The 144,179-nt window shown below is 42.1% G+C and overlaps 2 protein-coding genes and 3 long non-coding RNA genes across 13 annotated transcripts; 3 read left to right on the top strand and 2 right to left on the bottom strand.

Annotated features, from left to right (window-relative positions):
* Positions 1-46,811: 46,811 nt before the first annotated feature.
* LOC310826832 lies at positions 46,812-55,497 on the bottom strand. 2 transcript variants are annotated; one of them, XR_014556006.1, is made up of 3 exons: positions 55,022-55,497; positions 52,967-53,064; positions 46,812-47,575 (listed from the first exon to the last, which is right to left on the bottom strand). It is a non-coding gene; the product is annotated as an uncharacterized lncRNA (long non-coding RNA). The 2 variants fall into 2 exon arrangements; XR_014556007.1 differs by lacking the exon at positions 52,967-53,064 and having other exon boundaries at positions 47,298-47,575; positions 55,022-55,118.
* Positions 54,824-77,508, top strand: NFIL3 (nuclear factor, interleukin 3 regulated). Of its 2 annotated transcripts, none has more exons than XM_083702078.1 (2): positions 54,824-55,430; positions 75,614-77,508. In XM_083702078.1, the coding sequence occupies exon 2, from the start codon at positions 75,813-75,815 to the stop codon at positions 77,199-77,201; it is 1,389 nt and encodes a 462-aa protein (XP_083558204.1). In that variant the 5' UTR covers positions 54,824-55,430; positions 75,614-75,812; the 3' UTR covers positions 77,202-77,508. The 2 variants fall into 2 exon arrangements, with proteins under 2 accessions (XP_083558204.1, XP_083558205.1); XM_083702079.1 differs by lacking the exon at positions 54,824-55,430 and adding an exon at positions 55,978-56,136.
* On the bottom strand, positions 65,688-103,876 carry LOC310826826. 5 transcript variants are annotated; one of them, XR_014555996.1, is made up of 3 exons: positions 103,731-103,876; positions 91,482-91,641; positions 65,688-68,697 (listed from the first exon to the last, which is right to left on the bottom strand). It is a non-coding gene; the product is annotated as an uncharacterized lncRNA (long non-coding RNA). The 5 variants fall into 5 exon arrangements; XR_014555997.1 differs by having other exon boundaries at positions 91,482-91,561; positions 103,731-103,874; XR_014555999.1 differs by lacking the exons at positions 91,482-91,641; positions 103,731-103,876 and adding exons at positions 71,747-71,836; positions 74,957-75,604.
* Positions 103,877-103,902: 26 nt separating this feature from the next.
* Positions 103,903-135,111, top strand: AUH (AU RNA binding methylglutaconyl-CoA hydratase). Of its 3 annotated transcripts, XR_014555980.1 has the most exons (11): positions 103,941-104,244; positions 107,515-107,582; positions 107,665-107,752; positions 110,632-110,718; positions 117,198-117,290; positions 119,083-119,139; positions 124,909-125,096; positions 125,482-125,632; positions 127,513-127,563; positions 130,248-130,295; positions 131,963-135,111. XR_014555980.1 is itself a non-coding variant. In XM_083702119.1 (10 exons), the coding sequence occupies exons 1-10, from the start codon at positions 103,974-103,976 to the stop codon at positions 132,038-132,040; spliced, it is 1,029 nt and encodes a 342-aa protein (XP_083558245.1). In that variant the 5' UTR covers positions 103,903-103,973; the 3' UTR covers positions 132,041-135,111. The 3 variants fall into 3 exon arrangements, 2 of the variants coding, with proteins under 2 accessions (XP_083558245.1, XP_083558246.1); XM_083702119.1 differs by lacking the exon at positions 125,482-125,632 and having other exon boundaries at positions 103,903-104,244; XM_083702120.1 differs by lacking the exons at positions 110,632-110,718; positions 125,482-125,632 and having other exon boundaries at positions 103,957-104,244.
* Positions 110,725-111,468, top strand: LOC310826878. The gene is made up of 2 exons (XR_014556059.1): positions 110,725-111,370; positions 111,401-111,468. It is a non-coding gene; the product is annotated as an uncharacterized lncRNA (long non-coding RNA).
* Positions 135,112-144,179: the final 9,068 nt, after the last annotated feature.

Raw genomic sequence — 144,179 nt, 5'->3', positions numbered from 1 at the left:
GGCTGAATGTATGGAAGTTTGGGAATGGGGCCAGCTCCCCATTGCATGCATGCATTCATGGAGCGCTCTCTCTCTCTCTCTCTCTCTCTCTCTCTCTCTGTGTGTGTGTGTGTGTGTGTAAATAGCCTTTCATGAGCCCTTTTCGGGTGTTATATGGGGAAAGGCTCAACTCCCCGCCCCTGGAATGTCTCTAGGAAAGCTATAGGTAGGGAGGCTCCCCTTAGATGTTTGATACTGAATGCACACAGATTTGGGGTGGAACCTGCCTCCTGCATGCACATTTGTTATATAATATTTTCAAAAATAGTTGTTAATTGTACCCTGTCCATCTGGCTGGGTTTCCTCCAGCCACTCTGGGCGGCTCACAACAGAATACAGTGGTACCTCGGGTTAAGTACTTAATTCGTTCTTAACCTGAAGCACCACTTTAGCTAACGGGGCCTCCTGCTGCCGCCATGCCGTCAGAGCAAAATTTCTGTTCTCATCCTGAAGCAAAGTTCTTAACCTGAAGCACTATTTCTGGGTTAGTGGAGTCTGTAACCTGAAGCGTATGTAACCTGAAGCATATGTAACCCGAGGTACCACTGTATTAAAAACAAAATAAAACATCAAACATTAAAAGCTTCTCTAAACAGGGCTGCCTTCAGATATCTTCTAAAAGTCAGATAGTTGTTTATTTCCTTGACATCTGGTGGGAGGGCCTTCTGCCTGGTTTACTTGACATCTGGTGGGAGGGCCTTCTGCCTGGTTTACTGTAACCTCACTTCTCGCAGTGAGGGAACCGCCAGAAGGCCCTCGGAGCTGGACCTCTCAGTGTCCAGGCAGAATGATGGGGGTGGAGACGCTCCTTCAGGTATACTGGAATGTCTTTAGGAAAGCTATAGGTGGGGACGCTCCCCTTAGATCAGGAATGTCCAAAGTCTGTTTCAGGGGCCTCAACAACTTCAACCCTAGAAAATGCTCAAAAACTTCAACCCTAAAAAAAGATCAGCAACTTTGGTCGGCCCTCACGGCCCTTCACTTCATCAACTCTGACCCTCTTTGAAAAAAGTTTGGACACCACTGCCGTAGATGCTTGAATGAGCAGAGAATTGGGGCAAAACCTGCCTCCTGCATGCACATTCACTCTACAGAAATAGCTTATGTCTGAAAAGGGCTATATAGTCTATAACAGGGAAGGGGAACCTTTGGGGCTACAGAATTTGCTTGACTACAACACCATCAATCCTGACCATTGACCATGCTGACTAGGGCTGCCGGGAATTAAACTACAACTACCTTTTTCTGCGGGACGCAGGTGGCGCTGTGGGTTAAAGCCTCAGCGCCTAGGACTTGCCGATCGAAAGGTCGGCGGTTCGAATCCCTGCAGCGGGGTGTGCTCCCGCTGCTCGGTCCCAGCGCCTGCCAACCTAGCAGTTCGAAAGCACCTCCGGGTGCAAGTAGATAAATAGGGACCGCTTACCAGCGGGAAGGTAAACGGCGTTTCCGTGTGCAGCTCTGGCTCGCCAGAGCAGCGATGTCACGCTGGCCATGTGACCCGGAAGTGTCTCCGGACAGCGCTGGCCCCTGGCCTCTTAAGTGAGATGGGCGCACAACCCCAGAGTCTGTCAAGACTGGCCCGTACGGGCAGGGGTACCTTTACCTTTTTCTGCCTGTGGTCTATAAGAATGGAGATTTTAATCATCCCTAAGGCATCTTAATATAGGTTTTGGAGGATAGGGGTTCAGTCCATCCATTCCCTGCAATCTGCACAGAAGCAGTGGCCTGTGCTAATCTCTTAATAATGGCGGACAAGAGTATTTGCGAGCTGAGGCAATCCTGTGTTTTGGATGGAGGGAAGCTTGTAGTCTCTGCTTGCCCCTCCAAATGCTGGGGTATTCCGTTAAAGCGATCTGGGAGGAGTGGCCATGTCCGTGTGCCCAGGCAGGGCCAGGGCCAAAGACACTCCTCCAGACGGCGGTCCCTGCGGGGGTCGCCCTATTTGATGTAAGTCTTAGGAACCCCTGCCTGGGTTGACCAAACGTCACTTCCGGTGGGCAGGCCAGAAGTATCTAGATTGCCCCATGCCCAAGCCAAACCTCTTTCATCTGTATTCAATAAAGTTGTGGCCTGTTTTGACCCCAAACCAGTCTTGTTGGTCTCTCATTTATATGGGTTGAGGTATGGGAAGCCCAATGCCTGGTTCCGCCACACCCATCAATCATGACTATTGACCATGCTGACTAGGACTGCTGGGAATGGAAGTACGTCAAAACAGATTCAATACCTTGCTACGCAAATACAATTATCACAATACACAAAGCGCAACAGGCTGAATAATACTAATTGTAAACATTTTATTGGTTTTTTCCTAACGTAAAGGTCTAGCCCAGTATGTGCAACATATGCAGTTCATACGTACGGTAAATAACTAATGGTTATATGGGGTTGCTCGTGCGTAAGTTGCCGCCACTCTTGGCTAGGTTGCCTGGTTAAACCTTTCCTAGCTGGACAGCCCTTCACTTCGTGGCTGTTCAGTCGCTAGCAGAATCCATCTGTGGGCGTTTCTTGAACCTCTTCCAGCAAAGAAGCTCTTTGACGCCAAGTCGCCGCCTACTTTCCCTGCGCGGAAGTCTTCTGCGCAGGGTGGGTTTGGGCAGCGGAGGACCTGTGCTCTCCTCGCTGGTCTCCTGCGAAGAGTCCTGGAGCCTCCTCTCTGCTTCCCCCATCGGCCCCCCCCTCTATCCCTGGTGTAGCGCTGATTATCTTCCCCAGCTGGAGACTTGCCTCTCTCCTTGCTTGGCCCCTCTCCAGCATCGCTGTGGAGCCTCGCCTCCTCTGCTAGTTGCGATGGCAGTTCCCTGACAATAACCTATGAGACTACTTACAATATTAATACATTTCTTCTTTTCTTATTTTTTCTTATTTTTTATTCTTGTAAGTTCCTGTATAACACAGTCCTTAGGCTTTTTTATTGTTTCTTCTTGTAAGTTTCTGTATAACACAATTCTTAGGTGGAAACAGCAAAGTCCTCAAGGTAACGAGAGCAACGCAGCTGATGTAGACTGCTGGTACAAGCTGTCTGGTGCAAGTGCAAACTGCTAACTTGGGCAGAACAAGGTTTCCAGATATCTCCCTTGTTTCACCCCGAAGGGCTTCCTCAGGTGATATTAAATCTATACAATATAAATAAATGCATGGTAATACAATATTTGGTATCGAAGGTACAATAATAGTGAATATTACTAAAAAGATAATAATGAAAAATATAGTACACAAATATTATTAAAAAATCCAGAAGCCATACATACCGTCAGTGTGTATAACAGGAGCATAAATAATTGTACATGAATGAGCTCTTAATCATCCCTAAGACATCTTAATACAGTGGTACCTCGGGTTAAGTACTTAATTCATTCCAGAGGTCCGTTCTTAACCTGAAACTGTTCTTCATGTGAAGCACCACTTTAGCTAATGGGGCCTCCTGCTGCTGCCGTGCCACCGGAGCACGATTTCTGTTCTCATCCTGAAGCAAAGTTCTTAACCCGAGGTACTATTTCTGGGTTAGCGGAGTCTGTAACCTGAAACGTATGTAACCCAAAGTACCACTGTATTGGCTTTGGGAAACAGGGGTTCAGTCTGTCGGTTCCCTGCAATCGACACAGAAACAGTGGTCTGTGCTCATCTCTTAATAACGGCAGACAAGGCTACTTGTGGGTCATCAGTGCGGATAGCACAATTCATAAAGTGAAAGGATAACAGCACTTATTAATGACAAGAGTTCAGAAATGGATGGAGCAAGTGGGGGAAGGTCCTTAGGTGGGGGGCATGTGTTTGTGCCCCTGCCTGCCCCCCAGCACCATCTATGGGAACTAAATGCAGCATCTCTGTTTCGGTGTTTTCTGTGCTAGCCTATGGGAAGGCAAGTCCAGTGTTTATGCTGAAAATAGAACTCTTCTGTCTTCTTCTGATAAGAAAGGCTTAACATAAAAGTCAGTGGTGAAGTTTGCAACTGAATAGTTTCATTCCTCTGTACAATGCCACAAGGCACAAACCGTAATCTTATGCAATAAGAAAGGATAATAATAATCCTTTCTCTGGTTTACCTTTGAAGGCCGATGTCCTCAACAGGAATGGTTAGTTCATGGGATCATCGCTAAAGCTCTGGTGTTTCTCGTTGAAATATAATTTGTAAAGTGGCAGAAGCTAATTATTCTCTGAATTTGGCCTTGGTTGTGGAATTTTACAAAGGAGGTTTTATAGGACTCTGAGCTATTGCAACCCCACCACCCTGTGCTTTGTGCATTATTTCCTTGTAAAATGTTCAATTCCTTTGGAAAATTCCTGGCCCCATTACTAGGACTTTAGAAGATGGTTTGCCCCTGCAAAATGGAGATGGAAATGTGTAGTATTGTAGGATGTACAGTTTCAAAAACACTCCCTTTGTATTGTCATTGGGTTTTCCAGAAACTGCTGTAACCTCTGGTGACCTTACCCCCCAAAAAAATTTCCATTACAAAGAATAATACATGAGCCATCTTTTATCAGTCCTCTTTGAGTCTGCAGTGATGGAAATAGCAGAACATATTAACATGCTGAAAAAGGCAGACAGATATCGTTGACAAGAGATATAAGATCCTTATACGTCGGGCAGAAATGTAGTATTCAGATTTCTCTGCTGGTATCTCACAGAGACATCAACTATCAGGCTTTGTGCTGCTGGGCACAGTCTCCTTCAACATATTATTAGTCAATTTAGCATTTCAGCAAGCTCTGAAGTGTCTGAAATATTTGAGGGATTGGGGCTACGACAGAAATAGATAAGACCTTTGGATAAAACAGCTTAGCCATGTTTAAGAAAATCTCCGTAGGGTTTAAGAAAATGTTGATGTCATAGAATTGGTAGTTCTACCAACATTCTTCTGGAGTAACATCTACGGTAAAACTATAACCACATCCCAGTTACAACCGCTTCCTGACCTCCTCTACTACCGAGGCAAATCCCTCTTGAATGATGGTGTGAATCAAACCAGTTAAAACAGTGCAGTAGATAGAAGCAACAAAATGGGATCTGGAATATTTTCTAGTCTTATCTCTCTGTATGCAACTGAGCTACAGTAAGTCTGGAGCCTCTGGCACATCAGGCAAGGATTTAGCTTGTGAGTCATCCATGAGAATTTTCTCAAGGAGGGGATTACCGGACAACCTACTACAAGACCTGCAAGAAAGAGCTTGAGTTGCAATAGACCAGAGCAAACCATGTGACAAGGCAGGGCAAGGGGGAGAAATTTACTTTGGTTGGAATTTTTAAATTCAAACCTGTCCAGTTTGCACTTTCCGAAACAATATTTGAACAGGAAGACAACTGATGGTTCCCTGTTATGGAGTTGGTTGACAAATGGAGAGCTGGTGACTTCTTCAAGTCTGTCCCATCAACTCCCATCAACATTGAGAACTGTTGAGTCTGTCCTTTGCTGAGTTGTTGAAAGCAGCTGCTTTCGGCCTGAATAATCTGAGGTTGTAAATCACTTGAGCCAGTTAGTGTCCAAAATAAGTAAAATCATTTGTTATTGATTATGAAGATGATGTATAGATGGTACTTGACCTCTGTAAAACTAGCAAAGATTTATCACAATTGTGATAACCTTTGCTGGAAATGTAAAGAAAAAGAAGGTACTTTTTTCCATATGTGGTGGACTTGTCCCAAGGTGAAAGACTTCTGGGAGAAGACTTATAATGAACTGAATTTTTTTTTGAAATATACATCTATTAAGAAACCAGAGGCCTTTCTTCTTGGAATAACAGGTTTAGAATTGCCCAAGAAAGATGTTAAATTATTTTTGTATGTCAAAACGGCTGCCCGAATATTACTTGCTAAAAATTGGAAAACACAAGAACTACCAACAGTGGAAGATTGGCAGATGAAGATGATGGACTTTTCGGAGCTAGCTGACCTGACTGGAAGAATCCACAACCAGAAAGAAGAGGAGTTTCAAGAGGACTGGAGGAAATTCAAGGACTATTTGAATAAATATTGTAATATAAAAAATTTGAAATTACTTGAAAGAAACAAATAGACCTAGGATTAAATTAAGTTATAATTAAATAAATGGGATTTAGAATGTTAAGTGAATAAAATGGACTATAATTTGAAACTGTTTTAGTTTAATAATGATATTGGAAAGCTGTTACTTTTAATAACAAGGAAACTCAGAAGAGGGATTTGAGGAAGTCAACCAAGATGTTTAAAAGGTTGGGGGGAGGGAAGCCAAGATGGCGCCGAGGCAAGTCACGCTCTCCGGCGCTCACTTTTATTCTTTTAAAACCTTATCTTAATTGCCCTCCGGATGCCAATTTCTAACAAACGGAAAACATTTTAAAGACTCTGAGCACTTTTATAATTCCTGTTGGCTCTGCAAGCTTCAGCTTGTCCTAGCCCGCTCCCTCCCTCCTTATCAGCTGCCCGGTCAAGGTTGCCAGAGAGGAGAGAACGCTGCTGCCTGAACTGAGAGCAGAGAGAGAAGAGTTCTAAAGACAGAACTGTGAACTGCTTACCCGACCAACGGTGCCTGGAGAAGGAGGGTAAGGAGAGACACGACTGTGAGCCCTGCTTTGAGACTGGCCCATAGACACCCAGCTCTGCTGAATACAGAGAAAGATAAAGCCTGGAGATTTGGGGGTTAACTGAACTGACTGACCCCCGCCCAGCTGGGGGGCTGTGTGAACTAGCTGGGGACAGCATTCCTGCTTCACAGCTGAAGAGGAAGTGCAGTAGCTGGAAAGACTCTTCATTTTAACAAACTGTTCTGAGGAGACCAGCATTTATACTCTCAGAGTCTCCTTGTGAAGGCATCCTGAGTTTTTTTTTTACTAAGGAACAGCTGCCCACGGAAGAAATTACATCAACCCATCAAAACCAGATACCTATTCCAAAATACTCTCAAACAGAATTGAGTGACGGCCGCCCTTTGGATTATTCCCTAGCAATAAGTACTGATCTAGCCAACATAAAAAATTATTTAACAATAACAAATGGGCTACTGCTGACGTTAGTAGAAAATTTCACACCTCAATTAAAAGAGATAAAATTAAATGATATGCCCCAAGAACATAAAACCATTGAGCTAGTGGGGACGAACAAACCAGTAATAAATAAGAATCTGCAAAGACACAACTCAAGGGTAAAAGTGAAGAAAAGTAAAAATATCAAAACAACAAGGAAAGTCAAGTATACCCGCAGTAATCGAAACATACATTGGCAGAAATTGTTTAAACTTCTGCCCTCGGCCCCAAATAAATCGACCACGCGGGACAGTAAAGAGAAGGGTAAAAAGAGGGAAGCAAAGATAGTTACACCAGCTAAGGAGGACTCGCCAAGGCTGACTCCAGTAGCAAGTGAGAAGGCAGAAGTAACAATTCAGTCCCTGGATAACCAACTATTTAACAAACCTGATGCTGCGGAAGTAGAGGCCTCTACCTATGAAGGCAATAAAACACTTAGCAAATCGAACAGCGGGGAAGAGGAAGCGCTTAGTAGAGATGATACCCCCCTTCAGACCTGGCAAGTTTCCAGACAGGAAAGAGATTGGAATTTGATCCTAAATCCCCAAAAATTGGTACTCACGAACTTCCCAAAGCCTAAGGGCTTCCTTACAGGGAAACAGCGAATAATGAACTTTGTATCTAGCCTAAATGACATACTGCCAGGAATGGTTAATTTTAATGACATCACCTCGGTGGAATATCAACATTATGATGGTCACTCAGTGAGAGCACTGACCACTTTTAGGGATCAGAACCTGGCCAAGTTTATTTTTAGGTCAAGACCTGCCTTCTTAAAAGCACGGATAACAATACTTAGGCTCTTTGAAAATAAGGCTCCTTTGAGCCCCCTTTTGAAAACTAAGCAGGCAAATCTTAGAAAGGGGAAACAACTCTCAAAATTCTGGCCTGACAAACAGAATCCGCAATGCCTTGTGAGCAAAGGTGAGGATTTCTTCACTATGGAAGAAAATATCCTAATTGACCAATTCTGGATGTTCCCACCATTAATACAAACTGACATCTTGGGAAGACTAGACAAGCTAAGAGATAAGCTGGTCGAGAGAGCTTCAGGCAACGAGGTTATTAAGGGGGACCAAAAAAAGACCACAACACGTAACCTTCAGATTAAAGCGGAGATTAACTTTCCACCAAGAGAGAATGTGCCACCCTTCAAGGAGAGCACTCCATCACCCCCTCCGAAGGAGAAATATCCCTAAGGTGACCCCACCAGACGTATGGGACAAAATGAGATACCTAGATGAAACAGAACTGGGCCAAAATCAGGCCGCAACAGAATATCCACAGAAGGAATTTATGCATAATAAAGATCCGGTGTTCACAAACGTGAGCACTTTGCATCCACCTATTGAAATCATAGAGCGGCTGGATAGCCCGCCATACAAAGACGATAGGTGACCGATACATAGAGCGACAAAACCTAAAAGTACGTTAGCTAATAATTGACAAAGACTCGACTGTGATAAAGCCAATTGTGCTGGTCCCGGGGGTAAGGTACCGTGGGCGTAAGCAGAGTCCACACAAAGAGGGGCGAGGTCCGAGGCGGGGAGCCGGGCGGGGAACAGGAACGCTGGAACAGGAGACCGAGCAGGGAACAGGAACACCAGATGATCAGGAACAGGAGGCCGAGCAGGGAACAGGAGCACCAGATGGTCAGGAACAGGAGGCCGAGCAGGGGTCAGGAACACAGGAAGGTCCGAAGCCAACAACGACGTTGCTCCCGCAACCTGGGACCGGGCTGACTAGGCTTTTATCCTCTTCTAAGGCCGGGGGCGGTCCCGGCCCCCAGGAGCCCCGCCTCCTCTGGCCTTAAGGCGAGCACTCCTCCTGGGAGCAACCAGTTCCCTTCGCCTCTCTGCCCTAAGCCTCTGCAGATCAGGAGAGGCCGAAGGGTTACTGGGCCCTGGAGGAGGCTCACCTGACGCCACTGAGTCCTCAAGCACCTCTGGGGCCAGAAGGGTTTCACCTGGGGCCAGCTCCTGGTGCTCTGCCACAGGTGCAGGCTCTTCAGCATCTAGGCCTTGCCCCAGTTCAGCCGGCCCTGGAGGCGGGGACTCCTGTGCAGGCTGGGATTCCTCTGGTTCATCCTCTGAATCGGAATCCCAGGCCATCACACCAATCTTAAATTTTTATCATGGAACATTGCTGGTTGGCTCAACAAGGCGACTGACCAATCATTTGTCAATTTTATTCAAGATCATGATATAGTCTTCCTGCAAGAGACATGGCTAACAGGGGACTTAGATGTAAATGGTTTTGCCTCATTTTCGCTCGCAGGTTCACCAAGCAACAAAGGGGGACGAGTTAAGGAAGGGCTAGGCATTCTAATATCCACAAAGTTGAGAGCATCTTTCGTCGAGCTGGAGCCTCTGAGCAGTGTGGCCATGGCATTATTAATGAAATGCAGATATTGCACACTTCTATTGATTAATATATATGCCCCTCCCCAAAGAGGCAAGCAGCTTATCAAAAATATCTGGCATAGGCTAGAATCATATGTTGATGAGCTAATGAATCAAACTCCTGCAGCGGCAGTGCTGCTGGCTGGGGATTTAAATGCCAGAATTGGCCAATCAGACGAAGCATTATATGCTCATTTCCATGACGTACCTCCCACTTCTGAAGAAGCCCATTCTATTCCCCCAAGGCTCTCAAAAGACAAGGGCTGCAACTACGCAGGCCTATGCCTTCTACGTTTTTCCAACAATCTGGATCTGACTGTATTAAATGGTTGTGTCGACAGAGAACCCAGTGGGGAATTTACATTTATATCCAACATGGGAGCCTCCACTATCGATTACGTCCTGGTGTCATCTAACCTTTTGAGCAGAGCACGGGAATGTAAAGTGGTGGAGAGGGTTGACAGCGACCATCTACCGCTCTGTTTAATACTGGATGTAAGAAAAGATTTATTTTGCTCTGATAAACTTGTAGCTCCATGTTTCGAAAACATGGAGCTAAGATACTCACGTATCAAATGGTCCAGCAAATTGAGTGATGAAATATCGGAAAGACTTCACTCAGATACTTTTCTTGCTAGAAAGGAGAACCTCGTTAATTCCCCAACTCCTGAGGCTAGATTAGACATGTTCCGGGAACTGATTTCGTCCCTACAACCTTATCTGACCAACAAAAAAACGCCACGGCAATCTCTACACTCTAATAAATCCAAACCTTGGTTTGACCAAGAATGCATGGCTATGAAACACCTTCTGCTGGATAAGTACAGGAACTATAGAGCAGCGAACTTACCTTCGCTTCCATTAGACTGGTTTGAGTTAAAACGCAGTTATAAAGCTTTGATTAACAAGAAAAAGCTCCAGGCACAAAGGGAGGAATGGCAGTGCCTAGTCGAGGCCTCCCGAAGGAAAGATTCTGCCACGTTTTGGAAAACAATTGCAAAAAGCTGGAGAGACTCCCCAATTGAAATCGAATACTCTATACCCGCTGGAGCATGGGAGGCCTACTTCCTCTCATTATATTCATCAAATCAACTGGTCTCAGCTCTGCTTCCTGCTTCAAGTGAATTTGGCAAGGAATGGCCCCCTGTGACCACAGAAGAAATTACTGGCCTTATTCAATCTCTTAAATCAGGGAAAGCCCCGGGTGCTGATAATATCCCACCAGAAATTCTTAAGGCAAATGTTGAATGGTGGGCCCCTGTGCTAGCCGCCTTGTTCACTAGTATAAATCAAGCGGCTATTATCCCCGAGGACTGGGGTTTAGCCATCATCATTCCAATATTCAAGAAAGGAAACAGAACTGAGCCAGCTAACTACAGACCAATCAGTCTATTAAGTATTATTAGTAAACTGTACGCTGCTCATTTATGTGATAAATTAGTGGAGTGGATGGAAAGAGAGCATATTCTATCAGAAGCTCAAGCTGGCTTTAGAGCAAAGCGTTCAACTATAGACCAGGCCCTTATCCTTCAACACCTGGCAGATAAATACTCTAGAAAAGGGGGGTCTTTATATGCAGCTTTTGTCAATTTTAAATCGGCTTTTGATCTAATACCAAGGGATAGACTCTGGGAAAAGCTTGGCGCTACAAACATAGATAAACGCTTATTACGCCTTATTCGTGGTCTATGCGAAAACACCAGAGTGAGGGTAAGATGCGATCGGTCAGGCCATCTAACTAAAGAAATTCAAACGCACTATGGGGTTAAACAAGGATGTGTCCTCGTGCCAATGCTATTTAATTTCTACATCAACTCTCTAGCAGTAAATATGGCGAAAGAAAATGCCCACCCTCCCAAACTGGCAGGTTTGCCCCTCCCAGTGCTTCTGTATGCGGACGACGCAGTCCTACTCTCCTTTTCCTGCGTTGGCTTGAGGAAGCTTTTGAGATCACTTGCTGACTATTGTCAAGAGGAACAACTATCAATAAATTACAGCAAATCTAAAATTATGGTGTTTTCAAAAAAAAGAAGGAAACACAAATGCAGAATAAACGGTCAACCTATTGACCAGGTAGCAACTTTCAAATACCTGGGAATAACTTTTCAGGAAAGGGTCTCGTGGCACCAACAGATGAAAAACGCCATTGCCAACGCAGGAAGGGCCAATAAAGCCCTTACAAGATTTTTTCACGGGAAAGGGGGTAAATACGTTCCGGCAGCCTCCCAGGTTTTTGCTGCAAAAATACTCCCACAACTCACTTATGGATCCCAGGTTTGCAGTTTTAAAAATTTTGCGCCTATGGAGGCATTTCAAACAAAATTCTATCGGTGTCTAATATAGCTGTCCGCTTAGAAGTTGGACAACCACCCGTTAACGCGCGGTTGTGGATTCTAAAGATACACTATTGGTTAAAACTTATTTTCCCCCCGGCCGGTTTGGCTCCTTTAACACTCTTAGACACCTTTCATTCTACCTGGAAAGCTTCCCTGTTTGAAAAGATAAGAAGCTTGGGATTCTCCCCGCAGATCTTGATAGCGGCAGGATATGAGAGAGCCAAAAGTCAAGTGCTTCAACGCATTAGGGACATAGAGTTGCAATGTCATATGGGCAAAATGGATAAACATGCCACAATTAGAGACTTTGGGAGAGGGTTTTCACCCTCAGGTATCTGGCTGATTTACAAATACCTAAGTACAGACACTCCTTTACCCTGGCCAGATTCAGCGTTCTGCCCTCTGCCCTGCTGCTAGGCAGATATGAGGGCAAACCATATGAGTCACGTGTTTGCCCATGTGGCTCATCGGAAGTGGAAACAAGTCTACATGTATTGCTGCACTGTAGTTACTACGAGGATCTACGCCTGACCTTTATTGCCCCAGTTCTACAAAAGCTTAAAAATGAACCAGAACTCCAACGTATGAGAGCCTTGGTAGAAGATAAGGTTCCTGAAATTACGATCAATGTTGCCAAATTCTGTGTAGCCGCTATTAGGCGTAGGAAACAAGAGCTTTCCAATGTCAATATGCAGGTGAAGGCAAATACTTAATTTTATTTATGCTGTCTAATTTTAAATTGCTGTTATGGCCTAATCTGTATTGAAATTGTCCTTTGTTTTTTTCCGGTGTTATGCTTCGCTGACTAGCTGTACGAGTTAATCTGGTCTGTGACCGTTTAATAAAATTTGATTTGATTTGATTTGTTTAAAAGGTTGGTTTTGGGAAAAATTAAGTTTGTTGTTATTGTTTATCTGCTTATTGTTCCCCCTTCCCCCCTTTTCTTTTTCTTTTCTTTCTTCTTTTTTATTTTCTGTGTTTGTGTATCATTTTTCTTTGTGGTTTGTGTTATCACTGTAGAAAATCTAATAAAAAATTATTAAGAATTTTTTTTAAAAAAATTATTTGTTATTGTGATGATCTTCTTCTTTGGCGATCACTTGTAGCCTAGTAAGATTGTCTTCCATGAACACTGGTGAACTAATGCTATACAAATTGAACCATGGAAGGAGAAGGGAAGTCATTGACGCTTAAGGTTGTTGAGTGAATATTTTAAATTTTAAATTAGAAAACTTAATTAAAAAATGATACACAAAAGAAAAAAGAGAAGCTGACCAACTGCAGGAGTGGGGCGGACTTTTCCAGTTAGCCCATATTGACATCCTTTGTATTCCTCATCATTAATGAGCTAATGCAAATGATCAGTCTCTGCTCAACAGGTATGTTAAGCTGGAAACACTAGGAGCGTGTCCTGCTGACAGGTGGTTTGTCCCAGAGTTTCTAGTACACTGTGTACTGACTAAAAACAGCTTATACACAGAGAGAGAAATGTCTAGACTAGCCTCAGAGTACAGTGGCCTCAGCATTTCTTTCACCCTTCCTGGTCAGAGACCTAAACATTGCAAAACAGCCTGGGTGTTGAGACTGCGATCCCAAGTGCATGAACTTGAAAATAAGTTTCACTGAAATCTATAGGTCTTCTGGGCAAATATGTCTGGGGTCAGGGCAACTTCTTTCCCCACATCTTCTTCCTACACAATATTGTTGAAAATGTAATCTTTGGTTTCCGCCTCACTAGAGATTGCTGCAGGAAGCTTTGCTTGCTATTCTTAGGTTTTGCAAAGCTGAACTGACATGCTTCTTAACTCCTGCTCTAAAGCCACATTTCTTTCTTTCTCTCTTTCCTTCCTTCCTTCCTTCCTTCCTTCCTTCCTTCCTTCCTTCCTTCCTTCCTTCTTTCTTTCTTTCTTTCTTTCTTTCTTTCTTTCTTTCTTTCTTTCCTTTTTGACATCTTTATTGAAAGTTCAAAAAGTACATAATTATATCTGCACTAAACATCATGAGACATGAGAGAGAGAGAGAGAGAGAGAGACAGAGAGCGAGCACCAGTCTAGCAGGGAAAATAAAGAGGGGAGGAAACCCAAAACAGTATACATTAAAAAGTTGTTAGTGTACTTCACCAGATCTTAACCTACTACAGTATTTGTAAGAATGGAGTCCAAATGTCATTGAATTTGTCCATGGCAAGTCTGTGTTTATATGCAAGTTGTTCATATGTGTAAGTGTTCAATCCAGTCGTAGAAGGGAGCCACATTTTTATTTTTCCAGTTCATCAGTATCAGTCTTTTTGCTGTGGTCAGGGCATGGAGAGTCCACTCGTATTGCTCTTTCGTAAGGTTCCATGTACTGTGTACATAATTCAAGAGGATATTTTGCTCTGTAAATGTAAGGCTGTTCCTTTCAGTTTTGTTGATGGCTTCAGTTACCTTCTGCCAAAAATCTTTATCTCTTGCCACATTTCTTTATCTCTAGCACACATTCCTCAACAACTCGTCTGTGCCCTTTCCAGGTACACAAAGATGTGTGTGGCACATCCAGGATTACAGCCTGAGACAAAAAGGAACAGTTTGGTCTTGGAAAAGACACAACAAACATGCAGAAGAAAGAAAGCAGCAACAGCATTCTTGCCATGATAATGGTCTCAAAGTGTACCTTCTGAAAGATACATAATACTTTCCCTTGGTCTCCATCACAGCAAAGCACAATTCACAGTTATTTGCATTTTTCAGCAGTACAATTGTCAAATGCCCATTAGTTTAAGAGGAGGAGCTCATAATTCATAATTCTCAAAGAATGCAATGCCTGGACTTTGTTTCTAAATAACATACATTTATTTCTAAATAAGCTCCCGCTGAAGATGGGAAGTCACTTTTTCATGCTGCATGAAAAACAACAAAAAGATGGTAGCGCATTTATTGTGGCGTCTACACCTTTGCAAAGGATCCATCATCAATCTCTGACTGACTGCGGCAACAAATGGTTTGAGTGAATCTGGACTGAAATCATGGTGGTTGCATAAATTCACCTTAAGTGCACATTGTCCTATTTCTTTGATGGATTCCTCATTTGTTTGGTGGATCGGCTCACAGGAATGAAGGAGCATTATGAATTATTATTTTAAAATTTTATTTTTAAAAATAAATAACATTTATTTAAAATACATTTATTTTTAAATACATTTATTTATTTGCAGTTTTCAAATTAAAATTTTACAATAACATATCAACATACAATATAGAAACAAGATTCCACAGAATCTCCTGGACTTCCCTCCTCTCCTTTGTGAGTCCTATTGTTAGTCCTTTCCTCCTGCATCTTTTATAATAATCCAAATCTTTTGCATCTCCATTATGCCCAAAATTCACCATAAAACTGCAAGTGTTATTCCAATCCCACTAATGAGTATTATGAATTAATGGTGAACAGCAATGAGGGATCCGTAGATAATAGTGCATAAACAACGACCCAAAATATGAAAATAGTACTATACTGTTCTCTCTCTCCCTCTCTCTCATATCATAAAACAAAAAGATGTAAATATATCAGAAGATGGTGCATTGGTTAAATGCCCATTTAACTCTTGGTCCTTTTCAATCCCATCTACTTAATCTAGCATGTCAGTGTTAGTAGACCCTCAGCCTAAACTGTCTAATTTGGAAGGCCTTCAAACCAGGCACATTTCAACCATCTAGAAATCTTTTGAGTGAGCTCTGCTTATTTGCATCATTTAAAAACTAGGGCAGATCGGACTGAAATGGCGAGACAGTCAACAGACTCGCCCAGGTGAAGCTTTCACAACACTGCTTTTAATCAAAGCCTAATTGCTGCTCATTAAGTGAATCTAGAAGCATTGGCTGATGTGAGACGCTAGCAGACTTGAGAACTGAAACCTTCTGAGATCCCAGCAGATCCAGAACGAGAAGGACATGGGCATATTTCCCTGTGTTTCTCAGAGCCATACTTGGCACGGGCCCCCCAGGTGTTGTTGGATTACAACTCCCATGACCATTGGCTGTGGTGATAAGTGCTGCCATAAGTCCAGGAATTCCTGGACATGTCCTCTTTGGGGGGGGGGGGTCCTGACACGGGTGGTGCTGTGGTCTAAACCACTGAGCCTCTTGGGCTTCCCAATCAGAAAGGTTGGCAGTCCAAATTCGTTCAATGGGGTGAGCTCCCGTTGCTCTGTTCCAGCTCCTGCCAACCTAGGTACTGCTCCAGCAGGAAGGTAAATGGAGTTTACGTGTGCTGCTCTGGTTCACCAGAAGTGGTTTAGTCCTGCTGGCCACACAACCCGGAAAGCTGTCTGTGGACAAATGCCAGCTCCCTCAGCCTGAAGTGAGATGAGCGCCGCAACCCTGTAGTCGCCTTTGACTGGATTTAACGGTCCAGGGGTCCTTTACCTTTACCTTTTTAGCACTTGGGCATCTTTAGCCTAGTTCTCATTTGCCACTCATTTGCAGGGGCGTTACTTGAGTACTGAGGGGTGTGGCCCTTCCCCTAGTATCAAGCATGCTGCCTGACTACATCTGCCCTGTTTGTGTGGCTGTCTGCAAGGGAAAAGCCTTTCCTCGTTTTAGTGTAGTGTTAGTATAATTTCAATTTATTACCAGCCGTTCGCTGTAAGGTCCCAGTGCATCTAAGAGTTTATTATGCCACTATTCACCAGTAGGCCCCAGAGATGTTTACATTGGTAAAAAACATTAAACAGTACAACAGAATTCAAATCAAATATAATTAAAACAATTTCTTGAGTCCAACACAAAGAATAATATTTTAAATGGCAGCATTGAGTTGTTAATCAATTCTGCATAAATCCGACTGTAAAAATCTAATAGTTTGTTTCCTCAGCTGAAAGAGGTTTGCCTTAATCTCTTTTCTAAAAGCGCATAATGAAGAGGTCAGATGTACCTCAGTAGAATGGAGGGGACTATGAAGGAAGCTCTTCCCAAGGTCCCCATGCTGTATATTGATTATACTTGTCATCCGCCTGCATCAAATACCATGCCAAACCATCCATTGACATCAAAAACTTATTGACAATGGCAGCAAATCACTTTTATAGTATGAGTCTTCTTCTAGTAGGTCCGAACAAGAGATGTCAGAAGGCATCCCATTCGGTTCTGCTTTCTATTCATTGCATGCGGCACTGTTTCCTTTCCACTGCAATTCATCTCCCACCAAAAAAAAAGCATGCCGCCTGCGATGGTGAAGCTACATAACTTATATAATCAATTGCAATAGATTACATTATTGTTGCTTGATTCCAATGGAAAGGGTGGTGTCATTAATTGCGTGGCATTTGCAGACCGAAAGCTACAACAAGAGCGAGAGCCGTTTGCATTCAGTGCATTGGTTTCCCTTTCAGACATGGGACAAATATGTGGCTATTTCTGCCGTTGTTTCCATTTTTGCCGCGGTTATCCCACACCCCTATTCGGGAGCCATGACTGTATAAATAACAGTAAAGGAGCCCTGGACAGTAAAGTCCAGTCAAAGGCAACTATGGGATTGTGGCGCTCATCTCGCTTTCAGGCCAAAGTAAAAAGGTACCCCTGCCCGTACGGGCCAGTCGTGTCTGACTCTAGGGTTGTGCGCCCATCTCACTTAAGAGGCCGGGAGCCAGCGTTGTCCGGAGACACATCCGGGTCACATGGCCAGCGTGACGAAGCTGCTCTGGCGAGCTGGCACCAGTGCAGCACACGGAAACGCCATTTACTTTCCTGCTAGAAAGTGGTACCTATTTATCTACTTGCACTTAGGGGTGCTTTCGAACTGCTAGGTGGGCAGGAGCTGGGACCGAAAGACCCCGCCGCGGGGATTCGAACCGCCGACTATGCGATTGGCAAGCCCTAAGCGCTGAGATTTTACCCACAGCACCACCCGCGTCCCCTCAGGCCAAAGTAGCCGGTGCTTATCCACAGACAGCTTTCTAGGTCAAGTGGCCAGCATGACTAAACCACTTCTGGTGCAACAGAACACCGTGACGGAAAACTGAGCGCACGCAAATGCCGTTGACCTTTCCACCACAGCAATACCTATTTATCTACTTGCACTGGTGTGCTTTCAAACTGCTAGGTTGGCAGGAGCTGGGACAGAGCAGCTCACCCCGTCGCAGGAATTCAAACCGCGATCTTCCAATCATCAAGACTGAGGCTCAGTGGTTTAGACCACAGCGCCCCCCACGTCCCATGACTCGATAACAGCGCCACCAATGGAAGGGTGAGATGATAGCCTCAGGTGGCAGGTGGAGAACAGTGGTGGAAGCCCGCTAGCTGTTCTCCCCTATCACCACCCTTCTTTGGGGGGACAAACCCTTCTTTTGGGGGACAAAGCTTTGTGTGCCATGCAGTCCATTCTGGGTCTGGGTCTGAAAAGGCTGGAGACGTCTGCTTTAAACCACAGGTCTACATATAGCACAAAATACAGAACCACCCGCATGACTTTTACTAAGGCTGCCATACATCCGGGTTTTCCGATTTTCGGCAATTAGACAAAAATGTCCTGGGAAACTCAGGGGTGATAATATTTTCAGGAAAAGCATTTAAAAATACAAAAAAGGCATGGAAAATAAGTGAGGTCCCAACTAAAGAAGAATGGCAACTTAAACTGATGGAATATGCACAGTTTGTGGACCTAACATATAGAAGAAAACAAGAAGAACATATGTTTAAAGAAGATTGGAAAATGTTTATTGAATATATGGGGGAAATTGTGTACACTTGGCAGCATTAAAATAAATTCAACAGTATAAGTAAGTTTTGATGGATGTAATAATGGAATGTTGAACGGTTTGGTTTATGAAAAATATACAGGGATTTATGGTATGCAAAATGAACCAGGAAAGAAGAAAGGAAGTCATTGATATTTTAAGGTTGTTTAAATGAATATTCTAAAATGTAAAACAGAAAATATAATAAAAATTAGAGGAAAAAATACCATAAAGGCCAAAAACCTAGATTTTGAGGGGAGATGTTCTCCAAAAAAGCTCAACAACTTAGAGCAAAAAGGAAACCAAACAACAAAACTCAACATCTTAGTCCGGGTTTTCACTTGGGGGAATATGGCAACCCTACTTTTACAGAATGTCACTCTCAGTCGAAAGCTACAAATAGAGAGCTGGCATGAAAGATGCGGAGAGACGCTCAACTTCAAACGTTTGTGCTGGTGCCAACAAAAACAGCACTATGTGTGCCAGAATGCACGCATTGCATCAGTGTTTATTCAGTGCTCTTAAATAAAAATAAAACATAAAAAAAAGTTGGGCCAGAGCCAGCCCTGAAAGAAGCAGGCTAAATACAGTACCAGAATATTAGTAGTACTGCCCACATTTCTATCAAAACAGAATTAAGACAACTATGTTTAAAACGGGTTTTAAAGGTTACAAAGGGTTTTGAATGGTCTGTACTTAAGACTTGTCTTAACTCCCACAGTTGATTCTTGGGTGTGAACTGAGAAAGGAGTGTGAACTGAGAAAGGAGTAATTTTGAAGGCAACACAAAGGATAGGTAAAACAGGCAGCAGCTAGGTATGTTGGGTGTGGGTGTTCTTCAGTCAAAAAAAGATTATTGGGAATGATCAGACCAAACAGTACAGCGGTACCTCGGGTTACAGATGCTTCAGGTTACAGACGCTTCAGGTTACAGACTCCGCTAACCCAGAAATAGTACCTCGGGTTAAGAACTTTACCTCAGGATGAGAACAGAAATCGCGCAGTGGTGGCACAGTGACAGCAGGAGGCCCCATTAGCTTAAGTGGTACCTCAGGCTAAGAACAGTTTCAGGTTAAGAACGGACCTCCAGAACGAATTAAGTTCTTAACCCGAGGTACCACTGTACCTGCCAGGGTTTCAGACAACCTTACAGAATCATTGAGCCCCATATATTTCAACACCAAACCACCAATCATTTCCCAGTCATTAGGTAACGTTGTAAGGTAATGGTACACTTAGCCAATAAAGACACAAAACTAATTAAAACTAATTATTAGTCTTTGAGAGCAGTGTGAAGCTAGAAGCAGCTGTACAGGGAGCAGCCAGTGAAAAGAGTACATGACTCATGACTCAGCCTTTCTTCTTAAATTCTGAGCGCTGTCATGACACCTTTGCCATCAAGTTGATAACAGTAAAAGATGCAATAAAGGGAGAAGCAAAATTTCCGGAACATTTGCTTGTGCTTTTTGTACATTTAGTGTGTGAGTCAAATAAAAGACCCACCAATATAAATATTCTTTCTTGTAACTTGAAGCCATTGCCTCATGTCCAGGGGCACAGCTAGCTGCTCCGGCCTGTGCCACAGTGTTTGGGCAGTGTTTGGGCAGTGTGGAGCCCCAAGCAACCGCATCACTCCCAGGGCATGCTGCAGGCCAGCTCCCGCAGTAAGTGCCATTTTGTCACACACACCCAGGAATGACACCCAGGGCTGCCCACACACCCCGCACCCCCCTTCCTAAGCCCCTGCTCGAGTCCTACCCTTCAGAGCAGGAGAAAACAAGCATGCTTGTTTTTGTTTGTTTGGGGTCCAAGAGGTAACCATATTTTATTTTATTTTATTTTGTCATTCCATGTTAAGAGTCAGATATACTGCCAGGAGGGGATGCGGGTGGCGCTGTGGTCTAAACCCCTGAGCCTCTTGGGGTTGCCAATCAGAAGTTGCTGTGTCCCAGCTCCTGCCAACCTAGCAGTTCAAAAGCACACCAGTGTAAGTAGATAAATAGGTACCTCTGCAATGGGAAGGAAAACGGTGTTTCCTTGCACTCTGGTTTCCGTCACGGTGCCCTGTTGTCCCAGAAGCTACTGTTAGGACCATCATGAGACGTCTGCCAGCTTCCAGCCACAGATATCAGCAGCCTTCAAGCAAGCAAACTTGCCTTATTATTACTCCCTAGCATCCCACTGCCAGAGGATTGCCTCCTTCCATTCACCAGTTTGCCTCCTCCAAGTGGAAGAAACCTGGGCAGTGCTGAATGTCTCATCCATTGCCAGGTGTGTGCTGTTGGAAATAAAAAAGGGCTTTCCCCTTGGCCTGCCTTTATATCCACTCAGTTGCCAAGACATCACAAGAAACCCAAAGCCAATGGCAACAGCTGGGGAGGCATCATCTTCATTGCTTTGAGCCTCACAATGGCAAGGGGACCTATCAGTGATGCTTGTTTATTTGGGATGAGGATGGCACTGTGGTCTAAACCACTGAGCCTCTTGGGCTTGCCGATCAGAAGGTTGGCAGTTCGGATCCCCACAATGGGCTGAACTCCCGTTGCTCTGGACCAGCTCCTGCTAACCTAGCAGTTCAAAAGCACACCAGTGCAAGTAGATAAATAGGTACTGCTGTGGTGGGGATGTAAATGGCATTTCCGTGCGCTCTGGGTTCCGTCACGGTGTTGTGTTGCGCCAGAAGCGGTTTAGTCATGCTGGGCACATGACCTGGAAAGCAGTCTGTGGACAAACGCCAGCTTCCTTGGCCTCAAAGTAAGACGAAAGCTGCAACCCCATAGTCAGTTTCAATCAAACTTAACCATACAGGGGTCCTTTGCCTTTACCTTATACTGCATTGTACAAATGCAGTAACAATGGGCATGTGAAGCTATGAAAACATATTTCCCTTGGTTATGGTTGCAGTGAGAAGGATCAGTGGCAATAGGAAGGTTCTTGGCATTCTAAATGGTCTTCAACTGATATGTTGGGACCCACAACCCAATCCATGGTGGATCCAACAGGAGCACAACTACATTGCAATTAAGAAATGGGTCCCCAATACTTGTTTGATTTCAGGGTGTGTCCTTGGTCTGAAAAGTTTTGAAGATACGTGTTTTAAATCATGTGAGACATTGTGTCAGCTACAACTGGGTTGAAGAAACAGAAACTGAATCAAGCTAAGCTATCAACTAGGAATGGGTGAATCTGTCATTTTTCATTTCTCTCAGTTTCTACTCTTCCCAGTCAAGTTCAGTTCTGCACATTAGTTTTCATTAAAAAAAAAATATTCCTGGAATTCCTCAGCATCTTAGTGTGAATTTCTATTAATATACACATGTTTGTGTGCAATTTTGGCTAATTTTTGGAAAGCATTTTCCAAATTAATTTTGTGTGTGTTATTTTTTACTAATATATGCATTTTTAAGAAATAAATTTATTTATTTGGATTTTCAAATTAAAATTTTACAGAGATATGAAACATAAATCATAAAAACAAGATTCCAAGGAATCTCCTGGACTTCCATCCTCCCCTTTGTGGGTTCTATTATTAATCATTTCCTCCCACATATTTTATGATAGTCCAAATTCTTTACATCTCCACTGTATCCAAAATTCAACCTTAAACCACAAGTGGTATTCCAGTCCTGCTAATGATTTTAACTGTTTACAATGGTCTTCAAGATAAGTTATAATTTTTCCCCATTCCTTATTAAAATTTTGGTCTTCCTGTCATCAGCATGAAAAGGTAAAGGGACCCCTGACCATTAGGTCCAGTCATGGGGTTGCGGTGCTCATCTCGCTTTATTGGCCAAGGGAGCAGGTGTATAGCTTCCGGGTCATGTGGCCAGCATGACTAAGCTGCTTCTCACGAGCCAGAGCAGCGCACGGAAACGCCGTTTACCTTCACGCTGGAGCGGTACCTATTTATCTACTTACACTTTGACGTGCTTTCAAACTGCTAGGTTGGCAGGAGCAGGGACCGAGCAACGGGAGCTCACCTCGTCATGGGGATTTGAACCGGTGACCTTCTGATCGGCAAGTCCTAGGCTCTGTGGTTTAACCCACAGCGCCACCCGCGTCCCTTCTTCATCGGCATAGTCGATACTAATATAAGCATTTTGAAGGGATTTCGTTCTTGTTTTATTTTGGAAAGTGTGACTTAGAGCTGTTAGCCTATAAATGTGAACAGAATCATATTTCCTCCCCATCCCTAGGCACCATTTGATGAGCAGCAGGCTACCCAAGAAGGAATCAAATTATCGACAAAGTTTGTAATGAGAGTTGCATGGGAAAGTTATGGTGCCCAAGTTGACACTGTTGATAGAAAAGGGACTGTACATGATGGCATCCGTCTGCCTCTGGAGACAATGGAAGAGTGTGCCTTTGTGGGTGAAGTCAAACTGTTGGAGAGCTACAGCGCTTGCTGTGGCTGTAGAGGCCAATACAGCAAAGACATATTTTGTTGCTGCTGGGGCAGATGAAGGCATCTAGTTGTGCTGCTGCAACAGGACTGTCCATGCCGCAGCTGATATCTGTTCTCAACATGTTGCATGGGAATTCTCAGAAGAAGAAAAATGCTCAAGACACAACAGCAAAAATTAAAAGATCCCACAGCGTTTTGTTGGAACTGGGGCCAAACAGAAAAAGACGATGAAGATCAAAGAACACACATTTGTAAACTTGATGAAGGCAGAAGATCTGTGATTTTGGAAAATTATGAAGCTTTCATCCACTTTGTGGATGGTGTTTCTGGCATTTGATATATAGGAAATTCCAGCGTGGGCTTGTTAGCATTCCAAAGGAAATCGCAAAACCCTCCGGAAATCAACCAGTTCCAAACATCATTACAGATTGTACAGAAATAATGAAGAGATCTGTCAAAATAGCCGAGGGTATGCTTATTATTGTGACTTACCATTTGCCATTGCATTTACAATACAAGCAAATGAAAAGTCCCAGATTTGATATAATGTTTGGCGGATTTGACATCTGCATGGCATATATCAAGGCTGCGCTTTTTGGAGAAATCTGGAGGCAGAAGTTGAAGTGCTTGCTGAAAGATCACTGAAGGGCTCAGTACAGGTGCCCACTTCAGGAGATGGAGCTGCAGCTATAGAAAATCTGTCCCAGTTGCGACATGCTTTCAGAAATAGTCGAGGAGCTTTGCTGTTTTGTGACACGCCTTCAGAATTCAAGCTCTGACTGATGAAACGAAACAGTGCATATGTGAAATTCTAAGTAAAACTGAGTCAGGGATGGAGAAACTCCCCTATGAGAAAAGGTTACAGTATTTGGGGTTTCTTATTTTAAAGAAAAGATGAGTAAGAGGCAACATGAGAGAAGTGAATAAAATTTTGCAGGGTGCAGAGAAAAGGCCATAGAGAAATGTTTTGCTCCTCTCTCTTGGAATGCGCTGGCATCCGATACAACAGAATGTTGGAAGGCTTGGGACAGACAAAAGGAAGTATTCAATGCAGTGCACAGTTCAAAGATGGAAGCTGCTCTCACAACAGGCCGCCAACTCTGATGGCTTCAAAAGAGGATTAGACAAATTCATGGAGGATATCAATGGCAACTAGCCACAGTGGCTTTGCTCTGCCTCCACAGTTTGAGACAATAAAGCTTCTGAGTACTGGTCACTGGAAACCACAGGAAGAGAGAGTGCTGTTGTACTCAAGTCCTGTACCTGCACAATTCCATACCTGGACAAAATCATAGCTGATGTCAGGGACGATGCTGCAGAGGGCTGCACTGGGGAGGAATGGTGGGAGCCTCCCCCTCCCCCTCCCCCTCCCCCTGCTCCTGACCCAGATCCTGAATCTTCACAGGAGCAGGAGGACAGTATAGATTTGGAACAGTGGTTTGCAGAGGGACATTGTTCAGAAGGCAGAAGCTGGGAAATACCGGATGGGGAACAGCTAGAAGAAGAGGAAACAATGGGAGAAAGAAGGTTAACAGATTCACTGTCTCTGGACAGCATTCCTCTGTCCTCCCCAAGGTCAAGAAGAGCTCAGAAAGAGGCAGAACAGAAAGCACACAAAGTACAGAAGGTACAAAATCAGATTACAAGACTAGGAATGACGTGGATTAATAGGGACATAAGGGGGTGGGATTCTTAATTGGGAGCACCGCCATTACTAGGAGATGTGTTCTTTGTTCTCTCACTGTGATTATTAGAGTTTCTAACTGGTAAGAAGACTCCTTTTCCTTTGTTCTGCTTATCTACTGCCATGGGCGGGTGGGGAGGCAATTCTGACAGCTGATCATGAAACAAAAGTTGACAGCAAGGTGTGCCATACACTATTGAGATAATTTAGAGCTAGCATTTACAGATGGCTCAAGTCACAGAAGAATATGAAACTACCCATCCAACAACAACAAAATCCCAGAGACACCATATTATCTGATACAGTGGTACCTCGCAAGACGAAATTAATCCATTCTGCGAGTTTCTTCGTCTTGCGGATTTTTCGTCTTGCGAAGCACGGATGCACCCTGGTACTGTATTATGAACATTATTACAGTACAGTACTCCTTTTATAATGGGATAGCGGGCAAAGCACAAAGCGGGTCGCTCCCCAGCAGGAGGAGTTTCCCCAGCCTGGAGGATCTGTTGCCGGGAAGAGGCAAAGACACCCCCTCCCACCTCCCCACGAAAACAGCCCCCCTTCCTCTGTCACCAAGCCTTGCCGCGTCTTCGCTCCGCCAAACCGCGTCCCACATCAAAGCCCCAGCCCGCTCCTCTCCCTCTCTCTCCACGAGGTGCCAAAGGAAGTTCGAGCCCAGGAACCAAGGGCGGAAGCACGAAGCACCCGGCGCGGACTCTCCCTTGCTCCCCCCGTTACCTTGCGCCACGCCGCCGGGCTCCCCACAGTCTCGGCAGCTGCTCCCGGCTTCTTCCCACCCCGCAAAGACGCCTTCACAGCAGCCCAAGCGCAGTGGATGCCTCCTCCTCCTCCTCCTTGGTCCCCCTCCTCCTGCCTTCGCGCAGTTAGGGCAAAATAGAGCAGCCACGTGGGGAGGAGGAGAGAGAGAGAGAGGCAGAGGCAGAGGCGGCGCAGAGACCCAGCCAGATCCGCTGGATCCCAGCCCACCTGCCTCCTCTGTGCCCTCTCCAGAAGAGGATCCCTCTGGAAAAGGTAGGTCGCTCCCTCTCTCGCTCCCTGCCAGCCCAGTTCCCGCTTCAAACTTGGTACAGTATTAACGGTTTTAAGAAAAAGGAAACAAACTCGCAAGACATTTCGTCTTGTGAAGCAAGCCCATAGGGAAATTCGTCTTACGAAGCAACTCAAAAAACAAAAAACTCTTTCGTCTTGCGAGGCATTCGTCTTGCGAGGCATTCGTCTTGCAAGGTACCGCTGTACAAGTGAATCAACGGTGGTGATTGGTGGAAGAGAAGACTATTAAGTCTTTCCTGTCCTTTCCTCCAGAATCTGGTGGCTGGTTCAATTTTAGGAGTGAAAGCAAAGTCCATCTGTTGAAGACTGGTTTTATATTAACCTGTGAGCAATGGCAATTTCTCTGCTGATTGATTCATGTTCTTCCTTCTAAGAACAGCAAAACTCTAAGACTGAAAAAGAATGTGGTGAACCACATAAGAAGTTTTAAAAACTCGTGTAGGCAGTTCCTCATAATGAGTCATGCCCACTGCTAATATGCAAGTAACATACCTAATTAAGTATGTTCGTTACTTAATACATTCATAACTGTTTTACAAGGCATACTGCTTGCACACTGGGAAGTCCTATCACGCTGTTAAGTACATAGACCATGATGAGTTATATGGCTGTCACACAGCACGCCTCTTGACTAAAAGGTAAATTTCACGAGAAAAACTAGCATTGTTCAGATTCAGGAGTTTCATACAACTGGCCAGGAGGTGCCCATGTGATGGGCAAAGGCCTCTTTCTGTCTCCAGTACACCCACACGGCCATGACTTCAGCATCGCCGTGTCCCACCCCAGTTCTATCCAAAGTCTAGTCTTAAATACATCTCATTCCATGACAGCCATGGGCTGATACAAACAGTCATACTCCAAGAAGATATAACCATCTTATGGGTCAGTACCACTTCAGAGCTGGGTGGCGCTGTGGTCTAAACCACTAAGCCTCTTGGACTTGCCGATCAGAAGGTTGGTGGTTCGAATCCGTGTGACAGGGTGAGCTCCTGTTGCTGTGTTTCAGCTTCTGCCAATGTAACAGTTCAAAAGCACACCAGTGCAAGTAGATAAATAGGTACTGCTATGGTGGGAAGGTAAATGGCGTTTTCGTGTGCTCTGGTTTCGGTCATGGTGTTTCGTTGCACCAGAAGTGGTTTAGTCATGCTGGCCACATGACCTGGAAAGCTGTCAGTGGATAAATGCCAGCTCCCTTGGCCTGAAAGCGAGATGAGCACCACATCCCCATAGTTGCCTTTGGTTGGACTTAACCATCCAAGGGGTTCTACCACCTCAGCAGAAAAGTTGTTTTCAATCTTATCCGGCTGCTAACGTCGATTTCTAAGCCTTCTCTCTGTGGTGGTGAATCTAGACATGTAACACTGTATGCTTTTGACTCTCCACAGGTAAAACGATCACACTGCAAACATTTTCAGCCGGTCAGTGTTTGAATTGCCTCAAATTGTGACCCTGTCTTCTTTCTGTCATCACATACCAGAATAATGAACTTACAGACTCCTGTAAAGAGGAGTCGGTGAGATATTTTCTGTGCTTGCAGACAAGCCATCTATTAAGGTCTTGGCACAAACTTGGTTTCATGGACATTTGCAAAATATATATATTTCTCTGTGAAAATATATCACCCGCTCCCAGGTAATCCAACAACATGATTTTGCCAACTTCAAGGATGCAGCGGTGAGTATGAGGCCACCTATGTCCAAACTTCCAGAATTTTTATTTAACAGGATTTGAATAACACTTAATTATCAAAGCCTCCTAGCAGTTTACATAAAAGTTCCTGGTTCCACAGAGATCCCTGTAAGGAGGAAGGAGGATGAGCTCATATTTGCTCCTTTCACTGACGTGGATGAAAGACAGCCCCCTTTTGGTCCCCCTGCCCAACACAATGGCTAAGGAGTTATGGGCCTGATAGAGGCAGAAGCCCATGTAGGCAGGGTGTCTGTGTCTGTGTCCCCAGAGTGCCAGAAAAATGACAATGCTTGGAATGCAAGCCAGAAAAGGGAAAGCCTGGGGGAAAGAAGGGGGTGGAACTATTGTTTAGGACAGGGATCAGCAACCTTTTTCAGCTGTGAGCCGGTCCACCGTCCCTCAGACCATGTGGGGGGCCGGACTATATTTTTTGGGGGGGGGGGAATGAACAAATTCCTATGCTCCACAAAGCGTGTTCTCCTTCATGGAGAGCACGTGTTGCGGTGGGGGCTGCCAGGACACTCCAAAGTTGGGGGCGGGCTAACTGATCGTTGGCCACTGATGCGATTGGGGCTTCCCTTGTTGTTGGGAAGAAGTTAATGTTGCCATTTATTGATTGACAGCCAGAAATACTAAAACTCCTTGCACGAGGCTAGGGCTTCCTCTTTTCGCCCGTGCATCGGATTGCCCGTCCCTCCCTCCCTAGAATAGGGTTGTTCGCTTTGACCTTGCTATGCCTGTCATGGGGTCGTCTGCTTTGGAGCGGGGGCCTGGTAGGAATTTTGTCCATCTGGCTGATTGGCTGGGGCCATTTGGTTTTTGCCTACTGCGTAGCAAATCGTCACAACTTGTAAGGTTGCGGTTAGGCATTGGTTTATGGTTTGGTTGGTTGAGGGGCATGGATTGGCTGCTGCAAGGGATTCCGTTAAAGGAATTGGGAGCTAACTATTGCTTGTCCACTCTGTCAAGGGGGCTCGGGCCATAGCAATGAGCTCCTGGTTGCATTTGGGATGAGGGCAGGTTCCCTGCTCCGCGTAACCCCCAAGTGTATTCCCTTTTTCTGACTTTCGCATCGTGAGGAATGTCAGTCTGTCTCCCATGGTGGGGGCAGATAGTCACAACCAATGCCTAAGCAACCACTCACAAATTTGTATTTTAATAAAGTTGTGGCCAAAATTATTGCCAAAAATCTTAAACAAAAAATTCTGTGTGATGTGTGAGTTATTGGGGCGGACGTGGGGACCTTGACACACAAATAACCCAGAGATGCATTTTAAATAAAAGCACACATTCTACTCATGTAAAAACATGCTGATTCCCAGACCATCCACAGGACCAGATTTCTGAAGGTGATTGGGCCACATCCGGCTCCCAGGCCTTAGGTTGCCTACCCCTGGTTTAGGACAATAGTGGGTGATTTCAGAAGCTATGAAGCAGAGCTGAACTAGCTTTGAGAGATGAGAAACTGTAGCATCGGAACTGATAGATTCTAGGGGTTGCACAACAGTTTCTATCCTCTCCCTGCTTATGTGGTGAAGCAGAGGCTTAGTGATACCCACAAATGTCCACAGGATATTTTGGGGTGGGAGGCAAAGTAAAACACAGAAAATGAGGAGCAGGCTACTTTCTCACAAACAATAAGAATAGTACTTTACCGCAGGCTCCACAAATGCTGGACACTCACTCTCCTTAAGAAATACCGTATTGGCTCATGTATAAGCCGCACCCAAATATAAGCGGCACCTTTAAAATTGGAGGGGGTGGGAAGAAAAGAAGAAAAGAAATACCCGAATATAAGTCGCTCCATTCCTCGCTGCTCCTGGCTGCATACTGGGGGGGAGGGCACTGCGTTGCTGGCGGCCTTTCCCCTTCCCCGCTCTCTCCCTTCCCAGCCTTGGGGGAGAGGATGGGGGACTACGTGTGGGGCAGGAGCCACTTTGCCACGTCCCTGGTGCTGTTTGCTCCATGCTCCTCCCCCCCCCCCCATTTTTTAAAATTAATTTTCACAAAATTATAAACGAACAAAACACACACACACACAAACATAAATCATAACCTTATTAAAATTACACTTATTAACTTGTGACTTCCTCACTTCCCCTTGGTTGAATTTCCTTGCATATCCTTATAACGGCTTTCCAAATCCTAATTCTTATAAACTTAACTTACTCCGTTAACATCCTTATATCTTTTCAATTCAAAATTGTACTTAACTTATATAAATTCCTAAGCCCATCTGTTGCCTGCAAGCTATTTCCAATTAGTTTAACTTAACAAATTTAGCTAAATAATCGTTAAATTTTGTCCGTTCTTCCTGATGTTTGCCCCATGCTCCTGGCTGCATACCATAAGGTTGCGAATATAAGCCACACTTTAACTTTTCACAGTCGGAATTTGGGGCAAAAAGTGAGGCTTATATTCAAGCCAATACTTTAAATAAAAAAATGCTGGGAATCTGAGGATTATGGATGATCCAGGGGGACAATTGCCCTGCTCCCTGTGGACACGCATGTTCATCCCTGGCAAGGTACTTTGTGTATGCGCGGGGCAGGGAGCGCACACGAGGAAATGAGAGATAAAAAGGGAACTCGATAGGTTTGCCGAGTTGCAACTCCATTCAGTATCTCACTTTCCTCCCCATTAAAGCGAAGCTTGCAGGACCATCTGTCTGACAAGTGTGAATTAAGCCTGGGTCTGTCGCAGTTGGTTAGCTAACTTAATGATTCTGAGACCTAGAGCGCAATTAAAAGCTTGAAAAATAAGAGAGTGGCAAAGGAGAACGAGACAGCTGCTTAAACTGGGGAAAAAGAGCAGTATATCAGATATTGAGGGTGAAATCCCGCAGTGCAGTTATATCAGCTGAGGGCCCCTCGGATATTGCAGAAGCTCCACTGTGACAGCACAATGCCACTGGCATTGCAGCTATGCCAATGGAACTCCTCCAATATGGCAGTGGAGCATTCCAATGGCAGAACTAGCCAAGATACACTAGGGGGAGAGCAGCCCAAACAGGAGAGAGACATGGGTGGGTACAGGAGAGGAGCAGACTTACAGCACATCCCATGCTCCTCCTCCAGATCATGGCTGGGTCACAGTCGATGGCACAACTTTAGGTCAGTCCTTGGATCTGGAGCAGGAAAGTTCCCTTGCATGTACTACAAGGGGGAGCCATTGCCCCCTTGAAGTATGCTTGTGGAACATGGACCACTTATAAATGCCATCTCCAACTCCTCGAAAGATTCCACCAACGGTGTCTCCCCAAAAATTTACACATCGCTTGGGAAGATAGGCAAACTAACGCCAGTGTACTGTGGTACCTCGAGTTACAAACGCCTCAGGTTACAAATGCTTCAGGTTACAAACTCCGCTAACCTGGAACAGTTACCTCGAGTTGAGAACTTTGCCCCAGGATAAGAATGGAAACTGTGTGCCAGCGGTGCAGGGGCAGCAAGAGGCCCCATTAGCGAAAGCACACCTCCAGTTAAGAACAGTTTCAGGTTAAGAACGGACCTCCAGAACGAATTAAGTTCGTAACTAGAGGTACCACTATACTTGGAAGAAGCAAAAATCACCAGTGTTGAAGCAATGATTCTTCAATATCAGCTTTGTTGGACTGGTCGTGTTGTTTGGATGCCTGATTATCGTCTTCCAAAGCAACTACTCTATTCCAAACTTGAAAATGGAAAGCATAATGCTAGTGGTCAACAAAAGAGGTTTACAGAATCTCTCAAGACAATTTTTTTTTTAAAAAAAGTAGTATAAACACCAACAATTGGGAAACACTGGCCTGCAAGCATCCCAATTGGAGAACAGCCCTTACCAAAGGTGTCATGGGCTTTGAAGACGCTCAAACTCAGGACAAAAGGGAGAAATGTGTTAAGAGGAAGGCACGCTTGGCAAACCCTCACTGTGATCAAATCCCTCTTGGAAACCTATGTCCCCACTGTGGAAGGACGTGTGGATCCAGAATTGGCCTCCACAGTCACTTACAGACTCACTGTTAAGACCATGTTCCTGGAAGACAATCTTACTTGGCTACAAGTGATCGCCAAAGACGAATATTGCCATTCTAAGAGAATGAGGGTGAGTTCATGATGAGTTCTGGCACCTCTTTTTCTAGATTTCTAAAAATCAAGTTCCTAGTCCTTAAGTATACAACAATACAGTGGTACCTCGGGTTATAGACGCTTCAGGTTACAGACTCCGCTAACCCAGAAATAGTACCTCGGGTTAAGAACTTTGCTTCAGGATGAGAACAGAAATCACATGGCAGCAGTATGAGGCCCCATTAGCTAAAGTGGTGCCTCAGGTTAGGTTTCAGCTTAAGAATGGACCTCCAGAACAAATTAAGTTCTTAACCTGAGGTACCACTGTAGTCCAAAACTAGCAATACCTGGTAAATAGCTGAAGCTTGAGCAAGCTGCAGAGCCAAAAAGGAATCCTAGTGTGTCATAACACTTTGTCCCTTCCCTTACGACTAGCCGAATTCAGCAAAACAAGGTCATAGATGCTGATTTGCATGACGCATACAGTTTCTGCAATTCAGCTTTTACCTTTGCCCTAGAATTGGGGTAATCTTTGGGTAATGGTTGTTAGTAGTTTTGGGTCGCCCTGGGCAAGGTAAAGTGACTAATACATTTAATAAATAATAATAATATATTGGCAGAAGGTTTAATTTTGTTTCTCAAGACAAAGTATATACAGTGGTACCTCGGGTTAAGTACTTAATTCATTCCGGAGCTCTGTTCTTAACCTGAAACTGTTCTTAACCTGAAGCACCACTTTAGCTAATGGGGCCTTCTGCTGCTGCTGCGCTGCCAGAGCACGATTTCTGTTCTCATCCTGAAGCAAAGTTCTTCTACTACTGAGGTTCTGAGGTACTACTTCCGGGTTAGCGGAGTCTGTAACCTGAAGCGTATGTAACCTGAAGCGTATGTAACCTGAGGTACCACTGTACTGAAAGATTTTTGGCAGAATGTAACTGAAACTATCAACAGAACTGTACAGAACAACCTTACATTTACAGAGCAAAATATCCTGTTGAATTATATACCCAGCACATGCTACCACTGTATAGCTGTAGCTGTATTTTTGTTCATTCAATTGCTCCTATATAAGAGGCAGAGAGGCATCCTAAATATACTGATATGGCATGTATGGTGTGTGTATACACACACACACACACACACAATGATTTTGCTGTTATTTCAGGCAGCCCTTTAGAACAGACTTTACTACTGTGCGATTCAGAGATGACTGTGTGCCAGCATGCGGCTTTCTTGATAAGGGTGGAAATATCATAAATAAGAGGCTTTGATTGCCTCCCCTCCCTCCTTCCTCACCCCTTGCCTCATCATCTTTGTATGAATCACACGGGATGAGTTGACAGCATGTCTGAGACGAAGATCCCACCAAGACGATATTAGCAGTGCTGCTTGCCCACAAGGGTTATTATTAAAAGCTACAATATTAGAGACATGTGCAGAGCTCTCCTTTTTCCCCTGCCAACACTGGGGGTGGGGGGTGGGGGAATAAAAGGAAAGAGAAAGTGTTTTTGTGGCATATTGGAACAAGCCCTGGGTTTTATGCGGCAGATGCTCTTCCAGCCACGCAGCACGATGATTTCAGAGATGAGGTGAGTTTACTCATCGCCAATCACTCAGGCTGCATCGCCGCCCCCCCTCCCGCCAGCCAGCACTGAGTCATCACTCCTCAAGTGGATGCTTTCAACGGCAAACTAGAACTCTACAGCTACAGTCACGGTGACCTTTTCTGTCATTCACTAAAACGATTCCCCCCCCCTCTGTTTCAGTTCCAAGCTAAACCTCTTGTGCTTTTTAAAAAAAAAACAAAAAAAAAACCTGGGATTATTTCTGTAACTTGTACTGCCATCATCAAAAGGCATTTGCCACCTTTCGGGATTCGTGCTTGAATAATTGCTTTCCTGAAAGGCATTCGTTCCTTCCCAGCTGCCTACGTATAAATCCAAAAATTATGAAGGCAGTAAACAATTTTCAAAATAAATAAACAGGAAGGGAGAAACGTATCTCCTCGCTTTCTTGCTTTATCTAACTCAGTTTTGGGGAAGTGTTTCTTTTCCACCTGGTGGCAGGCCAATCGTGGGTGAGTGTGACCTCTTGCACATCACACACAAATGTGTAGGACACATATATGCGCATGCAGGACCTGGGGCCCGCTCCTTAGCTGATTTGTGCAGATCAGCGCAATATGGGGATTGTCATCTCCTCCTTGCTCATCAAATAACCAGTCTGATGACCCAAGAGTGGGGCAATAAACCTCTCCACCCATCCCTGTCCCATCTTGGTTTTATTGCTTTTCCTCCTTGTCACTGCCAAAATGGGTGAGGCCTTTTGGAGTAATTTGCTTAGTGGAGGGCAGCTTGGGCTGGTGGTTAACAACCCCTGGACTAAGCAAAACAGTAGGAATTATTTTTACAGTGGATTGGGTTCTCCACGAGCAGAACTCTGCTTATGCAATGGAATTTCCCCTTCCTCCCCACTGTGGGATGGGTTTTATAGGGTAGGGGAGAATATATTGATTGCAATTTATCCCTCCAGGCACCCATGTGTATGGGTTGAACAGAGTTCCAAAATCCCATCCTAGGCAGCAAAATTGAAAGCACAGGAACAAGGCTAAAAAACATTGTATTGAGCAAAACAAAAAATTCCTTCCAGTAGCACCTTAAAGACCAACTAAGTTAGTTCTAGGTATGAGCTTTCGTGTGCATGCACACTTCTTCAGATACACAGAAGAAGTGTGCATGCACACGAAAGCTCATACCTAGAACTAACTTAGTTGGTCTTTAAGGTGCTACTGGAAGGAATTTTTTGTTTTGACTATGGCAGACCAACACGGCTACCTATCTGTAATTGTATTGAGCAAGTCCAGCTAACAAAGCATTCTTGCTTCCCCCTTCTTACCCTGCTTAACAAATAACAAGGCAACAACTTGCAAAGTAAGCTTAAAAATAAGATTTACCTACTTTATAATCATGAATTGGTGCATCGCAGTGGCAGCAGTAAAAACTATGCAGGCAAAATACTTATATGTCAGGGAGTGGCTGGATGAAGAGGAGTGTTGGGGGGCACCAGCCAGGGAACCCTCAAAGGGAGCCTCTGAGGAGGAAGGCTTAGAGCCCAGGGAGTGGTGGTGGGACACTGAGGACAGGTCAGAATGAGAAGGAAGAGAGGAATGGTTGGATGCTGAAGAGGCAACAGGCTTTAGTGAGCAAGAGGAGCTGGATGCAAAAAGCAGTTCAGAGTCAGCTGATGAAGCAGAGGAGGAGGAGGAAGCATCCCAGGCGCTTGCTACTCCTACTGTACTAAGCTCCTCTCCAAGGACAGAGAGGACTATGTGTGTAGCACAGGGATCAGCAAACCTTTTCAGCAGGGGGCCGGTCCACTGTCCCTCAGACCTTGTGGGGGGCCGGACTATATTTTGAAGGGAAAAAAATGAACGAATTCCTATGCCCCACAAATAACCCAGAGATGCATTTTAAATAAAAGCACACATTCTGCTCATGTAAAAAACCAGGCAGGCCCCACAAATAACTCAGACTTGCATTTTAAATAAAAGGACACATTCTACTCATGTAAAAACACACTGATTCCCAGACCGTCCACAGGCCAGATTTAGAAGGCGATTGGGCCGGATCCAGCCCCTGGGCCTTAGTTTGCCTACCCATGGTAGCAGAACAATGGGCACAGATCCCACCCCCTGGTGTAGTTTGAGGCTGCTTGGAAAACGTCAGGCTGGGGAGGAGACTTAAGGGGGAAGTAGAATGCAAAGATCTTCAGTCTTAGCAACTGTTTTATAGAGGCCAGTCCTGTTTCTAGGTATTGCTGCCTTGTATGCTGTTTTCTTGAATAAAGAGATAGCATTTCAGCTTGTCTCTGCGTCTTGAATGCCGAGCTGCATCTGAACGAGCCGTAACATTATATTTACAGTATAACCAGCTTGTGCCTGAAGCTGGGGCAAGCACAGAACACTCACGGCTGCTCAAAGGAAAAGAGAAAAGAAAAGGAAGTACTATATGCTCCTTCCTCTCCAGGCGAAATGACATCACACAGAGCCCTCTCTACCAATTGTGTTTCTATGGTCTGAGTTTTTGCCTGTCAACAATACAGCTCTGTGGACTGAGCCCCTTCTCATGTTAACTAGCAAGAATATGCATTTCTTAGATTTGGCTGCTAATCTCCACACCCTCCCTGAAATCTACTTCACTCCACAAGCGGAAGTCTCTTGTGTTAGTGGAACACGAACATTGACTACTGTCAAGGAGCACTTCATATAAAAACTAGTCAGCATCGTTCAAGCAAAGCCTTAGAAAACCAATATTACATAAACTCTCTCAAAAAAGAGAGAGGAGCATTCCACTTGTATTTTTGTGGGGGGGGGCTGTATCTTGAACTCTGTTTTTGATAACTTGTGGTTGGAAGCACAGAGTCTGCATGCAGGGAAAGCAAAGCAAAACAACAGGAGTCAGAAGCCAATTTATATCCTTTCGTCAGTCGAAATGAGACAGTACAAACTGTTTAACTCAGCTGTGGCGCTACAGCCAGCATGGCACATACAAACTAATCACTGTTCACAGTTGGTGTGAGATGATGTCTGTTGTTTGCTGCTGCTTCCTGATTCTGGTGCACGGTGATCTGGGTCAAGTGGTTTAATCAGGCTGGATTGATGGGCGAGATGTGCCGCTTTCTAGCAGGTAGTTGGCGATGACTGTCTGCTATCTTGTAGCTCTATGATTCTATTTTTAAAATGTATCCCAACTGGGGAAGAGCTGTAGCTCGGTGCTGCGATGTGTTTTGTATCTTAAAATCTGAAGCCCAAATCAAATACGATATGAGCGGCATGGCAGTGATCCTGAAAAATGCCTAGGAGTGGGTGGAGCTGCATTATTTTAGGGCAGCCTGGTACATAAGCCCACAGAGTTGCTAGCCTACTCAAAAAAAAAATTGCCAGCCTGCTAAAAGCCCAGTAGCTTCGTTTCCAGGGTGTAAACAGAGGCTAGCGCCTTTTACAAGAATTGCCTTCTACCAAGTCAACTAATGGAGGAGTGTGTGATTCATTCCCTCCTCCCAACTATTAGATTTCCTCTGCAGCTACCATGGAAATCAAGTAGGTTGGCAGAGAAAGGGTGGAACAATTCATCCCTCCTTTACCAACTTGCTAAACTTACCTGGATGGAACTCCAGGTCGCCTATGGTAGGCATAATAATAATAATAATAATAATAATAATAATAATAATAATAATTTATTTATACCCCGCCCATCCAGCTGGGCCTCCCCAGCCACTCTGGGCGGCTTCCATAAAAACCAAAAATACAGTAAAATATCACACGTTAAAAACTTCCCTGAACAGGGCTGCCTTAAGATGTCTTCTGAATGTCAGGTAGTTGTTTATCGCTTTGACATCTGCTGGAAGGGCATTCCACAGGGCGGGCGCCACTACCGAGAAGGACCTCTGCCTGGTTCCCTGTAGCTTTGCTTCTCGCAATGAGGGAACCGCCAGAAGGCCCTTGGCGCTGGACCTCAGCGTCCGGGCAGACTGATGGGGGTGGAGACGCTCCTTCAGGTATACTGGACCGAGGCCGTTTGGGCTTTAAAGGTCAGCACCAACACTTTGAATTGTGCTCGGAAACATATTGGGAGCCAATGTAGGTCTTTCAAGACCGGTGTTATATGGTCTCGGCGGCCGCTCCCAGTCACCAGTCTAGCTGCCGCATTCTGGATTAGTTGTAGTTTCCGAGTCACCTTCAAAGGTAGCCCCACGTAGAGTGCATTGCAGTAGTCCAAGCGGGAGATAACCAGAGCGTCTGGCAAGACAGTCCGCAGGCAGATAGGGTCTCAGCCTACGTACCAGATGGAGCTGGTAAACAGCTGCCCTGGACACAGCCTGTCCATGGACAGCTGTGAGTCCAAAGCATGGGGGAGAGGACAGAACCCTGAGGCACCCCACAAGTGAGAGCCCAGGGGTCTGAACACTCATCCCCCACCACCACTTTCTGAACACGGCCCAGGAGGAAGGAGCGGAACCACTGTATGACAGTGCCCCCAGCTCCCAGCCCCTCAAGACGGTCCAGAAGTATGTTATGGTCGATGGTATCAAACGCCGCTGAGAGATCCAGCAGAACTAGGAAACAGCTCTCACCTTTGTCCCTAGCCCGCCGGAGATCATCAACCAGTACAACCAAGGCAGTTTCAGTCCCATGATGAGGCCTGAATCCCGACTGGAAGGGATCCAAATGGTCCGCTTCTTCCAGGCGTGCCTGGAGTTGTTCGGCAACCACTCGCTCAATCACCTTGCCCAAGAATGGAAGATTTGAGACTGGGCGATAGTTGGCCATTGTGGCCGCATCTAAAGATGGTTTTTTAAGAAGCGGTTTAATAACCGCCTCTTTCAGCGGGTCTGGGAAGGCTCCCTCACGGAGGGAAGCATTCACCACCCCACGAAGCCCATCGCCCAGTCCTTCCCGGCTAGCTTTTATAAGCCAGGATGGGCAAGGATCCAGGAGACAGGTGGTTGGTTTCACTCGTCCAAGCAGCCTGTCCACATCCTCGGAGGTAACAAATTGGAATTGATCCCACTCAACTTGACTAGACAGAACTCTAGCACTCTCCCGCCCCGGCCCTGCTCCCACGGTGGAGTCTACTTCTTCCTGAATCTGAGCGATTTTATCTGCAAAAAACTTTGCAAAATCATTGCAGGAGAACATGTGGCCCGTACTGGCCCCCGATGTTGCAGGTGGTTCCGCTAAATTGTGAACCACCTGAAAAAGTCTCGTGCTGCTGTTTTTTGCAGATGAAATAGAGGCGGTGAAGAAATTCTTCTTCGCCGTCGCTATCTTCACTTGGTAGGCTCGACGTTGAGCTCTAACCTGTGTCCGGTCAGATTTGGAATGAGTTATCCGCCACCGGCGCTCTAGCCATCTCAACGATTGTTTCATTGCCCTCAGATCCGTGGAAAACCACGGGGCTGTCCGGGCTCCATGCAATCGGAGAGGGCGCTTCGGAGCCAAACAGTCAATAGCCCTGGTTAACTCCACATTCCAGCGGGCCTATGGTAGGCATAGGCAAACCTGGCCCTCCAGATGTTTTGGGACGACAGTTCCCATCATCCCTGACCACTGGTCCTGTTAGCTAGGGATCATGGGAGTTGTAGTCCCAAAACATCTGGCAGGCCGAGTTTGCCTATACAGTACCTGACCTATGCTTTCTAGGTGAATGGGGCCGGCCCTACTATTAAGCAGAGTGAGATAGCCACCTCAGACGGCAAGATTTAGGTGACATGAAAAGGCCAGCAAAATGTTTGTTATTGAATTACTGTTATATTTTTACTGCCAGGGAGGAGGAGAGGAACTTGTGCAATTTTCTACCTCAAGTGCCAAAATAATTGGATTGGCCTCAGATGTCATGAACTTTGGCTATGTGTTGGGAGACAGAGCACCATTGGCTGCTTCAAGCAGCAAATGTCTTGGTCGATCCCAGCAGGGGAGCTGTTAGATAATCTAGTGTCATGTTTGCAAACAATGTTTGGTGCTACCTTGTCCCCTCCATGCTTACAGCAGCTGCAAGGTGCAGCATGGCATAGGACTAATTCCACATCGTATTGGGCAAAGGACTTTGGATATAATATACAGTTTGAAGAATGGGAAAGGTTGTGGAAGGAAAGGATAAAATTTACAGCCTGTAATGCTTTGAAAAAGAATGTGATGAAAATGATGTATAGATGGTATATTGCACCAGTGAAATTCGCTAAAATGTATAAGACAAATAATAAATGTTGGAAATGTAAAGAAAAAGAAGGAAAATTTTATCATATGTGGTGGGAATGTAAAAAAGTAAAGAACTTCTGGGAAATGATATATAATGAGATGAAAAAGATGTTGAAATACACATTCTAAAAAAAACCAGAAGCATTTTTACTTGGTATTATAGGTCAGGACATTAATAGGCAAGATGTTAAATTGTTTTTATATGCAACAACTGCGGCAAGAGTATTATTAGCCCAGAAATGGAAACAAGAAGAAATTCCGACGAAAGAAGAATGGCAGACGAAATTAATGGACTATGCAGAATTGGACAAAATGACAGGAAGGATTCAAAACCTGCGGGACCAGAGATTTACAGAAGATTGGAAGAAGTATATAAACTATTTGAAAAGCAACTGTAATCAACAAATTACGTTAGTAGGACTACAAGAGTTTTGTCAGGAGAAATATACGAAGTGTTACAAAGTATAAAAAGATAGAGATATTGGTTATGAGTTTGAAATGTAATAGGGAAGATAAAAAATGCATACTGAGAGATTAGATTGGAAAATTTTCAGACAGAATTGATTGGAAGTCAAAAATTTGAATAAGATGTAAAAGTATGTTTAATTACTGTTGAAAATGATATGTTTAAAAAACTAATAAAAAATTATATTAAAAAAAGGGCTAATTCCACATCGTAACACCAAACCATGTCATTCTCTGTCTGTAAAGAGGACATTTCCATCCATACTGCTAGGATGAAAAAGTTGGAGGATATCTGCCCGTACTTCTAGAGACCAGCAATATCGACAAACGGCCCAGTATCTCTCTATAAGAGAATAACAACATTGTCAGGCCACAGATTCATACTTGGACCATCATGTGCAGATTTGTTTGAAAGTTCTGGATTAAATGGACCATCGGTCTGGCTCAGTATAGTCCCTGGCTCTGATATATGGACCAAAATACCTTTGACCAAATGCACATAATTGTTTATGTTTGCGGTAACCATTTCCTCTGCCTCCCAACTCAGCCCAACTTCTGGTCCAATGGTTCATCTGATTTGTTTGGCAGAAACTGTGGCGGGTGTGTGTGTGTGTGTGTGTGTGTGTGTGTGTATGTGCTACTGTTCAACACACATTTAGGTGGTTTGTGGACTGGACTGCAATGTAGCTAAAGCCAGATCTTCCCGTTTAGCCAAATTTAGTTAAACTCATATAAATAATGTCTATGTTCAAATAGAACAGAAGTGGTTCACAGGTCACTCACACTAGTATTCTCCCCCAGAAGGAATGCATCAATAGGACATGGAACAATCATCAATTTAATTTATTTAATTTATTTATTTGGTTTTTCAGATTAAAATGTTACAGTCACATGTCCAACATACAACATAAAAACAAGATTCCAAGGAATCTCTGGGCTTCCCTCCTCCCCTTTGTGGGTCCTATTGTTAGTTATTTCCTCCTGCATCTTTTATAATAATCCAAATCTTTGACCTCCATTGTGTCCAAAATTCACCATTAAACTACAAGTGATATTCCAATCCTACCAGCAATTTTAACTGTTTACAATGGTCTTTAAGTTACAATGTCAATTTAATTTTCAAAAACCCTAGAGCACATTTATAGCATCGATATTGTTGTTTTCATATTTCTGTTATCATATTTCATTATGATGTCACACTGTTCCACACTGTCCATGTTCAAAAATGCATATGTCATTCACTATTTTTTTTTTTACTAAGGAACAGGCCAACCCCGGACACACGCACTCAAGGAAGAAAAGCAGGGTGCTGTATTTTTTTTTCTAAGGCAAAAGATTATTATCAGCAGCAGACAGCATCTGTTCACTGGCAAGCACATCTGCCAGTTCACACAGATTAAATAATCACATTTCTAGTCATTATAATTTATTTTTTTATGTCTTCTCCACAACCCCCCAAAACTGGCCTGATCCCAGCACCCGAGAACGGAGCTGTGGCACTAATTGCCCTAATCCTTGTATTGTGTATTTTCCTGCTTTATTGAGAATTTTAATTATGGACGGTTATATTTTAATGTTTGTGCAATTAGCTTAGAAGCCTAATTTGGTACTAAGTGGAATATAAATTAATAAAGAGGGATACGGGTGGTGCTGTGGATTAAACCACAGAGCCTAGGACTTGCCGATCAGAAGGTCGCGGTTCGAATCCCCACAACGGGGTGAGCTCCCGTTGCTCGGTCCCTGCTCCTGCCAACCTAGCAGTTCGAAAGCACGTCAAAGTGCAAGTAGATAAATAGGTACCACTCTGGTGGGAAGGTAAATGGCACCACAACCCCAGAGTCAGGCACGACTGGACCTAATGGTCAGGCATTCCTTTACCTTTACCTAAATTAATAAATAATAAAATTTCTGCATCCACAACATATAGAAACCATTGTCTGGTCTTACTGTGCCAGTGTCATAGATGTTCTCAGGGGGAAAAAGTACCAACTTGGATTTCTTTCTTCCATTGCTGCATTTGTTTTGGAGGTTGATGAGGACATGAAAAGGCTCAGGCTTATAAGTTTAGGTGCTTCCAGATGGCTGTTTATTGTGGGCTCTTCGTACAGACAAGTTTTTTTGCGGTGTCCACACAATGCCAGTGTCTCCCAACAACAACAACATTAAAATCTGGATTTTACCTTTCCAGGGAATATCTGATGAATAACCCATTGCAAATTAACTGTTTGCAATACCTGAGTAACTCATTTACAATATTAAGCCCTCATCTGTAAGCACCTTTTTTTTTTAACAATAATTTTTATTAGTTTCCAATTACAACAATCCAATGATAGCCTCATTTTAGCAATGCCAGATTATAATACAGTTACTAATCCCAATCATTCAAATGCCAAATTATAGAATTTAATTTAGGTGGCCTCCCACGTGCTAGAATTGATGGTTCGACGATTTACTTTATTTCTGCATCCCAAAATCTTATTCATCTCAATTACCCTCCAGTCAAAATAGCAATCCTTTATACAACAACTGCAATATTAATGACATCCATTCATATTAAAAAATGAAATGATTATCTCTATTAAATTCATATTAAATATTTGTATTAAATATTAAGTGATTATCTGTAAGCACCTTTAGACACTCTTGATTCCACACTGGTACAGGGAGTGTTTGAAACCAGCTCTCTGCACCGAGTCTGTTTAACATCCAAGGCCCTATTTCAAGAATTCACAGTTATATTTTGTTAGCCAACTTGAGACAGGTTGAACCTGACAGAAGCCTATTGATAATGGCAGCATATGGCGATTTAAACGATGCTCCCAATTTTGTGGATCTCTGGAGGAAACCTGATAGGTGCTGAGGAACATCTGGTTCCAAATGACTCATTCATTAGAGATGATGTTCTTCAATGCAATGTGTCCTCTGGCAACGAGCGCATGGAAATTAAGGGGAGCGAAAGTGTCAGAGGGAAAATTACACACCAAGGGGGCATTTAATGGAACGCAACATGTTCAGGTGATTATATGCAAATACCAGAAACTACAATGCCATGCAGAGTGATCTGAAGTGTCTGGTGCCAAAGGAAAAATAGTGGGGATGTTAGCAATCTACTGGTTTGCTGATCAGCAGAATAGAGTCATTCTTGGACATAAAATCTCCAGACAAATAGTGGTCACATATATCTAAGAAGGGGTAGATTCCCATAGGTTTGGAAATGGACTGCATGCTGACTGGGGCTGATGGGAATTGTAGTCCAAAGCATTTGGAGGGCACGGGTGGCGCTGTGGGTTAAACCACAGAGCCTAGACTTGCCGATCAGAAGGTCGGTGGTTCGAATCCCCGCAACAGGGTGAGCTCCCATTGCTCGATCCCTGCTCCTGCCAACCTAGCAGTTTGAAAGCACATCAACGTGCAAGTAGATAAATAAGTACCGCTCCGGCGGGAAGGTAAATGGCATTTCCGTGCGCTGCTCTGGTTCGCCAGAAGCGGCTTAGTCGTGCTGGCCACATGACCCAGAAGCTGTACGCTGGCTCCCTCGGCCAATAAAGCGAGATAAGCACCACAACCCCAGAGTCGGTCACGAATGGACCTAATGGTCAGGGGTCCCTTTACCTTTACCTTAGACAGGTGAAGGCTATTTGAGGGTGTTTATTTTTTCAGTGGCTTTATAACAGCAAAAATCTCCTTACATTACAGTTACTGCAGTTAGTGCAAAAATGAACCCTGTTCTAAATTTGACACTTAAAAAATTATTCCAGGAACCTTTTTAAAAATACCGTATTTTCCCATGTATAACACGTCCCCATGTATAATTTGGGGGCTCCAAATTAAGAAAATGGGGGGAGATTGCCCAGAGTTGCTGAGCTTTTTTTAAGGGGGAAATCACTCACCCTGGACTTCTATCCTTCCCTTTGTGGGTCCTATTGTGACTCATTTCCTCCTGCATCTTTTATGATAATCCAAATCTTTTACCTCTCTATTGTGTCCAAAATTCACCATTAAACTACAAGCGTTGTTCCAATCCTACTAGCGATTTTAATTGTTTACAATTTTTTTTAAGATAAATTATTATTTCCCCCCATTCCGTATTAAAATTTTGGCCTTCCTGATTTCTGATTCTTATGGTCATTTTGCCATTTCGGCACAATCCATCAACTTTATCTGCCATCCTTCTCTGGTAGGGACTTTATCTTCTTTCCATCTGTGGGCCAATAACATCCGTGCAGCCGTGGTCACAAACATAAATAGGCTTTTCCGCTCCCTTGGGATTTCGGCACCTAGAATTCCTAAAAGGAAGGCTTCGGGGGTTTATTTTAAGAAAAAGCTATGTTAAACATTTTTTTCAACTCATTATATATCATTTCCCAAAATTCTTTTACTACCTTACATTTCCACCAGTAATTTCCACTGTGGCTCTTGTGGTAAAGCAATTTTTTTCATTGGGGGCACCAATACAGTTCCTTGCTAAGGGCACAAAGGAGCTCTGCCTCTAATCCAATAGTGGGGATGAAGAGAAACACACAAACCAATACTATCTACTGTATAGCTTTTTGGTTTCTTTCCATCTCTATTCCCAGCACTTCCTCTGAGTCACAGACTGAAGAAAATGGAACGGTGCCACTACACTGCCAGCAAAATATTGAACAAAATTAAATGAATCAGTTAAACCAAAAGGAAAAAAAGAAAGTAAACAAGTCTGTCAGATCTCTTCTGGATCTATGGCAGCCTCACTTCCACTTTCAGTTGGAATTAGCCTTCCCATTTGTTTTTGCTAGGCAATCTCAAATCCCTTTCCATCCATATGGATTCCTTAGGAAAGTCTTTTGAGGACCACATTAACCCTTCCTAACCTGCTTCTCCTCCACTAATTGAGTGTGTTTCAGGGCCCTCCTCCATCACTGTCTAATAATAATAATAATAATAATAATAATAATAATAATAATAATAATAATAATAATAATTTATTATTTATACCCTGCCCATCTGGCTGGGTTTCCCCAGCCACTCTGGGCGGCTTCCAACAGAACACTAAAATACAATAACCTATTAAACATTAAAAGCTTCCCTAAACAGGGCTGCCTTCAGATGTCTTCTAAAAGTTTGGTAGTTGTTTTTCTCTTTGACATCTGGTGGGAGGGCGTTCCACAGGGTGCCACTACCGAAAAGGCCCTCTGCCTGGTTCCCTGTAACCTCACTTCTCACAGTGAGGGAACCACAAGAAGACGCTCAGAGCTGGACCTCAGTGTCCAGGCTGAATGATGGAGGTGGAGACGCTCTTTCAGGTAAAGTTATAGGTAAAGTAAAGGAAAAGGACCCCTGGACAGTTAAGTCCAGTCAAAGGCGACTATGGGATTGGGGTGCTCATCTTGCTTTCAGGCCAAGGGAGCCAGCATTTGTCCACAGACAGCTTTCCAGGTCATGTGGCCAGCATGACTAAACCGCTTCTGGCACAACGGAACACCGTGACAGAAACCAGAGCATATGAAAATGCTGTTTACCTTCCCGCCACCACGGTACCTATGTATCTACTTGCACTAGCATGCTTTCCATCTGTTAGGTTGGCAGAAGCTGGGACAAAGCAACGGGAGCTCATCCCATCGCACGGATTTGAACCTTTGACCTTCTGATTGGCAAGCCCAAGAGGCTCAGTGGTTTAGACCACAGCACCACCTCCATCCCAAATAAACAAGCACACAATCACTGATAGGTCCACCCACCGTTGTAAGGCTCAAAGCAATGGAGATGATGCCTCCCCAGCTGTTGCCATTGGCTGTGGGTTTCTTGTGATGTCACAAAAGCACTTGGCAACTGAGTGGATATAAAGGTAAGCCAAGGGGAAAGCCCTTTTCTATTTCCAGCAGGACACACCTGGCAATGGGTATGACATTCAGCACTGCCCAGGTTTCTTCCACTTGGAGGAGGCAAACTGGTGAATGGAAGGAGGCAATCCTCTAGCAGTGGGATGCTAGGGAGTGATAATAAGGCAAGTTTGCTTGCTTGAAGACTGCTGGTATCAGTGGTTTGAAGCTGGCAGACATCTCATGATGGACCTAACAGTAGCTTCTGGCACAATGGGACACCGTGACAGAAACCAGAGCGCACAGAAACACAGTTTTCCCTTCCCGCTGCAGAGGTACCTATCTATCTACTCATACTGGTGTGCTTTCAAACTGCTAGGTTGGCAGAAGCTGGGACAGAGCCATGGGAGCTCACCCCATTGCATGGATTCGAACCTCCGACCTTCCGATCGGCAAGCCCAAGAGGCTGAGGGGTTTAGATCATAGCATCACCCGCATCCCTGTCTTATATTGCTCATTGGGCAACTGACATTACATAAAAAGAGCAGTGGAGGCAGTAGTGTGGTGCTTCATTTCCCAAACACCTGGGGTATCAAACCTGCTGTGAAGTCATGCCCTCTGATCCAGCATAATTTCTCCCCATTCTTTCATCCCTGATCAGATTGGTGACGGTGAGTATTCAATGAACAAGCTCCAATTCAATCTCATGTTCATTTTTCAGTCTCACGTCCAAAACATTGACACCTGAAAGCAAGCTACTGAGATAGCTCAGTTGGTAGAGCAGGAGATTATTAATCTCAGGGTTATGGGTTCGAACCCCACATTGGGCAAATGTTTCCTGCATTGCAGGAGGTTCAACTCGATGACCCTTGTGGTCCCTTCCACCTCTACAATTCTATGTTTATAAGTGATAGAGAGCTCCGACTCAAACTGAGCTCTAGATCTTAGGTACATCAAGCATGAAGTCCTATGAAAGTATGTGATATACATAGTATTACTTCAAAGTGAATCAGGATGACTCATTTTATGCTACCCCAATACAAATAATGTTTCTGTGGAAATGAATGCAGGGATGGAGTGTGGGGTTAAGAAGAGTAATGACAGGTTTGTCCAAAGTTGTGAGCACAGCATACAGTTTCTCTTTCTTTCTTTCTTTCTTTCTTTCTTTCTTTTGTTTCCTGCCTTCCTTCCTTCCTTCCTAATCTTCAGTTTTATACATTTCAATAATTTTACAATCATTTTGACATTTCAAAACTTGACTTTCTCCCCCCCCCCCTTTCTGCGGTTCCTTAAATTTATTTCTTATATTTTCTGCATATTCCAAATTAACTTAATTTTGCTCATTTATTCATCTACTTTAAATATATACTCTTATAAAACTACAGGTTATTACAATAATCCTGCCAATGTTCTTATCTGTTTACAGTTTATTTGTAAATATCAATAAACCATTTCCATTCTTGTTTTAAAAGTTTGTTACCTTGATTTCTTTCCCCCCTCGGTATGTTTTGCCATTTCTGCATATTCCATAAGTTTTTGCATCCATTCTTCTTTTGCTGGGACTTCTTCTTCTTTCCATTTTGGGGCAAGTAACATTCTTGTAGCTGTAGTCGCATACATGAATAAATTTCTATAGTTTGCATAGTTCTGTCCCTATAATTCCTAAAACAAAGACTACTGGGGTTTTTTTTACAAACATTGTTTTAAACATCTTCTTCAATTCATTATATATCATTTCCAAGTAAGCTTTAACAAGACCACCACATATGATAACCTTCTTTCTCTTTACATTTCCAACACTTATTTGATTTTGATTTATACATTTTTACCAAGTTGCTCGGTGTTAGGTCCCATCGATATAACATACAGCATACAGTTTCTAATGGATATATAAATATCAGTGTGCTTGTTTGTGTGTATGTCAGCACCTTGCATGAGCCTGCACTTCCACAATCCATAATCATGGATATGTTGTCTGAATAAGGCTGTGGAAGGACCATACATTCAAAACACATGAGATCCCCCTAAGAATCCTGGGAACTATAGATAGTGGTGTAGCATGGGTTGCCAGTGTCCGGGACCGTGCAGACATGGGGGGAAGGGGGAGAAATGGACGGAGTATTCATGCACATTCAACTGCCAAATGGCATCTAGGTCACCCAGGAGATCGCAGCTGCAAAGATAAGAAGAGAAGAGTCATTCTGTTGTCTGGAGAGGTCACTTCCTGGTTTGCATGGAAGCCGTTTTCAACTGAGCCCAGTGATGGAAGCGCACAGAGGCAGCACCGGGTGTCTAATTTTTTCGCCCCTAACAATTTTGCACCCAGGGAACTGCCCCTGTGGACCCCACACTATGCCACTGGTACTAGGAATTATAGCCTTGTGAGGTGTAAACAACAGTTCTCATGATTCTTTGGAGAAAGCCATGTACTTTAAAGGTATTGTGTTCATGCAACCTAAGGCTACTATCTTGCTAAAGAAAGAGAGAAACATTTCAAGATAAATTGGATACAATGCAAAGCTTGCATTAGGTGGCCAACTCCCAAGAGACTATGATCTACTCACAGAGTTACAAGCTGGCAGTGATCTACCCCATTTTGGGGGGTTCAGGTGAAAGTTGTTGAGGTTTTTATTAGGAATGAAAGCCCTGTTTTTAGGGGTTCAGGTCAAGGTGGTTGAGTTTTTTGGGGGGGAGCCAGTGATCTAGTACAGACATCCAGTGATCTATCGGTAGATCACAATACACCTGCTGGACATGCCATATAGTTAATTTATCAATGCCAATGTAAGAGTTTCTCTTTTTTAAAAAGCATTTATTAATTTTCCAATAAGAACATATAATTAACATATCAAATCAAATCAAAATAAAAAACTAAAATAAAAAAGTCCAGTTGTCTTCCAAATTGTAATAATTTTTGTTTTGGCTTCCCACGGTCTGAATTCCGAAGCGCTTTCAACATCATAATCCTGCTTCTCATCATCATCAATGTTTTTCGTAATTCCATATCGCGATTTTTTCCTAATGCCAATGTAAGATTTTCACGCCAAAAATTCTTAGGAACACACAATGCAAGACCAAGGCACAGAAACACCCTTTGCTGGTTTCATCCCTGTGGAAATCAGTTTGGTTTGGTACCAGAGCTTCCTAACCACATTGACAATTCTATCACATTCGTTACAAGTTCCAGATTACTCTTGACACATTCATCTGAATTTAAGCCTGGGGATCAGATTGCTTTTGTTGGCCCTGGCTCAGGTGCACATTTAGTGGAAGGTGTGAAAGAGATTTCATATGCCAAAACCATACATATGTCGCCTTCATCTGCACTATTAGGGAAGTCTACAATCCAATCCTACAAAGGAGCCGCATTTTTATTTTCCCAGTTCATCAGTATCAAGTCTTTTTGCTGTGGTCAGGGCACTGAGAGTTCATTCTTGTAAGGTTCCATGTGCTGGGTATATAATTCAAGAGGGTATATAATTTAGAATTAAGGTTACCAAATTTTTTTCAGTGAACCCGGGGGCACTTTTCAACTTCAGTAGGAATGACAGGATTTTGTCAGGGGACTGATTTGTAAATCTGGGTACTGTCCCTGGGAAACGGGGACATCTGGTAACCTTAATTTAGAATATCCTGCGATGATTTCCTGAGTGTTATTCCAGGGGCACTTCCTGCTGGATGGCAACCATAGCTTTCAGCAGTGGTGGGTTTGGGGCTCTCAAATTTCAGCTGTGTTCTGTGTGATGCTAAAATTTGACATTGTGCCTGTGTGTCGCCCCCTGTGGCACCATGGCCAAGTGTGGCTGAACCAACCATGCTACCCTAAAACTGCCTCTGCTTCCAGCAAATGATTATCTGACCACTATTGCAGTTTAAAAGCCAATCTCTTTGCTTTCCCCGCCATAGCTGGCTTATAAACAAATGTTATTAAATGAGTTTGCTCTTTAAAAATTATTCCACACATCTAGCGTCATTAGACAAATTGCTTTCCTTACTCCGGTGGTCAAGGGTGAAAGAAAGCCAAACATTTAGGTGCAAATTCAAAAGCACTTAATTGCTGCAGTTCAGCGCTGCAAACCTTTGTTCGTCTTGAGTTTGTAATTCCCAGAGAATTACATGGCTAAATGATTTGTGAGGTTTAAAGGTTTGTAAATTCAGGGTGGACCAATGAAAAGCAAACATACAACTTTAATAACCAGACACAATTCGCCACTGCCCTGTTAAATGTTAAAAACTACTGACCCTCTGGTGACTCAATATCAGTGTTGCCCACCGCATTTAGGAGGTGATTTTTTTTGCAATTTTCTCCTATAAGGGGTCTTAAAAAAATATGTTTCTGGGTGTGAGGAATTCATATCTGCTATTACGGTATATTTGTGATTGGACAGTATTTAGCTTGGTAAGTCAATGCTTGGGGAAGAAGCACATAAACTGCTTTTGGAAAACCAAAGAATTTTAATTTTACCTTCTGAAAATGTCAGGTAATGCTAAATAATTATAATAATAAATAAATATATTAATATATAAGTGCAAGTACTTTGCAATCATTTTTAATGATTTCTATGCACATTTTACTTACCAAGCAACACTAAATTATATCGATTTATACCAATTTAACTAAAATACATTTTGAATTCCCAAGTCATGATACAACAACTTTTTACCACTCATCATTTTTGGAATTTGAAAGTTGAAAAATTCAGCACACATGAATTCAGCAAGTGTTCAGAGGCTGAGGTAAAATAGGAGTTTGGTTAAAGGAGGGCTGAACACCAAATCTCTACCCCCTGAATAATGCCTCATTTTACTCTTTTTAGTTTTGCCTCTGCCAGAGAAAAAACTAAACTGCAAACTTGAACCAGCAGATTCATCAACTAAAGCTTGAGCTGTTTAAATTGGTGATGGCCAATATTAACCAGCACTTTGTGTGTTGGGGTGCTTTTGCTACTTTGCAACTTAGTGTCATCAATCTGGATGCTCTCTTATATGTATATTTTGTAGGTATCACAAATCCACCATATGTCCCTTGTGCTTTCTTATCCAAAAGGAAATTTCTCACGCTTGGGGAAGTGGAGAGCACATATCAATAGATACAGGCTTTCCTTTTTCATTCTGTGCAGTTATGGTGCAATGTTTGATGTTTCTTCACACTCAGCAGCCCCAGTAAACAAGTATTGCCTCATGTACGCTGGGTTCAGTTACAATGTAACCATCAATTTATTTCGGCTTGCTGCTAGTAAATATACATTAAGAGTACAAACAGTACCCATTTGGCTTTAGCAGTGCTCCAGATGTGGACTGATGCTATGATTAATCCTATTAACAACTGTTAGACTAGGTCAATTTGCAGTTGGCTGTATGCAAGGAATGCTATTCCTAGCCGTACATCTTCTTATTCCGTAATGCTAGGAATCATTTTTGTTAGGGGATTGCCTGAGAAAGTTGGTTACCTTCAGTCATTTTAATACCAGTGTCTTGCTTCGGTAATGGACTGGATGAGAGCCAAGAAACTGAAGCTCAATCCAGATAAGACAGAGGCAGTGGGTGGTTCCCTAGACCAGATGGCTGGGAAGTTGCCTGCTCTTGATGGGGTTACACTTCCTCTGAAGGAGCAGGTTTGTAGCTTGGGGTACTCCTGGATCCTTTGCTGTCACTCGAGACTCAGGTGGCCTCAGTGGCCCAGAGTGCCTTCCATCGGCTTCGGCTGGTGGCCCAACTATGCCCTTATCTGGACAGGGATAGCCTAACTACTGTTGTCTATGGTCTGATAACCTCAAAGTTAGATTACTGCAATGCGCTATACGTAGGGCTGCCTCTGAAGATGGTTTGGAAGCTTCAGCTAATGCAGAATTCAGCTGCCAGGTTGCTCACCGGAGCAAGACGGTTTGAGCATATTACACAGATCCTGCACTGGCTACCAGTTAGTTTCCGGGCCCAATTCCAAGTGCTGGTTTTGACCTATAAAGCCTTAAACGGCTCAGGGCCGCAATACCTCAAGGACAGCCTCTTTCCATATGAACCTACCCGGACCCTGAGACCATCTTCTGAGGCCCTCTTTCATGTGCCTCCTCTTCCAGAGGTCCACAGGGTGGCAACACGAGAACGGGGCCTTCTCTGCAGTGGCTCCTTGTCTGTGGAATGCTCTCCCCAGGGAAGTTCGCCTGGTGCCTTCATTATACACCTTTAGGCACAAGGCAAAAATGTTCCTTTTTAACCAGGCCTTTGGTTGTCCTAATCGACATCCTATGCCCTTTTAAAATGTGTTTGGGGGGGGGGCTATTGGATGGTTTTATTTTTATTATGTATTCTGTGTTTTTTTATCTTGATTTTATTTTGTGAATGGTCCTGAGACCCCAGGGTATAGGGCAGTATATAAATTCAATAAATACCACCACCACTACTAATACACTAAATATTTGAGACACAATACATCTGCGACATAAATCCATAATGTTCTCTAGTTATAAATATTGGTATCATCTCAGCATATAATTTTCATGAAGAGACTTGAAAGTAAATGCTACATGGTATATACAATGCTACATTTGTATGAAGCTTCAGTATGATTTCCATTAGATTATAACATCCTTTCACAGTTTTGCTGGTTTCTGTTAGGCTGCATCTTTTCTACCCTTCTTTAGCAGAACTAAATTTAAGATCTGGCAGGCACCACAGGAACATCAGATTGTTTATTTATTTTACTACCAAACAATGTGCTCCTGTTGAAAGTCAGTCAAGGGATGCTTTTGCAGCTTTGTGACTAGTCCTGGAGGTGATGGTTATAGGGGCAAACGTTGGCTGCAGCAAAAGGAATTGTAGATCTGCAGCCACCATTTTCATAGGTAAAGTTAAAGTTAAAGGACCCCTGGATGGTTAAGTCCAGTCAAAGGCAATTATGGGGTTATGGCATTCATCTCACTTTCAGGCCAAGGGAGCTGGCGTTTGTCCACCGGCAGCTTTCTGGACCATGTGTCTGGCATGACTAAACGACTTCTGGCACAACAGAACACTGTGATGGAAGCCTGAGCACATGGAAATGCCATTTACCTTCCTGCCACAGTAGTACCTATTTATCTACTTGCACTGGCATGCTTTTGAACTGCTAGGTTGGCAGGAGCTGGGACAGAGCAACAGGAGCTCACTCTTTCATGGGGATTCGAACTTCCGACCTTCTGAGCAGCAAGCCCAAGAGGCTTGGTGGTTTAAACCACAGTGCCACCCGCGTCATAGCAGCTGGTGGGAGGAATATTAGGCTGGGAGAGAGGAAGAAGATGGCGTGCTTCCCCTGCCATGCAAACTCACCATCAGTTAGTCCTAATGAGCTAGTCTAACCATGCTTTTTTATAAGGCATTAGTGGCAAGGCTGCTTTATGCTAAATTACAGAAAAGAAACAAAATCCCTTGCTTAAAATAATGACTTTTCCCCAGTGCAATGCTGTCTAAGAGGTTGAATGGCCTGACTGGTGTCAGCTAAACCTATGCGTCCAACATACGGTAATTAAATACTAAACATCATTTGGGACTGATTTGCACTAGTAACGGAGAATGCTGAAGCTTCACATACCGGTTCCAATCCCTCGTCTACACAATTCTTAGTAATTCATGGGAGTGATTCACATGCCAGATCCCAGGATGGAAGTTAGTGCCTTCATGAGTCATTCTCTAAACACAAAGATGTACAAAAGAATCACTCAAAATAGATTTGCAGTTAACTTCATGAACAATATTTGTGGGTCCAAAAGGGGCTGTCTGTTCCTGCTCATTCAATATGTAGTCCCTTTCAGGTTGCCACAGCCAACCCTTCAACTCCAACTGCCATGCTTTCCTTAATGTTCTGGGGTTGTATTGAACTTTTGCGAGCCATGTCCCAGTGGGAGTGGGGAAGCCCCAAGAGTGGGCGGAGGAATCTTGCATTGCTCATGCAAGCAAGGCTCCAAGTATGGGGTGTTTTTTGCTTTATGACATTTTTCAAAATGGAAAGTTAACAGAAATGCAGGCCCAGATGACACCATCTTATTTTGTAGATTATCTTTTTGCATTTTAGTGAGTGATTCATTGTACAACCATAGCAGATTGGGGTTTAATCTGCCCATTTTTTTTAAGGGAGAAAAGAAGGATCCTATCACAAATTTAACAGTGTGCATTGATTTCCTAGCTCAGTGATGTGATAATGTTTTCATTCTGCAAATGTAATGGCTGTGTTGCGAGAAATTAGGTCAGTGGAACTTAAATTAGCAGAATCCTTCATCCTTGTAGTTCACTGAATAAAGACGCTAGGTCTACTCTCATGCATACATTATAGGCTTTTTCGCCTGTAGCATAAAATGCCAGCTGACATAACAGCAGGAAACACACCAAGCAGTCTATCTTCAGTAGGCTTCTTTGGTAACCAAAGGTAAACCTAATTCACTGGCAGATTACCCATCTGCCCTGCCTTGGTGGCAAATATGCATTGATAATGACAAACCATGCATTGCAGCATCTTGCGCAATATAATTTCTCACTTGCAATAGAATTTCTCTCTTGTGCTTACAGACACATGCTCCAATATTCTAGGTAGTGACATTTGGGTTCCTTTTTAAACTTAGTTTAGATGTTAAACAGAAGGATCAGAACATAAAACAAAAGCTCCATTTGCTCTCGTTTTGGTTGATTGCTTCTGGAGCTAACATTTTTCTTTCACACGATGGGAAGCAGAACCAGTATCAAAGAGATATACCTTGTTACATGCCCATATACAACACCTATCCATTTTACACGATGGTGGAATTTTAGACTCTGGACTGAATAGTTCTACAGAAAATGCTCCTTTAGATGGCAACTGTGTGTATTACCAGCCCTGAGAGCTGCCTTGTTTTGCAAGCCAATATCTATTCCTGCCCATTTACTATTTCCTCCTTGAGCTCTGGAAACGCAAAGCATAATTCTCTCCCCCCCCCCTACACACACACGGGCATCTCTTTCCCCTCCCTCGCAATTCCGTTTCCAACATCTCGCGGCTGAAACACTTGGCGATCTTCTGAAATAGTCGGAAATACTTGGCGATCACATATTTCTACGCGCGCGCGTTGGCAGCGAGTTCAGCGACTCCCTCGCGCGGACGTTCAAGGAGCGCAGCAGCAGCCGCCGGGGCTTTCCTTTTATGTTGCAATCGGGGTGGGTGGCTCCGACCCACCGGCGTCCTGCAATGCGACCCACAACCCTGCCCAGCGCGTTGCAGCGCCAGCCTGGGAGCCCAGCGACAAGCAGGAGGCCGAGTCTCCACCTTCACTCCGGCCTCTCCGGCTCTCCATTGGGCCATTACGTAAATGCCAGCAGCTTTCTCCTTTCTCCCTCCTCCTCCTCCTCTCTCTCTCTCACCCCTCCCCACCCCACCCCCCGTTTCGCCTAGTTATGCAATACCCAGCAGCGCGCACATCCACTGTAACGCACACACAAACACATAGAGGGAGGGGAAGCGTCCGAGGAGAGAGCGAGAGGAAGAAAGGGCGGAGCAGGGAAGGGGGTTCACTTCGAGTCTGGCCCTGCCCTTGTCCCTTCCCCCCCACTCCGGGCGCATCCATTGGCCGTTCCCGGGAAAGCGGAGAGCTCCGATTGGGGCCCGGCAGCCGCCACTCACCGCCCAAGCTGGCATGAGGAGTGTGCGTTGTGAGGAGCGTACAGTATTGACCTACTAACACAGATCTCTCTCCAGCGGCGTCGGCTGCGTCGTCGGCAGAAGGCGCGTTCCTCGGCTGCGCCCGGCTTCTCCACTCTCTCCCGAGCGCACATTCTCCTCCTGGCGCGCAACGGAAAGGACGTCTTCGGGCTGCTCCTGCTGCGAGGTCTTTATCTCTCTCTGCCTGCCTGGGTCTTTCTCTCTCTCTGCCTGCCTGGCCCCTGCTCTCGCCGCTTGGTTGTAGTCGAGGACCTGCTCGCCTCTCGGTCCCTCTCCAAAGCGACCGGCTCCGACGGGAAGCAGATGCCGACGGGATCTCCGGCGAGCGAGGCGCGCGCTCGGCCCCTCTCGGCCCGAGCAGCTTGCCCAGGTACAGGAAGCTTCCGTCGGGGAAATTGCTCGTCTGAAGGGGGTCCTTCTCTCCCCCACCCCGCCCACCTTCCCTCGGTCCTTTCCCGACGAGACTCACTCTGTCCTGGTGTGCGTTTACCCTTCTAGACACGGGTTCGTTGGAGAAATTCGACCCTCTCCATGCGCCCGTCTACCTAGCAGTAACTTTTCTCGCCCTCTGGCACGTCAGCGCCTCCGGGACTCGCCGCCTGAAGGCGGCCGCTTTGATTGCAGCCCCCCGGCTCGGAGCAGCTTCCCCGGCTCGGCTGGCTCAGAGCTCGGCGCTGCTCTTACATAATAAGATGCCTCCTCCGGGGTGGAGGGAAATCGGGATTGGGGAGCAGGAGGAAAGAGGCACGGGAGACTTGATCTTAAAGCTCAGAGATCTTGCCACCATTCCTTCTTGTATGAGCAGGGATTGGTGGGGGTGGGGGTGGGGAGATGGATGGTAAGCGAGGGCATGGAAGGGAGGGTTGGCTGAAGGAATCGTTGACGGGCAGCAAAGGATTAGGAAAACGCCTTGTTAATAGTGGCATGCGCCTTGGAAGAAGAGTTCTTTGAAACGCACCCGTTTCCCCCTGGGGAGCATCTGAAGCGCCCGCGGGGCTGGCGGGGCTTGTTATTTCATCTCCGCGCATTGCATAATCGGTCCACGGCGAGTTATTGGCGAGCGCTTCAGAGAGGAGGTGAGCGTGCAATGCTTTGGTAATTTTGGTGCAGCGTTAGGGAATACGGTCCCCATTTACACATCTCATCTATTTCTGGATATCTTAGGGAAGGTCTGCTTTTTTAGAATTAAAAAAAAAGCCCCATGATGAACTGGTGCTGCGCGTGAGATTCCTTGTTTATTCCTTACGCTGCGTTCTTTTTAAGCTGCTAGAGAAAGGGAGACACGTAACAATCGCCTGATTCGGGGCTGTTCTGATGTATGTTATGTGTATGTGGGGGGTGGGGGAGAATTCGGTTTATATTGGCCCGTGCCTTTTGCTCCCTCTTGGCAGCTGGTTTTCAGGCACTGCGTTTCCTGATCGTTCCTGGAAATGTTGCATTATGCAACCACGGCATTCGCTGGCGGCCAGGTTAGGCAGCTAATTACGCGATTTGATAAATCTCGCCACAAAGAAACTAGAGCAATCTCGGCCTTAAAATAAAACCACGATTTCCAAAGTCATCCCTCTTGCATCTCCCTCCCCTGTCGGAAAGTAGATCGCTGCTGCGTAAGTTGGAGAAAGGCAGCTCGGCTTGTTGAATGTGTGCCACGTCCCTTAAAACGAAAATTGTGCACGTCTATATTTAGCCCTATCACATTTGAGCAATTGTGGCTCCGTGGGCTATTTCTGGTCTTTTCTCCAGAGCTGTGCAAATAGACGTTCAAGGACATTTGCTGGCGTTTTCAACTCCACGCCTTGGGAGACGTTTTGATAAGGCTGGTATTTTTAGGACGGCATTTCGCTCACACATCAAGTGGCTTGGTAGGTGTTGGCTTTCGTGCATGATTCACCCTCCTCCATATATACATACATACATACACACACACACACACACACACACAAGCTTATATATACACAAACTTGTTACGCATTTCTGGGGAAAGTGAGAGGTGCCTCTGATCTCGTCGTAGCCCCTGCAATTTGCAACCAAGAACGACAAAGTCGGGCTGGCGCGGGGGGCGAAAGGCGGAGGGGGAGGGTGCGCGCGGGGTGCGGAGTCTTTATTTCAACATATGTGACGGTCGGCGTAACGTTGCAAAACACACACCCAACAACAATGCCCAGCCTGATTTAGGTCAGTAGCACATTTCAGATGGCTAGAATCCCAGCGTGCGATCGAAATCTATGCCACTCTCGCAATCGTGTCGTTTTGCAACTATTAAACCCGTCTGGGTGGGGGTGGGGGCTTGTTTTTCCAAAAAAAAAAGGGGGGGAGAGAAATCCTGATGCGGAATCACTCTAAAAATATAAGAAGGTTCAGAAATCCAAGGTTTGCGCGGGGTTGGGGGTGGCGAGGAGCGCAAAATCGGGTTCGACAATTGTTGATTTTCTGCTAGTGGCTCTTTTAATGAGAGACCGAGGTCTTTCTGCATTCGAGTCAGAGCTCTTGCCCCGATTAACAAGGGTCCCACTACGACCCCTTAGAAGTAACCGGCGCGTAATTCGGGTACGTTTGTGCGTTCAGAGGACAGCTAAGAGGTGCCGAGCCGGGAGGGGAAGAACTCCTTCTGGACTCGGGAGAGCCCGGCGCTTCTCCGAGACCGGGGGCGTCGGGCAACGAGGGAGCTTGCGCTGCCTGCCCGCCTGCCGCCCGAGGGCTCTCGAGCCGCCTTAGGCGTTGGTTGTTATGACTGGGGCCGGAGCGCGCGTTGGAAGGGGCCTGGATGGCGCTGCTGCCGCCGCGCTTTGCATTCCTTTGTTCTGCGAAGGGGGGGGGGTGGGGGTGGAGAGAAGGCGAGGCAGAGCTGCGGGGAGAGAGGGCGCACAAGAGGAGGAGGCAGGCGGGCTGGAGCGGAGTCGGCGAGAGGAGTAAATAAGGCAGGAGAGCGGTCGTTTTGCACGGACAGGGAGCGCGAGCAGAACAAGCTGGCCCCGGGGAGGGATGCGGCTCCAGTCACGTAGCGTGTGTACTCGCTCTTGCAACGACGGGGGGGGGCGGGCCCAAGAGCTCCTCGCTCTGGCTTCTCCACCCTCCCGGGCCCCGCTTTCTCTCCGCCCCTCCAGACTTGGCAACGGAGCTGGCAGCTCTCACGTTTCCTCCCGAAACAGAGCGAAGGTTGGGCGCGCGCGTGTTTGACGGCGACCTCGTCCGCTTTTGCGCCTCCTTGGGCAGCCTGGAATGCCGCCCCTCCTTGGGCGCAATTGGCTGACGAGGAGCTTTCTCTCCAGAATTTTTGCTCTTGCGCAAAAGCGAATGGGCGTTTGCGCGCGCGCTCATTACCTTTCATGTAAACTGTGCAGAAACGAAAAGTCCCAAACACTCCATCGTGTGTATAAAGGATGCCTATTTAGCTCCCCTATAGCACATTGGCTTCTAAGTAAAAACACCAAAAACCCCAGCCCCCCTTCCCCTTTCCTTGGCCCAAGCCTTTCCTCGGAGATTTTCCACAATTCAGACTTCTTAACCAGGTCAGTGTTATGGGGGCAATGGGGACAGCATTAATTCCTGTAAGGGGTGCTTACTGGAGGTGGAATAATTACTTGTTAAAACAACAGGGATGTGTGATGAGGCTCATATCCATTTGCAGATTATTACCGTCGTCCCCCCCCCCCAAAAAAAAAAGTGAGGAGGGGATACTGCAGGTGGCATTTCCAGAAAGGAAAGGATTTAACTACTGTTGCCAATGGTGTTACTAGTTTGGTAATTTCCCTGCATATTCAAGAGTGCTGCTGGCTTTTGTTTTTTTACAGTAGCTATAAAGTAATTATTGCTAACTGCTGCCAGGAAAACAAGCTTTGCCGGCACACTTTAGTGCATTTTTACTCAGAGTTAATTCCTGCCCTATGCATGCGTACATGTGTTGAGTAGAGCTTACTCCCAGGTCATGAAGGTTGTCTGCATACTTCACCTTTAAAACACACTCTTTCTCTCAAAGCATGTTGGACACTGAGTAGGGCTGAGCAATGTCCGGTTTTCAACATCGTGATTTATCACCAGCTGTTTATTGGATGTACCGATATATCATGATGTCTCAAAAAAGGATGGAACTATGTAGTGGTGAATGGGGTAATGTCTGGGCAACTGCTACTACTTGGGAGTCTAGAACGGATACATTTTTACTTACCTTTAACATTGTGTTGCAATTGTTATTTTGTAGCACAGAGCAACAGGGGTGGCAGGAATGAGAGAAGCGATGACCAGCTTCACGCTTTTTCTCACATTGCATTTTTTTACATAGCGCATGCGCGCACACATTGCAATTCACAAGATATCACCATGCCAAATATTATGAAGCTGTTACCACAATGTGGACTCCAAACAGATTTTGGACGATGCACTGATACATTGCCCAGCCCTACACTGTAGTTTGTTAAGAGTTGCCAGGAATTGTAATCTGGTAAGGGGTGAACCTACAGTGCCCAGAATCCTTTGAGAGAAGCAATGTGCTTCAACTTTAATGTTTAGCGTATACACAGCCTTAGTGTGCCGAGGACCAGGCAAATCCTGGGGGTTAGGCCCTAAAGGACTGGGGACTAAGTATGGCAGCAGTTAGTCTAGTTATATGTGTTGCCCAAGTCAAAGCATTTCCATGATTTCAAAACAACTGTATTCTACTGGTGGAAGGAAGAAATGAAAGGCTGTAATACAGTGGCAGGGCATCTGTGGAGAGCCGCTTGTCTGATAATCTGGAGAGACGTTTCCAGCCAGTATAGATGGTTTAACTTAGTATGAGGAGCATCTTATGATCAGAGAATAATTCCAGTGGTAAATCTGAAGTGTGTATCTGAAGAAGTGTGCATGCACACGAAAGCTCATACCAAGAACTAATTTAGTTGGTCTTTAAGGTGCTACTGGAAGGAATTTTTTGTTTTGACTATGGCAGACCAACACGGCTACCTATCTGTAACTGGTCCAGTGGTAAATGTTACACAGCCAAGTCGTGACAGATGACCTCAGGTGTTGTGTCACAGGTGTGTCACAAAGGTGTTATTAACCTTTGTAGCTATTACCACACAAGTGTATATAGTTAAGAAAAACTCCAGCAGCATTGCACTTATATATATTTATTTACCTATCATTTTAAGTCTGTACTCGCATCCATTATAAGGATTAGAAATGTTTGGGTTATTTTCCCCTTCTATCGTCCGATGCTCCCTGTTTTTGTTGTAAGAATTCCTGGCAGTTTAACACCGGCTCCCCTCATTTCACAGAAATCTGGTAGTGCTGACAACCTTGCAAAGAAGTTTAGGAAGTCTTGACTTCAAATGCTTTGCCATTATGTCTCGGCTGATCCAAAGCTTGCTGAAACTGAGTAGGCAGCTTCACTGCTGACTTCATTGTATTGGTGCCAATCTGAAGGCTGTAGTTCTGAGTCAGGCACCCAAATAATGACATTGAAACAAATGTTAATGTGTTGCTATTTAAAAGCATGTATTTTTGGCTAAACCTTTAAGGCTAATTTTTCCAACCTTTTAGAGCGACAAGAGAGAAAACATGACTATGTCGCATGACTATGGCCACATTTTCATGTTATTTTTAAAATGGGTACCCATATTTCTGCACATAGAGAACTTGATGTAATCTGTCAGTGGAACATTTCAGAAGTTGTGTAGCATACAGGCATACTAATCAAAAAGTTGGAAAACCTATGGATTGAAGCAACAGCATGCTTGGACAGTGGTCTCAAGGCCAAGGATAATAACCCTGTGTACCACGATCAGTTTGGCTGGAGTCACCATTAGTCTGGAGAAAGTGCACCACCACTTTTCTCCCAGCTCTGCATTGCCATGGAATAGATACACACCACCATCTCATCCCTATAGAAGCTTCCACAATGGTCCGTGAGATAACAGAGGATCTTGGTGATGCCACTCACTTCCTGCCTTGTCACTGTTTATGCTTTCGTTCATTGCTCATTCCTGCCTCAACTCCCCCCCCCCCCCCGGACACTCAGCTTTTGTACTCATTGTAGCAAGGATTACTCATAGTATAGATGTACAGTGGTACCTCGGGTTAAGTACTTAATTCGTTCTGGAGGTCCGTTCTTAACCTGAAACTGTTCTTAACCTGAAGCACCACTTTAGCTAATGGGGCCTCCCGCTGCCACCACGCCGCAGGAACCCAATTTCTGTTCTTATCCTGAAGCAAAGTTCTTAACCTGAAGCACTATTTCTGGGTTAGTGGAGTAACCTGAAGCGTATGTAACCTGAAGTGTATGTAACCCGAGGTACCACTGTACTCTAAAGCTATTTGCATGCTTAGAGGAAGATGCTGCACCTCATCACCCAGAATTACGGTATCTACTCTTCAGGAGTCTTAAATTTTAGTCCCTTACAATGCCATGATTTCATACCTTTTCCTAATGGTCACAACCCAGCTGGCTAAGGGTAACTTTTGAGAATATATTTTTTAAAAAAATTCAGTTAGTTTATAGCTATTGGAACCATAGATTTAAACAAAAGATTGATAGATTTCCCCATTCCCCCCTTGGAAATTCATCACAAGGTAGCAAAATAACCCAATGGCATATTCACTGTAGGCCTGGCTAGATTCCCTTTGACCAGACATTCATAAATGTGTACTCAGGTGAGTTTGGAGCACGCAATGAACATAAACGTAGAGCCATATAACTGTGTTTCCTTATTACCAAACTTCCTTAGTAGACAAAGCATATTTTTAAAGAAAAAATGTGGGTTGCCTCATGTGCATCTCTTGAAAGATAATACATGTGTAGACAAAGAACCATGACGGGCAATAGGCTTCTAAAACGTCCTCACCCAACATATTTACATTTACGCATGCAGTGTTGTGGTAAGATGAACTAACACAATACTTAGTGCATCATATAATTGATTAAATGGCTCCAGAGTGCTAGGGCAGTGGAATAAGCAAGCTGCAATCCTGTAGTCATTTTACCTAGCTGTTGTTTGTTGGCATACATCTGTCTTGAGAGACAATGGAATGTGCCTCCAGGGCAGAAGGTGAGGTCAGACCTATGGAGAATCACAGAGCTTGCTGTGGTTGCAGATACTGATAACTTGTAACTACTGCCTCCCATGCAAGTCTGGGCAGGGTGTATGGAGGTCCTGGGCTGCCCGGATGTGAAGACCTTCTTGGCCTCGCCATTGTGGTCCAAAGGAAGGCAGAACAATATATTTGGCATCAGCTTGGCTGCAGGAGTTGCTGGAAGGAGGCGTACAAGACACACTCCAACTGTCTTAGGAACTCCACTCCAGATTTGTGTGGGTTTTTACTCCTTAGCCTTTTCTTCTCCCAAAGATGTCCTGTAAGGCGGTAAACCCCATTGAACTCAATAGCATTTATTTCTGAGTAAACATGTATAGAATTGTATTGTTCATACACCCAAAATTTGCCAGCATGCCATAGTGTATGAATGCAGCAGGACATATCAAAATTTACTGAGGTCAAAAATTCTTAGATTTCAATTGTTTTCAAGTTGCAGGTTTTAATTGTTTCCATCAGTTGCTGGAAATACAGTGGTACCTCTAGTTGCGGACTTAATCTGTTTCAGGGTGTCATTTGCACCCCGAAAAGGCCGCAACTAAAGCGCCTCTTCTGCGCATGTGCGCAGCGTGATCAAGCGCTTCTGCATGAAGCATGGAGATCACTTCTGTGTGTGTCGAGAGATGGCTTTTGCGCATGCGGCGAACCTGGAAGTAAACACTTCCGGGTTTGCCGTGTTCATAAGCTGAAAGTCCGTAACAAGCGGGACGCAACACGATGTATGACTGTTATGAAATCAGAGTAGACGGATTTTTTGAATTTTTTTTTGAGTGATACATATGCTGAGAACTTTCAAATACTCAGTGGATTTATTTGTTTTATTTGTTAGTCCCTCCCTACCCCCAAATGAAACACCCAAGTGACTTACAAAAAAACAATTAAATGAATTAAAACAACTTGTGCCTTTGCTAATTTATTTATTTAACACACTTGTATACCACACTTCCTTATACTGTATCAGGCTGGTTAACAGCAAATAATAAACCAATTCAAGGAAATGGCAGATAAAGTCTTAAAGCAGATTAAATTTGCTTAATACTAGCTCCGATGCTATATATTCTGATAACTACTGATTTACTTGACTATTGAATTTTCCTCAAGCCATGTCATAATTTATGTCCTTGATTTAATAATATGTGGTGTGCACCACATACGTTTTGAGGATTTGCTGAGTATTCTCATTCACTGTAGCTGGAATTGTGTCAATGTTATTGAAACAATTTCAGTTACATTTTAACTTTAATTTTCCTCCTGTAATTATTTATTCAGGACAAAATGGATCACAAACAAGCTTCAGGATTGTTTGTTAAATACACCCTTGACTTTTTATACAGAAGCCTCAGAGATTGGCTACAGATTAACTAAGGAACTTTCTTCAGGCATACGAGATGCTTTAGGCATCCCTGGAAATCTTTATTCTGAGCCCAGCACACACAGGTTTATTGAGCAATATTATCCAGAACTTTAATTGGTGCCCTTTCCGTATGTACTAAAAAAAAAACTGACCAGCACTTTGCCTGTGTGCATGTAATCCAGAATAGAGTTTATAGACTTTGGCTCCAAGATTTAAATAGTATTGTGAGGAAATTTATTCAAATCATGCAGAGTTCTCGTTATGTAAGGTTTCACCTCATTTTATTGCCACAAACATCAAATTTTGATCGTGTCTGAAACTGAGGCTGAGAAATAATGATTTGCCCAAGGCTACCCTCGAAGCATGATTCAGATGGGAGGAAAATATGGGCCTGAAATCAATTGGCCTATGCTGGCTCTCAGGAATGATACGGATCTTTTATGCTACCAGTTACTAAGGTTTTGGATTTGCTTTGGACCAAGCACAAGGCTATGCTTCAGAGACATTCAGCTTGTCTCCAAATTCAAAGTAACTTGGGTCCAAAGTTGCCCAGGGTGACGTGGACAGGTTCTTTGGCTTCAGAACCACCCTGGAGCTTGAGACTGGTGTTTCTTCCCCACCATGTGCAATTTTATGCATTCTTGTAGGCCCCCAACCCCAAAATACATGGAATGTCAGGGAAAGTGAAGGAAAAAAGGGTCTAAATTAATGATATATTAATATCCACAGCGTGCCAGCATGTATTACACCAATGTATTAACAGGTTTCTTTCTCTTTTTAATTTCCATCTATTATTTCAGGGATTGCTAACTAGTCTTCATACTGTCCAGTTTTCTAGAATTAGTATGTTTCAAGATCTTGGTTACGTGTGTGTGTGTGTGTGTTTGTTTTTAAGGCAACGGTTGGAGAGCTGTTAAAAATCTCACAGCCTCCCATAAACAATGTGAGCTTACTCAGGATTCTTGCAGTTTATCTTCCCCTGTGAAGGAAAACAGTGCTAGCTATGCATGCGTAATCTCTGCAGGAAATCAATCACTGCTGCGCTTTTATCTTTCACTTATTTTAAACTGGGCTCCCTTTGCTAAAGGTTGTGCAAACTTCATTTATGTAATGACGTTCTTTTTCCCCAGATGGCTGCCTTGTTGCAATTATTTCCCCCCCTAATCTACGGTTATTATAACATCACAGTGATGCAATAACCTGAACAATGAAATGTTTTGTTGAGGGCTGTTGCATAAAAAAACAGTAAGCAACAGATCTGACTCATCAGCTTACAGATTCTTCTTGATGACCTTGCTATCAGGTGCACAGCCTTTTGTGTGAGAGAAACCCTATGGGTCTTCAGGTGAAGCTTCAAATGATTTTAAACCATTAATACTTTTAGTTTGAATGTCACAAATTTATCAAGTGAAAAACTTGCTACTTTAATCAACACTGGTAGCCGAAAGCTATGGTGTGGATAACACCAAGGTTGCAGGTTTGATACTCATACAGTGGTACCTCGGGTTAAGTACTTAATTCATTCTGGAGGTCCGTACTTAACCTGAAACTGTTCTTAACCTGAAGCACCACTTTAGCTAATGGGGCCTCCTGCTGCTATCGCGCTGCTGGAGCATGATTTCTGTTCCCATCCTGAGGCAAAGTTCTTAACCTGAGGTACTATTTCTGGGTTAGCGGAGTCTGTAACCTGAAGCGTATGTAACCTGAGGTACCACTGTATAGGATAGCTGCATATTCCTGCTTTCTAATGGGTTTGGACTGGAAGATCCTTAGGGTCCCTTCCAACTCTACAATTCTATGATTCTAAGAAGCGGGGACGCAGGTGGCGCTGTGGGTTAAAAGCCTCAGCGCCTAGGACTTGCCGATCGAAAGGTCGGCGGTTCGAATCCCTGCGGCGGGGTGCGCTCCCGCTGCTCGGTCCCAGCGCCTGCCAACCTAGCAGTTCGAAAGCACCTCCGGGTGCAAGTAGATAAATAGGGACCGCTTACCAGCGGGAAGGTAAACGGCGTTTCCGTGTGCGGCTCTGGCTCGCCAGATGCAGCTTTGTCACACTGGCCACGTGACCCGGAAGTGTCTCCGGACAGCGCTGGCACCTGGCCTCTTGAGTGAGATGGGCGCACAACCCCAGAGTCTGTCAAGATTGGCCCGTACGGGCAGGGGTACCTTTACCTTTACCTTTAAGTAAGAAGCAATAGAAATTACATTTTATTTTTATTTAGAAAATTTGCAATAGGCCCTCCTTCATGTGCTTCCTCCTCGAGAGGTCTGGAGGATGGCAACACGAGAACGGGGCCTTCCCTGCAGTGGCTCCCCATCTGTGGGATGCTCTCCCCAGGGAAGTTCACCTGGTGCCTTCATTACACACCTTTAGGTGCCAGGTAAAAAATTTCCTTTTTAACCCGGCCTTTGGTTGTCCTGATCAACATCCTATACCCTTTTAAAATGTAGCTCTTTTTTAAGGGGAGGGACTGTTATTGGGTTATTGTTTTTATCTTGATTTTATATATTGTGCTCTTTTCTGTGAACTGCCCTGAGACCTCCAGGTATAGGGCAGTATATAAGTTCAATGAATGAATGAATGAATGAATGAATGAACGATAAATAAATAACCAGGGCAGCCTTTGGCACCATTCCCCCCCCCTTGCAGCCCTTATTCTGCCTTCCCAAAGCTGGGTAAGGAAGGTGTTGGACTTTGGGGCCTCCTGTCTTCTTCCCAAAGCCAAGCTAGTGTTTCCTCAGCTTTGGGAAGGCAGGGCTCTAGGTGGCAGGGCTCTAGGACCCTGTTTCGCTCCCCGACCCCCTGCACAAGGCAGTGTGCGGCCCATGGGTTCCGTGTGGAAGTACTCTTGTGGCCCACTTGGCATGAGAAGTTGGACTACCCAAACTGTACTTTCATTGTTCTTTGCCCAAATTAGCACTGAATTAATGTTTAGCATATTATGTAAGAGACCTTTGCTCTGGGAAATGGTCCTTTTGACAACCCCTGACTTGGGAGTGGATTATATTATGAAATACAGTGGTACCTCAGGTTAAGAACTTAATTCGTTCTGGAGGTCCGTTCTTAACCTGAAACTGTTCTTAACCTGAAGCACCACTTTAGCTAATGGGGCCTCCTGCTGCACGATTTCTGTTCTCATCCTGAAGCAAAGTTCTTAACCCAAGGTAATATTTCTTGGTTAGCGGAGTCTGTTACCTGAAGCATATGTAACCTGAAGCGTATGTAACCCGAGGTACCACTGTACAGTGCCAGTTATATCCATCGATGGAAATGAGTGACTATTAGCACAAAATAAGTCTGTGAATTTGTAAAGAGCGGTGTTATGTGAGATTTTTAGTTACATGACAATCAAGTGGTCCCATCTCACAACAGGCTACAGAACTGGCCTTTGGACAGTAGAATTTGTGATCAGGAAGTCTGATTGCTCCTGTCTTAACTCCATATCAGGTAGATTTCACCTGCAGTCAACAATGAATCAATCTGATCCACCATTTGTATTTTTAACTTTCTATGGATTAGCCCAATGGATTAACCGGAAAGCTGTGGAATTGCCCAGCATATATTTGCATTTTAAGTTACCCAAATGAAATTCTGGGAGCTGCAATTCTTGATGTAGTTTTGTATGACTTGTTGAAGTCAATAGAGTTTCTTGGCCTACTTAAATTAAACATATGGTACACAGTAGTGCTATTTAGAAGGGATGTAAATATGTTAAAGCAAAAAGACAGGTCCTTAGATTTGCAAGTGTTATTGTTCTTTTATTATTTATTAAATTTGTATTAAATCAGTGGCATCAGTGACCTCAATGTGGTCATTTGAGAGTACACTAATTAATCCACCAGGTGCTGCTTCCACACAAACACCATAGAAATCAACTGGAACTATGAGATCAGTAGCTGAGGCATTGTGCTAAGGATAGCCTTTTGAGCAGATGGAAATATACAAAGCTAAGTCAGAAGTGAGCCATTTGTTTTAAATAGAATAGAAACTTTATTTGAGGATCAGCTCTAAAATTCCATTATCCTTTCACCTGCTCTCGAGGAGAAAAACAACAAAGAGGAACTTTCATTAGAAAGAGCCCAAACTATTTTATGAGTGAAAAAATGCCAAACAACCATAGGAAAATAAAATGAGAAAAATTCAATACTCTCTCTCTCTCTGTGTGTGTGAGTGAGTGAGAGAGAGAATTACACAACAGTTGTTCCATTGCATTCTTTGAAACAATATAATGTAAGTGATGTGAAAACTGCCTTTTAAGACAATCCTGATCTGAAAATAGTGATAATTTGTGTGATTTATCTTTGGAAAGTATATTTGTTATTAATTAATTTGTAATTATCAGAACAAACAATAACTGTACTACTCATTCATGGTGACAATTACATCACTTTCCAGTTTTTCCTCTGCGAGAAACAGAAATATTGCAGCACTGCATGTAGCTCATATGCTTCAGAATTCCTTTGTGAATGTGATTTCTAACACATATTAAGTAGATGACATTTTCTTCTAAGGTTTTCCTCTTTATTTTATTTTCATAGCTCGTATGGAGAAGAAATATCTTGCATATGTGTGTTACTGACCTACAATTTAATTATATGCTGACCCTATAACCTCTGAACACTTCTGACACCTTTTGACGTGTGAGTGTTGTAACCTCAGCAGCAAAGCACCTTACAAAATCAGGGACTCGGGCTTATCCAAACTTCCATTTGTCCCATGCTTACTAGGGATGGTTCCAAGTGGTTTTTATTTTCTCCTGCCTCTTTCTCTGGGAAAACCCTCTGTTTACTGCTGAATTTATACAAACATCTGCCTAGAAAGCACGGGCAAATGGAAGTGTGGCTTAGCCCTCAGTCATAAAATGATGGCTGCATTTGTATGCCTTCCAATAACAAAATGAAACTCTGCGTTGTAACATAAAACATTGCATTTCCAATGTGGCCACTTAAAGTCTAAATTCTGTAGAATTTAACTTAAAGTTACAGACCTGTTGCACCAGGCTTCCCTAGCAAGTACTCTTTTGGTTACATAGAGTTTATCTTGTTAATAGCTGGTTCTATCTCTGTCCCAGCTTTTGTCCCCACCTCCATACCAGGCATGATAATTCTCTTGCTTATCCACATTTCTTTGCTGGGCTTGCGATCTCACTTCTAAAGCAGTGTACTCAGCTTTTTCTCCCCATTTATCTGAAAAATAGGAATGGCGGTGTTTCTCCTTTTTCTGAAAAGTGTAGAAATTGTATTAATGATAATGTATCACTTGCATAGCCTTTTTTAAGAATAGCTCATCACAGGGTTATTAGAATGATGGACAGAGTAAGAATGAAAAAGCAGTCTACTTATTAAACCGTCTTATTGAGTCCATTATCCTAATAGCCCTGTGATGGCAACTTTAGTTCTATTTTACAGATGGGCAACTGAGGCTGAGATGTTCTGCAAATCTGAATTTGTGTTCAGTGTGAGTAGTCAAAATAGGTGATAACACTCTCAGTTCAGCCAGCTGAGATAATACAGTCGTGCCTTGGAAGACGAATGGAATCCTTTTGACTTCAAAACTTTCGAAAACCAAGGTACGGCTAAGGGAGCTGGGCATGTTTAGCCTGGAGAAGAGGAGGTTAAGGGGTGATATGATAGCCATGTTCAAATATATAAAAGGATGTCACATAGAGGAGGGAGAAAGGTTGTTTTCTGCTGTTCCAGAGAAGCGGACATGGAGCAATGGATCCAAACTACAAGAAAGAAGATTCCACCTAAACATTAGGAAGAACTTCCTGACAGTAAGAGCTGTTCGACAGTGGAATTTGCTGCCAAGGAGTGTGGTGGAGTCTCCTTCTTTGGAGGTCTTTAAGCAGAGGCTTGACAACCATATGTCAGGAGTGCTCTGATGGTGCTTCCTGCTTGGCAGGGGGTTGGACTCGATGACTCTTGTGGTCTCTTCCAACTCTATGATTCTATGAAGGTGCGGCTTCTGATTGGCTGCAGGAGCTTCCTGCAGCCAATTGGAAGCTGCGGAAGCCCCATCAGACATTCAGGTTCCAATTATAGTTTGCAAACCGGAACAGTGACTTCTGGGTTTGCATTGTTCGGGAGCCAAAACGTTCGGGAACTAAGCTGTTTGACTTCCAAAGTACTACTGTAATTGTCTTGAACACAGGAACAATGGAAATTTAATTTTGTTGATTTAAAATGGGTCCTGAGGTACTGTCATGATAATGGGTGTAATTCTGACTTGAAATATAAACAGCAGCTAAGTCATCAGCTCAGTTTAAAGGGATAGAATAGAATCGAAGAGTTGGAAGGGACCACGAGGTTCACCAAGGCCAACCTCCTGCCATACAGGAATCTTTTTGCCCAATGTGGCACTCAAATCTATGATCCTAAGATTAAGATTCTCCATTCTCTACCAACTGTAATATAAAGAGTCTCTAAAATGTTGTGACTTCTGTCCTATAAAGTGTGGAGCTTGGAACTGAAGAACAGCCAACTAAAACAACTTTGTTAGCTCCTTTGATGTTAATTGAAACTGTTCACATGCTTAGAACCAGATCTCTGTGCTTTGCCCCTTAGAAGTGAAAATTTTGTGTGTTGTGCAGGAATTAGTAAAGATTGCAAGGTCAGCTCCGTCAGTAGAATCCATTAGAAACTTTCTTACTGCTTGGGTATTTATCAGCGTTGGTCTTCGGAAGTCACTTCTATTTTCTTTTACTCCAAGTGTTATATAATAATAATAATCTGATCCTTCCCACAACCAATTCAAGTGAAAATAATACATAATAGCAATCCTATACTCAGAGGTAAGCCCCACTGGGTTCAATGGGGCTTATTTTAAGATAAGTGGGTATAGGATTACAGTCTAATTGTGCTTGTGGTGGAAGCAGGGAGGGCAAGAGAGATTTTGACATATTCAAAGCTGGGATGTTGATAAGCTGCAACTATATTGTTGCAAAAGAGGGCATAGTTGGTTCCCAAAGGCCAATCCTTTTGCAGCTCTTTGGCATCCCCCTCCTGAGATCGAACCAGGCCCCTACTCAAATGCTTATCCAGTCACAATCAGGTCATTGCCATATTAAAAAAAATAGGCATTAGTAGTATAAATCTGTGGTTACAATTGTATAATGAAGCAGACAGGGCTGTGTATTGATTGTTTCATTGGCACACAACATGCTACAAACGACTTTCAAAGTGTTTATAAAAGCACCTGAAATTTCAAGAGTGACTAATGTAAGGCAGCATTCAAAGTTGGTTTTAGACTCCCCCCTTTTTTTTGAGGGAGGGAGTGATAAAATAGTTGCAAGATTAATCATAGGGGGAAAGGGCTGAATTTGAAATACAGTAGGAGGAGTCATGACCTTACATACTAATACTTTCCAGAGAAATTATAAGAAATAGCCAAAGTAAAATTAGCTTGTTTTTATTAAATGCATTTTGATCCTATTGTCAGATGAAATTCTGACTCACACACACAGAGTGACTAACAAATAAGGCTTTGTCTTTTCCATTTGGATAAATGCTGGCTTAACAAACTGTTCAAGGGAGCTATTGATAAGGCTATTGTAGCTTTGGCTGTGTTTGGTGGATTTACCATTAGCATGTCATATAGAATAGGGACCCTTTTAAAAGGCATTGTGTGAGAAACAAAACCACTTAAGGTCTGTGACTAGTGTAAATATTAGTTTTGTTATCAGAAATTTAAACCGTGTTAGCCTCAAGAATACTTTTCTCATTGAGAAAGGAAATCGCACCTCGCCTTTCTTTCAATTATTTTTGAAAGGTCCAGGGGAACAAAAGAAAACCCCTCTCTTTGAAATAAAGAATGCAGTGCACAGCCTAAATCTACAAAACAGTGTGGACCATTGGTTTCTGTATCACCATAATGATAATGCTTGAGTTCCCCTTCTAATTACTAGATATTCCACACATTGCTTCAGTCTAATAACCTCAACGGACATGCTAGCTGGACCCCCACATCCTTGGGGCTTCAAGGGGACATTATGCTGGATGCCATGGCAGTTAAAAGTAATTTTGCATAGATACTGGATAAATAAGAAAAAAATGCCATGTTAAAAACTGAAATCTGATTCAGGTAATATCTGCAATTAATGGTGTTGGTTGCTATTTTGCATCTGCTTCAAGTGGCCTAGGGTATGAAGTGGCCTTTATGTAAAATGTTTTCTCCACAGGGTGCCACTGTCATGGTAAGCCCATCCATTTAAACAGAAGGCCTTCCACATTTCACTGTAAGGAACCCAAGAGTCTGCCATTGCCCGTGCCTCTATGAGCAGAGTTGCTCCTGTTTCTTGCAAACAGTTGCATGCCAGAGTCCTAAGGTAGTGCCAAGCTGTTGGATCCTGTAATATGTACTATGGAAGGTCCATCAATTAGAGGGGTTGGCATGTCAATGCATTTGGTACAGCTATAAAGGTAAAGGATCCCTCGACAGTCAAGTCCAGTCAAAGGTGACTATGGGGTTGTGGCGCTCATCTCGCTTTCAGGCCGAGGTGGCCGGCATTTGTCCACAGACAGCTTTCCGGGTCATGTGGCCAGCAGGACTAAACTGCATTTGGCACAACTGAACACCATGACAGAAACCAGAGCGCCCGGAAATACAGTTTACTTTCCCGCCGGAGCGGGAAACTGTATTATCTACTTGCACTGGTGTGCTTTTGAACTGCTATGTTGGCAGGAGCTGGGACAGAGCAACAGGAGGTTACTACGTTGCAGGGATTCAAACCGGTGACCTTCTGATCAGCAAGCCTAAGAGACCCAGTGGTTTAGACCAAGAGGCTCAGTGGTTTAGTGCAGATCTGCAGTGCACCAATGGCAAAAGCTACAGAGACTACTTTGGCCTGCTTCACATTCTGTTGCATCCTTAGACTGTTTTCCTTGACTGATAGCTTATATATTTATTCCCATTTTGAGTAGATTTTGAGGTATGAAAAAAAACCTACGTTAGAATAACTTTTGTCATTTGGATATAGTGTCAGAAGTTGTTGTTAGACGAATATTATTTCACTAATTACTTAACAGTCTTGTCATTTATTGAGTGAGCCAACCTGAGTTAATACATTGCATTCATTTCCCTTTGGTATGAATTGCAGATGAGATTATTTATGTCTCGAATGTTGCTCCATCTGGTGAAACTGAGAATAGAAACATTGAAATAGGAGCTTTTAAAGTTACCAAATATAGAAGTATTATGTGGTTACAATACCAGAAAAGGCTGGTCCCCTTTAATAGTGTTTTGGATGTGGATTTGAGAACCTAGGCTTCGAATCTAAGGTTGACCACAAACTCATGAGTGGTCTTTGATATATTGCAGAACCTACCTCAGAATTTAATTTGAAAATGACAATAATTATTACATAGTTTATATAGGGATGCATTAAATAAGGACTTCAAGCCACTTCAGACTTTGACAATTCATTTTGAAACATTTGCTCTGACTTAGCAGTTGCACTGCCATTATAACATCCTTGCAATAACAACAAGATTGAATGCGTTTCCTTTTTAAAATGATGTTGGTGGACAAATTGGGAGATGTCTTCCTAGGAATTTTTTTGCTGATGTTGCATGTCTTAGCTATAAAAGTACTATGTAAATAATTTATAATGTCTATCTTTAGAAAGATTTCTTAAGTTACTGTAGCTGTAAATTGCTACAGCAATGTTTTCAGATCAAGGAAGCAGGCTTAAAAATAAAATAAAATCAATGGTTTATCACCACTACCACCTGGTAAAAAAGGTGCACTAGAGCCTGCTCTCCATAACTGACACCAGCCATTCTGATATGAATTAATTTGATAAATTAATATGAAGCATACTTTTAGCTTGTGAATGAGACCTGGTAAATTAGGTTTCATGCGGGCATCAAACTTGACATAGTTCTCTGCATACTTTTTAAAAATGTACTTGGCTTTCCAAACTGATATTTAACTTTCCTCTGTCAAAGCAGCTCTTTGTTGACTGAATGAAGGAAACTGGCTCAACAGGGATATTAGAGGCACACAAAGTCTTCTAGAAACACTGGAAACTGCTTTTATACCAAGTCAGAGCATTGATGCATATAGCTGAATAGACTCTACTCTTACTGGCAGTGCCTCTCCAGAGATTAGACAGGAGTTTTCTGCAGCCCCACCAGAGAATGAATCTGCAAAACATACGCCCACAGCTCTTATCACACAGCAAATGGCTGTGTATGCTTATGGTGAAGGTGGAGAAATCTGAACTCTGTTGTACCTTCCACCATGGGACGTAGCCACAAATTTTGTTTGGGGGGGAGGCTTTTGTTAGGGAGGGCAGAACCTCAGATTTGCATTTATTTCGATTGGTTATTTGGGGGGGCAGCTGCCCCCCAGCCCCCCTTGGCTATGCCCATGCCTTCCACACTCAGGCACAACACCCGCACAGGAGAAGATCATACCCTTTGTTATGCAGACTGCAGAATTCACAGCTGAAACTTATAAAAAGCAAAGCCTTCTTTCTGACTCTTGGCAGGGGACCACGATGACTGTATTCATGGAAACGATGACAAGCAAAGTGACTCCTGCTAGCCCAGCTATGCACTCTTGCTCACTTGTTAGGAACTTTGATGTGTATTGATGTTACAGACCCATACGGGGCAGAATCAGTCACCAGCAATCCATTTAAAGTTTTCCAGTGAAAAATGAAGTAATTTCAGAATCATACGAATTACAGTAGGGGAGCATAGCAGGGAAAGTGGCTAACTAAAATCTGCAAAACAGAAAGGATTTTCTGGAATTCAGAGTGATTATTAGTATGCTGTCTTCCGTAAAGGTAAAAGTAAAGGGACCCCTGACCATTAGGTCCAGTCGTGACTGACTCTGGGGTTGTGGCGCTCATCTCGCTTTATTGGCCAAGGGAGCCACCGTACAGCTTCCGGGTCATGTGGCCAGCATGACTAAGCCGCTTCTGGCGAACGAGAGCAGCGCATGGAAACGCCGTTTACCTTCCCATCAGAGCGTTACCTATTTATCTACTTGCACTTTGATGTGCTTTCGAACTGCTAGGTTGGCAGGAGCAGGGACCGAGCAACAGGAGCTCATCCCGTTGCAGGGATTCGAACCGCCAACCTTCTGATCGGCAAGTCCTAGGTTTAACCCACAGCGCCACCTGCGTCCCTTGTCTTACGTCTTGCCTATTAATTATATACTCAATGGTTGGAGGTGCTACTGTGGTCTTAGCTATTCCTTCCTCCCCTCGCCTTCTCGTGCACTGTGGTGCTGCAGATAACAATTGCTGCTCCACACCTTGTGAGTTTTTAATTTTTAAGCAACCCACAATATGATAGCTAACCATGTCATTGATGTTACATGTTGTTAGGCCCATAGTTTGCACAAAGAGCCGGCTTCTATGAGTTAATTATAGCTGCTTCTGAGTGAAAATCTGTCCCATCCCACCACCCCTCTGGCCCAAAGGTGATATGAAAGTCAGGCAAGGAAAATATAGTTAAGCTATACTGACCTATATATCAGTAATCCATATGTCGCTATTATTTTGGATGGAAAATGAGAAAGAGTAAACAATACAGATTAAATTCAAGTGAGTCATAGTTACACATTCCAGTTTGTGGTATGGCATGAGGTGTTTTCCACAGCAGTAAAAAATCTACTTGCTGAAGCTAAGTTGGTCTAGGTCTGATCAATGCCTGGGTGGGAGATAGCCTGGGAAAATATACCAAGGTGGAATCACAGAATCTTACGAGTTGGGAGGGACCCAATAGTCATCTAGTCCAATCCCCTGCAATGCAGGAATCTCAGCTAAAGCATCCATGACAGATGGACATCCAACCTCTGCTTAAAAAACCCCAGGAAAGGAGAGGAAGAAAGATATTAAATGTATAATTAATAGTAATAAGTCACTACAAGTGAATGTGGTTAGAGCTTATATAATTTCCCATTAACATTATCTTAATTCTTTTAAGGTATGTAAGTACTATATACCTGTTTATCTGTTTATTAAGATATGCCCAATATGGTAAAGCCATTCAGTGATTTATGACTTGAGCTTTCTTTCCTGAATGAATAGCTAAAAGATACTCTGAATAATATTCACACATACATTTTAAAGACTGTAAAATCAAGAAACTAATCATTATTATTATTCTTTTGTGTGCCACAGGTGTTTTCCGAAGATTGTAGGCTGAACCTACCCAGAAGCAATTTTTACCAAGACGACATGATGCTTGAGATGATGGAACAAATGGGAGAATGCTTATGGATTTAAAATTACTGTATTTATCCAGTTGTTACGGTTCAAGAAGTCCTAGAAGATTAATTTATCCTGTTACTATTTGCACACCTACTAAAAATTGCTTCTGATGCAGCTGAGAAAAATGCAGTCCATTAAAACAGAACAGGCACCCGCTGATACAAGTAGCAATGTGGACAAAATTATGGCACTTAGTTCTACATTAGGAGATGTATCTGATGACCTAGCTACCGGCGATGAAATGCTACTCAGTGAAGGAGGCATTGCAAAAAACAAGTCTTCAGCATGCCGGAGAAAGCGGGAATTCATTCCTGATGAAAAGAAAGATGCCATGTATTGGGAAAAACGGCGGAAAAATAATGAAGCTGCCAAAAGGTCTCGTGAAAAGCGGCGGCTGAACGACCTTGTATTGGAGAACAAACTAATTGCACTGGGAGAAGAAAATGCCACTTTAAAAGCTGAGTTACTTTCACTGAAGCTAAAGTTTGGTTTAATTAGCTCTTCAGCATATGCCCAAGAGGTTCAGAAGCTCAGCAATTCAACAGCTGTTTATTTTCAGGAGTACCAGAATGCCAAATCAAGTATTAACTCTTTCATTGATGAGCATGAACCACCAATGGTGGGCAGCAGTTGTATATCTGTCATTAAGCACTCGCCACAAAGCTCTTTATCCGATGTGTCTGAAGTGTCATCAGTAGATCATGCTCAAGTGAGCCCTATACAAAATAATTGCAAAAATCCTGAAAATAAGTTCCAGCTCATAAAGCAGGAGCCAATGGAACTGGAAAACTATGCAAGGGATTCACGAGATGAAAGAGGCTCCTATACAACATCCATGTATCCAAATTTCATGGGGAGCAACTTTAGTGGCTACTCACATTCCCCTCCACTGTTGCAAGTTAACAGATCCTCTAGTAATTCTCCAAGAACTTCAGAGGCTGATGACGGTGTTGTCGGAAAGTCATCAGATGGAGAAGATGAGCAGCAGGTACCTAAAGGCCCAATCCACTCTCCTGTTGAACTTAAAAGCAATCATGCCACAGTTAAAGTCCCAGAGGTGAGCTCTTCTGCACTGCCTCATAAGCTTAGAATTAAGGCTAAGGCCATGCAGATCAAAGTGGAATCGTTGGATAATGACTATGATGCTACCCAGAAACTAACGTCACCAATTGATATGTCATCTAAAAGGCATTTTGAACTCGAAAAGCACGATGTGCAAAATTTGGTACATACTTCTCACACTCCTTTCTCTGTCCAAGTGACTAATATTCAAGACTGGTCTCTGAAACCAGAGCACTGGCACCATCAAAAGGAATTAACTGAAAAAAATCAGAGTGGCTGCAAAACGGGAGTGGCTGACATTAAAGACAATTCCTACAAAGTGTCTGAGACAGAGAACTTGTATTTGAAGCAGGGCATAGCAAATCTGTCCGCAGAGGTTGCTTCACTTAAAAGACTTATAACTACACAACACATCTCTGCTTCAGACTCTGGCTAAATGACTACTGAATAAATGCTTATTGTTTTAAAGGATGTCATTTGCAGTAGATTGATATGTTTTGTATTATGCTGAATTTTCACTGGACTTGTGATGTCATTTCACTGTAATGTTCACATGATGTCTGATGGTGTCTTTTTGTGCACAGATGACTATAAAGACTAGATTGTCATGATCACTATGCCTTGTGTATAGTTAAGTAGCCTGTGCAAAGGCTGTATATAGTGAACATTATTTTTCTGTCGTTCTGTTACTATAAAGTGTGAAAGTTGCCAGTTCCAATAAACAATTGGTGACAAGCACAGAACTGGTATGTCGTCGGTCCATTTCCATTAACATGTAAATACCCACCACAGTCCTGAGAACCATCTCCATTATCTTAGTTATAGGTGTCTTGGTGTATGTATTAGTTATAAGAGAGGGGTGTTTCTCTCCCTCCCTGCCCCTGGCAAAGCCCTATCCTCCCCTATGCTGCTTGGGAAGCTGCTTTTAAAGTCTTTGAAAATTAAATGCCATTTCTGACACACAGAAATGGGGAGACGGTGGAATAATACTGGTTTTCCTACAGGGACTGGTTAACAATAACAACAACAAAATATTATTTATATTGCACCCATCTGGCTGGATTTTCCCAGCCACTCTGGGTGGCTTCCAACAGAATATTAACAACACGATAAAATATCAAACATTAAAAACCTCCCTAAACAGGGCTGCCTTCAGATCTCTTCTAAAAGTCAGATAGTTATTTCCTTGACATCTGATGGGAAGGTGTTCCACAGGGTAGGCACAACCACCAAGAAGACCCTCTGCCTGGATCCTTGTAACTTCACTTCTCGCAGTGAAGGAACTGCCAGAAGGTCCTCAGAGCTGGACCTCAGTGTCTGGGCTGAATGATGGGGGTAGAGAAGCTCCTTTAGGTATACTGGGCCGAGGCCAGTATACCTCGGTCAGACCAACACTTTGAATTGTGCTAAAACTGTCTGACAGAATGGGTGCGACAAGAAACAAACTATGTTCTCCAACCTAAGAGGTTTAGAGATGCTCTTGTAGTCCAAGAAAATGAGAAGCTGAAACCTGAAGCCTTTAGCAGGCAAATATTTTAGTCATCATAGTTTTACTTGTTTTATTTTTATTTATGTTTTATTAAATTTGTATCCCACCGTTCTAAAGAACCCTGGCGTAGGAAACATCAAACAATGAAAACATCTTAGAAACAATTGCAATACAGATGTAGACTTGGAAAAATCTCAACTTAAAAGGCTTGTTGAAAGAGGTAGGTCTTGAGTAGGCACCAAAACAACAACAGAGATGGCAGGGAATTTCAAAGGGTGGGTACCACAAAACTAAAGAGCCAATTCCTTCACTGTGTGGAAAAGATCTCCTGGTATCTGTAGGAAGCCCTCACCTGCCAAGCACAGTTATCAATTGGGTATTTCTTGTAATAGATTTTTTTTTTTTGCAAAGAACATTTTTTTTTTTTTGCAGTCTCCAGTAGCTGTTAGTGGCTTACTTATAGAAGACATCTTATCTATATAGTATGATGTTTTTCTTTGTATGTATTTTAACCCCACTTTTGCATTTAGACATCTATTCCTGCCTCCAATAAAACTCAGTTAATATTTTTGTTTCACTTACCAAATATAGATGCTAGTAATCCATTTTGTTGTAAGAGAGGTTTGTTTTCTACATCCAAAGGATTTAATTCACTCAAGAACGACTTGTGGTCTTTATCATACAGTCTGTTGCAAACCTGTTTCAACAGGAACTTGACATCAAAATGAATTGCAGTATCGTGGGCCACATTCTTCAGAGCTTATTAGAATTCATGTTCTAGTTACTTTGTTTAATAGTCAGGGATAGTCTGGCTTTTAAGAGCCACTGCAGTCTTCCGAACCCTTATTTTCCTCTCCTTAGATGATTTTCTGTTTCTTAAATAATATACCGTAGATTCTCCCCTGGTCCTCAAGTACACTTTCATCTTAAGAGAACGCTGACATGTCCTATTGTAACAAAAAGAATTTTCGAATTCATCTGACATGATGATAATGGAAAACAAATCTATAAGAAACCTGCCATCTTTCCCCTTGGTTTCATCTGTTATGTAAAAATAGGCATGATCTGTGGTGACTGACAGACTGATGCTTTTTCATGTGATCAAGTTAATGTGCTACGGGTATACCCACATAGTGACTTATACTATCAATCCCTACTACCTGTGCACCGGATATCCCTTGAACTGCACTTTCTAGGGTTTATAAGTTCCAGTGTTTCATAAACTAAGTCCTGAATGTGTTAGAAGTGGTTGCTGAAAGTTTTGGATCTCCTTTTATCTTAGGGGTGGGGAAGCTAGGGTTTTCCTGAGGATGCTGGGCTCCCATCAGGCGCAAGCAACTATAAGGTCCGAGTGCAACACTCTTAACGATTACGCCACACTGGCTCCCTTTGAAAAATCTATTAATACCATTCTGTCTCTCTGTCATTACCTGCCTATTTCAGTGTCTTTCGAAAACCACACGTGAATGGACCCTCCCATTTTTATTTGTTAACATCCCATCAAAGTTAGCACCAAGGGCTATTTCACATTGTATTGCCATGTACAAAACTTTTGATATATCCACATATCACGTCATATCCAATGTATTTCAGTGGAGTAAGTTCGTGCACTCATCCCCCAGTCCTCAAAGGTACAATAGTCAAACAGGAAATTCAGTGGAATAGAGAAGCACACATCTACGTATATGTAAATATAGTGCGATGATTCAAAAGACCACAAGCCCAACTTGAAAACATAATAGAAAACAGTAAATGATGAACCCAGAGTTTAGAAGTGAGTTTAACAGAGTTTTAGTTTGAAATTTCTAGGTTAATCACAAGGCAAACCCTTTCTAAATTTCAGTTTCAGTTCAGTTAGTTTGGCTCCTTGCCCTTTAACACTTAGCGGTGCTAGGTACATTTCTGGTGGAAAAGACTTCTGCTCTGGCCTTCATTAGTTTCTGCAGCAACAATGGTGGCTGTCAGGATTGCTGAGAATTATGAGATTCTCAGGATACCTGGATTCTTAAAAATCCTGGTGCCTAGAACAATGTCCCCCCACTTAACGCAGGGGTTATGTTGGAAAGTATGGGGGGGGGAGGTGTATGAAAATGCATTTGGAAATGGGGAAAAAATGAAAAGAAAAGAAGTACTACCAGATGAATGCCAGTAAAATTAGTGGAGCCCTAAGTTTAAAATATGGCTTTTATTACCACCGTATAGTCGTAAAAATACTTCTTACAGCTCATTGCACAACACGAGCTGGGTAACCACATGATTACGATAAAGCAGTTTTCATTGCACAAGTGAACTAGCATGAAAGTTCTGGTACAGAACATCATGTCCAAGGGTGAAATGATACATGGCCAAGTACTGAAATCCTTATTCAGTGTAGAATTCTGAAATGAATGTCTCTGTGATTGCAAGAGAACAAGGGAACTCAACTTTCTTTTCCAGGACAGGAATAACATAAAAAATAAAGGAATTACCATAGATTGAGAAGGAGTTGTGTATGAAGGTTTGGACTTAATGACCATGAGGATCTTACAAGCTGTGTGTGTCACAAGGAGATACAGTAAAGAATTGAATTTAGAATATCATTCTAGAATCCTTAGAGGCAAAAAGCTACTAGCACATTAAGGCTTCATTCCTAGACACATTTAGTGGGAAGGAAGCCCCCCTGAAGACAGTGGAATTTACTTCTGAGTAAACATACAGAGGATTGTACTGCACATCCTCCTCTCATTGCAGAAGAACAATAATCTATTATGGATGATAAGGCACCTGGAAAAGACTGCAAAAATCTAACCAAGTACTTTGGAAGCAATGCCAGAAGCAGGCTACACCTGGTTGCAAATTAGTTCACTAGGAATTATATGATGAAAGGGCATTAAGCTTATAACTTTTACAAAATACATTACTCATATCTTCTGGCAAACCACCCACGGATTCTCAGAAGCTTTGTGTCAAAATGCTCAACACTAGTTTTATTATGTGGTGTACTTAATTTGCCTTGTGACGGTATAAACTTAACGACATGCAGATAAAATAATTGAATTTCCAATGGTATTTATGGGGCGAACCATAGCTCAGCCGTAGAGCACAAGCTGCACACAGAAGGTCTCAGATTCAATTTCTGGTATTTCCAAGTTGGGCTGGGAAAGAACCTGGCCTGAAACCCTGGAAAAATGGTATCAATCAGTGTTGATGGGTCTGAGATAGATGAACCAATGGTTGGTCTTACTTGGCCCTCAGGTAATTTCTCCGCAGCTTGAAAGAGGGAACAAGCATCAAGTTAATCACACTTGATGCAGTGTTCTAACTACTAAGCTAGATTATTGTTATAACATACCCTCCAACATTTCTCTGATGAAAATAGGGACATCCTATTCAATAATACTTCGCCCAGATAGGCAGGGTATAAATATTATTATTATTATTACTACTACTACTATATTACTATTTATACCCCGCCCAGTCACTCTGGGTGGCTTCCAACATATAAAAACATTTTAAAAATTAAACATTTTAAACTGCCTTCAGATTGCTTGGGGGTCTTCAGATGCCTTGGGCATCAGATAACTCCATACCCTCCAACATTTTTCTGATGAAAATAGGGATGTCCTAAGGAAAAGTGGGACATTCTTGGATCAAATCAGAAACTGGGATGGCTTCTGTAAATCCAAGACTGTCCCTGGAAAATAGGGACAGTTGGAGGGTCTGTTATAATGGGACTTTTCCCATCATGTGCTTTTTGACTTTGATTTCTTCATATTTAATGCCATGTATATTACACACTGCTATACTTTATCACTATAAATGTTTTGCTCTTCACAAAGTATAGGTAAAGGGGATCCCTGAACATTAGGTCCAGTTGTGACCGACTCTGGGGTTGTGGCGCTCATCTTGCTTTATTGGCTGAGGGAGCCGGTGTACAGCTTCCGGGTCATGTGGCCAGCATGACTAAGCCACTTCTGGTGAACCAGAGCAGCGCACAGAAACACCGTTTACCTTCCCACTGGAGCGGTACCTATTTATCTACTTGGACTTTGATGTGCTTTCGAACTGCTAGGTTGGCAGGAGCAGGGACCAAGCAACAGGAGCTCACCCCATCGCGGGGATTCAAACCGCCAACCTTCTGACTGGCAAGTCCTAGGCTCCGTGGTTTAACCCACAGCGCCACCCGCATCCCCTCCACAAAGTATACAAATATATAAACCTCCTGCATTGAACACTGATGATTTTTAGAAATATTTCTGCATTTTGGACCATTGCAAAATCATACCTCAGCAACTGGAAAAACTGGGTTGTTAAAGAATCCGTTCTTCAAAAGAAAGCACAGGGAGTCTTGTCATACCTTCTCAATAAAACGTAATTAAATTCAACTTAATTAAATACCTTAATTGAAACACACCCAAGTAATGGAGATAAGCAACCTCCCCCAATCTAGTGTCTTTCTGATGTTTTGAACTACAATTCCCACTAGCTTCAGCCAGCATGTCCAGTGGATTACTAATGGTGGTAGTAATCCACACAAACATCTTTAGAGCACTTAGCTGGGAAAGGCTGGGTTTGAAGAATGGATGCATCTTAGCAGGAAGTTTAATCTTGAAGCATGAGCTGACAATTAACTAACAGAGAAAAGGTGGAGGGGGGGAAATAAGACAAAGTGGGAACTGTAGTTAAATGTTTGTGACTAAGGAGTGGGCAGGCAATGACTTGCGGTGGGGAAGGGAAGAATAGCACATGGCATGCAAGGAAGAGGACAGGTTGGAAGAGGAAATGTTTTTCTTGGATATGTTATGGTCTACTCGGCTGCCGGTTTATTTATATCATGAAAAGTGATCCAAGCCATTTTTTTCTTGCTCAACGTGAAAAATGGCAAAATTACAAATGCAGATGTAGCAAGACCACTGAGAATGCTGGGAATGCAAATGAAAATGCAGTTCCCCTGAGAACTGATGAGCTGCTCTAAGGGGAAATATATTTATATATAAATTTTGCACAAGAACACATACACAGTGTCGATCTATATGTAGTTTTAAGAATTTGACCCAGTATGTTTTATTGTGGTTTGAGCTAGTATATAAATCTTAAAGTGTACTTCTGTAAGTCCACCAGCTGTCATTTCTACCAGCACCCACCCTGTCCCAGAAAAAAACAAATTACACTGGCTGTTGAAATCATCCCGTTGTTTGTTTTAAGCCTTAGCTGAGCACATTTCCCCAACTTCCACTAGTGCACTGGGAATTCTTCTGTTCTGATGTTTGACTAATTCTGGCACTTAAAGGTTATGGGAACTAACATTAAGCTGGGGGGGGGGGGGTAAATGGCAACAAAAATGTAATGAAATCAGAAGGATTTCTCTCAGCATAGCTGATTAACTGCAACATTGGGTTGAAAGTTAAGTAAACAGAAAGGCATGGGAAAAAACTACACGAGGGAAAGTGGCCAGAGATGGCTATTTTTATTCCCACAAAACGCTTCCATTGCAAACTGTTGAATTCAGTGCAGTATTTGGAATAGATCCTGTCAAACTGAAACCACAAACACATGCAACACCGCAAGGTAGGAGGACGAGGAGGAGGAGGAGGCACTGGGGGGAGTGGGGAGCCTTTGGCCAGTATGGCAGATGTCAGTGGAAGATGGACTTTGCGTTTCACATGCTGTCAACACATCAGGTTGTAACATTTTTTGATCACCTGCCAACTGTTGCACAAGCATTTAAATCAATAAATAATTTTCTGCAACAGGAAGCATACGTCCATGTTCCCACAATCTTTTAGCAAGTCTTATCCCGTATGTTTCACAGATGTTCCCCTTAAGAGACTGAAAAGCTAGATTCGAGACAAATAAATTTCATGTGTGGCAATTTCCCTTCTAGTGAATAAAATCAGGTCCCTTAACAAATACTGATTTGACATAAACAAACCCTAGGCTTTTGAAAAGTTTAATTTTGTTTCAGTTTTTCTTTTTAATAATATCATTATTCACCAGAAGCGGAAACTTGCAGATGGGATTGTAGTATTATTCAAAATAAATTGTATCTTCCTTTATTTTATTAATTCTATATTGAGGGGCAATCAAAATATGTTTCTATTCCTTATTAAATGGCAGAACATATTGCACTTTACTACTATATTCCGTATCTTCAAACGGCAACATTTTTCGAAGACCTGTTAGAAGTACTAAAGGGGGTGGGGTGGGGAATCATGTACCACTTGACAAAAGTTGCTAGTCAGTAAGATTTTAGGCAGGGTAGATTAATCTGTTACAAGTGCAATGTGACAATCTGGATTTGCAGCGACAAGATGAGGATGAGTTCAATTCCAGAACAAGATGATAACTAAGAAAGATTACATTTTTATTTATTTACATCATTCTTATCTTGCTTTCAAATTCATGTACATGACAACTCCCATTTTTATTTTTATAGGTTGCACTAAGGGGGACCCAATAGCCCCCTAAAAAGTAGCCCGACCCCCACTGCACAGAGACCTATGTTTTCTAAAAAGAAAAAAAATATGTTTCACACAGACATTATGCAGAGCGTTTGTGGACCGGGACATTTGCAGGGAAACCAAAATGCTTGTTTAGAAAGCTATTGTATTACCAACCTTACTGTATACTTATGAAACATGGACCACTTATAAACACCATCTCCAACTCCTTGAAAGAGTCCATCAACGGTGTCTCCAAAAATTTTTACACATCACTTGGGAAGACAGGCAAACTAATACCAGTGTACTGGAAGAAGCAAAGATCACCAGTGTTGAAGAAATGATTCTTCAACATCAACGTTATTGGACTTACGTTGTGTGGATGCCTGATTATCGTCTTCCAAAGCAACTACTCTATTCTCAACTTTAAGTTGGAAAGCGTAATGCTGGTGGTCAACAAAGGAAGTTTAAAGACTATCTCAAGGCAATTTTTTAAAAAGGTAGTATAAACACTGACAACTGGGAAGCACTGGCCTGCGAGCGCTCCAGTTGCAGAACAGTTTTTAACAAAGGTGGCATGGACTTTGAAGAAGTTCGAACTCAGGACACAAGGGAGAAATGTGCTAAGAGGAAGGAACGCTTGACAAATCCACACTGTGATCAACTCCTGCCCAGAAACCAATGTCCCCACTGTGGAAGAACATGTGGATCCAGAATTGGCCTCCACAGTCACTTACGGACTCATTGTTAAAACCATGTTTATAGAAGATAATCTTAGTCAGCTGCAAGTGATTGCCAAAGAAGCAGCAGAAAAATTAGAAATTAAAATAAAGATGCAATCCTTAGCATGCTTACTTTAAAGTTACCATATTTTTCACTCTATAAGACGCACCAGGCCACAAGACGCACTTAGTTTTGGGAGGCGGAAAACAAGAAAAAAAAAATCTGAATCTCAGAAGCCAGAACAGCAAGAGGGATCCCTGCGCAGTGAAAGCAGCAATCCCACTTGCTGTTTTGGCTTTTGGGATAACTGCGCAGCCTGCATTCGCTCCATAAGATGTACACACATTTCCCCTTACTTTTTAGGAGGGAAAACGTGAAGTCTTATAGAGCAAAAAATATGGTAATGCTTGGCAGTGTTTTTGCTTGAGGTCCTTTGCTATTTCCAAAGAACTAGGACTCATTACAAGCAACAGAATAACCACTCACCCCACAGCTTTGGTGCTACAAGCAAAATCTGTACCTATGCTATGGTTGTTCATACTCCCAGCCTTTGTCTTTGATAATGGCATTTTCTGGGATCAATTACTATACTTTCCCATCTATAAGACTCCCCCAACTATAAGATGCCCCCTGTTTTGGGGGACTCAAATTTAAGAAAATGGCGGGGGCGGGGGGGGGGGAGATGGCTCAGAGTTGTTGAGCTTTTTTGAGAGGACTGGCCAGAGTTTTACAGTTTTTTTGGGGGGGGAATTGCCAAAAATCGCTCACACGCAGCAGTGACACTGACAATCGCCTGCAGCAGACAATTGCCCACTTGCCACAGCAACAGCCAATCGCATACAGACCCTTCCTCAGCAAAAAAATTCTTACCCAACTGAGAAAAGCTGTCACTGGCAATTGCGCACGTTTCCAAAACAGCAGCCACCAATCGTGGCAGCGACAGCCAATCAACAGCAGTGTTTGCTGCAATCACTAGCCCAATTAAGATAAGCGGCAGCCAATCCAAAGCAGCCCTTCTAGCAGCCACCAATCATTGACAAGCTCCTGCTTGCAACTGCAGCCAATCACCCGTCCACTCCATTCACTATCCTTGTATAAGACGAGGCAAGTTTTTGAACATAATTTTAGAGTAAAAAACCCCATGTCTTATACATGGAAAAGTATGGTAATATTTCTATTGCATTGCACATTAGAAAGCATTCACTGCTCTTCTTAGTTTCTCTGGATATGCTTTGCAGGTAATTTAGGAGAGATTTGGTTCTTGATGTCTTTCAAATGTGAAGATAAAACAGAACTGAGCTTATAAATGTACTTTAAAGGTGATTTATGATGTGGATAGCCAAACTGCATCAGAAAAGTTTTCCCCCCCAAAAGATCAACTAAGTCAGCTTCTTAATAATGTGCGAATATCTCAAGCTGCAAACTGAGATGCTTGTTTCTAAAAACCATTTGCAATTTTCTGAGCTCATTATTTTCAAAAGAATTCTGTCTCAGACAAATAGCTGAAATTCCACAGTATGAATCATAGAAATTTGAGGACAAAACTAATTAAGTCTCATCTTCTTTAACAATGTTGGAATGTTTAGGGGAAGAGGGCAGACACACATTTTCTCCAGTATTTAGCTAACCTAACCACAAGCCCACAAGACTTAAGTCACCAGCAGTTGCACTGAAACAAATACACAATTAAATGATCTCAATGGTATTTCTTTCAGCAAATGGTTTCAGGATTTCAGGCTTAGATTTAAATATAAAGTCATTTTATCATGTTTCATCCTGTTCTGATGGAAGCTAACATGACTGTTAACTTGGATGGAGCCTTTCCATGTTCAAAGCCTATTGGAGTGCCAACCGCAGTAAGCACCACAATTTTACCATGGAATTCAAGTCAGCATATGGGGAATTATACCATATTAGTTTCACAGCAACCCTGTAAGGCAGGTTAGATTGAAAAACACTAAGATGCCCAGTAAGCTTCATGGCTGAGCAGGGGTTTGAACCCAAGAGTGAATATAGCTATCCTTTAAAAAAATAAAGAAGAGGGCTTGCCATATTTTTAAAACTGATGTGGAATAAACAGAGTTTCTCTGTCTTCTCAATGCTTTTGCTAGATAGTGAATCTAATGCTTTAAAGTCACTGGGCTTGACCTCCCCTCCCTAAGTGCTAGAGGCAGGTCCTCTGCCTTTCATTGATTGAAATGCTGCTTACAAGTTTATTGAAAGTGATGTTTTTTGGTTCCTAATTTGTTTTGAGGTTTTTAAATACAGTGGTACCTCGGGTTAAGAACTTAATTCGTTCTGGAGGTCCGTTCTTAACCTGAAACTGTTCTTAACCTGAAGCACCACTTTAGCTAATGGGGCCTCCCGTTGCCGCCGTGCTGCCGGAGCACGATTTCTGTTCTCATCCTGAAGCAAAGTTCTTAACCCGAGGTAATATTTCTGGGTTAGCGGAGTCTGTAACCTGAAGCACATGTAACCTGAGGTACCACTTTAAATTACATTAAAAAACACACCGAGATGTGTGGAGACCAGTCTGGAATATAAAGATTTGGTCACAAAGGTGACCTTAAGTCACATTGTATCAACTTGTTTTTGGGACAGAGGGGAAGGAAATAATAATAATAATAATAATAATAATAATAATAATAATAATAATAATAATAATAATAATTTATATGCCACTGATCTGACCAGGTTGCCCCAGCCACTCTGGGCTGCTTCCAACAAATTAGAAAACCACAGTAAAGCATCAAACATTAAAAACTTCCCTATATGAGCAAGATGCCCTTGGTGGGGTCCCCTTCCTGACTGGACTTACTTTCTCCTCACCAGTGCCATGGCTGCCTTTTTCCTGGCTTTTACCTTTAAGCTAAACCTGTACCGGGACGCAGGTGGCGCTGTGGGTTAAAGCCTCAGCGCCTAGGACTTGCCGATCGAAAGGTCGGCGGTTCGAATCCCTGCGGCGGGGTGCGCTCCCGCTGCTCGGTCCCAGCGCCTGCCAACCTAGCAGTTCGAAAGCACCTCCGGGTGCAAGTAGATAAATAGGGACCGCTTACCAGCGGGAAGGTAAACGGCGTTTCCGTGTGCGGCTCTGGCTCGCCAGAGCAGCGATGTCACGCTGGCCACGTGACCCGGAAGTGTCTCCAGACAGCGCTGGCCCCTGGCCTCTTGAGTGAGATGGGTGCACAACCCCAGAGTCTGGCAAGACTGGCCCGTACGGGCAGGGGTACCTTTACCTTTACCTAAACCTGTACCACATTCCAAAGTGGGAGAGCAGAGCAAGTGGAGAATGCTACTCAGAGCCAGCCCACCCATGAGGCAAGGTGAGGTGACTGTCTTGGGTGGCAAGATCCACAGGGGCAGATTTGGCCCCCAAGGAAAGCATTGCTCGCTGCCGCAATAATGGTTACAGCGTGCTCCTTGGAGGCCAGATCTGCCTCCTTGGCAGCCCCCCCACATGCCGCCTCTACAGTGGCCTCTTGGTGAATAGGAGGCACTGCTGGTCTCCTCTCATCCATAGAGAGGAAATGCCCGGGGCTGCCCTCTGGGGTCTCCTGGGCTCTGCCCCTGCTCAGTGTGATTCAGGGTGCGCCCACCCAAAACAGCCTTTGACTTCAACCATCAGGCAAGGTTGACTTGATTCCCCCATTGTTCCTGCAAAATGTCTTGGGCTGGCCCTGATGCTATTACTACTTATTCTTGTCAGTGCTTCCAAAGGCAAGTTGAACAGAGAGAGCAGGGAGGAGAAGAAATTATGACCAAGAGACTTCTGGGTTTGCAAGGGCTCCTCTGCTTCCACGTGGGGCCTTGACAGTTGCCTGATGGTACCAACATCTGATGCTGGCCTTTTATTGTTTTTATTTGATTACAGATATAAATTATAACAAAGCCAAATACATATCCATATAGATTTCTCTGAATCTCGAGACTTCCCCCCTCCATGGGTCCTAATGTCAATGTTTTGAACTGCATATTATATCATAGTCTTAGATTTTGACACTGGCCTTTTCTCATGTGGTATCCCAAGGTCTTTGGCAGAAGAGTGAAGTAACAACAACAGTGCAGTACAGTACATCACAAGTGCTCTGGAGAGGAGAATCTGGCCCTCCAAACTTCTCTGCCAGGCTCTCAGGATACTCCCTAGACCAAACCCCTATTGGCTATGCTTCGCCTGGTTAAAATGTGCCTGTGAACTCTGATAATGCCTCTCACTTGCCTGGTGGGAAGACAGAGAAGGGGTTGTGTGACTGCATGGAGAAAGCAGCCTACTACATAAAGCTAAAAATTACATTCATTGCTCCACCCAATTTTGCTTCTGGCTACACCCACCACTGGCATGTGACCCCCCAGAAGGGAATTCAGTCTTCGGACTGAAAAAGGTTCTCCACCCTGTCCTAACACAGTACACAGAAACAGTATACAGCTGGTTTCTACCCCAATCACATAGAACTTTTCTTCTTGATTCTGGAGAGAAAATTGCACTTTTTGAGTGCATTCACACAGGGGCTTCACCACTCAAATTATGAACATTTGGATGCACTCAGGGTTGCTCAACTTCAGGTCCAGCATTGTCTTTAGCCCAACACAGTTGCTTCAGCAGACAAAGAACATCCTCCCTCTGTTGTGCATTGCAAATTATTATCTACAAAGTATCATAGAAACAAAATAATTCAGGTGTCTTTCGTCTTGCGTAGGGTTACGCAAGCTTTCGAGACAGAACTCTCCATCAGGCAAAACAGAAAGGTTAATAATGGAAAAGCGCCTACAACCGAAACATTAGGAGCTGTAATTCATACCCAGTAACTGTTCATACAAGGGTCTTGGCCCCTGAATAACACCTGCAGCTCCCTCTTCTCCCTGCCATGGAGATAAGAGCCTGGAAATGTTTGACATCAACAGTCAAAGATCAGAAAGGACTGCCACAGACAACTCCACATATTGGAGCAATTTTTATTTCTAAGCAGGTTTCCTGGCTGAAAAGTGGAACGGAATCAAATAGGATATTGAACAGCAATGGCCCTATTCCTAAATGAAATATATGCAAAGCAGAATATGGCACACTCAATTCTTCTGAATAAATAAGCTAATTCATAGGAACAGCAGGATTTACCAAAATATCCTCTGAGCAAATAACTCTAAAGCCACGTTTAAAATGTTCAGTTCAGTAGCTGATACTGACCTGCTCAACCAATTATGCCTATGACTCATTTTCTCTAGACCAGAAAAATACACAGGATGTTTTTTGATGCATTACCCGTACTATCTATTGTTGGGTAGTTCATATTGTACAGAGTCTAACCACTTCTGCAGATTTAATTTAAGGGGAAATTACAGTGAAATTGCTCAAAAATGGTGCATAAACACTGTGCATGGATAATATGCCACACTGAAAGTTTACAGCAAAATTCATATGAAAACCAATTAATCTACTCTTATTGCTCACAGTCATTAACTTTAATAAGGTGTTTGGTGGTGTAAATCTAACTTGCTAACTGCTGCCAGAACCAACAAAACACGGGATCTAATTTCTTTCAAAGCAGATACAATTTCCTTCTCCCAACTAGCTGCAAACTTGCCAGTTGTACCTTCCAGACAAAGGACTACGGATCCAAGCTGTATATAGAGACACAGGAACAGATGCTATGTGAAAAGTAAATATTTACTTCCAAGTTGTCTATGATGCTAACACTAAGAATCAATGTTTTAAAAGGGCTCTTACAAAGACCAATTAATGGAGGACAATGGCTGCTAGTGATACTGCCTGTATATTCCCCAGCATCAGAGGCAATATGAATATCAGTTGCAGTTGCAGGGGGAAAATAGGATACTGCCACTAGACTTCCCATAAGCACCAGAGTTTAAACGGGTATACCCCACAATCTTTTCTTGAACATACACTAAACCAGCAATTTCAGCCCCAGAGTATTAAATCCATGGGCGCAATTGCAAGAATGTGTGGGGCAATAGTATATCCCTTTTTAAAAGCAGGGTAGAGGTAAATTTCCCAGTGAAGTTTCAGCTCACAACAGCTATCCTCCTCTGTAAGGGTGGAGTTTATTAAGATTATTTGCCATTGGAGACTTACAGATCCTGATGGATTCCTGAATGCTTTTGAGAGATTTTCCAATGGACAGAACAGGTGATCCTGTCAAGTTTCTCATCCTGCTGTAGAATGGGGAGATGTGGCATGATCGCTTCTGAGCACCCTCTCTGGTGTTGTGGAATCTGCAGTGCCTACTGGTATTCTAGGAAGTTGCATGTAACAAAACAGGATGGATGATGGCTAGAGCCTATGTCCTTTTCAAATGTGGGTTGTTGGGTTTTTTTGGGGGGGGTTATTGGATTGTTGTTTTTAATTTGATTATATATTTTGTGGTTTTATATTCTGATTTTGTTCTGTGAACTGCCCTGAGACCTCTGGATATAGGGTAGTATATAAATTGATTGATTGATTGATTGATTGATTGACTGACTGACTGACTGACACACACACACACACACACACAGCGAGAGAGCGCCAGTGGCATAAACCTTGATCTGAAGCCAACCAAGCTCTGGTTAGAGCACACAATCCCACCTACAATATGGCAATAAGGGTAGCAAAAAAGTCTTACTTCAAATGCCTCTACTGTGTCCTCAAGTAATCATACAATTAATACAGTGGTACCTCGGGTTACAGACGCTTCAGGTTACAGATGCTTCAGGTTACAGACTCCGCTAACCCAGAAATAGTACCTCGGGTTAAGAACTTTGCTTCAGGATGAGAACAGAAATCGTGCAACAGCGGCGCAGCGGGAGGCCCCATTAGCTAAAGTGGTACCTCAGGTTAAGAACAGTTTCAGGTTAAGAACAGACCTCCAGAACGAATTAAATTCTTAACCCAAGGTACCACTGTATTAATGTTTTAAATGATGAGTTTGGGGAAATTGTTTTGCTGATTTTATTCTGATACGTTATATACCACTTCACTATTATTATTATTTTTAAAAAGCGCACCTTATAAATAAATCAATTAGGGGGGAAATAAATTAATTTGGGCCACTGTAATCCCTCACTCTTACCTCCCACATCTCTCATTACAGCTTTAGATTTCAATGATTTATTTATGACATTTGCATGGCACCTGATAACACAAAGCACTGGAGATTAAACGTTCAGGGAATAGAAATAGATGTGACCAGTGATTTGATGGTGGTTTGGAGGAGCGAATCCATAAAAACATGCAATTTCAAGAGAATCCATTTCATTGGATTTGATCTGTGTGTATATGTGTGCCTTCTCTCATTAACACCCCCTCCCTCCTAACCGCCTCCTTGCCTCATGGAGTCACTGTCTTCCTCCCCCATCCCCTGGTTTCCCTCTACCACTCACTAGCTGTTCTTTCTCTTCAGCTACTAAAGTGCCAATGTGAGCCTTGAATAGCACATAGAGCTGAAAGGGGAAGTGAGAAAAGGATTGGCAGCTCAGGTGCTGATCTGAGCTTTGAAGAGTAAATAAAGCTGAAGAGTATAAAAAACTGAAACAGGAAGTGGGAAGTGTTCCTCATACAACTTCCTCCTTTGGCTCGATACACTTTTCAAGGAGGGAAAATAGTAACCAAGCTAAAACTTACTCCAGATGTATAGGGGATAGAACAGGCATATGCTGTCTCTCTTCTCTCACGTGTATATTGAAATTGTGGGTCTCTTTAAAAAAATAATATTTATAAAGTTTTCCAATTTCACAATCCAATAAAAGCCATATTAAAAACATTCCAAATTATAAAATAATCAAAGTTCAAATATTATGACAAATTATAAATCTTTGAGTGATTCTGAAATGGGTGCCTTGCCCAATTTTCTGCAAGGTTTTGTAAGTCTACCAATGTTTTTCATGCACAATGACAAAATAAGCCCTAATGTGGCATGTCCCTTAATACTTATTATAGCTTTGGAAATACAAACATTATATGACATGATAAAAATGCAAATACATTTCCATTATTATACCACTACACTGCACTTAAGAATTATTTCTGCAAAATATAGCATATTCTCAAATAATAGCTCCAAAATTGGTTTTCAGTTGAAAAAAGTAGACCTTTAACAATTTGGTAAATATTATCTTAAAGTTCATGGCATCTAGTAGAATCCCTTCACTCACTGTGAACTCAGTAATTGCCTACTCTTGTTGAATCAATGTAAAGAAAGCAGGAGAATAGAAATGTAATTATGCCATGCTGCAGTTTAACATGCCAGAAAAATCCTTGGTTGATTTAAAATGTTATTTCCAAAAAACAATATTTATAAATTGTAATTGATTATCTCATAATATTATTATAAGACTGAGATATAAAAGGACAGATTTCTCCTCTCTCAATTCAGCTACCAGAGCAGTCATGTCTTCTGTGTTGTCTGAGGTTCTTTCTTCCTCCACAAGGAGCTAACACTCTGGAAGAACCTATGTGGCAAGACATGTTGCTTGTGCTCATATTAGTCAAAAGGGAATTGTTATATCAATTTGATGAAAACAGCTCCTTCCTATCTTCCCACTTACCCATCCTCTGGCTCTCATTGTTGTTGCTATTTATTACCTGCCCTTCAGCCTCAAGTCCCATTGCTACCCATTATCCATACTGATGGAATCATCTCTCTTAGAATTCTCAAACACAATATAGGGTACACAGGACCTGGCCAATGTTTTACTACCTGAGGCAACAGACTTATGTGTTGTATCCAAGCAGCATACACAGAGCTCCACTCATGCCCCAAAACCTGCTCTAGAAGGTCCTCCAATCAATCCTCTGGAGTCGATTATGAGGGTGTTCAGGAAGATGTAGGGCAGAGAATAGATGGGTGGAGTTCTATTGCATAAGCGGATCTCTGTTGTGCAACTGGAATTACAGCATTCAACACAACCAAAGATACTACAATTCCACATACAGAAGCCAAGTAGTCTGGCAACTTATTTTTACTTCAACACTAGAAATAGAATAGTATCCTTCACAACAGAAATAGTATCCTTCACAACATGAGGGCAGCAGGTAAGTTTAGGGGATGCAGGACAGTTTGTCCTCCAGTTAGGGAGAATGCTACCCCACAGCATGTGCCACCTAAGGGGACTGCCTCACTTTGGCTAATACTAGGACTGGTCCTCAGTGTACACTTCAATCCTATTTAAATCAAAGCAATTTGCTTCTAAGAAGTGCTTGGGTCCAAGATACTAACACACTTAAATCCATTTCATTTACCCATAAGCTGGGAATAAAAGTGCTAGGAAATTATTACCAAAATTGTGCTTTTGGGATGAAGAGTTTTAAAAGGCAGAAACCTTTAAAGGAAAAAGAAAATGTTCCAATCAACATATGGGGTTATTTAGTCTTAGAAACTCAGTGCTGCACTAAACAAAGGGAATAGACAATTTGAGGAAACAGATGCCTTTGAAATACACTAAAGAGGCAGAGTGCCAAAGGGGGAATGCCATGTGTGCTGCTTGTTTATGAATGATTGATAACAATTAGGGAATATGTTTCTGTCATAGGCTTGTTTAAACAAAGAAAACTGGAGAAGACATTGAAAAAGCTTGAAAACAGGATTGGGAAAGTCAGTCCCAGGGTAACAAAATGTAACTGAACACAACAAAGAAGCAAACTGCAGCGTTATTTCATACTTTCTTGGCAAACAAAAATGAATACATTCAAATACATAAAAGCTCCAGGTAGGTGGTATGATACTGAGAACTTTAATAAGCATTGCTAGTCAAGAGACAGCTCCTGGAGTCCACTGATAATAAGAGAAAAAGAACCCAGAAACCAGTTTCACAAAGGCACCAAATTTACACATTGTGAGATATGCATGAGTGGCTTCATCTGAATAGCTACCACAATGACTCAGAGGGTAAGCATTTCTAGCTATTACACATTTTCTCTCTTCAATGTCTATTAACATAACATGTGTTTATTGAAAGGCAGAATTACAGCGCCTCTGGCCCCAAGCACCAGTGGGTGGAATGAGAAGGGGCTGCGCTTATGAAAAACAGGTCACACTCACTCATCTTCCTCATCTTCTGTTGTTCCCAAAGTCCATTACAGGGGAGGTCCCCCTCTCATAGGAATCTCCTAGTCTTTTTCTTGATTCTGGTGCAACTGTTTATCATCACTAGCACCACCTGCACTAGTGCCTCATTCTGTGCCTCACTGAACACATCAAAATGTCTCTCTTAGTAGCATGTTTCACTGGGATACATAAAAAACCCCCCACAGCCTGTGCATCACAACCTTTTGCTGTAGGGAAAACAGATCTAATATATGACAGATTCTTGAGTCTGTGGGTCATTATTATGTAGCTGATTATGTTTGTTGTGTTTATTTGATATGACTTCGTTATTTAGGCTGCAGTCCAAACCTCCTTTGCACTGGGCTGAGGGTTTTTTGGGGGGATTGGCTGGAAGTGTCCCAACACTCAATAGTGCTGACCTCCATTGGCTTCCAGTGCCCTTGTTGCTCTGCCAGTATGGGACTCCCTATTCTGTCCACTGAATGTGTGAGTGAGCAAAAATCCCACTGTTGGGATCTCTACCAGAGGGAGCACACAGAAAGCCCCCAAACTTCCATGGCCCACTTTATCATTTGATTAGTGGACTGAAATTCACAAAGGTTTATGCTGTAATAATTTGTTACATCTTTAGAGCACCTCAAAACCAAGCTTTGCAATTTTTTGTTGCAACAGACTAACATGGTTAACCCCCTGGATAATGCAGGGCTGTAGAAACCTTGCTCATCTTGGCACAGAGGTTTGTAGCGAGAACAAACACCTTATACATGGTGTCTCTCGCCAAATATCTTTGGCACATGTGTTTTAACTGTCAATTGCTATCACATGCCCCAGCATTCTCAATACCTAATTTCACCCGCCTCCCAACCGAATGAACATAAAATTTTTCCACCCTCTTCTGTGGAAGTTATGTTCCAAACCAGACATTCCTCAGCTCTTGTCAATGTTCCCTTTGTAATCGTGTTATAAGGTGTTCCTGCCACCTTTTTTATTCTAAGTTCAGGTAGACCCTGGCCCTCTTGTATAGGTCTGGCTTGCCCCCAAACATTCCAAGGGCCTAACAAATCCAAATTCCACCTCTTCCAATAACCACCTAATCCACAAATTGAGGACACTCAGCTGTGCAGGAGTTCAAATGCTCAGTACCCAATATATTTATAAATTCCTATCTCAACTTAACACAGAGAGTGAGTGGTAAAAAAGGTAAACGGAAGTTGGAATATGAGTGTCCCAAGACAGATGGATGCCAACAAACCAGGCTCTTTCCTTTGGTAGATGCATGACAGCTATATAATTCACCAGCAAAACATTCCCTGTGACTGTAGCCCTGTGACTTAACAGCTACTCAATGTCTCCTTGCCGGGTAATAAATACCCTCTTTCATCAGATGCAGGCAGTTTCAATAATGTTTTAAAATTAATTTCTATGACTTCAGAAAATATTTACAACAAAATGACCCCCCCCCCCCATACTGGCTTTTAAATGAGTGGGATGAAATAAACCACAGTGAACAATGAAGGAGTTCTGTATATGGAAAACTCTGCTTTCATCCAAATCTTCTGACTCATACTTGAAATGCCAGTGCAACAGGAGGAGTTGCTGGGCATTTTGAAAACTGCAATGTGACACTAAAAACAGCAACATACAGCAGGCTTTTCTAGGGGATTATTCTCTGACAAAGAAATGTATTATTCACAGTGTGTACAGTATTATCAAGAATATTCAGTATACACAAAAATATGTTTTATTAATTGGTTGTATGAATACTTTATATGTTACAGCTGTAATCCCACTTACTTGGGAGTAAACTGCATTGAACCCAATAGGACTTGCTTCTGAGAAGATGTGTATAGGATTGTGCTGTAAATTATATACATTATGCATTAATTTACTTGCATACTGTCATACTGTAACATTATGAGCAATGAATATTTTAAACTGCACATGCTTAGCTGCAATTAAACATTTTCCAACACCAAAGAAAAGTGCAAATACAGTTGAAGTAGTAGGCAGCCCCGTGGAAATTCACAGCCTTGTTTCTTACATAGGGTAGGGTGCCATTACACATGTGCACAGTGTCATTGTTGCCTTGCTAAAAACAGCAATTATCCTCTGCACATCTATTGTTAGGGAAAGTGCTTCTATCTAAGAGGACCCATGTATGATTTCCAGACTGACTTCATACATGACATAACTTTTTGAATTCATACATTGTTTACATCTACATATTGATTGCCAAAAGAACTAAAACAACACCCACAACTTTTAAAATGTGAGGAGCATTTGCATCTAGTTTCATGCAGTTTTTCTCCCTTCAAAAAACAACAAAAACCTCTTTTTATCCCAACCACCTTTTTTTCTGTCAAGGAACAAAGCAGTCCAACCAACAGAAAAGAAACGATTGTTTCACTGGAGCCACAACACAGCAAAACACAGAACATGTTTGCAATGCATGGCTCAGTCCTGAAAAACAATAATCTCTGCTCAGGGGGCGGTGGGGGGGACAGGACAGGAGAGAGGGACTGGGGTAGCAAAGCTCAAGTTCTTTTATTCAGTGTATGCTTGGGGTTTTTCTGTCAGCATCACTTGGGGAAGTTCTCTTTCTACAGTATTCGCTTGTTATGTTTCCTTGGTGGGGAGAGAGGTTGGGGTGGCCTAGGGTGTGGTTGATCATCTTTGGCTGGCTGCAGTGGTATTTGTTTGTGCGTGGGTGAGGGGGGTTGTCGGGTTAAGTTAGGCATATTGAATTGTATGCTGTCGGTGGGTTATGAGCTCTTTCTAGTGTGAATTGGCATTGTTATCTTGGAAGGTGTTCAGTAGGGCCAGTTCTGGGGTGACTTCTCATACCTGTTTAGTTATTTTGCTTATTTCTGGTATGACTGCGCACACTCCTTTTCTGACTGGGTCCTCGATTACTTGGTTTGGTGGGATCTGCTGGTTCAGACACAGCATATGACTGAGAAGGGATCATGGGGAGGAGGTACGAGGAAAAAACTGTTGTGACATTGATTTCTTTGGAAACTTGGAAGGGCTGTAGTGGGATCCAGAAAGAGCAACCTGGAGCCCCACTGACCACTTAACTGCTCTCTTCTCCATCGGCTTGGGAGCTTTTCTGAGACACTTGCAGGGTATGATAGCATCCTTTGACATTTGAGCATCTTTATCAAGATGCTAACAGATCTGTCTGCTTGTGATCAGTTGTGCTTCAAGGGAAGCTCACTAGTCCTCTGATTCTTTAATATTTTCCAGCCCAGATAGATGTTAACCAAAGGATCTCACAACAGTCATCTCCTTGCAGGAGCAAGGACGCATAAGAGAATCAGATGCACCACAAGAGCATCTTGGATGGGATAGCTTTCAAAGAGGGCTAGACAATTGCATGGAGACCTATCAAACGCAATTAGCCGCGATGGCTATGCTCAGCCTCCCCTTCTGGAGGGAACAATGCTTCTGAAAAGCACTTGCTGGAAGCCACACACTCCCCAAATGTGTTTCACAAGGACCCTTTCCTTCCCTCTGCCCCAGTACCTGAGGGTCGTCATGACTTTCCAGGGATTTGCCAGAAAAAAGTATATGTTGGGGAAAGGCTCCCTCCCTGCAAAGAAAATGGAGGAACCAGCAGACATCTGGCCAGCCATGCTAGCACCAGTCTGGCGCATGAGAGTGGGGGACACAGGAAGGAAGCATTCCTACAGTATAGGGCACTCAATTGGCATTTCCACCTACCTGAACTCTGAGCCTTTCCCCCTTGTTCTGGACTGCCTCTATCCTAAGGAAGATGCAAGCTCTGTCTAAAAGCCACTGTTTCAGAAGCATCTTTTCGTTCCTTTAGCTGCTTGATATCATAGCATGGCAGGGTTGGAAGGGATCCCAAGGATCATCTAGTCAAAGCCCTGGCAATGCAAGGATCCTGCCCACAGCCAGCCCTGGTTGGGATCCAAACTCCAGCCTTCTGGTTACCATTGCAATTCTGCATAGTGTGGAGAAAGGGGGGAGAGAAATGTGTTGCTTACACTTGCGTAACACTGATATGAGATCCACACCATACAGCCCTTTCAATAACTAAAGCCTAAGGGCTGTCACATGGAGCAAGCTTGTTTTCTCCTGCTCCAGAGGGCCTTAGGGCCTGAAACATCCCATCCTTCCTTGGAGGTTTTTAAGAAGTGCTTGGATGGCCATCGGCCATGGGTCATCTAGTTGAGATTCCTTCAATGCAGGGGGTTGGAATAGATGACCCTTGAGGTCCCTTCCAACTCTACAATTCTATGATGCTATGTTCTAAAGAGCATCCAATGCACCTTTAAAGCACATGACTTCCCCCGAAATGATTTGTGCCATTGTGGCTTCCCTCTCATAGACTTACAATCCCAGAACCCCTAACAAACTACAATTGCCAGGATCATTTGGTGGAAGACATCTGGTTTTTAGAAAAGGGATGGAGAACCTGCAGTTTGCTCACCCCCATTTCCTAGGAAACAGGAAAGGGGAGCTCAAGTGCTTCTAACAGTATGGTTATAGGGAGTAATGTGTAAAAAATATTGAATGTAATAGGGTTATTAAGCTAATTGTATCAGAATTATTATGAGAATGTTAAGGGGGGAGGGAGGGCAAAAATAAGAGTGTGGAATTCTGGTGGTGAGTGATGAATGGATGCGGATTTGAAAGTGAGTTTGAATGCGACGCAGTTGAGAGTCAGTTGAGAGCAGCGGGTTCTGGAGGGTGTGGCTGGGCAACTAACTATTCAGTTTAGGATCCGTAGTCTAGTCATCATTTTTGTAATAAAGCAGTATATAAGATAAAGAGAATTTGAGGCCATAAGCTAGCTAGGGATGATGGGGAGTTGTAGTCCCAAAACAGGTGAAGAGGAACTACAGTTTGAGAAACCCCGCTGACTTGAACAAACCCAACTGATTAAGCTACCTGATGAAGGCCCCAAAGCCCTCCTGCTTTAGGCCTGAAATTAGGAAGAATATCTTCCAGTTGGGGTGCCAATTTGAATAAAGTATGGGGGACAGGTAAGCCCAGCCCCACACAATCAATCACGTGATGCAGCATGCACACACCATTTGAATGCCCATCAACTTTGGGGGGACCAGCCCCCTGACCTATTTTTTAAATATTCTGTTGGGAGCTGCCCAGAGCAGCTGGAGCAACCCAGTCAGATGGGCAGCATACAAGTAATAACATCATCATCATTATTATTATTATTATTATTATTATTATTACAGATGGGAGTTTGGCTCCTACGCTCTCAGTCTTGGGGAGGGATGTGGAGTCAGCAGCTAGAAGAGAGGCTCACCTCCCACATCCCCATTTTATTTATTTTTTCTTAACTGACCACGGAAGGGACTTTTTTTTTCTGGAAAAGGGGAGTTTGGGCGAGTCATACAAAAACTGCATTGCATCAGTTGATGTGGGAAAAACAAACAAAACCATGACTGATTAAGCTACCTGAGGAATGCCCAAAGCCCTCCTTCTTTATGCCTGAGATTAGGAAGAATATCTTCCATTCGGGGTGCCAACTTGAATAAAATATGGGGGGGGGGGGGCAGGTAAGCCCAGCCCCAAACAATCAATCCCATGATGCAGTGTGCACACACCGTTTGAATGGCATTTAATGTCTGGATTAAATACAAAGATGTATTGGAAAATAAAACCCCAAGGTGGCTATCGCCAATGGAGGCAAAGGCCATGAAAAGACTTAATATGGAGACCAATTGGCCAAAGTATTGGGAAATTTTGGAGCAGGAGGGTGATAAATTGAAATTGCAGAGTTACGAGAAACTTAAAGATAAGGTGCGAAATTGGTTACATTATTTCCAAGTAAGAGAGGCCTATAACTTAGATAAAAAGATTGGCTTCCAGGTGGAAAAATCAAAATTAGAAACAGAATTGTTAGAACCCAATGCTAAGATATTATCAAGAATGTATAACTTGCTGTTGAAATGGAATACTGTGGATGAAACAGTAAAATCTGCTATGATTAAATGGGCACAAGATGTTGGACACAACATTGTTTGCTGACTGGGAACAGTTATGGACCACTGGAATTAAATTTACGGCATGTAATGCCTTAAGAGAGAATATCATGAGAATGATGTACAGGTGGTACATGACCCCAGTCAAGCTTGCAAAAATTTATCATTTGCCTGATAATAAATGCTGGAAATGTAAAGAAACTGAAGGTACATTCTTTCACCTTTGGTGGACGTGCCCAAGGATTAAGGCTTTCTGGGAGATGATTTATAATGAAATGAAAAAGGTATTTAAATATACTTTCCTGAAGAAACCAGAGGCCTTTCTCCTGGGCATGGTTGGCCAATCGGTGCCAAAGAAGGATAGGATTTTCTTTATGTATGCTACAGCAGCAGCAAGAATTCTTATCGCAAAGCACTGGAAGACACAAGATCTACCCACCTTGAAAGAATGGCAGATGCAAGTAATGGACTATATGGAAATGGCAGAAATGACGGGCAGAATACGAGATCAAGGAGAAGAGCGGGTGGAAGAAGACTGGAAGAAGTTTAAAAATTACCTACAAAAACATTGTAAAATTTTTAAATGTTGAGAACATTGAAATGAAACGAAGGGGTTCTAGTGAACAAGATAAATAAGAGTATGAAAGAAGGGCTAGATACTGGATGAAAATCTGAATAATATAATACAATATGTGAAGGAATTTTTAAAGGATAAAATTAATAAGAATGAACTTGCTAAATTAATTTCAAAGTGGAATACAAGAAAGGAAGGCAGGTGGAAGTCAGGAAAATAAGGTTATGAAAGATATGAATCTGAAAAGAGCTTTTTTTCTTTCTTTTTATGTTTTTTTAGGTTTGTAATATTCTTTTTTTCTTTTCTTTTTGGTCGTGTGTTGATTGTTTGTTTTTGTTGATGTCTATTGTCCTATTATAATTTTTCTTTTTTTGGAAAATTTAATAAAATATTATTAAAAATAAAATGAATGGCAATGCCCATCAACTTTGGGGGGACTGGCCCCCTGACCTATTTTTAAAAATATTCTGTTGGGAGCCGCACCAGAGTGGGCAGCATACAGGTAATAAATAGCCGATAGGACCTTGGCTCCTACACTTCCAGTTTTGGGGAAGGATGTGGAGTCAGCATATAAGTAATAAAATTGTTGTTGTTGTTATGACTGGGGTAACACAGTCAGATGGGCAGCATACAAGTAATAAAATTATTATTATTATTATTATTATTATTATTATTATTATTACTACTACTACTATTATTATTATTGCCGATGGGACTTTGGCTCCTAGGCCAAAGGATGTGGACAGTGGTACAGTGGTACCTCGGGTTATGTACTTAATTTGTTCCAGAGGGCCGTTCTTAACCTGAAACTGTTCTTAACCTGAGGTACCACTTTAGCTAATGGGGCCTCCTGCTGCCGCCGTGCTGCCAGAGCACAATTTCTGTTCTCATCCTGAAGCAAAGTTCTTAACCCAAGGTACTATTTCTGGGTTAGCGGAGTCTGTAACCTGAAGCGTATGTAACCCAAGGTACCACTGTAATAAAATTGTTATTATTGTTGTTATGATGATGATGGCTGGGGCAACCCAGTCAGATGGGCAGCATACACGTACGTATTAAAATTGTTGTTGTTAGAGCCGATGGGACCTTGGCTCCTATTATTATTATTATTATTATTGCTGGAGCAACCCAGTCAGATGGGCAGTATACAAATAATAAAATTATTATTATTGGTGGTATTATTATTATTGTTGTTGTTACTGGAGCCGATGGCACCTTGGTTCCTACGCTTCCAGTTTGGGGGAAGGATGTGGAGTCAGCATACAAATAATAAAATTATTATTGTTATGATGATGATGATGATGATGATGATGGCAGAGGCATCCCAGATGGGGAGCATACAAGTAATAAAATTGTTGTTGTTAGAGCTGATGGGACCTTGGCTCCTATTATTATTATTATTATTATTATTGCTGGAGCAATCCAGTCAGATGGGCGGCATACAAATAATCAAATTATTATTAGTGGTGGTGGTGGTGTTATTATTATTGTTGTTGTTGTTACTGGAGCCGATGGCACCTTGGTTCCTACGCTTCCAGTTTGGGGGAAGGTTGTGGAGTCAGCAGCTATCCCGACAAGACCAGAGGCTCACCTTCCGCGGCCCCATTCCCGCCCCACCTCCCTTTAACTGACCATGGAAGGGACTTTTTTTTTTTTGGAAAAGGGGAGTTTAGGCGAGTCCTACCAAAACCGTCCCGCGTCGGCTGACGTGGATAAAAACGAACAAACAACCCCGCGACCGATGAAGCTGCCTGAGGAAGGCCCCCTAAGCCCTGGCTAACTTAAGGTCGCCGTTTCTTGGCGGGAAGCGCTGAGGAGACGACGGTTAACGGAGCGGCGACGACGGAAGGTTCCGACTTCGCGCGCTCGGAGGAGGGGGGGAGGGAATCACGTGCCGCCGCGAGGAGGCCACGTGGCCAGCGCACTACCAATGGGAAGGCCGGAGAGGCCGCCGCCGCCGCCGCTGCCCGGCGCGCGCTTGTAAACAAGGCAACATGGCGGCGACAGTGGCGGCGGCGACGGCGGCGGCGCTCAGCCTCCTGCAGCGTCGCCGAGCGGGTCTGGCCGCGGTGGCGACCGCCGCTTCGTCTTCCTTCTCCTCCTCGCCGTCCGCTTCCTCCTCCTCGTCGTCGTCTTCTTCTTGCTCTCCCTCGCGGCCTCTGAGGGGTTTCGCGGCCTTGCCGCCCTCGAGAGGCTACAGTTCTGAGGCGAAAGCGGGCGGCGAGGAGGAGCTGCGGGTGCGCTACTTGGACGACGAGCACAAAGGTGACTATAACGGGGGTGGGGGGGGTGAGGGGCTGGATCCTCGTCGGCACGTGTCAAGGAATCCTGACGCCCCGGAAAGGAAGCGTGTATGGACGTAACGGGGAGGCGCTTCTCTTTCCCTCGGGCTCCGTTGAGCTCTGCCCTTTCGCCCGCTGCGGAAATTCCTCCTGACGCGCCAACCGGCTTGTCAAATTAGAGAGGATGACGTGGGGCGGCTGGCCCTTTAAATGGGGAGGGGGGGACGGGAGCAGCGACGTGCGTGCCGGTTCATCTCCACTGCTCATGCGCAGCTCAATTCCCCGATCTCCCCCCCCCCCAATGAGTTCCAGTGGATGCTGAATTCTGTCGTTGTTTTCGAAGGGGCTTGTTTCATTTCATTTTATTTTCATTTCTTAGTTATCTAGTTCCCACGTACACATAGGCACGAGCCCAGGGCAGGATAGAAGTTCAAGTTGCTAGTTGCACCTTATTTGGAGTCACTATTAGGTAAAGGTAAAGGGACCCCTGACCATTAGGTCCAGTCGTGGCCGACTCTGGGATTGCAGTGCTTGTTTCGCTTTACTGGCCGAGGGAGCCGGCGTACAGTTTCCGGGTCATGTTGGCAGCATGACTAAGCCGCTTCTGGCGAACCAGAGCAGCGCACAGAAACTCTGTTTACCTTCCTGCCGGAGCGGTACCTATATATCTACTTGCACTTTGATGTGCTTTTGAACTGCTAGGTTGGCAGGAGCAGGAACCGAGCAACAGGAGCTCACCCCGTCGCGGGAATTCGAACCGCCAACCTTCTGATCAGCAAGTCCTAGGCTCTGTGGTTTAACCCACAGCGATAGCATTAGATTCTCATTTGGACTGCTGCTAGATCTAGACCAGGCTTCCTCAACCTCGGTCCTCCAGTTCCCATCATCCCCGACCACTGGCCCTGCTAGCTAGGGATCATGGGAGTTGTAGGCCAAAAACATCTGGAGGGCCAAGGTTGAGGGATCCTGATCTAGACCACTGTTTCCGAAACCTGGGTCTCCACCTATTTTGGACTATAACTATCCCTAATTATCAGGACCAGTGGTCAGGGATGATGGGAATTGTAGTCCAAAAAAACAGCTGGAGACTCAGGTTTGGGAAACACTGTTTTAGGCAGTCCTGTCAACCTGGCAGTTTGAAAGCACACGAGTGCAAGTAGATAGGTACTACCGCAGTGGGAAGGTAAATGGCATTTCCGTGTGCTCGGGTTTCCATCACGGTGTCCCATTGCGCCAGAAGTGGTTTAGTCATTCTGGCCACATGACCCGGAAAGCTTTGGACAAACGTCCGTTCCCTTGGCCTGAAAGCGAGATGAGTGCCGCAACCCCATAGTCGCCTTTGACTGGACTTAACCATCCAGGGTTCCTTTACCTTTATCTTTTACCTAATTCTATAGAATACAGTAGTTCTGTATTTTGCACATTAAAGCTGTAATATGGCGCACACCTTGGGAGGAAGCAGCTTGAACTCAATGGGATTTAATTCTGAGTAAATATCAGTAGGCTTGTGCTTCAAATTTTCAATTCAATACTGTATTAAAATCTGAAAGTGTAATCTGGCCACTTGTGGGACAACTCGTAATAAAGGGTGAGGAACTGCCATCACTTCTCCAAGCCAATGTGGGATGGATTGTTGAATGAGGATTTGGAAGATTGCATTCAGCTCCCTCCCTGACCGCACTTGAAGTTCACTGGGTGGCTTTGAGCCCATTAGTATCTCCCAGCCTAATCTACCTCCCAGGGTTGTCAAAGACACAATTATGTATGCCTGCTTGAGCACCTTGGACAACTGGAAGGAAATTAAAGTTAGTGAGAATAACAATTTCCTAGTGATGTTCTTTTAACATGCCACAGCCTGATTTCAGTTCTATTCATATGGCATAATGTACTGTCTTCTGCCACTTCAGTACTTTTATTGCAGTGACTGAGGCAGTTGAGGATTCTGAACTCAAGGCATGATTAAACATTCCTGTACCTTTTGACTTTCTTCTTAGAGGCTTGACCATTCCTGATGCATTTTTCTTCTGCTAAAAGTAGGTGGGAGGATTGGAACCAAAGTACATAAAGTAGAGGAAAGTTTAAATTCTAATGCAACTTGTGTCCAGCGGTATTAGCTACTGAGAGGAAAGCATACATTGTAGGCACAGTATTGGTTGAATAGTTGTTTGATTCAAAAATGTGGGGGAGTTTTGATTCTGCTGTTTGGGACAGTGTTCTTCTGTATTCATATGGAATAAAAGGACTCAAGTGCACAATGCATATACAGGAGTAAATCTATGTGACCCCATCAAACCCACCACATAAAATGCAGTGATGTAGTTTGTAGACTTTGTCCCTAGGAAAACCCCTAGGGTTAGTGAAACAGTGCCTATTACAATCTTCTGTAACTAAAACTTCACATACTGAATTTTTATATGGATGAATAGTTTTTTATGCATTTATAGATTCATAGCCCAGTAGCTTGGCTAATATGTGTTTAATATAACCATAGTTTTTTATCTAGAAAGCCCAAAGAAATGCATGAGAGGAGGGGAGGAAAATGAAAACTCTAGAATCCTATCTATTAACAGTGTGATCCTAAACATGTTTACTTAGAGGTTCACTGAGTTCAATGAGACTAACTCTCTAGTAAGCATACTTCAGCTTGCAGTCTAACTGCACTCACCCAACCACTCCTACCCAGCAGCTCTTTCTGTTACTGCACAAATTTATAATCTCTCCTTAAACTGCCCCTTAAATTTGCCAGATATTACTGTGTCTTAAAAACAGTAATTCTTTTTGGTTAGGCAGGTTACCATATTTGAAATGTTTCCGCATTTAAAAATAACATGGACAAAGGTATTGCATATGGTCTGTGCCTGTTGCTTTCTGTTGACTTAACATTATCAACTCTGTTGTTAGTGTACACAGTAGCTTTGTTGTAGTGATAAAGAATTAGTAGTTAACTAATTTTCCAAACATAAACTATTGTTGGTGCTTAAGAAGAGTGTTTTCAAATATTTTAGTGCACTAATTTCAAAAATCATACTCATAGTAGACTCTATAAAATCAATGGGTTTTAGTGGATCTGATTTAATTCAAGCAATTACTAACATAGATCAACTAGAGAGATAATCATGTTTCATGCTAAATAACAGTTATTCACAAAAAGGCTGGCTTTTTGTCAGTAGATAACATAGGTACATTTTTAAAAATGTGGGATAAACCTTATGCACACTACTGATTTTAGTTATTTTTTTCTTCCTGTATATAGGAATTGTAGTACTTGGACTAAACAGAGCACATGCAAAAAATGCACTTAATAAAAACCTTGTAAAAATGGTAAGTGGATGAATACTTAGTCTTCTATGAACGTGAAGTGTTGAAAATAAGTGTTGACAATTTGCACACCTTTTCTCTACAGATGTCAAAAGTTATGGAAGCTTTGAAAAGTGACAAAAAAGTACGGACGGTTATATTCCGAAGTGAAGTTCCTGGGGTGTTTTGTGCTGGTATGCAAATTTAATTTTATTATCCATTTGGAAATACATAATCAAAATCAGTAGAAATGACTGAGACTCCAAAATTTATTTTAGCAAATTCAGCCTTTTGGGGATTTTTATTTATTTATATAACATCTGCTGTACTCCTTAGAGAAATAAAGTGCTATAATTTTCAGTGACACAGAAGGTCTTAGAACTTTTTTTGACGGGGGTGTTTCTAAATGTTAGTGGTATAGTTGAGTATGTTTAGCAGTGTGTTGAGAGCACATATTATTTGGTCTGCAATGATTCTAAGCTAAGTTAATCAGTTTCTCTATTGATTAATACTAAATAAACTACATTTTCAAGTTTGCTCCCATTGAGTATTACTTATGGTCAAAATTCACAGTTACTAAAGATCAATAGCATTGATAAATACAGAAAATTCATCACAGTACCTGACATCAAGCATTCAAGGCCAGAATGCATGCATGCTCTTGAACACCATCTCTGCTATTTTCAGTTTAGTCAGTTAGAGGAGAGAATTTTCATAGTTGTTTATACTGATAAATCTGTTGCACTTTTCATATGAAAAGTATTGTGAACTGAACACATGATTGCATACTTTTATTACTTTATAAATACCATGTTCATTGTGCCATTATGAAAGTGTGCTGAGAGTCTGTGTTCAGATATGTATTCTGTGTTGCTGCTATGACATTGTATACTAGTAGCTCTTTGAAGCTAGAAGGCTTGGATAAAGCCATGTGTCCAAATGGGTCGTTGATAAATGGCAGCGCTATGGTGGCTGTATTGTTGGTTCATTTTGCAGAATGCACTTTGTGTCAAACGGGTGCAGTTTGTGCAAGTGCTCATCTGGGGACATTTGTTATCTACTGGAGGTGAATGGCATCTGTTTGCTGTGGTGTTGCTGAATAAGTTTGAAAATGGACAGAAAGTCAACACTTCACCAGATCATGTAATAGTTGTAGGACTGTTGGACAAAATCATGTAGCATTGGGGTGGGGAGAAGAGAAGTGAATATCAGGTATTAAGACTTTATTTAATTTCATTTTCATCTGATTAAAATCCTTTCATTACATTGTATACTCAGTTTTAGGTCATAGGAGGGGGGCTAATTTGAGCTAATTAATTGAAGGCTAATTAGCCAGCACTGAAGTAATGATGATTACTAAGATAAGAAATGGATTGAGTTTTGTTGCTTTGGTGAAAGGGGCATATACAGTGGGTTTGCTACGGTACAAAAAGCTAGCTTATTTTAATTTTAAAATTTGTTTTTAAAAATGTTGCCTGCTGCAAGTTCCTGATGTAGATATGATGTATTATTGAAAAATGATAAAAGCCACTTTTTCTTCAAGTTCTGACACATGCCTTTCTATTTTTCACTTGTTAAACATGATTTTTATGTTCTCTTGGCAGAAGAAAAGCATCATTAGATTTTTTTGCCATCTTTGGTTTTTAATATATGTATTAGCTATTTCAGGACTGTGAGTGGGATGATTATATGAAACATTTGAGTCACACTTAATTATGCGTACACGTGCATTTGGTCTACGAAGCATAATGTTTTTTCCCATTACGCGGACAAGTGGTTTGTTTTTAGACTAGGTAAAAATACTTCAGTAGCTGGTGTTAATTTCAGTGAGCTTTTTTCTAATTGTAAGTACAGAAGCTTGTAACAGCTGTTAGGGAGTGCTCTTCCTGAGGGAAAACTTTAAAAAATGAAATTTGAAACAAAATCTGTTTTGTTGCTTGGATAAATTCTGTAATTTTGACACATATCTCATTTATACTTTAGGATGGGCTTGTTCTTTACCATTTATATTTTAGATTTAAAAAATATGTTGCCCGCAAATGTACCCCTCTCAGTATCATAGTGCTTGGAACCCTGTGGTCAGAGGTTGTTTTTCAAGGTAATGTGGTATCTACATGAAGAGTTGCATCCACCTGGTACTAATCTTGGTTTATTTTTTGATGACTCATTCTCCTCTCCATGACACCCTGCGACAGCCCATGACTCACCCTTATAGAAACCAAAAGGAATCTTTTAGTCCAGGGTTGAGATTTTACAGCTTTCCTGATGTTAGACTATGACTCTGGCCATCCTGAGATTTAACATTTTGGCTGAAGAGAGTTGGGAGTTTGATAGCCACTGCAGGGCCAAGATTACCTCCCTCTGTTTTAGCTCATCATACTTCCTCCTGACAGCTGCCTTCACAAAAGGGTTATGGCAATTGCAATAAAAGGGGTGTATGGGCATTACCTTCTAATTGTGGTACTTGCTGAGTTCAGTGTTGTATTGTTTTACATCCCTTGTCATTGTGTTACATGTAGATAGATTTTAGACCTTCTCTAAATGATCAAGAGTGCATCTCTTTTTCTTGATCCAGCATTGACAGCTTTCCCGATCTCCTTGGTTGCAAACTTCATTGGTTTGATGCTAATCAAGATTAATGTTAGTTCAGGTGTAACACTGTGTTATGATCACCTCCCAAAAGCGTAGGAAGGAGTGACTTGACTTGTGAGAGTTACGTGATTGGCAGAAGGAGACGTCAAGGTGTTTTCAATATCCTAGCCATGTTTTGGGGATTGTACCAGGCCTTTGTGTGTCAGATCTGTTTCTTTCTTTTATCTCTCTGTGCCTAATGTATGTTAAGTTCTCAGTAAATTATTTATATAAATATTTTCATGCATAACATGTGCTGTTTGATAAAGAGAGGTGAGTTAGGAGCCCCTGATCTTGTCAGGAGCTAATCATACACGTAGGTTTTCCTGCAAATGCTCTAGTTGCTTTTCTGGAAAGTATAAATGATGCCATTTATGGTTTCCTTGAGCTGATACTACTATAAAACCTGAATATGACTGTAACCAGACAATGTCCTTTGCAGGTGCTGACCTTAAAGAAAGAGCCAAAATGCACTCTAGTGAAGTAAGCTCTTTTGTCTCAAAAGCAAGGGCAACTATTAATGAAATGGGTAAGTGAAAATCTCATTGCTCATAGACAACAGTATATTATTAATAGCTTGTTTCGAGTCTCAGGGTTTGAAGGTTTTATGCTATATGAAATGCTCTGTCCAGATATTATGAAATCATAATATGAGAGTTAATGGTTTATGCATAAGGCTTTGAAGTCTTTCTTTTAGGAATAACACAGACTCCAAAAACTCCTTCAAAATGTATACTTTAATAAAACCACCACTAATGTATTATTAAATGCTACCTTTTTTACTTCCTATTTTATGAGTGTACAGTTCTAAAACATTAAGAAATGTATAAAACTTCAATATTTCACCTTCTTGAAATAATAGGAATGGAGAATGCATTACTATTTGGATAAGTTCTAATATTGTCCAGTATTGGGGAAATCATTGCTCCGGAATCTCTTGCATTGTAATAAGGTATTTCTCTGAAATAAGACTTCTAGCTCTTTGGGGTAAGATGCTAAATAGAATGTCCACATTCACAGGTTGTGTTGTTAACATGTGCCCAATCACATGCACACACATGCATGGATATATGGATATGTCACCTCCAGAAGTGTTTTTGCTCAGATCTTGCACCCAGAGTTACAGTGTGTAATAGGGAGGTTTCTCTATATGCATGTAGCAGTGAGTACATTCAAAGTGAGTACAAATACAGATGAGAGCCACACAGAAGATGGTGCCTGAAACACAGCTTATAACTTTAGTTAGGCAGAAAAGAAAGAAGGCAGATAAACACAGAGGTGGGAAAAACTACTGTTGTCATATAAGGAGAAAGAAAAGTGCTAAGAATCTGGCAGGAGATGAGGGAGATCTAGATGCTAAGGGGCAAATTTGAAATGTAAATGATTCTGGGTTTGGGCCACAGGGAGGTGTAGGACAGAAGGTTAAGAGAATAAACAAAGGATCCAGTTTATAATGTAATTTGGTACTTCACCTGAAGTAACAGCAATTGAGAATTAGGAGGCACATATGCAAAGTCAGTAGACATTCAGATGAGAGCTATACAGGCAAGTTGTGTCCTGCAAAACTACAGTTTAATTTCTAATTTCTAAATGCTGAAAAGGAGATGTGGCTTGAAAGGGAAACACAAGGCCATGTCTTGCCTTTAGGTTTCTAACTAAGCCAGAGAAAATAACAGATACAGAGGACAAACAAGGGTATGAAATAGAGTAGGTAGAAAAGGAAGGCTGACTGAGACAAAGGAATAGAATATAATCTGTGATACTCTGAGTTTCCCACCAAAAGATAATTAGGTCATAGTAGAAAAGTATAGGCAGGTTCCATTTTTAAAATTGAAGAGAGATCCTGGGACAGCATCCTAGGCTTTCTTTCAAGGTTTCGTGTGCAAACTCTGGATGTAGTCACAAAGCTTTACTAATTCTACTGACTGGCGATTATCTTACTGGAAGAGACAATACTTTCTTGTCAGTATTCTCACCAGGACTATTCTGTGACCATATAAAAGCGTATTCTTATGGTGACTGTGTGTAGATATATTTGCATATTTCTGGAGTTCTTACAGCCCCGTAGGGAACAAAGGTAAATTCACCTCCTGTTTGATAGCTAGTTCACTGTTCACTTCCTCTGTTCTGCTGCATAAGTACTTGCTTTGCAGTTGCTTACAAAGCAAGACTTAAGAGATGAGGTGTTAAGGAGTGTACTTAAAATGACAGCAAACCAGAAAACCTTGGTAACAGTATACATTCTTTTAAACTGCTTTTTAATTGTGTTTTTTAATTATTTTTTAAAAATAGTTTTTATGTGTTTTGGGGGTTCTTTGGCTGTTTCTGTTTATTTTTTATTATGTATTTTGTGTTTTTATATTGTAATTTTATCTTGTGAACATTCCTGAGAACTGCAGCTATAGGGTGGTATATAAATTTTAATAATAATAATAATACTTTATGCCTTAAACTGTACTAAAAAGTATACTAACAAGCTTGGCTTTTTATTAAGGATTGTTAGTCACTAGTACTCTAAATTATACCACTCCTGCTGGAAAAATATTTCAAATGTTGCAATAAGATGTTGTCTTTTTACAATGTATTTTCTCCAACAGAGTTGGTTCTTGTCCCTGCATCACTTCTCTAGATTCAATCAATCAATTTCCTTTATTTGACCGATAGTCAGAAATAAAACACAGAAATAAAACACAATACAGAATTATGAACTAAAACATCATAGGGGTACATGAATAAGGTAGGGCCACAGCACTAAACCTCTCACAGATAACCCACATCAAGGCATTCAATTGTACGTTTCCAACGCTTGAGTGCCAGGAAAAGGAATTTAGCCACTGACAAAGTTGTTTTCCTAGAAGACTTATTTAGCAGATATGCTGTCTGCTTTCCTCTTTGTCGGGGACTAAGCTGGGGTAAGTATGGGGTTATAAGATACTGTCTTAAATCGTTGTAGAAGGGACAGCTCATTAAAATGTGCTCTGTGGATTCTACCTCACCCAACGCACAATGGCATAATCTCTGGTCATATGGGACTCCTCCATATCTTCCCTTCAGAACCGCCGAGTCAAGAACATTCAGCCTAGCCGCGGTAAATAGTCTGCGGTATTCCACGTAGTGGATATCCGCCAGGTAGCGAGCTGGAGCAGCTCAGTACATCTGCTCCCCCAGAAACAGCCCAGGTTTCACACGGGCTATGTCCTCCTGTCTCGCAATATCCCTTAATCTTTGGGCGATCACCGCCTTTGCGTGGCTATACGTCATGGACTCTATATAAAGGGAGGACTTCTCTAGATTGTGTATTTGTTGTTTAATTACTATTAAAAGTAAGCTGTTAGATTTCGTATGTCTTTTTTTTTTAAAAAAAAAAAGAGTCTGCATCCACTATTCTAATGTTCATAAATGATGGAAGTTACTGGGTGAGTTTGGAAGACCGTGTCTGCTTAATAACTGGAGATAGGAGCGAGGCTTTTGGCTGTAAACTCCTTTGCTTGATAGAGGAGCAGGCAGGCAATAAACTATAGTTTCCTGTTTTGGAACAAACCAGAGTATTAAGTCAACTTCAAACTATCAAACTATCATTTACTATTCTTGATCTGAAGCTGTTAACATTGTTTCGTAATTCAGACAAAATGGAGAACTCCAGAAAACATCTTGGCTTGTTCTACTCACTTGTGTGAAAGGAGAATGGGCTGTGTGTATAGCAAGAAGGCTAATTCATATCTAGGCTTGTTAAGTCAATATATGATTGTCAGAATGCAGCCTTTGAAAATTTAAGATCCAAGCATTTTCCAACAATCAATATCTTACAATTGTTTGCTGTTTTGTGTTTTCCCTGCATTGCTACTTGATTTTATTTCTTGTCAAAGTACTGGTGTTTTGCCAAACATCACTTTGATATAAAAATAAGCATTTTGTACTGAGCTGGAAACTATAGATCCTGGACAATGAGACTTGGGGAAAACATCAAAGCCTGCTATTTTTGGTATTGCTTTTTACGCTAAAATTAGAGATGCGTTCTTTGCCGCACAGGAACACCAAGACTAATTGTCCACTTTCATTTTCTGCATTGAGATTTCCATTACTGATGCAGGTCTGCACTTAATGTTAAAAGTACTTGGTAAAACAGAACATTAATAGGTCATTCTGTTTACAATATCCAGTGAGGAGACATTGCTTATTTGAACCTCTGGAGAAATAATTCTTCATATCAGTCCTGCAGTTAGTATAAATAAGTCGAAACAGCAGTCATGATCAACTTTGATGTGGCTTTTAAAGGAAAATTATTGACACCTTAAAATATTAGGGATGTTAAAAATGATGAAAAATAAATGGGGATGGTGGAGAACTAGGCGTTGTAAGTTCAGGGACACAGGACAGCAATTCAAGCGGGCCAGAGCAGCACAGATCAAAATGCTAGAAGCCGCCAAGGCAAGTGCTTGGTCTTAGAGAATGGCATTAATGTAGTGGGTTTAATGGAAAACTGGTGAAATTGAGAGAACCTGTGGGACACAGTTATCTCTTGATATAAACTCTATAGGAAGGACAGAGAAGGACATATTGGAGATTACCGTATATACACGAGTATAGGCTGACCCGAATATAAGCCGAGGCACCTAATTTTAGCACAAAAAACTGGGAAAACTTATTGACTCGAGTATAAGCCAGTTCACGACACCACAAACCTGGTGGTGGTGGCAGCGGCGGCAGCAGTGGAGGAAGAACAAGCAGCCCAAAAGGGCTGCTTTTGGGCTGCTCGTTCCGCTGACAGAGGCAAAGGCGGAGGAGAAGGAAGGAGCAGCCCAAAAGGGCTCTTTTCAGGCCGCTGGTCCCTCCGCCACCAACTCTGCCGCTCACAAGAGCGCAGCGCCTCTCCCAACTGCGGCTCCTGTTCCTGCCCTTGCGAGAGGCAGGCGGCGGCAGGACTAGCGGCGAAAAAGGGCTCCTTTTGGGCCGCTCATCCCTCCTCCACTGCCACCCACCTCACTCGAGTATAAGCCATGGGGGGCTTTTTCAGCATAAAAAATGTGCTGAAAAAGTCGGCTTATGCTCGAGTATATACAGTATGTAGCTTTGTGTGTCAGAGAGAGCATTGAGTCCAAGAAGCTAGAAAAGCCAAAAGGGTCAGTCTCCTCGCAAAATCATACCTAGCCCCAAGAGTAATTTAGTACTGGGAATGTGCTGTTGCGGTGCCTGTGATCAAAATGCTCAGGGAGATCTTGAGATGAAGAATGAATTCAGGGAAGCATCCCCAAAATGAAACATTGTAGTAATGGGTGACTTCAACTACCCTCACATAGACTGGCTAACATTTTTATATAAAGTGGTACCTCGGGTTAAGAACTTAATACATTCTGGAGGTCCGTTCTTAACCTGAAACTGTTCTTAGCCTGAGGTACCACTTTAGCTAATGGGGCCTGCCACTGCGCCACTGCCGCATGATTTCTGTTCTCATCCTGAAGCAAAGTTCTTAACCCGAGGTACTATTTCTGGGTTAGTGGAGTCTGTAACCTGAAGCGTCTGTAACCCGAGGTACCACTGTACTCTAAATCCGTGATGGCCAAATTTGGCCCTCCAGCTGTTTTGGGACTACAATTCCCATCATCTCTGACCACGGGTCTTGTTAGCTAGGGATGATGGGAGTTGTAGTCCCAAAACAGCTGGAGGGCCAAGTTTGGCCACTACTACTCTAAATGATTGTGCCCAACCAGAGGGCAAAATTTGCTATAGTGTCAGTTTGAGATTTCAATTTCCTGATTATTTGGATCAGTTTTAACCTCTCCTGCTGATGCACAGGATGTGGTTGAAGGTGTAAAGGCAGCTAGCTGTGACTGTAGAAACATTCCTTTGTTAATAGTCTCTCTCTCACTCTGTGTGTGTGTGTGTGTGTGTGTGTCTAACTTAAAAAATAAGGTGAGTAGTATTGGATTGCAAATATACTCCTTTTTGTGAAATATTTCTATCAATGAGCATTAACACTGTAAAATACTTAACAGATTTAAATCTGTCATGGAACATTGAGCTGTTTTCCAGACATGACTTTGATTTACTGCTGCTTCTATTTTAAAATATAATTGCATTTATCTTTTTTAAATAAGTGATTATGTATTATAAGTTTACTGAATAAGCTAAGTTTTGTCCTCTTCCCCACCTAATGGAGCAAACCCAAGTTTTTGTGAAATTAAATCGCAAAGGAAGTTATTATTTTCAGCTCAAAGTCATGGTTTTTCCAGTAACAATATAAAATCAATAGTAGCTGGCTTTACCAACTTCGATTTTTAAGAGACCATTATTAACAAACTATTTTTGCAAACCTTGGGATTTGGCTATGTAGCCTCTCCTACGTTACAAGTAGGCAACTTCTCAGTTACATTCTCACCAGTGTATTAACAGATCAGCTGTTTCATAGGAATGCTCAAGGATTTTGTTTGTTCTGGATTTTGCAGTGAGCTGACATGATTTTCTCTTCCTGGATATATGGCAGATTGGAACATTTTTCCCTTTGGTTTTTACATATCTCCGAACTTTATGATACAGTTCTTGTCTTTAAAAAGTACCAAGATGTGTATCATGAAATAATGCAAATTTTGTGCAGTTTTTAAACAAAGGCAGTTTGATGCTGAAATGGGATGCGATGAACTTATGAATGAACATGTGCAAAACTGACACAGACTGGAAACAAACTGATCATCCTTCTGTAGTTGCAGCTGTTGCTTATTATGGTGAAAAGCAGAGTCAACTGAATACTGCACGTTCACTTACCTTGAAGTTTGAAATCATCCTACCATTCAGTGTTGCGTTGCTGTTAGCATTCTGAACATCTTTGTGGTCAGAGTTTAGATTACAATTGAGATACCGTATAGAAAAAGCAGGCTGCATAATTTGCCTACAGAAACATTTTTTCACTGAATCAACTTTGTGTTACGAAAAAATTGCCTTGGGGGATGAATGAAGTGCATTATGCAAATAATTCCATATCTTTGTTTTGTTAATTGTTGTTTTACCTTTCAGCTAACCTTCCAGTACCAACTATTGCTGCAATAGATGGCATTGCATTAGGTGGCGGCCTAGAATTAGCTTTAGCCTGTGACATAAGAGTGGCAGGTAAGGCTTTCTCTTTTTTTACTGTTACCACTCAATATTGTAGGAGGTTTGTTTAACTGTTACCAAGAAGAGCTTGTTTTTTCAGTACTGAATTAATTTTACGTAATTTTGAACATTAAGATGATACAGTTCTTAAGCTTAGGGTTTTCTCTCGCTTTGGTAAAGGTTGCACTTTCATTAGGTTCTTACTCTTTGGAGAGCATCTGGAGTAGATAAACTTACTGTGGTAGGTAACTTTTGGCACTGTAGGTAACAAGCTAGTTAGAGGATAAGGGGGCAGGCTTAATGGTGCAATCCTGTATATGTCTATATGGGAATAAGTCCCACTGAATTCAATTGGACTAATTCCCATATAAGAGATTATAGCATTTCAGCGTAAGATGCTGGCTGGAAAGCCTTTCCCAGGCAGTTGTCTACCTGAATTGCCACATATTACTTAGTTGCGGGGGGAAACCCAATGAGACTGCAGTCCTGTACATTGTTTCTGAGTAGACATGAGCAAGATTTAGCTGAAAGTGTTCTTAGTGTTTCCCTGTAATTCTTGAGAGGAGAAAGAACAATGAAAACAGCACCAACATTGCCAGCTGTTCCTGCTTCACCAGCTAAAAATGGTCCCTTTCTCCAACCCCCTGGCATACCATTTTTGCATCATTAAAATATATATACTTTTTTGGAAACGCACATAAAACTGCAAGTGCATATGTTAAATTAGTGTAAGTTGTGAGTTACCTGTACTCCTTTCATTGTTTTGCCTTCTTTTGTTTCCTTTTATAATTAGCTGATTGTAAGTCCTTTGATAACAATTAGAGATACTTGGTTCTTAGACAGTTCTATAAACTGCTCTAAACTTGCAGATTAGGGAAGACTACAAATATAATCATTAAGGCATATCCCTTGACTTTTTAAAATATAATCACTGATCCTGCCCCTTTATACTATTCAAGAATAATAGAATTACCAGAATCACATCTGGATCCCACTCTTCCTGTCAAGGAGCACAGAATAAGTGGGATTGTCCCATTTTATTCACACACTGTTTTATTTATTAAAGAGATTTCTTCCCCTCCGCTTCTCACAACTATAATGTGAAAGTAGATTAGGTTGAGAAGCAATGTGTTGCTCAAGGCCACCTAGCCATCATTACAGCTGGGTGGAGATTTAAAGTTAACCTACTTTTAACATGTCACACTGGCTGCCCAAAGATTGTGGCAAACACTCTTCTCTTAACAGATCCTGAATAGGATGCAAAATACATAACCATGCTTCTCTCTTATGACGGAGATTATTACTGTCCTGTTAGCTAGTCTTCTGCATCCTGCCCGTGTCATATGTGTTTCACTTGATTGACTTGTCAAGCAGATCTGCCTTCTAGCTTGCTATATGTATTGCCCTCTAGTCCAAACAATCCTGAGTAGTTGTACGTATATATGGAATTGCACTCTTCCTGTGTTATTATATTGAAGAAGGCTGGACTAATGAACACAGAAACATCACAGATGTTTAAAAAGAAAAGAAAAAGTGTATTTCACAAGACGGTTCCAGCTTACAAGCATATTTATTCAGCGTGGTGTAATGTGTGCATATTAGGAAGCTCCTACCTATTGATATCAGGCAGGTCCCTTCGCTGTAATTTTTTATACATAAAAATATATAAATGCTTCTTTAAATACTTTTTTTTAAAAAAAGCAGATTCAGTGCATCAACTGCTTATTTCATATAGGCTTCTTTTTTCTAAAGCCACATGCAAATTTTATAAGAACTAACATTGGTCTGTTTGTTTGTTTGTTTTAAGCTACTTCTGCAAAAATGGGTCTTGTTGAAACGAAGTTAGCTATCATTCCTGGTGCAGGTATGAAATCTTCTCATAGTAATATAATAAGCTTCGGTTGTTATATGTGTCTTTGGTTTTGTTGGTAAATTAAACCTTTTAAAAATTAAAATGTATTTCTTTTAATATCCTTTGAAACACATCAAAACTATCTCTGGGGTGTTTAAGCAAGGTTTTAGAAATCAGCTTACATTTTACATAGAAACTGTTTGGTCGCCTCGTTGGGAGACCTATGCTGGGTGAAAGACAAGGAATATGTGTCTCTGTTAATTTTCCTCTGCCTCTCAGCAGCTATTGATACAACCAGGGTATCTTTCTGGAGCAGTTGGCTGAGTTAGGGCTGGGTGGCCCTGCTTTGTGGTGGTCCGGGTCCTACTCAGATGGTCATGCTTATGAAGTGCTGTTCGGCCCCAGGATAAGTTAAGTTAAATTTCTATCACACATTTTTTTAACATCCCCGTTGCTTGGATTCGAACTGCCAACCTTCTGATTGGCAAGCCCAAGAGGCTCAGTGGTTTAGACCACAGCGCTACCTGCTCCCATAAGTTGTTGTAGATGAAAATTCTTTATATTTAAATCAGTATTAGGGGGAAGGAGAACTGGTTTTTGAAGTGAAGAATGGAAATTCACTAGAGAGAGATGATCAGTGGAATCCTGGGCATGTAAGCCCTTATCAGGGTTCTGTGTTTTTCTGATTATTATTCCCTTTGGCTGCATTGATGTCCATTACTGGTGGCTAATTGTTGCCAATATTAAAGGTGTGGTGCCAGCTGCTTTATAGAATCACTAACTATTGTCATCTTACTATAGTTTGAAGAAGCATTAAGTCAGTTATAATCCTGTTTAGTTTTATTGGCTAAGTGTGAGAGAGAGAGAGTGCACGCGCTTGCTTTTGTTGTTTTATTTATATATATATATATATATATATATATATATGTAGAAAAATTTGGAAACCTTTCTCTTCTCCCTACTACAACTGAAGTGTGTGGCATTTTTCATTTATCAACCTGACCGATGAAGAGTTTGAGATCTTAATTTTTCATTTTCAGATAATAACAAAAATCTGTATTATCAAATTGAAGTTTGAATACTTCTATGCAAGATCCAACTAACTGTAGATTCTGGCATCAGAATCTGAGATTTAAATAAGGGCATATTTTTGCAATAAAATGTTGTTTCTCAGCTTTGCCAAGTCTGTTGAATATTTGGTTTTGTTTGAATTTAAAATATTAGGTAATAATTATTTTATGTTTCTTTTTAAATAAATAGCATCCAGGGAAATTGTTAATAGTGTAGAAAGCAGATGTTTGAACAGCCACCCTGGTTTCCAAGTAATTAAACTAAGTATGCACATTGTTAATAGAAATAGGTGGATTAGTTCTGCTTCTGTAAATTACAGAGAACTGTGGTTTGTATATCCATTTTTTTTTAAAGAAGTAGTTAAAATAAGACTTAATTCAAATGAATCTCTTTGTAATTCACTTGATAAATATTTCTAGAGCTGATGCATCAGAGACACAATATGAATATTGGAGAACAATATTAAAATCCTGGTTTTCAAAGCATAGTATTTTGATCTGTAACTTGGTATGTGTGAACTAGGGTCAATATATGCTGAAGTTGTAAACCACTTTGTATATATATATTTATAGAAAAGTGGTATATAAATATTTTAAATACATTATCTAGAAAAGATGTTAGATGCAAGTTATACTTTGTAAGTGAGTGACTGTTAATCTGTCAATGCCCCTGGCCTTCTGCCAAGAAGAACATCTGGCATTTCCTTTTCCAAACTCTTGCTTGCACTGTGGTTAGAGTAGGTAAGATACAGCAGAAGTCTTCATGTACTACTCTTAAACCAAATGTGAAAGAATTTAGCCTCTGTGCATGCTGGAGGATTTGGGAGAAAGGCAGGCTCTTAATGTGCATTTGCTGAGATTTGGGGTGGGGGGAGTAGGAAACATAATGATTTGTTCCTATTTATAGTCTTTTCTACCTCCCAAATGAAAGCAAGCCCCAACTCCACCCAAGCCTATGCACATGGCAGATGATGGCGGGGGTGGGGGGTGATGGGAAGCAATTGGTGAAAACCACATTTGGAGGCTTGCTGGTAAGTCAAGGTAATATTTGTAACAACCTGATTATGAAGCTTTTGTTACATTAACCCTTACCTCTGAAGAAGGGTTAATTTGTACACATTTGATTGTGTAAAAAGTAAAGTGAAACATTTTACAAACCGCTGTGTGCTTATCTGTATGCTCATAAATGTCAACTTCTTGAGTAAAGTAAGACCAGCTAGTAGGACTTGTTTCTGGTTGAATTATATCAGCAGCATCTCTTAAATGATATGTTATTCCTTAACGTTCGCAGATCTGTCATTATGGACAGAGGCCTGTGTTCATATTATTCACCATGCTACTCCCTCAGATGTCTTGAGAACAGTGGACTTAATTATGTTTTCTAAAACTTTTTCTCAGTTTAATAAAGTAAAACAATTTTTGTGCTTTTAAAAAAAAATGGGTTTAGTTTGACTCCAAAATTGGATTATAGAAAAATATTTTAAACAAGTTATTGTCCTTAAAAGTAAATATTTGAATCATTGATTTTTGAGGCTGTGTATTGGAATGTGAAAATAGTATAAAATAGCTTTTTATAAGTGATCAATTAGAATCGAAAGCTTTTGTGTGTGTGTGGTTCAACAGCTGCTTACAGGATGCTAGTATTCTGCTACATGAAGACTTTCAGCTAATCTACTCTCATAGGACGATTTTCCGTTCTTTTCCCACCCCATTGAAAGTAGGTCACTGTTTTGGGGCGCTGGTCCAAGCTATGAGATTTATTTGGTGGTCAAAATACACAGTCATAGAAATAATGATGCACTGGCAGCAAGGCCACTTCTTATTTCATGAACATAACACCAAGTGCCCTAGAAATAATTTAACCATTGGCCTGTTACTAATTGCAGTCCATCATTGCTACGTCTCTGGAAATAGTCATCTCGTTAGCTGATTATATTCCATCCTTGTATACTCTACATAGGGTATTTGTGTTTTATGAAAGAATCATTCTTATGGCAGCTTATAAAAAGCAGCTAGCTGCTTGATTAGAGCAAAATTATTGTTAGTGATGCATAATATTTATCCTCTCACTGTATTTATCTTGGGAAAGTGTTCTTGATGCTTTTTTAAACATATAGATGCAGTATTAAGAGTGGTTGGAAAGCCATAAATTACACAATACTGTATTGAACAAAATATAACCTACCTTGTGGAATTGCCTTGTGGAATTAATTGTATTAATTAGCATGGTACATATCAGAGGTGGATTTACAACAGCAGTACTGATTCCGCTGCTTTGGGTGCTGAGGCTTGGGGGCATCGCAACTATGACATAGTGGTACTATGAGTAGAAGAAATACAATATGTTGTTTATTCCATAGCTACGATTTTCTTAGTTGTACGCTTTACTTGAATTATAACTTGTACTGCTTTAACTTTTGATTTATTTCTGAATAGCTGTTTTTAGTTGTATGCCCTACTGTGCTTTTCTTCTTAATGTGCCTTAACTTCTGGTCAGGATTAGATTTAGGTTTACTTTCATGGAGAATAATTTGAGGTTCTTAAAAACTGTTCATATATGTATTTGGTGAAAATTAGCATGGTGGAGCCCAGACTTGCGAAAGACTGAGTGCCCAGGCGCCTGTATCTTCCTACATACATAAAAGCATTAGCCTTCCCTTAGACCAGAGTGGCTGGGGAGTGGTTAACCAGTGGTTTTCCATTTGTTGCTGAATTACAACACTTGTCGCCCCAGCCAGCATGGCCAATACTCAGGAGTGATAGGATTGTGGTTCAGCAACAGCTGGAGGGACACAGGTTAGCCACCCTGCCCTAAAAATCTGTAATCTGCCTACTCTAGGACTTTCCAGTGTCAGTACGAACTCTGCAGTGACTGCAAGATTGCAAATCTTACTAAAGGATTTGCCACAATCTGGGCTGGGAGTGTGTCCATCAGAACTTCCACCTGAGAACTACCATGGAGGTGCTACAGGAACTGGAAGAATGTGGGACTGTTCTAGCCTGCAAAAGTGCTTTCTGCCCTGTAGGAAAAAAAGGAATGTAAAGGAGAGAGGAGTTTGCAGCGTGCTTGGTACCAGTTTCCAAGCCACAAGTGAATATTATGGGCTTTTTTGGTCCTGTTTCCCCAACCTACGCTGTTCTGGGAGGAAGGAAAGAAGTTTAAAATGGTGAGAATGTTGAGGGATGTTGGGGTAAATATTTGACTAATTGCTGAGTCAGTTACAGTTAAAAGATTATTTTCCACTTCCAATGTTTCTTGAGATGGAACTAAACAGTAATATTCCCCCAACCTCTAAATGAGGATTTGGATGTCCACTGCTTCTTTTATTTCCATACTGACTTATCCTCATTGACTATTTAGTGGATTAAGAATTAGTGGAAACCTAATTGTCATGCTGAGGCAATAGAAATGTTTGCCACAATTGGAAACTTGCACTTTTAGGTTTAAAAATAAAGTAGTATTGTTTTAAAGAAATATAGCCTTTCTATTTCATTCAATAATGTTGCACTATTAAAAAATTAACAGTACTCATCTGCAATATCTTGATGGATTGTCTATTCTAAGTAGTTACTTTATATATTGGGTGTAACTTCCTTTTTCTGATTGCGGTTGGCAGGAAGTACACACTTTTTGTACATTATCATTGCAGATCATGCAGCAGATACACTATCAGATTGTGCTTGATTGAAGCTGATATGACTCTTTAGAAGGCTTACTAGCCTGTTGCTTAATAATAACTAGAATTTGTATCACCTGTATCTGTTGGGCCAAATACCAGCTTCTGTGTTTCTCTTAATTATTGATGAGATGGCTGCTTATTTTATTAAAAGTGAATAGGTGAATTAATCCATAGAGATTTATTCTGATGCCACATCAGTGTCTTTGTATTTCATTTGCTTTTTTAAAAAACAAAAAAAAATCTGTGCTAGGATGTTGGTTGCTGGGTAGTTGTGACTGATAAAAGTGCTGGGCATTGCCATTCCACACATATAGGGAGATTTAAGAATGAGTCTTGGAGATTTTGTGGCTAAAGATTCCATTGGCTTGAGCTTCTCTTTGAATACTGATTTGCTTCTGGTTCATAGGGGCATCTTGCCCATTTTGTTGGATACTTCTTCGTTTGTTCAGACTGAGAGCATAGACAGAATCCTTGAAGAGATCAAACATATCGTGTGTGTACTCAAGGCCATGAGGCAGGTCTTCTGAACCTGTGAAGTTTGCTTTGAACCAGGTTCAAATGACCTGCAACATCACCAATGATTTCTGTACTTAAAATTCCTCCCCTTGGAAATTTCAAGAATTATTATGCATACCATTCTAGGGAGGCCTCCTTCCATTGCAAATATGTTTTGTTTCCAGTAATATAAAGGCTCATTTACCATTTTGACAGAACAACGTGATTTTCAACTTCTTGTTCCTGTATAGGTAACAATAGTCTAGGACTGCAAGCTGTGCCTGTTTCACAGATTTTTGTGTATTTTAAGTATTTTTGGAAATCTGAGAGCAGGTACCTGTTGGCTGGTGCAAGTGAAGTTTGGCCAGTTGAGTGTAATGTGTAGCTGGGTTCCTTTTAATTATTGTAAGCCATTCTGATAACCCTTATAGTGGCCGATGTGAGGTATAAATGTTTGTTAGTGGCAATACTTGGTTAAGCTAAATTACTGCAGAATCAATGTTTGCACTTCCTCTCTTGTTTTTCCTAAACCACAGGAGGGACACAAAGGCTACCACGCACAATTGGAGTATCTTTGGCAAAAGAACTTATCTTTTCTGCACGTGTAGTTGATGGTGAAGAAGCAAAATCAATAGGATTGGTGGGTCACGCCGTGGAACAGAATGACGCAGGAGATGCTGCTTATAGAAAGGCGTTAGCTCTGGCAAAAGAATTTTTACCTCAGGTACAATCCAAATTGAGAGAGTTGTTTAAATGATCAATTACTTTTCATTGAAGTGGAGTGGAGAAAAGAACTGGGGGAAAGCTAAAAACGTGATTGCTACAAAATATAATCAAACAAATAGAAGCCCAAATTTAGCAGTTCCTCATGGTACTACTTGATAACTTTCTTAAGCATTTCCTCCTTCTGCCATTATTATACCTGTGTTTTAAATCCATATGTATTTTTGTTTGTTGTAACTTTTACAAAGTTTAAGGCTAAATTTTAAAGATTACTGTTATGTTTAAACTTTCCATGCATGTTATCCATGCCTAGCCGTGTTTGTTTCTATGAGGCTGTCAGTAGAATTCTCACTATGGCAATTTTTTTGTTATTTCTTTGTCTCTAGAATTTCCTATTCAGTTTTCCAAACTAAAATCTACAGATTCTCTGCATGAACAAAAAGTATTGAACAGGCACTTTGTAATTGGAGGCTCAAATTCTAAACACAAGCAAATTCCATTAACTGATGGGATTTGCATGCATGTAAATGTGTTTAGGTATGTAGCTTTACATATTCTTTAAAAAATGTATTTTATACATATTTATAATGAATTGTCTATTTCGTTACTTTCTGGTCTTGCTCTACAGAATGGCATTGTGGTTGAAAATTCTTCTATAATTCACATGACTCAAGAGAGCACATTTAAAGATTCCTCTGCATTATCAATTTTGCTATATTTACCAGTTGTTTTCCACCAGATACATCCCATTCACAGTTCAAATAATGGTAGTTGCTCTTTACGTCACCTTAGTAATGCTTTGCCAATACTGAAAGCAGGGTTCATTTGATAGTATACAGACATTTCCCAGTTTCTTCTGTTTGTCCAATTCGGTCGTAACCTGTTTTGATCTATAGCTTGTGGTTATTGAGGAGAGAGCTTAACCACAAGCTGAGGTTAAAAACAGCATGCTAAACCAAACCACTCAGCATGTCATGGAAGTAAAAATTGGACAAGCAAAGTGGCTGCAAGCTTCTCCCTGGGAGCCTGTAAGTTTGTGTATTGCAATAAACCATAGTTTGGCTTACCATGATGTGCAAACCAAGCCATTGTTTGCTGTATTTGTCCAACTGTATTAATCAACCAGTGTGCTCAAAAGCATTTGTAGAATAACCTGGACCTGTAATGAGTACATCTAACAACTTTTGTCCCACTGAGACAAGCAGTTACACTTGAGTCCAGCTAATGCTGGTTGTAGGAAGTACGGTAATTTCCAAATCTGTGGCTTGCTTTATGCTCCTTCCTGTCTGATAGTGTTTAATGAAACTTTGCTATCGCGGCAAACTTGTGCAATCTAAAAAGGCACGCAGTGCACCATGCTAAGGTATTATGAATGCTGAAAGTAACTGAAAATAAGAGGTTACGGCATGGAACATGCCCACTTGATCAAAGAATAGCTCAGATCATGTATGGAAAGAACACATTGGGGGAAATTATGTGAGAATGACGTCGTAAGATTCATAGAATGTTATGCACTAAATGTAACCAGAATAAGAAAGATAGTTACAAGATAATAGAAATGATTAATACACTTGTAATTTATGAGCTGGTAGAGTGTTTAGTTTTAAAACTAAATAAACTTTCACTTCCTTTTTTTAAATTTCAGGATATTTATGCCACTTTCAGAGTAAATAGCCTCAGAACTCACAAGCTGTATGATAAAAGCAGTTCAGATACAAAACAGTATGTGTTTGAGCTTAACTAGCAGCATAAAATACAGACTAGTCCAGTTTAACAATCCAGATTAAACCAATTAAATACTTTAAGAGCAGCAACTTACTTTCCTGCCCTATCTAAACACACGTCAAAATTGAAAAGCCTTCGGAGTCCATTTAAATAGGGAAGGAGCCAAACATAAAGCTTCTGGGGGGAATTACACAGATACTGGGCCACCATACAAAAGGTCCTGTCTCTTGTGCCTGCTGATCTAATTTGCAATGATGACAGGTAGGTTATCAGGTGCCAATCAGGTATTTGACCAACAATGCCAGTACATGAAATTGGGCTCCAAAGTGAACAGGTAACCAATGAACCAAACACTTTGCCTTGCAAAGCCTTCAGCTGGCTGCATTCTATACCAAAGGAAGTGTATTTAAAGGTAGCCCCACATAAAGCACAATACAGTAGTCATGTTTAGAACTGTTGAGCTCAGGATGCCAAAATTATGAGGTCTCAAACACACACCCCAAAATGTGCTTGTATTCTGTGGTGTTCTCCTAGACGTCTAGCAGAGTAGTGAAAATCTGGCTCTTCTCACAGTAATCAATACTACTATCAGATTCTGAGAATGCTAAAGTGAGCCATTAAGCTATTTTTCTTTTATTACAAATCCTCCTTTGTATGTGGAAAACTTAAATTGAATATATTTTTAATTTTAGGGACCAGTAGCAATGAGAGTTGCAAAACTGGCCATCAATCAAGGAATGGAGGTAAGAGAACATGTTCGTGCCTGCTATCTCAGTTTAGTTATTGAAAACATTTATTTTACCAAGCTCTTCAGCAAAAAAAGGCTTCCAAAACAGCTTCCAGATAAATAAAAAGCAAGGTGATCTCTGATCTCATGCTTGCAATATAGACATGACACAGAATGAAAGAGGGAAAAAGCAAACTCTGGAATCTTATAGTTATATTACTGGGTAAAGTAGATGTGACAGAAGCCCAATCTGATGTTGGTTAAAGCAGATGTGGGGAAATTGTTTCAAGTACATTAGTGGTAGGGAAGTATGCCAAACATTTCCTTTGAAACTGCTTCTCCCATCATTTTTCTTTGGTGGGCGTTGCTTATTGTCTCTGACGTCCATTGGAATGGAAGGTTTTGGCACTTCCTCGCTGCCCACCTTCGCAGCAACTTTAATTCTGACCTGCACACACATGCCCTGGCGATTGGCGGCAAATTTTGGCATGCAGCTATCTTCAGCCTTCAGTTTTAACCAGAGTCCTTTTTGTTGGGGATAACCCAGACTGAAGTTCCTGGGTGTCAGAAAAGGTTATTTATGTATGCAACAACTGTGGCTCAAGTTTTGTTAGCCCCCAAATGGAAAGTGAGCGAGGTCCCAAATAAGAGGATAGGCAACTTAAGTTGACAGAATATGCACAACTTGCAGACTTAACATATAGAATAAGAGAGCAAGAAGAAGATACATTTAAAGAAGACTGGGAAACGTTTATTGAATACATGGAAAATAATTATACAGCTGAAAACGCTGGCAGCACTAAGATAAATTCAACAGAGTAAATAATTTTTGATGGCTATAAAAGTGGAAAACTGATTTTGAATGGTTATAGTAAAATATGCAGGGATGTATGATATGTAAAACGAACCAAGGGAAGAGAAGAAGGGAAGTCTGGATTTTTAAAAGTTTGTAAAATGTTTATTTGGAAATGTAAAACTGACAATTTAATAAAAACTATTATAAAAAATTAAAAGAATTATCACCAAGTAGCAGCATTATCTTACCTTTCACAGAAAGTAGTTTTTAATAAATCTAAAATAAAGGTACCTATGAAAAGAACTCTATTCCAAAGTCTTTTCGGATATCATGTTGCGGTGCATAAACACACTTTTATGTGCTCAGCACAGTTATTTGTAAGATTTTCTTGAAACCAAAACCCTCAAATTGATTTCCTAAACTGCTTTTTAAATATCCCTGGGTCTAAATGGAGACTGCTTCTTGCTGCATTACATTTCACTGTCTTTCACTTACCTTTGTGCAGTACCTGTTCATAAACACTGGACTGCTGGGCTCAGGTTTTCATTATATTGCTTTAGTAAGGTTACCAGAGGGACGCAGGTGGCACTGTGGGTTAAACCACAGAGCCTAGGACTTGCCAATCAGAAGGTCAGCGGTTCAAATCCCTGCAACGGGGTGAGCTCCCGTTACTCGGTCCCTGCTCCTGCCAGCCTAGCAGTTCGAAAGCATGTCAAAGTGCAAGTAGATAAATAGGTACTGCTCCGGCGGGAAGGTAAACGGCATTTCCGTGCTTCTCTGGTTCGCCAGAAGCAGCTTAGTCATGCTGGCCACATGACCCGGAAGTTGTACGCCGGCTCCCTCGGCCAATAAAGCAAGATGAGTGCCGCAACCCCAGAGTCGGCCACAACTGGACCTAATGGTCAGGGGTCCCTTTAAGGTTACCAGATTTCTTTCAGTGAATACGGAGACATTTATTGTTACGTACATGTGAATGCTAAGAAAGCTGTAAATCTGGGGACTGTCCCCGGGAAACGGGGATGCCTGGTAACCTTATTTATAGAAGTGGGGGGGGGGTGTCGCCCTAAACTCTAAAATTAATAAATGCTAGGATTTGGAACTATTTCTAATATGAGGAGAAAATATAAGCTGCAAAGGAATTCCTGGGTAGCCTAGTCAGACTAGGGCTGTTAAGAGAACCATTGTGAGTCATTTACAAAACCAGGTGTGACCAGAGACTGGAGATTTGAAAGGTTGCCAGGGAACCTTTGGGAAGAAGAAGGGAAGAAGGGGGATATCCATCTTGGCGAGGGAGAAGGAAGGACTGCCTGCAATGTTTTGGGCCATGTAAGATCTGGACCCCCTCCATGCAGACTGAAGGTATAAATATGTGGATAAAGCCGTACTTCTTAAAGCGCGACTGTCTCTGTTGTGTCTTCTATTCTCCAAAGGGACACAGATCCTGTGTGGGTGCCTGAGATTCCATGCGCTCTTGACACGACTTGGACAGACACTGGGCTTTTCTAATACAGTTTCTGTTTTTGTAAAATAATACTGAATTTACCAATTTTACCTCCAAATTGGATGTAGTAATGTAGGATCATAAAAATAACCAGAACACAGGATCAAATGTTTAGCTTCCACTAAAATTAGCCAATTTTCCATACCCACTTGTGCAATTTCAACATAGTAAAATGCTGAAGGAAAATATCACCCTGCAATGATGATCAAATATGGTATGTGCAAACTCACATGTATGTGCAAACTCGCATGTAAACATGAAATTTGGACCTAAGATACTGTAGAAATGTTTCTCAAGATAGTTACTTTTGTAACTTTTTTCTGAGAATTTGTTTTTTAAATGTCACCAGCAGTGATTATGGTGTAAAAATCTTTTTACTACATTTCATGTATCGGTTTCATAGGTGGACCTGCTAACCGGTTTAGCAATTGAGGAAGCTTGTTATGCTCAGGTATGTACCTCAAATTTGTGCAAAAAAACAAAACCCCAAAATGGAAAAAAAAAATCCACCAGTGTCAAAGATTGTAAGTATTTCTCCATTTCTAAATGTTAAGTAGTCAGTGACTTGCATTTTCATTATCATAGGCCTAATATAAAGTTTACTTTTACCATTGATAGTGCTAATGTTTGTTAATTCAGATCTGGAAATACCTGTCAAGCATTCAATAGTTTTGTGAGAATAATAGATACATTGTTTATGCATTATGCTGAATGGATGCATCACACACTTAGTGTCTCCCTGTTAAAACGAATGGTAAATATTCCCATAAGTTACTAAAGCTGGGTTGGGCAACATGGTGCACTTCAAATGTTGCTGGACACCCTACTTCCATTAGCCCCAGCTAGCATGGTCACCAGGATTTTCTGGGCCTAGAAATTAGATTGGACCTTTGCTGCATCCACCAAATTTTCATGGGCAGCTGTTATTCTGTCTTGCAGGTGGGGTGGAGGCCAAAAATAAGAGTCACACACAAGTAACAAGCTGTCTGACAGAGTGTATGTAGGTGAAATATTCTGTACTAGAATAAGCTTAAAATAGTTCCAGTTACAGATAGGTAGCCGTGTTGGTCTGCCATAGTAAAAACAAAAAAAAAATTCCTTCCAGTAGGACCTTAAAGACCAACTAAGTCAGTTCTTGGTATGAGCTTTCGTGTGCATGCACACTTGGTATCTGAAGAAGTGTGCATGCACACGAAAGCTCATACCAAGAACTGACTTAGTTGGTCTTTAAGGTGCTACTGGAAGGAATTTTTTTTTTGTCTTAAAATAGTTGAATTTCTTTCTGGTCAAAGGCACAAGAGCCCTACTCTCACACCATGAAATTTGATGCATTTGGCAGGTTTAATCTATTCTGGAGTGCCTGCAAATTCCACCCACATCTGTCAGAAGGGGGAAATGTCATAGCTGGTTTTTGTTCTCCCCGGTGGGAAACAGAACTATATAAAATATGACTTGAATCAGACAGAGTACAGAGCTACTGGGAATATAGACCGAGCACAGAGTGACTTAGGCTGCATTCTAAAGTGTCAGGTACAGATCTGAATTTTTTGGCCAGAGCGCACCCCTAGAATATACATTCAGGCTTACTTCAGTCATGAGCTGGAGCTTCTTGGCCAGAGTTGTTCTTCCATTCCATAGCAGTCTGGCATTGTCACCTTCACCATGCATGCAGATTTACCCCCAAATTGAGCTCAGTAATGAGGCTAACTTTTGCTTGTACTGGGTTGAGCCAAAACCAGCTTCTTTTAGGTAAACTCATTCTGTGTCAAGCCTGGGAAATTTCACAGTCAGGTGCAGCATGAAAGTTTGCAGCAGTTACCAGATTTAGGAAGCCATTTCTCAGCCTTCATGCTTATGGCAAAATAAGTGTTTACATGCTCCTCCATCAGGATAATCTTAATGTTGGAAACTGCTCTCAATGTGCTAGCCCTTCCACTGGTTTAAATCAGTAAAAGAGTGACTACAGAGAATTGTGATTAATTTATAACAGCTGCAGGTTTCCTTAGCTTTCTGTATGTATATTATGAATTGAACATGACAGCTCTAGAGGGTGAAGGTGCGTGAAAATGAGACTTAACTTTAAATGTGGGCACTGAGAATGATTTTTGTTCATTCTAGACTATTCCAACAAAAGACAGAATTGAAGGTCTTCTTGCTTTTAAAGAAAAAAGACCCCCTCGCTACAAGGGAGAATAGAAAAAACAACAACAACAGCACATACGCCTTTAGAAAAACAAATGAAATACACATACTACAGGAAAGACTTTTCAGCTGTGGTTTTTTTGCCTCATAACCTGGAATATTTCAACCAGGAAAGTAAATGTTAACCACCCATACTTTGATCTATAATGTATTCAGATGCATATTTACCCTTAACAATTTCTCAAAACTTCTGTGTGTATTTACGAGGTCATTGAGTTATACAGCACTTTATTCCATATATTTGAATTGCCTTCCTTATCAGATAAATATATTGAATGCCTAATGCAGACAAAGCTGGAGAGAACATCAGATGTACAAGTCTTCTGCTGTTGAAACAAAAAAATAAAATTCTGCACACCCAAACATGTGAAATGGACTGCATAAAGTTTCTAAATGAAACTTTCTTTAGATAAAAAAATACCATTCTTGTTCTCTACTTGAATGTATAAATTAGAGTTAGCTGAATTGATGAGGCAAAGCAAGTGGGTGATCAGCTGTTCATATAGTCTGTTGGTATATGAAATCCATTTGGAAACTTTATTGTGGTGTTGCACAGTTGTAAAAGGGTGATTTGCTATGTAAATACCATTGTGCTAAAGTTCAGCTTTAATCCAATTTTAATAATAAAATAGACTGAACTTAGATTTCCTCTCAGAGCTATTTGAGTGCAACACGACATAGGTCATGAATTGTGGTATTTTCACGCCTGATGGCAAATGGACCTTGGAGCTACTTTTTGGCTAGTAGTGTGCATGCATGCATATTGTCAATGTAGAATAAAGAGCCTCATAGAATAATGTTAAAATATTTGTAAGGTAAGGACTGTCTTATACAAACACAAAAATCATAACCACCATTATAGCTTGAGAGTAAACATGTCTACTCTAAAGTTGTCACCAGAAGGTTTGCTTAGGGCAATAGCTAAGTGTCATGTGGAAGCACATTTCAATTGATGTTCTACATGAAATAAGCTAAGGGGAAAATGAAAATTGTGAAAAGCAGTTCTTTTGCAGCATTGTAGAAATCATTTCTACATTTGGGGTTCTGTTCAACTAAGTCCTACTCAGAATAGACCCATTGCAAATCATTAATCTTTAAACTTATTCATGTCCGATAACTGGTGGGAAGGTTGGCCCATTTCCTGAGATAATCAGGACCCGCACTATTTGGTAAATATGAGAATTGGACAGGAATGGCATATTCATTCGAAACGTATCCTTAAACCCTATTTAATGTTTACAAATGTATTCCTTGTCTTTAAAACCCACAGAAATATCGCTATATGCATTCTCACACATGACATGGAAAAGTCCAAATATGAAAGGGCTGCCATATTAGACTCTGCTATTACTAAAGTGGCTCCGCAACTGAAAGTAACTGGTGGTGAAACATTTATCTACAAATATATATTAGAAACCTGCTAAAGACCGTCTTATAATAATGTAACACCTAGCACCCTAAATAGGAAGATGCCTAAGTTCAAATATATTTAGAACTTCAGGTTCAGCGTGGACTGTTTGTATCTCACTTTGCAAACAATGCTGCTAATGCTAATAAAAAGTCTCAGCTAATGACATACTTTTTAAAAGTTACTCAATAGCAGCAGGCACAGAACTAGAAATGCCTGCTCAACATCTCTTTGGAGCAGGTCAATTTTGTGTCCTCTCTGAAAAGCTGTAAGAAATATAGCACTTCAGATCTCTTCAGAAGAGGTGTTCCCTAATCTTGGGAGCATTGGGTGGGGGGTATTTAGAGCAGGGTCTGACTTAGAGACTGTATATAGGAACTGGGTTAACATGGGGAGAATTTGTATTCAAAGAATATGTGTCCCAGGGCATTGAAGATTTCAAGGGGAATAACTCGCTGCTTGAATTGAGCCAGGAAGCTAACAGCCAGTGCAGTTGCTGTAGAATAGGATGAACTGTGTTCCTGCTGCCCTGTTTATCCTTTTTAACCAGATCAGTTAAACCACTGCCTCCGAGCATTGGTTTAAAACTGCTTGGCTGATACCCCAAGTTGAATGCTAAGCCTTTGGAGTGAGACTACTACTGCCCCGTTGTGTAATTCTTACGTTCTAGAATAAGATTTAATTTATTAATATGACTTATTTCAAGTATTTCAAAGAAACTTATCATGTGGCATTGTCTGCTGTTAAAGTAACACGGCATGCATGTGGTTACATTTTAGCTGTATGGTGGTAAAAGCTGATCAATATGAAATGCAAGAGCTCATTAAAATTAACCTTCAACTATATAGCTATATGAACATTGATTATATATGGTACAGTGGGTTTATCATTTTGCTGGCTGATGAATCTGCTAGGAAGATCATTTCATGCGTTATAGTTTTTAAAGTAAAAACTGGAGCAGTTCCTGACAGTTAAACAAAGCTCCTTATTTTGTTTTGTCTCTAAAAATTTTGAAATGCTATCTTTAATGTGCAAGTTGTAATTTAATATGATCCTGCACTCAGTTATGCACACTTAAGTACATTCACTTAAGTGGGACCGAGCCTGTCTAATTGATACAGAAATAATATAAATTCTGTGTGGAATGTCTCTGCTTATTTCATCAAGATTACTGGTAGGATGTCAAAATATTGACTAGATAAAGTGAAACTTTTGGGCATTGTCAGAAGAACACTTGTGTTTTTAATTATTACTGATTTTAATATAAGGAAATTATTTGTCCATTATATTTCTTTTTCTCAGGGGAAATTGCCTTTTTCCGGTACTTAACTACCTCCTGTCCATTTCTTTGTATTTGCTTGTTGCCTTTGTTAATTCTGTTTGTTGCTGAGTATAAAAAGATTGTAGTACTTACTGAAACTAGTTTCAGAGGAAAAACCACACAGAAAATTCATGTTATATTAAAGGGGATGAAATTATATCAAATCACATTCATATTGATTTATTAGTAGCACTGCTAGCAACCTTTTTCATAAAACTCTATAATTGGAGGAGGTGCTTCTCATCATAAGAACACGTTACCTGCTTTCTTATTCACCTACTGGATTTCAGTGTTTCCAGGTCATTGTATTTATTAAATTTTATTTCTGTCTTCTCATCTTTTGCCTGTGCACATCAGACAGTAGTAACTTGTGTATATCTCCCTTTATGTTGGTATCACATTCACCGTGAATAATAGGTGTGATCAGCCCATTGGCATGAAAATCATGTTTTAAAATGGTACTTCAGATCCAGTGATGCTGTTCTCTGAACAGAATGCGATTGGTACTGATTCTCTTCTCGCACATTTGCAGACACTGATCTTGAGACAATTTCAGAGGTGGGGGTTAAATGGGATGGGGGAGAGTGGCAATTCCTTTGCAGAAGCAGAAGTTCCTTGTGCTCCTATAGCTGAATCTTTGAGTTGAAGCTATCTCCTTAAAGCAGGCATGTCCAAAGTCCATTTCAGGAGCCTAATCCGGCCCGCCGGTTGGTTTAATCCGGCCCCTGTGGCAGTTTATTTCGTGGGGTAAAATCCTAAAAAATCCTCTACAACTTCAATCCCCAAGAAAGCTCAACAGTTTCAACCCTAAAAAAAAACTCAACAACTTCAATCTTAGAAAAAGCTCAACAACTGTGCAATTGTGGGGTAAAATCATAAAAAAGCTGAACAATTCCAATCCTAAAAAAGGTTAACAACTCACGGCCCTTCACTTCATCAAATCTGGCCCTCTTTGAAAAATGTTTGGACACCACTGCCTTAAAGTGAATATTTCCATAATACATATTTTTATAGTGTGTTCTAAAATCCCCCATTGAAATAAATAGTCTCAAGTAGAATCTGCACATGGGTTGTTAACTGCTACTTTTCTTTTTTGCAGTTTATAAGTTTCTTCAAGTTACAACATGAAGTCACAGTCCTGTAACCGTTCCCCTTAATGCAGATATTCGCATATTCACAGATCATTACAGTAAAACCTCGGGTCCCAAACACCTTCGTTATTGTACGTTTCTGCTCCTGAACGCCGAAAACCCGGAAGTAAATGCTCCGGTTTTCTAATGTCTTTTTTGAACCCGTACGTCCAACACGGCTTCCCCAATCGGAAGCTGCCCCTCGGTTGTCAAACGTTTCAGAAGCCAAACAGTCTTCCGGAATGGATTACGTTCAACAACCGAGGTTTGACTGTATATAATACTTCACCCCACTCACACTTGATAACAGACACACAAACACACCAGACAGGGCAAAAAGAAGATGTGGGGGGCCGCACTTTTGTTTCCAAATTCCGAGCATGAAAAGTTAAAGTGTGGCTTAAATTCGTGACCTTACCAAAAGTGGCTTTTACAATATCCCTGCTGAAACACAACATACGGTAAAACAGAACAAAAAATGTTTTCTTGCTGATTTGCGAGCGTGAGACTGTTCATTTGCCATTTATGGGTGTGAGTGCCTGCGGAATTGTAGCAATTAAATAGCGATTTGCAATTTTAGCGATTGTACAGTAACTTTTGTGGGCTTGCAAGATCGGAGGCTTAAATTGGCTTGGAGTTACAGTTCTACCAACCGCAGCCTGTAACCCAATTTTAAGGGAGTGGTTTATATTCAGGTATTGTCCTTTTTTCTGTCTCCCCCCCCCCTTGACTTTTGTGGGTGTGGCTTATATTCAGGCCAATACTGTACCTGGTATATATTTTGCAGAATTGCTGTGAGATGCTGCAATTTAATTGATTCCTCATTCCAAGATCACCTTGAGCCTTTTGGTCAGGGAGACCACAGTAATTCCTCCGTACTAAATTACTCATGCCCAATATCACCTCCTCAGTTATATGTTCTCTTTGATGTACAGAGTAACACCACCTCTTAATATGCCCTTCCCTATTCCCCCCTTTAGAGTTTGTGTCCAGAAAGAGGAATGTCCCAGTGGTTGTCTCCATTCCACCAAGTTTCCATTACGCCCAGTATATCTGTGCTCTTTTCTATGACCAAACACTTTAACTTACCAATATTGGCTTGGAGGCTCATTGTGCTGAGTCTGCCTTACCATTCTGGTATATGTGTGTGAAAACTTGGTGTATTCAGTTTGCAATCTACCATAAGTGTGTGTGTCTATCCATTTCAATGGGACAGGTTTAGGTAACCGTGTCCCTGATTTCAGCTGTTCATAAAAACAAATTGGTACAGTCTTGTGGCAATAGTCACAGGCCGTAAAGGTATGTCAATCAATGATTCAGATTTCTGCATATTTCTTAGCTTCGTGCAGGTAGTCCACGGCATGTCTGTGAATTTGTAGTTAAAGAGTATTCACGTTGATTTAAAATTGCATTTTTTATTCTTTTGTGTCTTGTTGTATTACAACTCAAATTCTATGGAATTCAAACTATGACCCAACCAGATACAATGTATAAGACATAAAATAACCAATTAAAATACAATTAAAATCTTATGACATCCAGCGCAGTGCATTCCAGTTGTTAAAACAGGCAGAAAAATCATTAAGTGGTCTGCGAAGACCCTTAGCAATTTTCAAGTAGTCTGTGGTGGGGCAGGAGGGGGGGAGTTTGAGAACTGCCGAACTACTGCTGTGCTGGTTTTGAGATTGTTCACTTGACGTTTTGGAAAAAAAACATTGCTTTCTTTGCTTTCTAATTGGGCCATGTCTCCTCAGGTGTTTGTGCAGAATTGTCTTCTGCAAGGGAAAAAAAGCCTTTATATTTCTTATAATTATAGCATGCTTGTCTGAAAGGTTTCGCAAATGTTCTTTTCGGTAATCCTGGTAGGAGATTAAGTAAGAGCTTCTCGCTCATGTTATTGCTCAAGACCTTCAGATGCCATTGTTATGTGCTGAGATTTGATGTCCCATGCATTCCTTTGGCGGCATTTGTTCCTCTGACCTTTATACTCGTTTGGCTCATCGAGCACTCTTGTAAAAATGCATGTGTTTTCTCACACACAAATGCCAGGAACCACATGAACTGCATATTTGATTCCAGCTTTAATGGGAGACATTCCTAATGGACAACAGTAACACAGCCAAGCCAAATTGGCCACGGTTTTATGTTTACTATGGCAGAAAGTAAGAACTTCAAAGCTCCTTTGTAAGACTTGAAAAGAAGACAAGTTTCTCCTTCATATCATCAAGCTTAATTACTGTCAATAAGCAACAGTTGGCAAGAACAGCACATCACATGTTTCCAGTTCTGTCTTGGGAAAGGTCAACACATTTTTTTATATATATTATGCAGCCATGTACTCTGATCACATAACACGTTTTAGAAAGCATTATGCAATATTATGCTCCTGATTAACAACTGCTTGCACAAGAAGTTTTTCATTAGCTTGAATGTTTGTATCCTGGGAATGATTAACTTTGTGACATAACTCACATAAATATGGAAGGCTCAGACAACTTCAGACTCATGTTTCAGGAATAGCCAAACACTTTTCACTTGGTAGTGTACGTGATTAAAAACTCTTTTCAGCTTCAGAGGTGAAAATAGGGTAACCCATTTCAGGAAAGAGCAAAGATGATTTATTTTTAGGGGTCAAAATGACACACATGCTTAAAAAAAATAAAAAATGTTGAAAACAGCATTTCCTTGGTTCTGCAAATGTTATCAATTTTCTCCCAGCAAGTCAGATTTTTATTCTACTGCCAAACTTAGAAGTAAAAGTGGCTCATATATATTCAGTGTCAATAATCACTTTTTATATTGGGACAAGTACGTACAAGCATTGGTCAAAACTGGTCAAAGGCTGTGTTTGTTACTAGATCTGGCCCTTGATAATGTGAAAGAAAAGCAAAAACTTTCGAATACACTGAAGAACAGACCCTGCATGCTCTAAAGTATCTGCTTTTTTAAAAAAGCAGTTTAGTTGTTCTCAATCATAAGCTGAGGAAGATTAATTCATTAAATAAATAACTCCTGATTGGAAATGGTAGGTTTGCTGAACTTTTGCCAGAACCCATCTGACATTTGCTAAAATATTGTGTTGGAATGAACAATATCCCCCCCCCCCTTTAACACGCCATAGCGTAAAATCAGATTTCGGAAAAGTTTCTATACCGTCATAAAAGTTTCTAATACTATCAACAGGTTCTGATATGAGTACAGTTCCTGAATGGTGCAGCAATAAAATTGCCAGCGCATTTGCAAAGCTAAGCAGGTTCTGGTATGGTTTCAAATTGAATGGGGGACCGTGTGTTGAAAGTCGGTTGGACTAAATGAGCCGTGGGGTCTCTTCCAACTCTTCGATTCTGTGAAGTAGAAATACTGCTGGCACCACTACTGAAGTCTCATGTAAAATGTTTTTTTTTTATACTGCAGAGCAAGTAGCTTCAAATTTCATATAATAGCAACATGGAAATAGAAGATAACGGTGTTTGAATCCTGGGAAAATACTGTATATAGATTGTGTTGGTTAGCACAATCTATTAGCAGAGGAGGAAGCTGCATGCTTCTTAGCTGATCACCCAATTCGATGGGCATCCTTCTTTCACATCTCTCCAGAATACAGTACTGCATTTAACCTAAAAGAGCTTATTCTATACACTCTCCAGCCCTGTGTTTGTCTGGTCTGGAAAATGATCTGCTGCAGCAACTCTCACTAGAATGAGTAATCCATAGTCGTGTGGCTTGTCCATTGGAATTAGTGCAGCCGTTTGTGAAAAGGTAAACGACTTGAGTAAGAGCTGCAGGATCTGACCTCCATATTCTGCTGGGAGAGGCGGTTTAGGAATGTTACCATATTACTTCATGTGTTCCATTCCGCAGGATAAGCTCAGCCAAAAGCAAATAAAAAGCTAAACATTGACTTGGAGTGTGTTCTCGGGAACTTGAGCAATGTCTTTTCCTCCATTCCAGTGTAGTAACGGCAGTGAGTGGAAAGGAAGGAGATTCTGTTACCGCAATCGTATCAGTGCTCCTTATTTGCCTTGAATCTACGTGCAGAGCCAGCTAGGCTTTCAGCTGCGATGACGAAATGTCATGCCTTTCTTCCTGGAATAGTATGCAGATAAGAGGCCACTGGCTATGTTGAGGTTTCAGATGAACTCCACTCAGGGTTTCAAAACAGCGTGTCACAATTTGATCAGGTTTCTTTAACAACCGGTTCATTACATTTTGTCTTCAGGACAAAAGGAGAGGAGAGAAGGAGCAGTTTGCGTGCTCGTTCCTTTGTGGTTTTGTGGTTGTCGGCTCGCAGGATGTGACTGTGGAGACTTTTAACTTTTACATAATCTCAACACTGAATTACCGGCTGTTGGGAATCAAAAGCGAAGAGAGTGCTGTTGCACTCAGGTACCGCTTATGGGCTTCTGTTGCTGTTGTTTAGTCGTTTAGTCGTTCCCGACTCTTCGTGACCCATGGACCAGAGCACACCAGGCACTTCTGTCTTCCACTGCCTCCCGCAGTTTAGTCAAACTCATGCTGGTAGCTTCGAGAACACTGTCCAACCATCTCATCCTCTGTCGTCCCCTTCTCCTTGTGCCCTCCATCTTTCCCAACATCAGGGTCTTTTCCAGGGAGTCTTCTCTTCTCATGAGGTGGCCAAATCTGAATTATGTGGGCAGTTGATTGGAAACATTTACAAAGAGAGCATAAATAAAAAAGCAAAAGAAAGCCAAGTTTTAGTTTTCCAGTTATCCCATGAAATGGGTACAGTTGGTGGATGCTGTCTTCTACAAGTTTGTGTGTAAACGCCCATCCATTTCCGTAGCAATCAAACAAGAAACATTTCCAGTAGATTTGACCCAAAGGCTTTTTTGCCTGTCTGCCACTTTAATTAGTAAATTTCGGTAGTAAAGGCAGTGATAGTGGCTGCGACAGTAGGAGCTCCCTTTTGGACTTCCGAAGAAATCAACACCATTTAGGGCTTCTAAAGCATGCATAGGATAGGAGATGGAGGAAAATGTAGACCTGAATGATATTAAGGATCTCTCCTTGTAGGCAGCAGTCCCATTGTCATTAAACACCAGTCCTCTCAGTCTTTACTCCAAAACTCAACAGGATTTCAGATCTTAATGACCTTGCAGTTGATATTTTTGGATGACCTATAGAAGTTGAGTATGTTGCGACTTACTGGTGAGGAAAGATACTTATCAGTCTTTTATTGCTCTTCAATATATGGAGTCCATTCTTCTGAGCATGATTTTATGAGTAGAAGCAGATGGTAATTAGAAAACAAAACCCGAAACACCCCCTCGTTACTATTTTTGTCTCATTATTTAAAAGAATAAAAAAAAAGTTGGAAGTTACTGTACTCTGCAAAACCCCACTGTCAGCACATTTCTTTCTGGAGTTGAAAACAAATCTGTCAGCAATTTACGTTTTCTATGAGTACTTGTGTTTTCTTTCTTTAGATAGTTTCTTTAAATAAAGTGCCTTTGTAATGGAGTCCATTTTTAAGCGTTAAGCGTCAACAAATTGCCATCTGTCTTGTAAAGGCTCTCTGTCATCTTGATGAGGTCAGCACTCTGGATAATGTCGAGGAGCAGCGACGTGAATTAGACTTCAAAGTCTGAATGGCCTGAAACCGACATCTTGAAGATGGATGCAACAGATTTTCAGGCATGCAGCTATGAAAGCCGAAGCAAAGTAAATTGTAGACCTTTGAAAATCCTTTACACCCTCTTTTGGTAAAAGTGTTGAACAGTTCTCAGAGTGTTTGATGACAAATTCAGCAGATTATCTATTAGGTACCTAAATGGACGTGTTATTATAAGGCAGGGGTCAGCATGGCCTGGATCACTCCCGTGGAGATCCTCCGTGGGCCAGACTGACGCAGCACGACGCTGAAAATTGCGGCTGCGCGTGCCCAGACACCAAAAATCGTGCCTGCACAGAAGCAATTTTCTGTGCCACGGACATGCGCAGATGCAATTTCCGGCATCTGGGCATGTACAGAAGTGATTTCGGGAGCTGCGGAAGAGAGTTGCTGCGCTTCACCGGTTTAGCACAGTGCGCGCGGGGTGGTTCAGTTCGGGGGCAGCTCATGGGCCGGTTAAGCAGCCCTCATGCCGACCTCTCTTTTAAAGGATGTGTCCCCTTTGCCATCTTATGTGGGCTGACTTGCCTTCTTAAGTGGTAGTGGTGGCAGATTATCAGATCAGCTGGTTGGCCATCAATTCTTCCTGTGATGCTTTCTTCCAGGTCAATGCTTCATCATAACTGGTGACAAAGAAAGCTGACCAATGAGAAGAAAGTTGGCTAGTATTTCCATCTGACCTAATTATCTGGATCCCAGGCAAATGGAGGAACCAACAAAGCCTGGGCTATCCTTCCACCACATATCATCATGCTGTATCTCACAGTGCCACCTGTCTATGGTCAAACTGCAGCGTGACAACATTCTTACATTTTTATTACATGTAAAGATAAGAATACCATTTAATACTTAACTGCCATTGGGTGAAGCAGTAGCTGAGTGGTAGAGCATCTGTTTCACATGCAGAAAGTCCGAACTTCAATTCTTGGTATTTCTGGGTAATGCTGGGAGAGACTCCTGCCAGAAAAACTAGACAGCTGCTGCCAGTCAGTGTACAGAATATTGGGTTGCATGGGCCAAAGGTGGGGCAAATTCCAGCTAGACCTAGGCTAGGAATGGTGCAGAGGGGCTGCAATAGAAACACAAGGGTGGATTTAATTCATGCTCCTCTCTCTACTGCATGTCTGATTGTACTAACTCCTCAAAATCTCCCATCAAAATAGGGGATCATTCATTACTGCAGTCAGTGAGGCCCCCCCTACCCTGGTTCTAAACATCCTTCCACAGCTATTCAGCCAGTAGTTAGGGGAGATCAGTGAAGAAAATTGCTCGTCAAGTGTTTTAAATGTGTGCCCTTCATGTCCCAGGGCATCTGCACTGGTGCTTTACAGTCATTAGTAATATCTGTTTAATGAGCATTCCATCCATTGCATCTGCACAATACTTAGGGTGGAATTGATGTGCCACTAATTTATCATGCAGAAAATTAGAAAGGTTAATTTTCATCACTGCAAGTTCAAATGCTAGAAGACACACACACGAGAGAGAGAGAGAGAGAGAGAGAGAGAGAGAGAGAGAGAGAGAGAGAGAGAATGATTTGCTGTAATCCCAGGAACCAGCAATCTTGGCTCTCACACTGAGCAGGTTGTATCCTCATGCTCCCCCTTCGCTGTCAGAGAAAAGAGCCCTTATTTGGTGCACAGCTTATAATGAAAACACGGAGATGTGTTGTAGTTGGACCTTAACCCAAAGTGTCTAGTCTTGCTCGCCGTTTGGAATTCTTGCCTTCTAAAGCAGCAAATAAATATTGGGATATGCAAGATCTCTCGGAGTATTAAAGGCCTTTGCAGTCGGCAGCCTGGCTTATGGTTTGTTTATACTGATGCCTTACTGAAATCCAAACAGGTCATGTACGGATTGCAGAACTGCTGTCTTTGTAATGGCACTTCATTGCTCCTAATAAGTATGGGGACAATAGTACGACAGAAAGTACTTCACAGTGCTAGAGTCCTGCTGTTTTGCAGATTTATTCCACTTGTTACTTGTGCCTGTAGCAAGGAAAGGAGAAAGGGAACTGGGCCGTATACATGATTTGGTTGGGAACGGTGGTATCTTTCTTAAGCACACAGTTTCCAAAATTGAAAGCAAAAAATACAAGGACCTAAGCATTTTTCTGCCTGCCCCTTCTGTTCTATATAATATGGAAGAAAGACAGGCAGGCACATAGTGGACAATGCAATACGTGCTGCCCTTTGCCATTGGGTCCCAGCAACCAGTCTTGGTCTACTGGAAATCTTAATGGCAGAACTAGCCATGTGATCCTGAGTGGGAAGCCAAACTGACAGACAAAGTTCTAGATTAGCCTTTCTCAACCTGTGGGTCCCCAGATGTTGTTGAACTACAAGTCCCATCACCCCTAGCTAGCAAGGCCAGAGCTCAGGGATGATGGGAGTTGTAGTCCAACAACATCTGGCGACCCACAGGTTGAGAACCGCTGCTCTAGATGAACAGATCGAGTCGGTAATGATACACTGGGCAGAGGATTTGGGACATAATCTGCAGATGGTAGATTGGGAAAGGCTATGGAAAACAGATTTGAAATTTACGGCATATTGTGCATTGGGGGGGAAACTATGAAAATGATGTACCAGTGGTATTTGACCCCTACTAAGTTGGCAAAAAATGCATAGGACAAGTACAAA

Source organism: Podarcis gaigeae (assembly GCF_964106915.1).
Source record: "Podarcis gaigeae genome assembly, chromosome: 11".
Classification (NCBI taxonomy): domain Eukaryota; kingdom Metazoa; phylum Chordata; class Lepidosauria; order Squamata; family Lacertidae; genus Podarcis; species Podarcis gaigeae.
This window is presented reverse-complemented; position numbering and strand designations above follow the sequence as displayed.

Excerpts from the sequence above, each read along its gene's own strand:
- AUH (XM_083702119.1), top strand. The coding sequence starts at position 103,974 with ATGGCGGCGACAGTGGCGGCGGCGACGGCGGCGGCGCTCAGCCTCCTG. Across the intron at positions 104,245-107,514 it reads CTTGGACGACGAGCACAAAG|GAATTGTAGTACTTGGACTA; the intron begins GTGACTATAACG and ends TCCTGTATATAG. Across the intron at positions 107,583-107,664 it reads ATAAAAACCTTGTAAAAATG|ATGTCAAAAGTTATGGAAGC; the intron begins GTAAGTGGATGA and ends TTTTCTCTACAG.
- NFIL3 (XM_083702078.1), top strand. The coding sequence starts at position 75,813 with ATGCAGCTGAGAAAAATGCAGTCCATTAAAACAGAACAGGCACCCGCT.